The 143,561-nt window shown below is 51.5% G+C and overlaps 1 protein-coding gene across 1 annotated transcript; it reads right to left on the bottom strand.

Annotated features, from left to right (window-relative positions):
* Positions 1-23,067: 23,067 nt before the first annotated feature.
* Positions 23,068-90,966, bottom strand: UMODL1 (uromodulin like 1). The gene is made up of 23 exons (XM_050785683.1): positions 90,891-90,966; positions 86,098-86,340; positions 79,521-79,682; positions 78,228-78,349; positions 75,152-75,338; positions 73,210-73,350; positions 64,151-64,405; positions 60,811-60,923; positions 58,976-59,195; positions 56,382-56,519; positions 54,872-55,218; positions 54,334-54,826; positions 52,379-52,636; positions 49,963-50,075; positions 46,491-46,704; positions 44,625-44,762; positions 42,659-42,978; positions 39,206-39,351; positions 38,452-38,688; positions 37,983-38,142; positions 36,016-36,100; positions 28,579-28,781; positions 23,068-23,502 (listed from the first exon to the last, which is right to left on the bottom strand). The coding sequence occupies exons 1-22, from the start codon at positions 90,964-90,966 to the stop codon at positions 28,600-28,602; spliced, it is 4,350 nt and encodes a 1,449-aa protein (XP_050641640.1). The 3' UTR covers positions 23,068-23,502; positions 28,579-28,599.
* Between the last annotated feature and the right edge of the window lie 52,595 nt (positions 90,967-143,561).

Genomic DNA, 143,561 nt, shown 5'->3' on the forward strand with positions numbered 1-143,561 from the left:
GTTGAAGAACGTTTTTCGTACATAAATATTTGTAGTTGGGACATATCTGTTGTCAACTGCATTCTTTATTATTCTAAAGAACCCATTCTGGTCTTCCTTGGTGCGTTTCTCCCTGAACTCAGCCTTACCTGACTTTAAGGATACAAATCCAGCTTTGTTTCTGTTTGGGGCTGTCCATCCCTTCTTCGCCCATCCTTTCATTTTACAAGCTTTCTCAGTCACAGAGCTTTAGAACTGTCTCCTGGACCAGCACGGGATTGAGTTTTTGATTCTTCTGTTTATCTCATTTATATTAAATGACCTGACACGTTTGATCTTGATTCTCTCATACTTGTACATGGGACGCTTTCTCTTTTTATAATAAAAAGGTACAACATCAACACACAGCTTCCTCATTGTATGGTTTGCTGGGTAATTCTTCATTCAGCCCCACATCCTCCATTTCTCAGAACCAACACAGGTGCAGGTGCCCCTCTGCCTGCACACGGACCTCATCTCCCTGCTACATACCAGCTTTCGCCTTTGTGACGCAATCATTCATGCCTTTTCTGAAATGTGCAGCTGCAAGTTTCTGTCTCCATTTCTTCCTGCACCCTTGCTCTGCCCAGGCTGGGGTGCGGTGGCGTGATCTCAGCTCACTGCAACCTCTGACTCCCGGGTTTAAGAGAGTCTCATGCCTCACTCTCCCAAGTACCTGGGATTACAGGCGCCCGCCACCACGTCCAGCTAATTTTTGTATTTTTAGTAGAGACGGGGTTTTACCATGTTGGGCAGGCTGGTCTTGAACTCCTGACCTCAGGTGATCCACCCACCTCGGTCTCCCAAAGTGCTGGGATTACAGTCGTGAGCCACCGGGCCTGGCCAGCTACCGCTTTTGTTATCTCTTCCACCTCCTAGGCTTGAGGTCTCACGTACACCCTGATTTTATTACAGATAGAGTTCATGTTTCTTACTCCTCTTGTTGTGTGCGGGTCTTCCTAGATGTTAAGGGGGAAATTACGCCTTCAGACGACTGTGTTTGTTTTTTTTTTGAGATGGAATCTTGCTCTGTCTCCCAGGCTGGAGTGCAGTGGGCGGGATCTAGGCTCACTGCAACCTCCGCCTCCCAGGTTCAAGAGATTCTCCTACCTCAGCCTCCCAAGTAGGTGGGATTACAGGCATGTGCCACCACACTCAGCTAATTTTTGTATTTTTAGAAGAGACAGGGTTCGCCATGTTGGCCAGGCTGGTCTCGAACTCCTGACCTTAGGGATCTGCCCCTGTCGGCCTTCCACGGTGCTGGGATTACAGGTGTGAGCCACCACACCTGACCTAGAACACTGTTTTTAAACTGAAAGTCTTGCAGTGTATTTTAAATCAGCTTTAATCATCATTAATAGTCTTACTGGGTTTTTTTCTATTTAAGAAGAAAAACAGATGTTTTCCGTATTCAGAGAGAATCTAAAGCCATTCTTTTATATTGCTGCTTGTGTTACTAAAACAAGTTAGTCCATAGGTTAATGCAATATGGTTGGTAGGTAAGCACAATTTCATATAAAGGAACAAAGCATGAGTAAATATAATTTCTCCACACAAGTAAGTAAAACAAACATCATAGTCTCCAGGTTAACGTTACATAAAATAAACCATCTGAGTTTGAACAGACTCTCATAGGGAAGTTACTTGCAATAAGTGACTCTGTTTCAAGACGGCGAGATGCATAACTACTTTTAAGTACAATTTCCCAGATAACTAAAGTCTTTTTGTTCTCTGCAACTGATCTGCACGTGTTTCAGCACAGTCTGCCTGTCTACATGATGTCAGACACGTCCACACTGGGACTCGAACTCTCAGATGCACTCGTCTTGCACCTCCGCACCCAAACGTTCTCACTTGAGTGTCCTTGCAACTTCTGGGCTCTGGTGCCAGCCATAATTTTACCCAACATCGAACCAAGATCTGGGGGTCAGATTAGTCTGTTTCTTTCTCCTTCCTCTAGTCACAGTTGCTTGACTTTGGACGGCTGCCTTTGATGCTGTGTGCAGGCTTAGAGGTTGTCAATCAAGCAGCTCCACCTCCTGGCCAAGTGTGGGGTTGGGACACAAATCAGGCCAAGGAGACTCTAGTTTGGAACCCTTATCAGGGTGATGGAGGGATGGGAGTGAAACTGTCAAAAGCAATTCCTCCCAGGGCAGTGACCTGCAGACTCTACGACCTGGATCCCCAGCGCTGCCTGGAAACTGCTCTTTCTTGGTTGGTTCTTTAGCTATTCCCCCAGTTCTGAGTTCCCACATACCCTGGCCTCTTGGATTCTCAGCCAGATCCATATTCTGTGGCTTGCAACCAAAGACCTTGAGTAACTCCTCTGATCACTAGCCCCATTCTAAAACCCAGAGGCCCACGCCAGACACTGGGTCAGGGCTAAGGGTTCTCCCAGCTGGTCTGCAGGTTGGTAGACCAGGCTTTCTAATTAGGTCAAAGATGGCTTAGAAATCCAGGACAGGAAAGTCAGGGGCATGGCCACCATGAGGAGAGCCCGGGGACCAGAGCACAGGGCAGAGAGTCCTGTCAGGCAGGATGCTATCACGGGCAATGGGAGGCGGGCACATGAGATCTCTGTGTTATTTCTGATAATTACTATCTTATCTACTCTTCTCTTTTTGTTTGTTTTTTCGTTTTTTGAGACAGAGTCTTGCTCTGTCACCCAGGCGGGAGTGCAGTGTATCTTATTTACCCTTCTTATAACAATTGTCTCAAAATAAAAATATTTTAATGACAGAAGTCAACAGGCTGGCACCCATTAACTACTCACCACACTCCCCAGGCCATGCACTCTGACCTGGGGCTCAACTCTGGCTGCACTGAGGACTGGGCACCTGGCACATCCCCCATAACCAACTTCCACTCCACCAGCGGGCCTGACCCTGGACCCCGCACCCCACACTGAGCCCTAACATCTCCATGTCCACTCACGTTCCCTCATTCACCACTGCCTCTCCATCCGAAGCTGGCAGAGCCCTCTGCTCACAGCGACCCATTCCCCATGTCTCCAGCAGCTGCTCCCCAAGCCCCTCCCCATCCCCCTCATCCAGGCTCTGTTTTCGCCTCCTGCCCTCCAGCCCACAAACCTGCCCATCTTGCACAAGGCGAAAACAAACCCTTCCCTGCAACCAGGCGCCTCCTCAGCAGCTGGCTGCCTCTTACCATTAGCGGCCCAGGTCCCTAAGGAGCAATCTGCTCTTTGCCTCCATTCCTCATGCCTCATCCACCCCTGCCCAGTCATGCAGTCTCACCCTCACTAGCTCCTGCCAAGCCATGTGAGTCTCCCTCTCTCACACACCCCTGCACAGCCCTCTGAGTCTCCTCTCACTCACCCCTGCCAGCCATGTGAGTCTCCCCCAACTCACCCCTGTGCAGCTATGTAAGTCTCCCTCTCTCACTCACCCCTGCACAGCCATGTGAGTCTCCCCTCACTCATTCCTGCCCAGCCATGGGAGTCTCTCTCCATTCACCTCTGCCCAGTCATAGGAGTCACCCCCTACTAACCCCTGCACAGACATGTGAGTCTCCTCCTCACTCACCCCTGCCCACCCACGTGAGTCTCGCTCTCTCACACATCCCTGCCCAGCCATGTGAGTCACCCCTCACTCACTCCTGCCCAGACATGTGAGTCTCCTCCTCACTTGTCCCTGCACAGCCACGCGAGTCTCCCCCAACTCACCCCTGCACAGCCACGCAAGTCTCTCCCACTCACCCCTGCCCAGCCACGTGAGTCTCTCCCACTCACCCCTGCACAGCCACGTGAGTCTCCCCCAACTCACCCCTGCACAGCCATGCGAGTCTCCCCCTACTCACTGCTGCCCAGCCATGCGAGTCTCCCCCCATTCACCCCTGCACAGTCACAGGAGTCTCCCCCTACTTGCCCCTGAACAGCCATCTGAGTCTGCCCCTCACTCACCCTCACTCCACTCTGTCCTGACAAGTCCGCCTGCAGAATCCATGGCTGTGTTGGTCCTCCACCTCATGGGTGACTCTGTGCCTTCCACCGGGTCCCCCCTCCCCTGCTCCCCTTCTCTGGGCTTCTGGATGCTCCGCTCCCCGCCCCTGCTCTGCCACTTCCTCCACCTTCTCTCAGGCGTCTCCTGGACTCTTTGTTTCTTTGTCTAAAAAATAAATTGGGGAAAGGCAGCCTTCCTCCAGACATTGTTGGAGTGAGGATATCGTAACTATTTTGAAAATTCAAATGGGCTGATGAAGTGGATGTGTTTGGCGGTGTTTGTACAAACAGAGAGGCCTGTGGAAGGTGGGTGCCGCGTACGAAGTGTGGCCTGTGTGGCCTCAGGGTGGCGTGTGTGCCTGTGTGTGAGGCTTTGTGTGCCTGTATGTGGCTGTGTGTGTCTCTGTGTGTATGTCTGTATGTCTTCTGTGTGTGTTTCTCTGTGCATATGTCTATATGTGTGTGTTTGTATGTGTCTGTGTGTTTCTCTGTGTCTGTGTGTATCTGTGTGCATCTCTGTATGTGTCTGTGTGTCAGTGTGTGTGTGTGTTTGCGTGTATCTCTCTGTGTGTTTCTGTGTGTGTCTGTGTGTCTATGTGTGTGTGTCTGTGTCTGTGTGTCTATGTGTGTGTGTCTGTGTCTTTGTGTGTCTGTGTTGTGCATGTGTAACACGCTGAGGTCAAATACACACACACTTGGTAGCCCTTGCCAGTGAGTCATTGTCACCTGAAGCCCAGGACTCCTGAGCGGAGGTGTCTCAATCATGTTTGCAAACTCATTGACAAATCTGTGATGTTTCCAGCCAGGGCTGCCCAATAACAGTTCTTGCCCCAGCTTACCGTCCACCACCCTAAATTTCTCTGGACTATAAGGAACTGTCGGTCCTCATGCCACAGTGACCTTGTTGTCTCCAAAAAGAGACCTGAAAAAGGGGGTCGTCAGATGCTGGACCGAGCTGCTGGAGGCCGAGTGGGAAGGGCCCATCTCTCCCCTCCATCTCTCCTCCCGAGCGACCCTCAGGCCAGTAAAGCTTCCTGGAGAACATCTGGGGGCTAGAGCCACTCAGGCTCCAGGACTCAGAGAGGCATCCACCATGTCCCCAACACGGGCTGCCCCCTGGCCTGGCACCAGACAGGCACTCAACGCCTGTGCTGCCTCAGTACTGCCCCGGGGCTGCAGGGAGGGCATTTCCTTCCGAGGTGAAGAAGTGGGGAGGGCCCTCACGCTGGCTCAGCGGCCCCCCACCCAGCCCCTGCCTGCGGCGCCTGCAGAGTGAGCGAGCACGGGGGTCAGCGCCGCACTCTGTCCCAGCGCATGTCCACTGATTTCACACTCCGGGTAGAAGAAGAGGCAGAGGAGGCGGGGGCCTCCCAGGATGGGTGCACCACCTGGTGGGGGTGGCAAGGACAGGAGAGGAGCCCCCGCCTCACAGCCACCAGGGCTCCGGATGGAGCGGGAGGGCAGAAGGTGCCACAGGTGCCTAGGCTCTGCAGGAACCACAGCCTCCGTCAGAGGAGCTTGCGGGTGGCACTGAGTGTTTTACGATCATGATATGGAGTATTCTCTGGTGGTTTCAGGACCCCGATGGAATGGTTGTCCTGGTGCCAACATCCACCAGGCGTGCAGACTTCGTTCTCCCTGCTCATGTGTCAAATGGGCATAGCCCTGAGAATGTCCATGTGGACTTGGACGCAGGGAAAGGGGCTGCCCCTGCCTGGCTTTAGAGGCCACCAGCCAGCACCGCCATCATCACAATGACTTCACTTGGCATCTCTGGGACCCTTCGGGTCTCCCCTCCAACCCCCCACTGTCATCCCATGATAAGCTGCACCCACAACGTGAAGCGAAGGAACCCCACGTGGCCCCCAGTGCCCCACCATGACGGAAGCCCACACAGATGGCCTCCATGCCTGGCCAACTGCGCTGGGGCTCCCAGAGGACTGCCTCCCAATTAACTGCCTCACCTGTTTATCCTCTGAGCACCCCTGGCTGCAGGATCGTGGCTCCCAGCGTCCCTGGGGGGAACTCTACTCTGCCCGCTCTGAGTCCTGGGTTCCACACCCCTCGTGCATCTGCAGAAAGAAACGCCTCTGTCAAGAAACTCATCATGGAATTGAAGGACATGATGTCAAGTGAAATAAGCCAGGAGCAGAAAGGTAAACACTGCATGAACTCTGTCAAGGATGTCAGGTGCCTGCTCTGTTGAAGCCAAAAGGGTCCAAAGGGCCCTCCAGACATAGAAGCTGAGACGTGGCAATCCCCAGTGTTCCCCACCCTTGTGCCCAAGAGTCTTCATGTGCCAGGACCCAGGGCCCCTTCAGAACCACGTATCCATCAGCACTTTCCCTTCCCTTGTCTGTTTCCTTCTGTGTCCGGGAGGAGACCTAACTCTGCATCCAGTCAAGAACAATCCCAGTTCCTTAAGTGAATATTCTGTTTCTTCTATTGAGTGAGTGTTTATTGAGCATCTACTATGTAGGAAATGTGCTAGATTCTGGGGCACAAAAGGAGAGTTGTACGGCCCCACCAACAAGGCAGCCAGGGGCCAGTCCTAAAGACAGAGAAGCAAGCACGATTCCCGCAGGGTGCAATGGGGGAAAGCCTGGGACCCTCAGAACACAGAAGGGCACTGACCCAACCCCGGAGCCAGGACAGCCTCCTGGAGAGAACAGCTGCTGGGCCGTGCCTGAGGGACCAGTAGGATGGGCCAGGCAAGGGACAGGGTGGTTGGGGTGGGTCATCCCATGCTGGGAAGAGGGCATCAGTACAGCAGGAGGGCTCTGGAAAGTATTCGTGGCTCAGAGGATGACAGCACAGAGCGTAGGGCTGGGAAGGTGAGGCTGGCCGGTTGGGAGTTGGGAGGGAGGCGGTGGTGTGCTGGTAAATGTTTGACAACCAGCTCTCTGCAAAAAAGGTGTGCGTGTAAACATCTGTACATCAGTCCATTCTAAATTTTATTGATAAAAAGGAAGCACACAATTTACAAATAATAAATATGCAGGACTTTTTATAATAAATTCCATAGAGCCAATTGGTCCACGTGGATGCTTTTGTTGATTTTGGCCAAACTCTCATATTTGTAGCCAACCTATAGCTGCAATTCAACTACGATTTGACAACTTGTTGTGCTATTTACAATGTAACAGTTACAAACATAGCACACTTGTAAATTAATCTGCATTAATTGAATATTTTCATCCTCATTTTCTTAAGTCTAGATAATCAATAAGACGATAAAATCAAGCCCTGATTTGTAGCACATGCTGAGTTTTGCAACGTAAATGCTCTTGCGATGGTACGTTCCAAGCAGTGGACACGACAAAGCTCAATGCAGAGACCAGTGTGCCCTAGCAAACCTCCTGTTACCAGGATTTCTGCCATACAGATGCAATAGAGGTAATAACTGCTACAGCATGATTATCATAAAATTATATCATAATAATACCATAACATGTACAATTAATAAATTGTATTAAAACAAAGGTAACAAATGATCAAAACTCATGTTACCTTTGTTTTAATACAATTCATTAATTGTACATTTCAGCTATTCCCCACTGGGCTCTCACAAGCTGGTGTGAGCTGACTCCAGCACCTGTCCCTGCCAGCAGGGACAAGACCCCAGGAGGACTGCCAGGCCAAGGCACAGAAAGGCCATAGAGAGCACAGATCTGAATGCATCAACCCAACTGAAGCCCTTTCCGCCTCCTAATCCTGGAAACTGTGACTCGGTTGCCGTACCTGGCAGAGTGAATTAAGGCATCAGGGGGAATGAAAATTGCTAAACTACTGACCTTAACACCAGGAGTTTATTTTGGATTATCCTGTTGGGCCCAAAGTGATCACCAAGATCCTTAAATGTGAAAGAACAGGCGGAAGAGGAGCTCAGGGGGATGAGATGTGAGACGCCAGCGCTGCCTTTGAAGAGGGAGGAGGGGCCGAGGGCCAAGGCCTGAGGGCAGCTCTAGAAGCTGGGAAAGGCAGGAAGTGGATTCTCCCTAAGCCGAGCCTCTGGGAGGAACAAGCCCTGCAGTACCTTGATTTTAGCTCAGGGAGACCTGTGTTGGACTTCAATCTCTAGGCCTTTAAGAGAATAAATGTGCATTGTTTTAAATTACCAGTTACGTGGTCCTCTGTGACAGCACCCAGAAACCCCTAGCACAGGAGCCCTCTGCATTTGTATGTCCCGTTCTTTCACCGCTGTGACCCCAGGCTCTGGGGGCTAACAGCTGGGGGGCTCGGGCTGACCGTGCCCCACGCTGATCGATCCTGGGGTCCTGGGCAGTTCCTCAGCTTCCTGAAGGGGAGCAGTGACAGTGGTATTGACCTTGCCCGATTGCTGTGAGGATTAAATGAGATTATAAATGCGCAGGGCTCAGTACAGGATGGGGGGCTATGAAGCTCTCCGCGGCGTGAGCTGTGATTATCGTGAGTACAGAAGGGTTGTGTCCTTAGTAAGCCTGCTTCTCTGGGAAGACTGGGCTCTCTTTTTCCAGAAAGAGCAGTGATTGAAAGGCAGCCTGCGTCCTGGGGACAAGCGCCACTGTGCATTGTTTCCCAACAGATGCAGCAGAAGTCTGCTCAGCCCCACAGGCGTCAGGGCCCGCGGCCAGCCAGGCCGATGGGGTTTTTGTGTTTGCCTTTGTCTGTCCATGACTTAGGAGAAAGGCATCTTTGGGTGTTATTCCCTTCAAACAGAGCAGCAAAGTGGAAAATGCCCCTTTTCTCGGCCACAGCTGGACTGTGGGTATCAGGACTCCCACATCTGGAGTCCCCAGCAGCCGGCATTCTAGGAGGATCTGCAGGTGTCTGGCTCCAGCCTGACCTGCATTCTCACCTGGGAGAAGGTTGGGGAGGCAGGGCCGGTGCCCTCAGGACCCAGGGGCAGAGGCGAGCACCTGGAGAGCAGACCTCATCTTCACAAAAGCATCTGCGGAGACAATGAGGGATAAAGACCCAAAATCCAGTCTTCTGTGTCCAGGGCACCCCACACCCCGCCTCGACAGACTCCACCCTTTATCCTCTAGTCCCTGCCAATTTGGCAATCCCAGATCCTTCCAGATCAAAGGTTTGGGCCTCAAAGTCTGAAAAAACCATGGACTGGACTTGCTGCTAGCAGGGTAGACCGAGGGCAACAGGAGCTGGGGATCTCAGGTTCTCTTTTTGTTTGTTTATGTTTTGAGATGGAATCTTGCTCTGTCCCTTAGCCTGGAGTACAATGGTAAAATCTTGCCTCACTGCAACCTCCACCTCCTGGGTTCAAGTGATTCTCCTGCCTCAGCCTCCCAAGTATCTGGGATTACGGGAGACTGCCATCACACACAGCTAATTTTTATATTTTTAGTAGAGACGGGTTTTGCCATGCTGGCCTGACTGGTCTCGAACTCCTGATCTCAAGTGATCCGCCCACCTCGGCGTCCCAAAGTGCTGGGATTACAGGCATGAACCGCCGCGCCTGGCAGGCTCCCCTTTTTGCCTCTGCCTCCTGGCCCCTCCTTTGCCCACCCTGGTCTTATGTCTCTGATCTGTTCCTCTCTCCAGTCTAATCAGTGTCCAGGCAGATTGCATTTGGGAGGGAGGACAAGCTCCGTGACCCTGAGTGTGAGAATCGGGGCCACCTCTCCCTCGCCAGCAGGTCGGGGAATGACCTTTTCCCTAGGAGGAGGCTGGGCCTTAGGAAGAAGGTGAAAGCTTTGCCTGGGGAGGTCATGTGGACAGCTGCTATGTGAAATCAGTCCTGGACAGCTGCGGCCTGGGTAGTGAGTGCCTGTGTTGCTGGTTCGTCTGCAGTTTTGGGACGAGGTTTGAGTGTGTTCACAGATCCCACGCACATTGTCCACGACCCAGAATTGCAGGGAGACCCGCAGCCTCTCATTTCCGCGGTATTGCAGGGAGTACAGACGCTCACTGCAAACAAGGCAGAAATGCCTCCTTGCTCTGCTGCCCACGAAGAAGGCAGCCACAGGGCACTGCGGGATTCCAGTGACCAGGCAGCCAGGGGAGGAACCCTCCAACTGCCGTTTCTCAAAATGCCCCGAGTGTATGCGGGATGTCTCTAGGCGCAAGCAGAGGGGCCATTTGCAGGGCTGGGCCAGGCCCCCAGGACACGCCCCCCAGGACACGCCCCCCTAGGACAGGCCCCCCCCCAGGACAGCCCCGGCCCCTGCTTTTGGGATCAAGTGTGTGATGTGGCCCAGAGTCCCACTAAGAGTGTCCCTGTGGTATCACACATTTTAATTATTCTGACTCCACAGATGGGCAAGCCTGGGTCGGCCACCTGCCCTTGGAGAAAGGGCCGAGTCCAGCACGGCCTGCATGTCCCCACTACAGAACTGGGAAGGGCTTCCTCCAGCCACTGCCTCCAGTCAAGCTGAGCTTCTCGAGGTTAAGTTTATGGCCTCATTCTCCGTGATGATGTAAGCATGTCATGTGGACAGTGGAAGGGACACTGGCCCCCTTGGACTGTCACCAGGTTGTCTCCTCTGGGCCTTCCCCAGGCCCAGCCTCTTAGTCCCCAGCAACCCCCAGGGGTCTATGAAGGTGGTGCCTGGGCTGTGCACCCCTGGGAGCTCCGGCAGGCTGACCCCTCTCGGCTCAGCCCCATGGGCACAGGCCTCCCAACACCCAGCCTCGTGCCTCTTCCTTCATCTGTTCACTGGGGCCAGAGAACTTTCTGGACTCCATTTAATGGGAACTGCAAACCCTCAGGAAGGGAACCTCGAGTGCTTGCGGCTTGGCTTGTCTAAGAATTCTAAAATAGCTTCCACAAAACATTTATTCTCTTACTACCAGCCACAACCCCAGCTACGACCCCGGAGACTATGTGAACATGCACAGACCCCAGCTCACGCATTCCTGCCAGTGGCAGGCCATGCCTGGGGGCCCCTCTGCTGGAAGACTCAGGGTCTCTGGCCACCCGCCTGGCAGGAAGTCCCCTTCCCTGTCACCTCTGTGGAAGGCCCTGTCCTGTGGCTTATCTACCCCGCTGCTGCTTAACACACCACCCCAGTCATCTCCTGTTACAGGGTAGAGAAGGTTCAAGCCTCAACATCTTCGTCCTAACAGAGGGGGGACTCCCATGCCCTCACACCCCGCTCTTAACTCACACTCGCAAGGCCCTAACCCGGTGGCATCGATCCATTTTCCATAGAAAATTCTGCATGTTGATTTGTTTTCTCACACCGTTAGTTCCTTAGAATTTTGTTGCTGTTGTTTCTCTCTCGCTCTTGCTCTCCCAAAATCCACAGAGAGAAGGCTGGCGTGCACCGGTGAACTTTGGAATATGTGGGCTTCCCAGCATCATTGCTCTGCAACGAAAGCCCAGGCAGACCGTGGGTCCAGGCCCGAGGAAGGAAGCCTGGCTGAGCGGTGCCCAGGTCTCCGGCCCTGGGTCCTAGTTGGGTAAAGCCCCTCCCCAGGAAGCTAGTCATGGCCTCAGGAAACCAGCCCGGGCACCAGCAGCTACAGCCCCTGTCACTGTTGAGGCTTCCCAGGTCACAAAACAAGGGCAGACACCTGCAGGGAGCCTGGAATTCCAACCACCAGGGGCTGTGAAGGGTTTCAATCAGATCTAGTCCACCTTCAATTGAATCCAGCCTTTAGATCCGTGCCTGTGCCCCTCTGTGTCCGCCTGAGGTCATTTCTACCCAGTGCTGGAAGGCTGAAGTCACCATGGTTACTGATATGTTTATTTTTGCTGGGTTGATCGCGATTTCTGCTACTCGAAAAAAAAAATTATAAACACCTTCAGAGATGTGTAAAATACGATGCAGCCAAAAACGAGGGCGTCTCCTCTCAGCTGTGTTCCATCAGCCGCACGCACCAGTTGTCCCTCCAGCAGGTGCTCATCGTTTCTGCACAACTGAAGTCAAGGAGCTCTGAGCTTGAGCTAATGCCCCCCTTGACCTTTACTCCAGCTGCACCTGGGTGCCTGGGGTGGGGCAATTTCCCCACCCTGCAAGGAAATCAGAGCCAGACACAGGAGGGGCTGACCCCCAACAGCTGGGACATGCCTTTATGAGATGTCAGTGCTCAGAGGGCGGCTCCATGGACACAGGCATCCTCAGACACTAGTGCCCCTCCCATTCGGACCACCTGTTCTCTGTGCTGGGAAGGGCTTACTCAGTGGGGCTGGGCGTCCAGACCCTGCACATTCCACAGGACTGGCTCCTGCTGGGCCTGGGGATGACCTCTAAGCCCTTGGAATATCCTGCCCGACAAGCATGTCTTTGTAGACCTGGGACCTGGGGCCCTGCTGGACGGTTTACCCTAACCAGGGGATTTAGGGTGAAGGTTTGGCTTGGTCTTCCGGGGCCCTGGGCCACACTGTATCAGTTTTGACCTCTTGGGGACTGGGGGCTGAGAAGCCATGGGCAGTCATGTGGGTGCTCCATGCCTTCATGGCTGACCCCCAATAAAAACGTGGACACCAAGGCTCAGGGCTCCCAGGGTGGTGGCAAGGAATTGTGAGTGTTGTCACACTTGGACGCTGAGGGAACGGGTGCTGACTGGTGACCCCACTGGGGGAGGAGCTGAAAGCTTGCGCCCGGTCCCTCCTGGACCCCACCCTGTGTGCCTTTCTCATTTGCTGATTTTAATCTGCCTCCTTTTGCTATAAGAAACTGTAACTTCTGTGGTCTGTGAGTCTTTCCAGAGAAGCATCAAGCCTAAGTGTGGTCCTGGGGGGGCCCAGCACATCCTTCTTCCCCCATAAACTGCCCTTGACTAGAGCCTCTGTTGGAACAGGATGGAGATGATCCTGCCCCCTTATGAGAGAAGGATTTGCTGTCTGAGATTTGACACATCGTATCACAACGGGTGTTGGGAGGAGGTAGCTATGGGGTGGTGAGTAAAAGGGCACACTGGTCCCCAGTCCCCATGACCTCCTTCCCCTGCCACTGAGACCTGAGAGAGGGCCACGCACACTCGGCCCAGCTCGGGTCCCAGGGCTCAGGCTACAGAGAATCAGGGCATCAGCTCTCCTGTCCCGTGTTCCAGGGCTCGGTCTCACACAGCCTGGTGCTGCTCCTGCCGATGGGCCGGGACTCCCCAGCCTGGCTTCTGAAGCACAGAACCTTGGTGACCTGCCCAGGTGTGTTGTGCTAGATCAGGCCCGACACTGCTCACGGACGACCTTGGCCAAGCTCCCTTCTCTCTGCATTCAGTTTCTCTGGCTGAAGAATAAGGAAAACGCTTCCTGCTGCCAAGAGCACATTCAAGGGCATCATCTCTGTGAAGTGCATCACCGCCCAGCACATAAGAAAAGTTCAACAAACATTTGCATTAGAAACCTTGCCTCTGCCCAAGTCAGGGAATAGAGTCTCACTCCTGCGTCCCAGTCAGCCAGCCTGGCAGTGGACAGCACTGCCCCTGGACGGGTGTCCCCAGCTGCCTGCCTGCCCAGAAAGCTGTGCTGCTGCCCCCATCCAGGTGCAGCCTGGGTGCTGAGTGTTGGACACGCTCCTTCCTTGCAGTGCCCCCCTACGCCCTCTGACTTGGTGTGGCTTTCTGTACAGTGGCCACTATGCTAAGGACCGAGTCCTGCCTACAGCTGGGGCCACCCCCGGGATTTGTCCTGATATAGCTCACCCACCCTGCCTCCTCCAGATGCAGTTAAGCAGGGCACCTATAACTGTGTCCAAAGCCACTGCAGCCGGCGATGCCTGGGCTGACGTCAGGGGAAAACGCAGCGCTGCAGACGCTAAGCTCGAGCTCTGGGGTCAGGGTGCCTGGGCCGGAATCTCAGCCTCACCGAGTTGCTCATCCTCTGTGAGCTCCTGAGTGCCCACCTGTGAGATGGGGGTGGTAACAGTTCCCAAACCGTGGTATTCTTGGGAGGTGTCATTGAGATCATGTATGTAAACTTCTTAGCACAGCATCTAGCCCTAAGAACGTCACCAATCAATATCCGCTCTTGCTATCGAGGTTCTAAGAGCACTGGTTATGCAGCTTCATGAGGCCCCTTAACGTGCCTTGGCATCAATTCCTCACCTATGAACCTGGGAGGATATCCCCCAACTGCACGGCCTTTGTGAGGATCGATGATCAAATGTGCATGAAGGTCTCTAAAGCCCATAGTCCTATACAGTCAACCAATTGTACTACACTCTCTAAGCGCATGTGGACAGACTGGGTGGTAGGGTTTAGTTTTGAATAGGCCAAACGCTCCTTCCGGGAGCACAGGTAGGGCCAGGGCCACAGTGGAGGAGCTGGAGCCAGATGCTAAATCAGAAGCAGATCAAGGGGCAGCCCAGAGCCCCAGGCAGCTTCACAGCACAGGAACCACCTAGCTGGGCAGAGCACAAAAGACATGGAGACTCTGCCTGTGCGAGCCGTACCCCTGCAGTTCAGAAGAGCTTGAAAATAACTTGAAGGAGAAGTAGAGAAGTTGAATCTAATCAGTTGTACTCCTCCAGTTCAGAAGAGCTTGAAAATAACTCGAGAACAAGCAGAAACGTTGAATCTAATCAGCGGTGAAGTCACCAGGTGATGGGCACAGACTAATCTGATGGAAGGATCAGGGAATGATTTATCTGAACCAGGGCGCACCTGGGAGACTGGCCCTTCAGGAGGATGTGGAGGTCTGTGTCAGGGCAGCTTCCAGAGTTCTCATCAGTGGCATCACAGAATCATCTGGAAGGCCTGTGATCCCAGGTCTCAAGCCCAGACTGAAATCACGCACACTTTGAGAAAGTAACCGCATTCTTGCTACGGGAAATTGCTTCCATAGTGGAGAAAGCTCTTCGACTCCAGGAAGGTTTACCATTGTTTGCAGATGATGAAGCAAATCAAGCCTATCATATTAATACTTTTCTGCTGTGTTCTGGAACAGTCCATGTATGTGTTTGAAAGTGTTTACGGTGTGTAAGAGAATGACACATACTAGAGGCTCCCACAGCACACACTTTCCAGTTTATTCCCCAGAATAGCTGATTCTAGTTTAAAATGTGCGATTCTCTACAGACTAGTGATTCTAAGTTGAAAGGTGTGAGCAAAACAAACTAGATATATCCGTAGAATTGGAATGTTTCCTGGAGTCTGGGAGCCGCCTGTTTACAAAGGTGTCAGTGGTTTTCTCGGAGTCCTCCGAAGTACTTGGGTCAGGCAGCTGAAGTGTCTTAAAAAGAAAATCAAATAAATGTGTAAGTTCTGTGTAAATGTCTGAGGGAATTTAATTAACAGAATTGACTGTTTATGAGGATTTTTTTCAACCGAGTTGGTCAAACATTAATCAAAAGTCCCTCTAAAAGAGATTGCCAAAAGCTCCCAGATGAATATAAAACAAATAAGATTCATGAATTGAGTTTACTTAAGGAAAACTAATTTTTTTTTAAATTAACCTCAATAAGTTATATATTAAATGTTCAGGCAGCCATGAAGATGTTGTCTGTGTACAACAGTCTCCTAGAACAACCAAGCCCCGGGCAGCCCCAGGCAGGAGGCCGGAGCCAGGAAGACACGGAACCGAGGGCCGAGGAGAAGCCCAGGAGCCAGTGCAGGGCAGCGGGGAGGCTGGGACGGCGACGGGGATCCCGGTGCCACCTCCTCCCCTAGCAGATCTCTCCTGCCCGACTGCAGAGGGGCAGGTACAGGAGGCACCCGGCAGAGGGACCCAGCGGGCTTGGAGGGTGTAGCTGTCAGTTTCATGCCCCATGGACGGCCCAGCGCCTGCCTCTCCCCAGCAAGGAGGGGAGGGCAATGAGGGATCTGTGGCTGGGAAGCTGAGGCATCTGAGCCGTGGGGCTGCCCAGAGGGGGAACCAGAAGAATCCCTGCAGATGAACAGGCTGCTGAGGAGGGCTCGCCTGGGTGTGTGGGGTCCTGTCTGCCTGCACGGGGATGCAGCCAGCCCTTGTGAAACCTCAGAGTTTAACGAACCTTCCAGGAAGGAAGAGGATTGCCTAGGAGGGACTTGATGGGTCACACAGACTCAGTCCCAGGAAATGCTGTGTGTGGTCAATAGGAGGAAGTCAGATCATTGTGACTCCGATAAAGTGGGGCTGCCACTGGGGAAGAGCGGACCTGCTCCGAATGAGGCCAGTGCCTGCGTGGGCGTGGGGGAGCTGCAGGAGCCACAACCTTCCCAAGGCAGCTCCAGGGCACAGGGTGCAGACAGCGGAGGCCAGAAGCCACCCCAGCCACCTGGCTTCCTGGAGGGTTGAACAGAGTGCCTGCTCCATCCTCAGCCAGAGCTCCAGCGTTGGCTTCCCCCTAGGTCGCCAGCCTCCCTGAGCAGGGCTCCCACTGTGGCCGGGAACTGGAGGTCCTGGGAAGGGGAAGTCCCACCAAGGACAGCCCCTGGAACTGTTGCCGGGCTCCGTCCCTCTGCTCATCCCCTGGCTGATCATGGCTGTTGCCAGGAAGGCCTCCATCCCTCTGCCCCAGCCCCTGGCAGATCATGCCAGGTAGTGACCCCCTCCCCACCTATCCTGGCTCTACCCTGGGGAGGAGGGTCCCGGAGCCAGGGCAGGCATGGAGCCAACCTGTACCAAGCCCACTGGGGTCCCACATCGTGCACGCCTCTGTGTTATGTGTTTAATATTCTCAGCCGCTGCCCCAAGCACTCAAAACATCTCTTTACAGAGACTAAGAGTGAAGGTGGAGGTGCAGCGTAGCCAGGTGGGAGGGAGACCCTGGCCTACCATGCGGTACAGGGGCAGAAAATCCATCATCAAAACCAGTGTGGTCTTGTTTAGCCCAGACTCCCACTCAATGATGCCCATGGGAAATGGTGCCTAGGACATGACCATGGGCAGCCTGGGCTCTGGTCTGGCCTCAGCTGTGTGATCTGAGACAGGTTACTAATGTCTCAGGGCCTCTGTCTTTGTCCTACCATGTGGGGGTGCCAGCACTTGTCCCCCAAGATGGCCTCATGGAGAAACGCACATGTGTGCAGCTCAGCAGCTCCAGGCCCTGGAGAGTGTGGCCTAAGCCTCACTGATCCCTTTGAGGATGAACACAGGTGCTTGACGCGGAGGGGAAGTGACTTCCTTGGCATTGCTCTGCTGCCAAACGCAGGGTTCAAAGGGGACTCAAGTAGATGACCCCAGGTGCCCCCAGACCCTGGACACACCCCCCTCTGCCACCATCAGGGGCTCCCACCTTCATTCAGGCCTTCTAAGTGGGAATCAGAAGGCTTCTCACAGGAACCAGCCAGTAAGAAGGCGCTGCTTGCCCACTGAGAGCATTATCAAAGAACTACGTGACCAGGCGCTGCCATCCTGTTTTCCCTAGCTCCCAGAAAACGTCCTAGGAGATGAAGCCTTCGGAACCTGGAGCTGAGCCAGAGCTGGAGCAAGGTCAGAGAAGCAAATGTCAATGCAGACACGTTCAAAAGACACTCAAGTCCCCTTCTCCATGTTTGGGTGCAGGCTTGGGTGCTGTGAACCCAAAACACAGAAGCCGGTCTCTTTCCCTGGCGTGTCACCTTCCCGTGGCTTCTTACTAATGAACCAACAGCATGAGGTCTTTCGCCTTGACATTGCAAATGGCCCAGGCCTCACCTCAGCCCATCAGCAGCACCCAACATCCTCCTGGCCAGAGCGATAGGCCTGGAGTTGGGGACATCACGTAGGACATTTCAATCAAGACATAACCCCAGCTTTTTTTTTTTTTTTTTTTTTTTGGAGACTGAGTCTCGTCTCACTCTGTTGCCCAGGCTGGAGTACAATGGCACGATCTCGGCTCACTGCAATTGCCACCTCCCAGGTTCAGGTGATTCTCCTGCCTCAGCCTCCAGAGTAGCTGAGATTATAGGCACGTGCCACCACGCCCAGCTAATTTTTGTATTATTAGTAGAGACGGGGTTTCAGCAATTGGCCAGGCTGGTCTGGAACTCCTGACCTCGTGATCTGCCCGCCTTAGCCTCCCGAAGTGCTGGGATTACAGGCATGAGCCACCGCACCTGGCCTAACCCAGCCTTTTAATCAGAAGTTGGGGGAAGACCTGTTTTGTCTTCGGCTGGACACACACAAATGAGCAATTAGTCTTGATGACTGCTCGCAGTTATTCGGGAGCTAAGAGGGAGCTTTGGGTTAAACTAACACCATGGAATGTAGAGCAAAATGCAGACAAAATCTGAGCCATTGAGAGCTGCAGGAGCAAGCCACACCTGAGGTCCACCCCGGCCTGGACTTCTCACTTGCAAGGGGTCATAAATTGGCTTTATCCTTAAAGCCTGTTAGAGCTGACATTTCCATTACTTCTTGCCCAAAGTTCCCTAACCAATGCTAGCAACACCTTCGCTTCACAGGTGGGGTAAATGTGAGGAAACAGGGACTCAGAGAGACTGGGTAACATGCCCCACATAGAAGGGCTGAGATTCAACCTCCAAACTCTCACAACCGCAAAGCCCATGCTCTTAGCCTCCCACAATCTCACACTAGCTTGTGGGATGCAAACTCTAGCTATTCCCTGGGTTAGGAACCTCCAGGTCGTCTGTCACATTCTTTCCATCAGAACTGAGGCAGGAGAATAGGGATTAGGGTGACCAAGGGTTAAGGCAGAAGCAAAAGAACAGCAGGTGCAGCCGGTTCTAGGCAAGATTAGGCAGCACACAGGCCACATCCTCACTCCTGTAATAACAAGACAGAAGTTTCCACTTCAGCTTCTGATTGGTCACAGGCCAATCCTTCATAGGGTCTGACTAATTGGAGGCTTCCAAAGGGCACCTAGGGGTGTTACCAGAGTCTTTGAACTTTATAAAAACCTTAAAGAACATTGTAATGGGTGCTCCTGAGCTACCTGCTCCAGCCTGTTCCCACTCTGTGGAGTGTACTTTAGCTTCAATGTACCTGCACTTTCGTTACTGTTCTTTTGTTGCTTTGTCTTTCGTTGCTTCCTTCTTTTTTGCTTTGTGTGTTTTGTTCAATTTTTTGTTGAGCACAAAGAGCCTGGATGACACACAGTCAAGACCTTTAATCCGGTAACAGAACCACTTTGGCGTTCTGGGTGTCACAAGTGAGGATCTACAGTCTTCCTCCCCAGGAGTGACAGAGATGGGGCACGGGGGTGAACAGCAGACATTTAACACTCCCTCTCTGGGACAAAGCAGGTGCTCAAACTAAAGAGGGTTGCTAACCACCCCGTCACAGCCGAGGACAGGTTTGGGGAGCCCCTGTCCAGCCCCTCTTATCTGATGGCTTATGGCATGCACGGCTGTTCTGGATACTCACTTCTGGTTTAGGTGCATATGTGGCTAACTTAGTGGACTCTGTCACCCTCCACAATAGACAGAGGTGTCACTGGGCATTGCAGGCATCCCTTCCACATGCACAGGTCCTCTCCTGAGCCACAGGTATCTCACCTGGGCCTCCCCAGCACCAGCTCCTGGGGCTGCTGGCTCTCTGCCACCTGTCTTAGTCACCTGTCTGCCCCTTTCCTCCCAGAAACGGGAAAGGAGGAAAAAGACATCTCCCACTCTTGGGAAATCCAGATGCGAGACTGGACGTCCGTGCTGTGACCCCCACATAGACTCATTTATCCTGCACTTGGCCATCACTCAGTGCTCTGAAGAAGAACAGCTTCACTTTCTGAGCTATTTACAGGGCCTCCAGGACACCACCTTTGCACACATGTGCCGGGCCCGGACCCTGCAGGTCTGCAGAACAATTTCAGACACGCAAGAGGCTCAAATGCAGTGAAAGAGAACAAACAAGAGAACCCAGGACTGTGGTTGCAGTGGAAACACAGGGGACCCTCGGTTTCCAGCGTGGACTCCGGCTAATGTCGCCATCTAGTGGCCAGCATGGAGAGACGCAACCTGGGCCAGAGGGCCCATGGAAAGCCCCAGTAATTCTCCACCTCCATCAGACCCTCCCCCGACATCAGACACTCCTCCCTCAGAGCCTTCACCTCCATCAGCCTCTCCTCCATCAGATTCTCTTCCATCAGACCCTGCACTTCCATCAGATCTTCCACTTTCCAGTGATTCACAGCTTGGGATCCTGGGCCAGGAAGATTGAGGTCCCAATAGTGTCTGAACATGAGAACCTCCAGGGACCCAAACCCCAGGAACCAAAAGCCCACTGGCCTTGGGGAACCCCTAAGCCCTCTTTCCACAACTCAGAGGTACTCTGAGTTCTAAAATCTGCAAAGGCCCTCCTTCCCATCCCCCACAGAAAGCAGAGGGTGGCATGAACTTTACACCCAATGGGCTTGGTTTAAATTGCAGCTCCTTCACCGGCCAGCTGTTTGGCTTCAGAAACGTTGCAAACTGTCTCCATTTCCTCAACCGTGAAGTGAGAACAATCATTTGTGGAGGGCTTATAATGAAGCGTGTATAGAATATGTCTATGTTAGTCTCCCTGCTTCCACAGACAGGAGGACTTGAGTTGCCCACTCAGTCTGTTAGGAGATCTTCTGGGGAGTCTGCAAAGCCCTAATGTCTGGCCTCACAGATTGTGCACTGCACAACCCTGGGGTGACATCTGTACTGGAGAGCAGTGAACAACTTCTACAGACATCTAAGGGCCACCCTGGGGCTCTCCCTTCCTCCTTCTGTTTCCATACACTTTGGATTTAATCCCTTAAGCCATGCCAGTGGGAACAGTCTGGGATTGGAGGGTTTAAACTACAAGCAATATGCATGCTGAGAATATTCTCAAATAGCAGTCCTGACACGGCAGCACCCCAGAGCCCTTCCAATGAAGTAATGGGAACAGGTGCACAAGTCCATATGCATTGACTTGCATTTTTCCATTTCTCTCTCTTCCTTCCTTCAGTGGCCTCCTTGGATTTCCTGCATGTGTTATAGTATCCACAGGGGTTTTTCCTCAGATGGATTGTGAATACTTGAGGGCAAAAACTCTGTCTCATTCTTCTTGTCTTCCTCATGTCAGTATATAAACTGGGACTCAATACACATTCCTTGTTTGGATGGATGGATGGATGGATGGATGGATGGATGGATGGATGGATGTTTGAGTGGATGGTCGGTCAGATGGTTGGGTGGATGGATGAGTGGGTGGGTGGGTGGAGGTGGATGGATGGAGAGGTGAATGAGTGGGTAGATGCATGGGTGAGTGGTTGGATGAATGGATCAATGAATGGTTGAATGGATGGATGGTTGAATAGATGAATGGATGGTTGGATGGATGAACAGGTGGATGGATGGGTGAATGGGTGGATGGATGGGTGGATGGATGGATGGATGGATGGATGGATGGATGGATGGACAGATGAACAGATGTGTGGAGAGGTGGACAGATGGGTAGATGGGTGGGTTAATGGATGGGTAGATGGTTAGATGGCTAGCTGGGTGGATGAAGGGACCAGGTGAGAGGCATCTGACAGCACACATGCAGTCATCACTCTCAGTACTTACCATGTCTCTCATCACCTGATTTCAGCGTCTCCCTCCCCCACAAGGCCGTGTGCTCTGTGAGGGCAGGGCTTGGTCTGCCTCTCTCACCACTTTGCCCAGAGCACTAAGCTCAGGGCCTGGGGCACTGTGAGTGCTCAGGAAGTGTTTGTCGAAGAATAGACTTGGATGGGGGAGGTAGGATGAGAGTAAACCAAGTTTTCATTATTTCAGAAAACACAAACGAACAGACATGGCATATGTATTAAGATTACATGAGGCCAGGCGCAGCGGCTCATGCCTGTAACCCCAGCACTTTGGGAGGCTGAGGTGGGAGAATCACCTGAGGTCAGGAGTTCGAGACCAGCCTGGCCAACATGGTGAAACCCGGTCTCTACTAAAAATACAAAAATTAGCCGGACGTGGTGGCAGGAGCCTGTAATCCCAACTACTCGGGAGGCTGAGGCAGGAGAAGTGCTTGAACCTGGCAGGCAGAGGTTGTAGTGAACCGACATCATGCCATTGCACTCCAGCCTTGGCAACAAGAGCAAGACTTTGTCCCAAAAAAAAAAAAAAAAAAAAAAAAATTACATGAAAACAGTAGATGAAGTTTGAAAGACAGTGTTTTAAAATATGTGTCAATGACTTTATCTGAAATCCAAACAGCCACACAGTCGTGGGGCTCAGCAGCTGGTTTTACTGAGTATGTCATGCTCTTCCAAGAAAGGCAAGTGAAAGCTCCTCAGCTGACTTCAGAATAGCTTATAACAGGTTATATGAAAAACCCAGGAGGCTGGGTAGTGGAGGAACCACCAACCCGAGGTCGTGGTGTCTATGTTTACTGGAGAGGGACAGATCAAGCCCCACATGAAAAGGCAGCCACTCCCAGAGTGCCCAGTGGAACGGCGGCCGTGGGGCTGTGCCTACTCTCGGGCGAGCGACACTCCCACCACGCCTACTGGTGGACATGACTTGGGAAGAACCAGAGATGCGTTCCTGGCCTCCCCAGAGTGCCCAGCACAGCACTGGCCCTCGGTGGATGCTCAGTGAGCCCGTGATGGACCATCCCAAATGGAGCATCCAGCACAAGCAGCCACATTTCAGTGTCTTGTGTGATTGATTCTACTTGATCGGAATCTGTGATCCACACGTATTACCCACTGTCATTCTTTACTGACTCTGAGAATATCCAGTAAATCAAAATACTCCTTTCCCCAAATGTTCTATATGAATGACAATTACATTCAACAAAATTAGTATCGTGGATTGAAAACTAAGGCCATGTTATAATTCTAAGTTCATTGAGGAAAAATACTCTACTTTCAGACGTGAGCTACCTAATACAACTCCAATTTATTTCAAATATAGTACAGAGCATTCTCTCTTAGGATGATATAATGGAGAAAAGTCTAGATTAAATACTGAGATTTTAGAACCATTTCTTGCTAATTCATTCTGTGACCTCAATTAAGTAACTCATCAGCTCCTCTGGTTTCTCATTGTGTAACGAGTAAATCACACCTCCCACTGTGGTCGGACTATATGAAAAAACGGCTGTGAAAATGCTTAGAAAAATGTGAAGAGTGATGTGCGCATATGTTATTTCTACTTATTAAAAAGGTTGTCACATTAATAGAGTGCCTTTTGAGCCACTGTTGTGTAAATAAAAGCAATACCTTGGTACGCAGGAGAAAAGTCAAAGATCCTAAACATCCACTAAAAATAACATTGGCAGTTTATTTCTAAGACTGACCTATTTTTAAAGGAGCGTCAGGAGCACTGTCGGGTCTCTCTGAGAATGTGAAATATTCTATATTTGCCAAAGGGGTGATGGACGCCAAGCGAGAGCAAGCCCGGGAGGGTTCGGTGGGCTGGTGTGGAGGGTCACAGGTCCGGGGGTCCAGGCTGTGGGGGTTGCATGGGTGGTGGTGGAGCCAGAGCACCCCCAGCACTGCCCCTGTCTCCCATAGCCCCTTCATCTGCCTGTGGGCTGTGGCTCCTCTAAGACCTACAGGATGGCCTGCCTCTTGGGGGCAGGTGGTGGCTGCTGTCATCCCCTCTGGGTTCACCCAGGCGCTGGCAGAGCACATCCATCAGAGCAGATCCCCGTTAAGTCTTGAAGAGTTAAGAACCGAGGGATGGGTGGAGGCGCAGAGAGACACTGGGGATGCTGGGGGAGCCCGCCAGGGAAGCTCCAAGGTTCTAGAGGCAGGCTGACTCACCGCAACCTGTGTGGAGAAAGAGGTCCCCTGGGTCAGCCTGCATGCAGGAAAGGTAAAGTTAATACCGAAAACCCCAGGAGGATGGGTAGTGGAGGAACCACCAACCCGAGGACCCCCCCCCCCCCCCCCCCCCCCCCCCCCACCAACCCCGGAGGACGAGGGGGGGGGGGGGGTGGGGCTGGGAGTGGGGTGGGGGGGGTGGGGGGAGGGGGGATTGGGGGGGGGGGGGGGGGGGGGGGCGGTGGGGAGGGGGGAGGTGGGGGGGGGGGGGAGGGAGAGGGGGAGGGGGGGGGACTGAGGAGGGGGGGGGGGGGGGGGATGGGGTGGGGGGGGGGGGGGGGGGATGGAGGGGGGAGGAGGGATGTGGAGGGGGGGGGGAGTGGATGGTGGGGGGGGTGCGGTGGGGGGGGGTGGGGGGGGGGAAGGGGAGGAGGGGGGGGGGGAGGGGGGTGGGGGGGGTTTGGGGGGGGGGGGGGTGAGTAGAGGGGATGGGGGGTGGGGGGAGGGGGGGAGGGAGTGAGGGTGGTGGGGGAGGTAGTGGAAGGGGGGGTGGGGGGAGGAGGAGGGGGGGGTGGGGGGGGGTCAAAAGGAGCCTAGCACATATAGTAAATACGTGGCATCTATGTTTACTGGAGAGGGACAGATCAAGCCCCAAATGAAAAGGCAGCCACTCCCAGGGTGCCCAGTGGAACGGCGGCCGTGGGGCTGTGCCTGTTCTCGGGTGAGTGACGCTCCCACCATGCCGACTGGTGGGGGTGGCTGGTGCAGATACCCGAACCAGACGAGCACACCTGGGGCCCCTGCACCTTTGCACCATCCGTGGAGAACCCACCAGGACACTGGGAACATCTCTGAGTGGGGCTGCCCAAGGGTCAGCCTGGTGGGGGTGGGCGGTTTGGCTGATGGTTTTCAAAGGGCAGATGTCTGCAGGAACTTTAGAACTAGTGAGACAGTTCTCACTGCAAAAGACAGGAGCTCCAGGAGAACAAAGAAAGATGAGAGGCCAATTCTCCCTTGAATGTTTTAATTTCGAGGAGGGGGACATTCAGCGTGACCTTGGCACCAACCCACCAGATTTCCTTAGAAAGCTAGCAGGACAAGTGTTGGCCTCGTTGCTGGGATTCACATCTTAAATATTAAGTAAAAGGCACTGACATTTCCTCATAACTCTATCTAGGGAGGTGACTGGCCTCTAGCACTGGCCTCATCTATGCTATAAGGGTTCTGAGACCCCAGAATAATGCGCATGTTAGTTACCGGGAGTCCTGGCAGGAGAGAGGAGTAAGACAAAGCTAACACAAGCGTCCGCCTTGCATGGGCAGAATCACATCCACAAGCGGGTGGCGTTTTCTCTGAGGGAGTTGCCCAACAAGGGCAGCATGGAGGTTGCCTTTTGGAAATGTGTGCTGTAGTCTGGGTTTTGCTGTGTGACCTGGGAGGATTTGCTTGCGTTCTCTGGGCCCCATTTCCTCATTTTAAGATTGGAGCCAGTGTCTACTACACTTTGCTGTGTTGTTTCAAAAATCTGTTATCTCAAGAAAATAAGCACAGGGAAAACGGGCTTGCCTGGGGAAACTGTCAGCCCGACAGAAAGGGAGCAGGCTGGTACTGACAGTGTCCCCTGCCCAGATGGGAGGCAATGGCATTGGTGAGGAGGGGGTCTTCATGGCCCAAACCCCATGGGCCCCAAACCAAAGGCCAAAAGCTACCATGCTGAGGAAGCTTATGTATTTTTCACCATTAGAGTGTAAAGTTGAACTGAAACTTCACTGCTGTTCCCTGCCCCTTTGGGATCCTCAGAGGTGGCTGAGGACCCAGACCACAGCTGAGCAGCAGCGCCTGGCTCCCTGGGAGGCTCAGGGGTCCTGGGAAGGTTCCTTCCCTGATACCACAACAGTTTCTGCCTCTAACTGGGACACCTGGTGCCTCTACTGCAAGAATTAAGAATTATGGATTCTCTTGCACAGCTGCTAAAATACAAATTCTCCAGGTCACTGATAAAGCGGAAAGGCAAGGGGCATTGTTCTAAGGGTCCTTCAGTCATGTGAACACTAGCCTAAGAGAGGCTCTAAGCTTGGCAGCTCAGAGAGCTGACCCTGGAGCCAAACGGAAATCCCATGCAGCCCAGCTCCACCACCTCCTGGCTACATGACCTGGGACATCTATCCCTTCCTGCCCTGGATTTCTAACTATAACACAGGATGCTAATAACAGCACAACCTCACAGGGATGTTGGGAGACAACAGACATTGTCAGTACCAGACTGCACCTTCTTCATTGGGCAGGCAGCTTCTCCAGCCAAGCCCATCTTCCTGTGCTCAGGTCCTTATTTTCTTTCTTTCTTTCTTTCTTTCTTTCTTTCTTTCTTTCTTTCTTTCTTTCTTTCTTTCTTTCTTTCTTTCTTTCTTTCTTTCTTTCTTTCTTTCTCTCTCTCTCTCTCTCTCTTTCTTTCTTTCTTTCTTTCTTTCTTTTTTTGAGACGGAGTCTCACTGTGTCACCTGGGCTGGAGTGCAGTGGCACAATCTCGGCTCACTGCAAGCTCCACCTCCTGGGTTCACGTCATTCTCCTGCCTCAGCCTCCTGAGTGGCTGGGACTACAGGCACCTGCCACCATGCCTGGCTAATTTTTTGTATTTTTAGTAGAGATCGGGTTTCACCGTGTTAGCCAGGATGGTCTCCATCTCCTGACCTCATGATCCGTCTGCCTCAGCCTCCCAAAGTGCTGGGATTACAGGCGTGAGCCACCGTACCCAGCCCCTTAACAGATTTTTGAAACAACACAGCAAAGTGTAGTAGACACTGGCTCCAATCTTAAAATGAGGAAATGGGGCCCAGAGAACGCAAGCAAATCCTCCCAGGTCACACAGCAAAACCCAGACTACAGCACACATTTCCAAAAGGCAACCTCCATGCTGCCCTTGCTGGGCAACTCCCTCAGAGAAAACGCCACCCGCTTGTGGATGTGATTCTGCCCATGCGAGGCGGACGCTTGTGTTAGCTTTGTCTTACTCCTCTCTCCTGCCAGGACTCCCGGTAACTAACATGCTCATTATTCTGGGGTCTCAGAACCCTTATAGCATAGATGAGGCCAGTGCTAGAGGCCAGTCACCTCTCTAGATAGAGTTATGAGGAAATGTCAGTGCCTTTTACTTAATATTTAAGATGTGAATCCCAGTAACGAGGCCAACACTTATCCTGCTAGCTTTCTAAGGAAATCTGGTGGGTTGGTGCCAAGGTCATGCTGAATGTCTCCCTCCTCGAAATTAAAACATTCAAGGGAAAATTGGCCTCTCGTCTTTCCTTGTTCTCCTGTTGGCTTAGATGGTGGGCAGTTGATATGGCGTGGATCTGTGTCCCCACCCAAATAAGGAATCATGTTGAATGTGATCCCCTTGTTGAAGGTGGGGCCTGGTAGGAGGTAGTTGGATCATGGGATGGATCCTTCATAAATGGTTTAGCACCATCTCCTTGGTGCTGTCTCATGATAGAGTTTTCATAAGATCTGGTTGATTAAACGTCTGTAGCACCTGCCCTGACCCCTTCCTCCTGCTCTAGCTATGGGAGAGGTGCCTGCTTCCCCTTGGCCTTCCGCCATGATTGTAAGTTTCCTGAGGCCTCCCAGGAAGCCGATGCCGCCGTGCTTGCCGTACAGCATCTGTAGTCAGCAGTCTCACACGCTGCCAGATAAGCCTCGTGAGTGCTTCTCTTCTTCTTTTATTATTATTTATTTATTTTTGAGGCAGGGTGTCCCTCTGGAGTGCAGTGGGGCAGTCTCAGCTCACTGCAACCTCCACCTCTTGAGCTCAAGCAATCCTCCTAGCTCAGCCTCTGAGTAGCTGGGACCACAGGCATGTGCCACCACACCCAGCTTATTTTTGCATTTTTTGTAGAGATGGAGTCTTTCTGTCTTACCCAGGCTGGTCTCAGACTCCTAGGCTTAAGCGATCTTCCTGCCTTGGCCTTCCAAAGTGCTAGGATTATAGCCATGTTCTTTTTTTAGAAAAATCTCAAAATTTGGCCTTGCACGGTGGCTCACGCCTGTAATCCCAGCACTTTGGGAGGCTGAGGCGGGTGGATAGCCTGAGGTCGGGAATTCAAGACCAGCCTGACCAACATGCAGAAACTCTGTCTCTACTAAAAATACACAATTAGCAGGGCATGGTGGTGCATGCCTATAATTCCAGCTACTCGGGAGGCTGAGGCAGGAGAATCGCTTTAACCCGGGAGGCAGAGGTTGCGGTGAGCTGAGATCACGCCATTGCACTCCAATCTGGGCAACAAGAGCAAAACTCCATCTCAAAAAATAAAAAAATCTGAAAATCTTTACAGAAGTCACAGTCTTGGCATTTCCCACTGAAGGTTTATACCAATGATACTGCCCTCCATAATGCTCGTCATTCATTTGTGGTGAACTATGTGCAAGCCCAGGAGAAACAAAAGTCCACAGGGGCAGATCAGAGAAGCATCTTCAGCCTCAAAAGGACATACGTAAGTTGGGGATGTGGGCCTGAGTAGCAGTAGCAAGGTGTGGGGGATCCACTGTGGCATCCACACCACACGTGACTATCCCTGCGAGTGCCAGGTTTCAGGGACACTCGGCTGAGGACGATCATTGGGATCCATCAGTGATCGAGGGCGTCGGACCCCATAGCGGGGCCTCTTGGGCATCTTCCCATTTGAATGTCACACCCTCTATACGGCCAGGACTGTTACCATGATTTCTTTTACAAATGATGAAACCGAGGCACCGAGAGGCTCAGGACCTTGCTTAGGCGGCCCAGAGAGTGGGTGGCAGAGACGGGATTTGTGGTAGGCCCCTGGGTCCTGCGGTCACTCACATAGCACTGCCGCTGGTATCACGGAGCCAGTCCAGTGGGTGTGTGAAGCGACTGAACCTTCACCAGTCTGCCTGTAGTTTCCCCTCTGTGCCTGCTCATGGTTGCTTTCTCAGAAGGGAGGCTGCACGCCCCATAAAGGCCCACAAAACACAGACACATACACAAATCTATCCTTGGCCGAATCCCGCTCTGCCGTCCCCATCACCGTGGGTGGCCAAGGCAGATGCCCCCACTCTGCACCCACCTTCCTGTCAGCCTGCGCCTCCTATTCGTAGAACCCCTGGTAGTTGAAGTTGTCGGACTGGATTTTAAAGTTGTATCTCCCATTCATTCTCCGGTAGTGCACAATCAGAAGGGTGGCTGCCCCCGCCACCAGCGTAAAGATGGCCACCACAAGGAGGACCACATAACTGGCATCCAGGCCTGCTTCTGCACGTGGAGGCTCACCTGGGGGAGGAGGCAGGCACAGGTGAGAGATCTGCCCAAACAGGAGCAAGGCGATGGAGCAAGCCCTCTACCCGGATCTGGGGCTGATGGAGCTGAAGCATGGGGAGTGCAAGGCCCACGTGTGCACCCGTGTGCCTGTGGGTTACCAAAGGCGAGGCAGGTGTCCAAGCCCAGGACAGCATTGCAGTAAGGACAGCGCAGCCTGGGGAGGCCTGGGCCACGAGGGTGGGATGTAATCCCAGCTACTTGGGAAGCTGAGGCTGAAGAATAGCTTGAACCCGGGAGGTGGAGGTTGTAGTGAGCCGAGATCACGCCACTGCACTCCAGTCTGGCGACAGAGCAAAACTCCATCTAAAAAAAAAAGAAAGAAAAGAAAGAAAGAGAGAGAGAGAGGAAGGAAGGAAGGAAGGAAGGAAGGAAGGAAGGAAGGAAGGAAGGAAGGAAGGAAGGAAGGAAGGAAGGAAGGAAGGAAGGAAGGGAAAGAAAGAAAGAAAAAAAGAAAGAAAGAGAAAGAAAGAGAGAAAGAAAGAAAGAGAAAGAAAGAAAGAGAGAGAGGGGAAGGAAGGAAGGAAGGGAAAGAAAGAGAAAGAAAAAAAGAAAGAAAGAGAAAGAAAGAGAGAAAGAAAGAAAGAAAGAAAGAAAGAAAGAAAGAAAGAAAGAAAGAAAGAAAGAAAGAAAGAAAGAAAGAAAGAAAGTGGATCCTAAAAGACATGAAGACAGGGATTCAAATAGCTACTTGCACACCCATGCTCACAGCACCAGCCGCAGGGTGGCAACAACCCAGGTGTCCGCCAGCTGGTGCCTGAATCAACACACTGTGGCCCACCGTGCAATGGAACGTGACACAGCCGTGAAAGGAATAAAGCACTGACCTGCGGCAACACAAATTAACCTTGAAGACGTCACGCTGAGTGAAAGAAGTCAGGCCCCAGAGGCACCTATAACATGATCCTGTTCATAGGAACTACCCAGAACCAGACAGAAAGCAAATGAGGGACTTTCGGGGACGGGCAGAAGGCGGATGGGGAGGGACTCGTGAGTATGAAGTTGCGTTTAGGGCGAGGAAAATGTTTAGAAACTACAAGGAGTTGGTGGCGATACAACTCTGTCAATGCACTAAACATCACTGAGCGGTTTACTTCAACACAGTTAGCTTGAGGTTATATGAATGTCATCTCAGTTTCCTTTTTTAAAAACTGTGCTACCTGAGAAAGATGCCAGCTGCCTGCTGGCTCTCTGGCCGGCCCCCATCAGCCCAGGGGCAGACGTGACCCTCTGCCCACCGTGCGTGGGTGTAACTTGTTGTCAAGGGCATCTATAGCCAGGTCACAGCTACATCCTGCACCATGCAGTCCCCTCCGTCTCGGGGTGTTCATCCCCACGTATCAGGAAGGTCTGCTTTGGAAAGAGCCTTTCTATGCAACCAGGAGCATTTGAGATCCCATTTGCATTCCCTGTATTGATTTCCGGGCAGTCTGCCCAGACTGGACACTGCTGTATAGCATGGGGGTGTCACCATCAGCAAAGCTGTCCAACAGTGGCACTGGGGGATCCCTGGGGTGCTGAACATAAGCCAGCTAGAACCACACCACTCCTCTTCCGGAGAGAGGAACAGGGAACACCTCCCCCGCTCCAGCCAAAGTGACTCCAACCTCCCCAAGCAACTGAGGCCCCCAGATCCTGGCCCGCCACTTCTCCAGACAACTCCTAAATCATCATGGCCACTAAATCCAGCCCCCAGGGGCTCTATAGTGGACCTTCCTCCTGTGCCTCCAGAGACAGGCCACCTTGCCAGTACAAAGAGTGGGGGGTGCCGCCCTGAGGATGCTGTAGAGGAAGACCAAGGAGACCCGCTTCTCCTGGCCACTTGCAGCCCGGAATGGCCCCAGACTGTCAGCCCCGGGAAAGACCCAGCCGTGTTCATTCTCCGCCTCTCCAGCTAGGTTTCTGTGACCTGCAGCTGCGTGCTCCGAACTGAACCACTAGCTAAGGGCTGGCCACAGGAGGTCCGCAGGCCAGTGCTGCCCACTGACTGACACCAAAGTCCAGGAATGGTTACTCCCCATGGCTGGATTAGCTAGAAGTGGAGAGCAAGCCCTGAGAACTGTGGATGGTAATTTCCCACAGTCATTGGCAAGGCATCCGGCCAAACAGGGCATCTTGCTGTTCAGGGAGGCTCCAGGCATGTGGCGTGAGTTGCGTATGCATCATAACCGCTGGACCACACACCAGTCCATGATGCAGGGAGATGTAAATGATGGCAGAGACTCAGCAATGGCTGCTTTTGTAAAGGGGGATATAGCCCAGTGAGGGAAAGGGAAGATGGCATGTGGGGCTTAAAACCTAGATGATGGTTTGATGGGTGCAGCAAACCACCGTGGCACGTGTACACCTATGTAACGACCTGCACGTTCTGCACATGTATCCCAGAACTGAAAGGAAAATAAAAAATTGCCAGGCACGGTGGCTCACACCTATAATCCCAGAACTTTGGGAGGCTGAGGCGGGCGGATCACAAAGTCAGGAGATTGAGACCATCCGGGCCAACATGGTAAAACCCCCATCTCTACTAAAAAAATACAAACAAACAAAAGAATTAGTCAGGTGTGGTGGCGCATGCCTGTAGTCCCAGCTACTCAGGAGGCTGAGGCAGGAGAATTGCTTGAACCCGGGAGGCAGAGGCTGCAGTGAGCCGAGATCACACCACTGCACTCCAGCCTGGGCAACAGAGCGAGACTCTGTCTCAGAAATAAATAATTAATTTTAAAAATTAAAAAAGAACCTGGGTGCAGAGGAAACAGGGCCCTTCCAGGACCACCGCCTGGGGTCCTCAGTCTCCTCACTACTGAGTGGCCTCAGTAATTGCCCCAGGCCCTTTCTGCTGGGACACAGAGCACTCCCTGGACACTATCCTCGAGCTTTCTTGGCCATTTAGCACAGGGACATGCTCATGAATATGAAATAACTAGGCCAGCTAGGAAAGGCCATGGAAGGTTTCCAAACACTGAATATGCAAAAATTATGATGCTGATATACTATTTGTTGGTAGCAGACATTCCGGGAAGATGCCCAAAGGGATTCTTTCTTAAATTGTCAATACACAGGGTTGAATTGTGAACCCCTCACCCCCTGCAAAAACAGATATGTTGACACTTTGGGAGGCCAAGGCAGGTGGATCATGAGGTCAAGAGATTGAGACCATCCTGGCCAACGTGATGAAACCCCATCTCTACTGAAAATACAAAAATTAGCTTGGCGTGGTGGCACACACCTGTAGCCCCAGCTAGTCTGGAGGCTGAGGCAGGAGAATTGCTTGAACCCGGGAGGCAGAGGTTGCAGTGAGCCGAGATCACGCCACTGCACTCCAGCCTGATGACAGAGCGAGACTCTGTCTCAAGGGAAAAAAAAAAAGAGACAAAACAAAAAACATATATGTTGAAATCCTAACCCCTAGTACTGTGGGGCATGGCCTTATTTGGAAATGGAATTGTTGCAGATTCAAGTAGTTAAGATAAAGCCACACTCAGGTAGAAAGGCCCCTAGTCCAACATGACTGGCGTCTTTATAAAAAGAAGGCCACGTGCACACAGGGCACAGACTGGAGGGAGGTAGCTGCAAGCCAAGGTCCACCAAAGATTGGGCGCATCCAGCAGAAATGAGGTAGGGGCAAGGGAGGACTCAGCCTTACAATGTTCTGAGGGACTGGGGCTTTGCCAGCACCTTGATTTTGGATGTCTGGCCTCCAGAACTGGGAGAGAACAGATTTCTGTTGTTTAAGCCACACAGGCTGCGGGACTTTGTTACGGTGGTGCCAGGACATCGTGAGTGTGATGTGAGGGCTGGGGTGGAGGGAAACCTCAAAATGAAGCCAGCCCAGTCCCCAGGGGACAGGGAGAGGACAGCAGGTTATGAATAGCCTGGATCTGCACTCGCAGGCCCAGCTCATGCGGGCACCAGCTGTGGGAGCTTAGGCACATTCCCTAAAATCTCTGAGTTCTTCTCATTTCTTCCCTGAAGTGGAGCTGATGGTGATGGCAGGGACAAAGCATGGGAGCTCAGAGGCCGTGGATAGTGGTGAGGTCCTGAGGAACCTGTCTGCCAGCCTCCTCTCACCTCTGCAGTCTCCAACAGCGTTTCTGTTAATATACACTATTAAAATGCAGTGAAGTCCCCACCAACTGGGAGATTCCATGTGTCTAAATGATTCTGCTGTGTATTTGTATGATAATCATAGATCAAGCAAAAGCTACTAACACAATGAGAAAGAATGTTGAACAACATGAATATCTACAGTCCTTGTTCTTGAGTCTGAGTAATTACACCCCTATTACATTCGGTACTTCCTGCCTTGGTTATGCCAGTGTAGTGCTCTACTGGTTACAAGTGAAAAGTAGCACTTAATCAATAACTTCTATGGGCCAGGCTCTTTATGAAGTAGGAATTATTATTATTCCCTTTTCACAGATGAGGAAAATAAGGCACAATTCACATGCAGCATGCACAAAGCCACAAAATTGTTAAGTGTCAGAGCCAAGTTGTGAATCCAGGGAGTCTAGTTTCAACCTCACAAATCTTAGCCTCACAAAGGATTCTTAGTTACCGTCAGACACTCACAACAACCTTATGAGGTAGGCAGGGCATGTTGCAAAGAAAAATCAGAGTGTCTGAAACATAGTAGATGAATGAATTCATGAATAAGTAGGTGGATGGATGAGTGAGTGGATGGATTAATGGACAGATAGATGGATGATGGAGGATGCATGGATAAATGGATGGATGGATGAATGAAGGGATGATAGAAGGATAGATGATAGATGGATGGATGATGATAGATAGATGGATGACAGATGGATAGATGGATGATAGTTGAATGAATGGATGGATGGATGATAGATGGATGGACGGACGGATGATGGATGGATGATAGATGGGTGGATTAATGAATGAGTGGATGGATGGATGATCAATGGATAGATCCATTGATGGATGGATGATAGATGAGTGGATGGATGGATGATAGATGAATGAATGGGTGGATGAATGGATGACCAATGGATAGATGGATGGATGGATTATAGATGAGTGGATGGATGAATGGATGGATGGATGGATGATAGATGAATGCATGACAGATGAAGGATGGTAGATGGATAGATGAATGAATGGCTACATGCATGGATGGATGGATGGATGGATAAATGATAAATGGAAAGATGAGCAGATAGATGTATGGGTGGCTGATGGATGAACCACATAGCTCATAAGTGTCAGAGCCTATAATCAAACTCAGGTGTCCCAACTCTGAGTGTAGTGCTTTTCTTCCCTAGTTATGACATTCCCTATAATATCAATGAATGAAGGAGGAAGTTTAATTTCTATTCATGAAAGAACACATTATCTATTAATGAGAATGTATTTCACACATATGCTATTTCTTATAGTGTTAAAGAAATAGGTTGACCCGTTCTTCCCAGCAATTTAAGAAAATGAAGAGTGAGGAGAAGCAGGTTGTCCTAGCACCTTGACCAACAGTCACCTGATGACCAGCTCAGGGGCCTGGGACACAACTCTGAGATTCTGAGTGTGTAGTCCTGGGGTGTGGCCTGGGACCTGTGTCTACTTTTTCAGTTTCCCAAATGCTTTGGATGAGAACCAGCAGTTCCGTCACCGGCCAAGACTTCCCTCCTCCTATTCCTCAGCTTCATGGCCAAGACCTGAGCAGCATTCAGATTCCGGTTCACACCCTGCATCCAAACCTCGGAAGTTCTCATACAGGGAGAGAAGGGAGGGGGTCACCACGATTAGGGAAAAAAAACAACAAAAAAGGAAAACCAACTAGGATTAGGCTAAGCAGCAAGAAAGAGAAAAAAAAATCAAAATAGCAGTGGCTTAAAGCACATGGAAGTTTCCTTCTTTCTGTCATAAAAATGGGGGCCATGCTGGGCACAGTGGCTCACACCTGTAATCCCAGCACTTTGGGAGGCTGAGGCGGGCAGATCACGAGGTCAGGAGATCGAGACCATCCTGGCTAACACGGTGAAACCCCGTCTCTACTAAAGATACAAAAAATTAGCTGGGCATGGTGGCGGGTGCCCGTAGTCCCTGCTACTTGGGAGTCTGAGGCAGGAGAATGGCGTGAACCCGGGAGGCGGAGCTTGCAGTGAGCCGAGATCGCGCCACTGCACTCCAGCCTGGGTGACAGAGCGAGACTCCGTCTCAGAAAAAAAAAAAGTGGGGGGTCAGAACCCAGGCCTGCCTTGGCCACTTGCCCACAGTGTCCTGGGGAAGCCGGATCCCTCCACGGACTGGGCCCCATCGCCCTAAAGAAGAAAGAGGTAGAGGACAGGCACAGACGTCTTTTAAGGAGGGTGCACCGCTAAAAGTTGTCACATGACTTTCCCACTTAGATCTCATTGGCCAGAACTTACTTACATGGCCGCACTTAGCTGCCAGGTTGGAATTACAGTTTTTATTCCTGGCAGCCACGTACCAGCAAAAGCTGGGGTCGCTATTCCTGTGAAAGGGGAGGAGAACAGATACTATGGGACAACTAGTGGTGTCTCTCTTAATACCCAAAGCACACAATTTCCCCCAAACCAATGTATTTTTTTCAAAATAAGATGATGGACTATACAGAAAATAAAATGTTTTTCTGGAAAATTGATGTGGAGTTTTGAAAATACATGCAATGTAATTGGCTGATGGAAGTTTTAAACTGAGGATGAACAGACATGCCATTTTTTGCATCTTTTGAATAAAATAGCTTTTTCTTGTGCATGCATTTGTGCGTGCGTGCACACACACACACGTTGACATGGTCTGATTATAGCTTGCGTTCTTATCTCTTAACAACCCACTGGGTGTATCATTTACCCAGTGTCAGAAAACTTCACCAGCTTGATATTATGCAGCTCAAAACATTTCATTATGTAACTTTGTGCCTGGCCTTTTGAAGTCTCAGTGTTTCCATCTGTAGCATGGGTACAGTAATAGGTCGTGCTCCTAGGGTTGCTGAGAGGATCATACTACATTCTGCATGTGAAGAACGTAGCGCCAGGCTGACACATAGCAGCTCTCAGTGAAGAGTAACTATTAGTATTTCTATTATTATAAGCCTCTTAGAAGTCTCTCAAGAGTTCTGCATTTCAAAACAGTTGCTTTTTTGTTTATATGCTGGTGAAAAGGAATTGGTTGCATCTTTTCTTTTGTTGTCTAAACCAAGTCATCAACTCACCTTCAGACCTGACGAGGGGTCCCCAGGACATCTGGTGTGTGGCAGAGGTTTCACTAGTTTGCAGCAACCGAAAGTTATTGCAATTCTGGTTTTTTCCAAGGAGAGAAACATCAAATTAATTGAACACCACTTACGAAAAAGGAGCTACTATCAAGGATGCTAATGTGATTCATGCGATTTTATCCTGCTAGAAGTTGCAAGGCAAGGGGGCTAAGATTAGACAGAGGAGTGGGAGACCCGGTGAGACCAGGGTGGTGGGTCCTGGTGCAACAAGAGGCAGGCCCAGGCGGCAGCGGGGAAGGAGGCGAGGCCTGAAAGAGCAGCAGGCTGGAAGAGACCCCTTGAGCTGCTTTTGGTTCCTAGAGCTGCTTCCTTGGGTCCCTTGAGGACTGTGTCTTGGTCACAGCCCTAAGAGTCCCTCTGTGTTCTCCAAAGGCTGCTGCAGCCATTTGCTCCCCTCTACCCCTCCGCCTCACAAGAAAGCCTGCCCGGCTCAGTGACATGCTAGGATCTGCTCACTAGATGCCTGAGATGGGCTGCAACATGTCCTCCAAAAAGGTATGGAAGTCCTAAATCCCAACACCTGTGCATGTGACCTTATTTGGAAACAGACAATCAAGCTGAGGTCACTGGGATGGGCCCTAATCCACTATGGCTGGGGTCCCTATGTAAAGGGGAAATTGGGACACAGACATAGATGTGTACTGAGGGAAGGTGATGCAAAGAGACAGGGCAAATGCCGTCTACCAGCCAAGGAACGCCTGAGGCCACCAGAAGCTGGGAGAGAGGCCTGGGACAGATCCTTTCTTTAGAGCTCTCAGAGGGAACCAGCCGGCTGACACCTCCATCTTGGACATCCAGAACCAAGGCAACATGTCTCCACTGTTTAAACCGTTCAGTTTGTGGTACGTTCCTACAGCAGCCTGGAAAGCTCATACACTATCCACTCTAAAAGGGCTTGAAAAAAACAGTGTGCCGCTCCTCTTGTAAGGAATCCTCTTGTAAAGAACTTGAGAGCCAGCCACTCCCTGCAGAGACCAAGCCTGGCAGTGGCCGTCTGTGTGTCTGTCATCTCTGAGGCTCCGATGGAACCAGGGGCAGGCTCCTCGTGTGTGGCCCTCAGCCTGCCGTCATTAGGACCTGAGGTTCCTTCTGTCCCATTGCTCAGGAAGATCTACCATTTGAGCAAAACGGACATGAACAGAATCAGCCTTCCTTGTGTTGCTTCTCTGTCCACGTCCCGCAGACGCTCAGAGCTCGGTCACCCAGGAAAACAGCCGCATTCTGCGACGCGTGCTCAGATGAGTGCAGGAACAAGCACTCCCTCCGAGGAGAGAGAAGCATTCGGTCACTGAGCAAAAAGCAGTGCGCACCCTAAGCTGTCCCCTGCCTCGGACGACAGGAGACCAACACGTGGGAACCGCATGTACTTGTCTGTGATATAAAGCACAGCTTTCAGACCTCAGGATTACAAAACCTATTTCAAATTCGAAAGTCTAAGGAAACGGGAATGTAAAATTAGCCCTGCCTAAATGTTGAAGAAAGGAAAGGGGAAAAGAACTTTATTAAATAACAGAGTGGCTGATATTTAGTATGTTCCATCAATGTGGTTAAAAATAATATTTAAAAAACATTTTTACACCTAAAAATCACCTTAGAAGCACTAGGTATCATGGCAAGGCAGTGCCGATGTGACAGCCGGTTGAACATTATGGCCTCTAAAAGGAAATTAGCTCAGCCACTGAGAAATGGGAAATGCCCACCAGTTCACATGAGTCCTCCGTGCAAGGGCCGCCTGCTGTGGAAATACCATTTCAGACGCAGAGTCTGCAGGACAGGCACAGCGACTCCTCCCAGAGGTCGGCCCGAGCCACCCGAGCCCCAGGCTGCTATTAACAGAGTCTTGCATCATAACGATAAGCAATGTGAATCCAACCAAACATTTAGAAAACCAAAAACACACTTACGATTTTGCACGTGGCCCCGGGGGATTCCATGCAGATGCGGAGTTTGCAGTGCAGATAGACGATGGAGTTGTTGATAAAGGAAAAGATTCTCAGCTTGAACTGGGCCTTGCTGGAGTTGCCATTCTCAATCACGCTGGTGTATGTGTTGGGCACCGGGCAGCTGAGAAGAGAGGAAAAGGGACTCCTTGCTTGTCAGCGAGTCCTGCTGTCCTTGTTCTCAGATAAGGTTGCTCACAACTACATCTGACAATGCTCACAGATCCCACAGGCTCCATGGGAGTCGAGGACCGGCCACCTCATTTATTCCCCAAAACCCAGGTCCATGACAGCACTTGCCTGAAAATCCTGCAGAGTCCAGAGCCAGCCACGCAGCCAGGCCAGGCAACGGCAGTGCCCGCTTGAGCCCTACCCGTTCTTAATGAAGCCGCAAGCATTGCTGGATGGGGGTGCCTGCACTCCTGAGCCCTACCTGTTGTTAATGAAGCTGAAGGTGACCGGGTCCCGGGCGTTGCTGGACGGGGTTGCCCAGCACTCCGTCAGGACCACCTTGAGGTTGCTTTTCTGCCTGTAGAGCCCCACTTCGATCTTGACGTCGTCACTGGCAGACACGCTATAATTCTGAGGTATGGGAGAGTCCCCGATAAACAACTGCATTTCGGTAACAAAATTTCCAGCGCCGTGGAGGTCCTCAATGATGGTGTAAACCCTGCAAGAGGAAGCAGCTTGCAGGAGGTGGCTTTCAGGAGGTGCATTATCGTGGCCCCTCTCGTTCCCACTTCTCCCCCAAAACACAGCTCCAGAGGAGCATGCAAATGAATGAGAAGATCCCCCACTGCCAATGAGAGCACACGGAGGCCATGTGTTCAAGACTGGCTGGTCCAGGGGTTGCCTCCCTCACTTGTGTTGGTGGAGACTCAGTGGCAGGTGGGGGGCCATCTAGCATAGGAATAGTGGTGTCTGGTGGAGGCCGTGGGTGGGGGCCTGCCCGTGGCTCACTGGAAGTGGGGCCATCCCATGGGGTTGGCCAGGGACGTATTTGGCCTTGTCTGGCTGGCCCTGAGTGGGAAGTGGGAACAAAGGTTGGGGAGCAGCCCAGCCACACCCATTTGTATATTCCATCTCAAAGGAAGGGTCCTTAAGTGGTTGCAACCCTAAAGAACTCTGAAAGCGCAGGTGCTCTAGAGGCACGGGGCTGTGGAACAGCGGGGGCATTTCTCCCTCACCCCCACTCCGGGGTGAAGCCGGAGGACGTCAGCAGATCATTCTGGAAGGCACAGTAGATGGGGCTCAGGATCTTCAGGTGGTGGATGATGCCCTCCGGGGACAGGTCGTTCCTCAGCGTGGTCCTCACCACGGTGTTCGTCACATTCTGAGCACAAAGTGGGGTGTGAGGAGCTCCCAGGCCCCAGCCGGCCCCCCACGCCCTGCTGTCAGCCATGGCTCTAGGTGCTGGGGGGACCGAGGATGGGGATTCTTCTCTAGAGCTTCTCCCCAGGAGCATTGAGACCCTAGCGATTCTCCCAACCATAAATCGCCCAAGAGAGCCTAAGGGCTCGGCCTCTGCCCTTTCCCTGTGGACCAGAGGAGGCAGAACCTGAACCTGTGTGGATTCTGTGGCCGTTGCACAAATAAGTCTTTCTGGGAAACTTAGTTTTTGACAAGTGTCAAAAACCATCAAGAGCTCCTGTGGATTCCAGGGCCTGGGTGACTCATCAGAGACAAATTTCCCTTTTCTTTCAACATGCCCCAAACCCTGCTGCATTTAATAATCAAGCCAAGCATGGGTCTAGCTCAGAAAAACACAGAGGGAGCTGCCGGCTGCAGGCTCCGCCCGGGGCCCCAGCCCTGGGAGGCGCTGCCGCCCCCCTGGAGCTGCTGGTGTGTGGGTGGTGCTCTGAGCACCAGGCAGGGTGTCCTGCACCCTCAGCCCCTCCACTCAGCCCCACAGCCCTGCACAGGCTCGAGGATGCCACAGTGGCCCGCTCATGTGCACCTCTCACCCCAGACCTCCCTCACCACGGAAGCTGCCAGAAGCCACAGGAGCCACTGATCACTGCCCATCCCCCTTGCAGACATCCCCCCTGCTGCCATCGCCCGGCCTCCAGGTGGCTGTCTAAGAATCTCTGAGGGAGTAAACTAATTCTGGGCAGTTCTCCTTAAGTCGTGCAGTTTGAGGGGTTGAGGGATGAGGAAGGTTTTGTAGCTGTTGAAACAGTGCAGGTCACTCCTTCAGCCCAGGGAGGGTCCGAAGAGCCCCCGAGGGAGCGGAATGAGCTCAGCAGAGTGAGCTGCGCCTCTCAGGCAAGCTTGTGCTCTGCAATGTCCTCGAACACGTCCATGTGAATCCCTCAGCTTCCTGGCCACCCTCAATCCCTGCTCCAGGCTCCAAGCAGGCTCCACACCATGGAACCACCTTATGTCTCCACCTCCCCACCTCATCCCTTAGCCTCTGGGGCTTTCTGGCCTCTGCTCCCCAGGGCTAGCTCCTTACTCAGCCCCGAGGTCCACGTCCCAGCCTCCCGCTCAGGATGTTCACCTGGTTCCCACCTTGTTGACTCCCAGACATTGACACCCCATGCCGGACTCTGGGTTTCATCTGCCAGCTTTACCCCACCCAGGGCCAGAGGCCACCGTGTCCCCACTAGGGAGTGTGTCCAGAGCCCCAACCAGAAGCAGCGCCCCCTCAAGGTTTCTCAAGAGGCAGAGCCACAGAGATGGGGCTGCTTCTCGGTGCAGGGCGACTTCGAACCTGAACTCCCATGGACCCTGCTGAGCACCCAGGGCTCAGCCGCCGAGTGTGGATGATGATGCCTGACCCATGGGGTCGCTAAGGGACTAAACATCGTCATGCATGTAGAATGTAGAACTCCCAGTCAGGCAGGTCCACGGCAGTTTCAGGGCACCACACCTCCCAATCCCTTTTTTTTTTCAGAATGCAATGCCTTGGACTGTTCAAAGGCCCTGAGGGACAGAAGCCCAGGGCTCAGAGTTCCTGCCAACGACCAGGAACCACCATTCCTGCCTAGCTCCCAATGAGGACAATGTCCCCATTAGGAAAGCCTTCTGGCCCTAGCTCCTGGGCCAGCCAGACACTGCTCCCTGCTCAGCCCCATCCACAGCCTCACCTTTCACACCAGGCCTCATACTCCACCCTGCCCACGAGTCCACCCTTCCATCCCTGCCCATCTGGCCAGAACCACTTGGGCAGACTCTTAACTCTGCCACGGTTTCCAGCCTCCCTCATCTGGCCGTCCCTGGCATGGCCCTTGGATACACTCACGGCTCTCTCACTCACCCTTGGATACACTCACGGCTCTCTCACTCACCCTTGGATACACTCACGGCTCTCTCACTCACCCTTGGAACGACGCTGGCCTTCTTTCTAGGTCGAGCCCCTTCCCAGAAGGCCACTTCCCCAACCCAGAGCTGGCATGGGCTCCCTCTGAAGCCGCCGACCCCTCCATGCAGCTTCCCTGATCAACCCTGCACGCCCAGGCCCATGCAGCCCAGGCCCCTGTGCCCAGTACTGGGCTGAGCTGATGGAAGGTGCTGGCTCTCCCCTCCTCTTGTCCCCGCAGCAGGGTCCTGAACATGAAGCCTTTGTGTTCTGTGTGGGGCCAAGTGGGGTTGGGGACGAACGAGGGCACGCGTGGGAGCATTCACCGTGACACAGGGGCACCCTGGGAAGAAGTGGGACCTGGAGCCAGGTCGGCCACCTCGTGGGTGCCACACACTAGAGGCTCAGAGTAGACCCAGGACCCACTGGCCCAGAGTCACCTGCAAGGGGAGATGCCGGAGCTCATCTGTGCACACGGAGGTGCAAAGGCCTCAGGCCAAGAAAACCTGCTTTCCCTACCTGGGGCTCCCTCTGTCCTGGGAGCCCTGCAGCCCGTCCAGGACCCTGAAATAGAGTGTTTGCTAGGAACACAGTCCCTCCAACAGGGGAGTTCTGACTAATGCCACCCAATGCCCCCCAAACACACACCCATACATACACACTCACACACATGGACAAACACATCCACACATGCTCAACTCATGCACACATGCACATACACACATTCTCACATTCACACACTCACACATTCATACATGCATGCACACCCACACGCACATAAGCATGCGATACACATGCATGCACACACGCACGTACATACAAGCACAGCCATGCATACATACATACACATTTGCACACACAGATTCACACATGTACATTCACACACATACACACATTCACACACATGCACACCCCCACATACACAGACATATTCAGACACATGCACACATGCACAGATGTATACTCGCACACACACACTTTCGCACACACACACTTTCACACACACACTCTCATATCCACACACAACTCCTTGGCTTTCCTGCCTCTTCCTATCCCGCTGCCCCTCCATCCTGTCTGTGCAGGGAGGAGTTTTAAGCCCCGACTCTGGAGCCTGCCCCAGCACTCAGCACCAGAGTCCCTCCTGGGTGGACTCACAGCTCCCTTCCAATTCTGGGGTGCAGGCTGGTCCCTGGTTGAGAACTCAACCCTGTCCTGACCCCCCTTGCTGGGTTCCCCTCGGGGTGTAGAGTCTTGCCTGGCCCTCCCCTGTAGAGGCCCATGCGACCTAGAGCCCCCTGCGCCCTAGCGTGCATCCTGAACCTGGCTCTCCTGGCCTTACGCTCTGCATGATGGTCCCGCACTCGCTCCAGCTGGCCTCCAGGAGCACGTGTGTGCCATTGCTGTGGCTCACGTTGCAGGAGGGGTGGCTCAGGTACAGCGAGGACTCAGGGATGGATTCCTGCTGCAGGAAGCGCTTCTGGATGGCGACAACCACCTTCTCGATCTCACAGAGCACCCTGACTGCTCCCGTCAGGTTCAGCCGCCGGGGCAGGCCTTGTGGGGTGGGGCTGGTGTCTTGAACAAAGCCAGCCTTGGTCCCTGCTGTGGTGAGAGGCCTCTCTGGGCTGGTGGCCCAGGTTTCGTTGCCATGAGAGTCACCTGCAAGGCACAAGGAGGAAAAGGCAAAGAGTGGCTCTGTGTTTGGGGTTGGCATGGAGGGGCAGGGGTAAGGAGCAGACTGGAGCTGCCCTGCACTCTGCACCAGCCACACCTGGGAACCGCATGTTCCAGCCACAACTACATGTGTGCACGCACACACACATGCACACACATACATGCACACATGCATACACGCACATGCACACGCGCACGTAATGCACACACATACACACACATGCACGTACACACATATGTGCACACACGCACACGCACACACATGCACACACATATGTGCACACATGCACACACACACATGCACACACATGCAAGTGTTGCGTATCTCCACCAGCTCAGGGAGCCAGGCTCACCATGGGCCCCCAAGGGCCAAGGACCGAGGGACCTGATGCCGGGGATGTGCCAAGCCAGTGGACACAGGGTGAGTCTCCTGCTCTCAGAGCCCTGAGTCTGTTCTCTAAGATGGGGTAATGATGCCTCCTCTTGAGGTCCTTGTGCCCAAGTTTCCCACTCCAGCTCCCTTCTTGCCCCCAGAGCAGGTTCAGTTTCAATGCCTAGGAGAACAAGGGGGCCCGGAAAGGCTTCTGATCCACCCACCCGTTCTCGGGGTGCTCCCTCCCTGGTCTATACGGCAGCAGACCCCAGACACAGCTCCGCACGTGCCCTGCACCCTCCTTCAGCAGTGGCTCCGTCATCTGTGGGCCTGGTTTGTGCCTTCTTTGATCTCAGAGTGGGACTCGCCCAGCCCCAGCACCCTGCAGCTCCACCCAGCTCACTCCTGTCTCCAGGCTGTAGTCCAAACCATTGCTGAGGCCTTCAGTTGGCTGCTGCCTCACCCGCCTCCCTGGGCAGCCTGCTTCCCGCTCTCTGCCACCCATCTCCTGCAGGTACCTGCTTGTGAGATCATGCCCGTCAGCAGCTCTGTTCTCACCACGGCACCCACCCACCATGCCCTGCCCTCCCCGCTGGGTGCTGTCTTAGCTGTCCGTTAAGACCAGCTTCGAGACACCCCTTCCAGGAAGCCCTCCCCGGCCACACTCACTGGACTGAAGCAACTTAGCCTCCTCTGTGCTTCCTGATTCTACCTCAAGCAGGACACGTTCTACAGCCCCCTGGATACTGCCCTCACTGGTGTAAACGTCCACCTCCCTTTACTTGACGCAGATTCCTGGATAGCACTGGGCATCTTGGGGTCAGCGCTAAATCCACTAAGACCCCGTTTTTCAGGAAAAGAGCTGAGTGGAAAGAGTGGCCGAGAGGAAACCTTCCCCTTGTGTCACGTGTCCCACGGCTGCGTGTTTCACAAGACGGTCGCTCAGCATCTGCATGTTCACACCTCATGTACGTGTGTATTTTCTCTTCATGGATATCAGAGCTAGCTCTCGGAGAGATAAGGCACTGCCCAGAAGCCTGGACACGTATGAAAGAATGGGAAGGAACGTGCACACGCATGTACACACACATACACATATACCTCACACACACACGTGCACCCACATCACACGCAGGAAACTTCCCCAGGACACAGAAATATGACCTCATAGGGACAAGAAGCCCTTTGCACGTGAATGTCCTTAAATAAAACTGATTATGAGATAGTATTCCAGAAAAAGAAACGCTGACATCATTACCTTCACAGGGTCTGCCAGAATATTCCACAGGGAAATCGGGGGCTCCTCTCTCACAGCTACAAGTGAAAGACCCGAGGGTGTTTCGACAGGATGTCCCGGGCACACAGTCGTCCTCTTTCCTTTCACACTCATCGTAATCTGCCAATATTTAGAACACAAAACAGAAGAACGTCCCCGGGGGCTTGCGGGCTCACAGAAGCCTCAGGGGAGAGTGCATCTCCCAGACAAAGCTGGAAACTCCAGCCAGAGCAGACTGCGGTGAAGCTGGCCAGTTCTGGAGAGTACAGGAGGCTTCCTGCCAGTGGAGCTGGGAATGGCTAGGGAGGTCTGCAGGGGCTGTTCTGGAAAGAGGATTCTGGCCCAGAGCTGGGAGGGAGATCTGGGCAGAGGAGGGCCAACCCTTCAGTTCCCAGGAGTGACCAGGAGATGCACAGGCCCTCAGACCAGGCCGCAAGCCCAACCCTGGGCAGAAGGCCCTCAGGCCATTTGCCTTTCACCATGATGCTTGGTTGATTATTGACAGCAAAACAGGTTTACTGCAGAACATGGACAAGTACCAGAAAAGCATGACCGGGGCATGTTGGCATGTGGACATATTTCCTTCCGGCCTTTTAAAATGCAGGCATGCTCTGAGAGCATAGCTTGCCTCTGCCACCACCTAGCTCCATGCAAATCCGCAAACCTCGATTCTCATCATTGCACAACAGCCCAGGGCAGGGACACCTGGTAACTTAGCACCTTCTCTGTAACTGGATGATTGGGACTTCCAACTCTTTTGCTTTTAAAGTAACACTGAAGATGAACATCTTTGTATGTAAACTATGGTCCAAACTGAGATCAAATTGGGATATTTCAGAATCTGATATTTCAGAATCAAGGTGGATGGCCACTTTGAAAGCGCTTGATTTATATCACCAAACTGGTTTCCAGGAAGCGTGAGCAAATCCTTCTGCCACCAGCAATCTGTGCAAACACCTGCCTCACTACACTTTCACCAGTATTCATGTCAGCAGTAAAAAGACCTTTTTTTGCAATTTGATGGGCAAAAAGTGCAACGCGTTTTAATGGGGATGTCTTGGGTTACCACATCTTTGTTAGTCATTCATATTTCTTCTTTTATACCTTGTCTGTGTAGATCTTTCGTGCATTTATCCATCAGGTTCTTAATATTTATCATCTATTTGTATGATCTCTCTATATATTTGGGATACTAACACTTCATCAAATTATTGAATTTTTTTTGTTTACTTTGCTTTAAAATGGTGCCTTTATTTTGATTTATCTCTGCATGTAGTCAGTATCTCATCCTTTTCCTCTGAAAATCGTATTTTCTTTGAGAAGTCCTTCTTATTCTAAAAATCAAAAAATTAACATTAATCTTCAATTTTTAAAAGGTCTTTGGTTTCTGATACATGTAACTATAAGCCATTCATCATCTATTTTCAAGTATGATAGGAGAAAAGAATCTAAATTTTCTTTTTCTCCCTGCTTTTCTCATTAATTATTTTTACTGGGATCTCCTTGGGAACTGTGCTTGGGAGAGGGTCTGGTTGCAGAGAGGGATGCGTCTGCCCTCAGCCCATGGAAACAAGCAGCAGGGGAGCAGTAGACCCCAAAAGAAAGCAGCACCCCTGGGCATCTGCAGGTTTACCCAAAGATGTTTTCAACACTTCAACTTTTACAAAATTATAATCACAATAAGAGGGACAGAGAGGGTCCTGTCTATTTCACATCTTCATCTAATTCCGGGGGAAGAAGGACTACATGGGCACAACACAACATCTTTCAAAAGCGAAGGGTAGTGGCTGCGCTCTGGCTGCCTCTGGTTCCGGAACATGGGAGAAGCTCAGTCCCATCCTCTCATACCCTGTATGAAGGTGTCGCCTCTGATCACCTCCAGCAGAGGCGCGGTCTGGAAGGCGGTGAGGAATGCAGCTGACACCTCCTGGACATCCACATCTGCGATTATCAGCAAGTGAAACTCCACCACGACGCTGCCATTGGTGACACCGACGACTTCCATCCTGACCCCGCCGGCGTCCATGTGCTGACACAGCGTGGCTGGCAGGGAGCCCCGCACCTGTGAGGAAAGAGGCCATGTGAGGAGGTCCCCACGCTGAGAGGAAACAGATGCCTGTCTCAAGGCGGTTCCTCCTGCCAGTCTGCCCAGCAGCAGGGCTGGCCCATAGCACAAAGGTAAAAGCCACGGGTTGGTTCTGGGCCCCTTTCCTGTCTGCCATGTTTTCAAGCCCAGCACAAATGCCTGGGAGTGTCTGTGATATGAGAACAGCCCTTGTTTCCCCCCAAACCAGCAAACAGCTTCAGAAAAATGCCTGTGGGGTAAGTATAGGACTTGGGACACAGGCAGAGACCCTACCTCATGGGGCTTACAATTTGCTGGGGGCTCACAAGGGCTTCTAGAACCTAATACTCCTGGTTTGCAGCCACCAAGGGCAGGAGGCTGAGTGCGGGGTCGTGGGGAGGGACACCACTCCCACTGCCTTCTCTGGAACAGCCCTTTTGCTGCTGACACTGCAGAACATGTCCCCTTTCATTCTCCCTCCCTGCCTGTCCCCAGACTCTTCCTGTGAGCATTTCCAACATCCCTATTAGGACAGGGGGTTCCTGCCCCCAAATGCCCCACTTTCTACTCTGTCTCTTTGGACAGAGTCACACATCACACACTATATGATTCCACACTAACCCATCTTGGTCAAAACACCTGAGGCAGGAGAATGGCGGAAACCCGGGAGGCGGAGTTTGCAGTGAGCAGAGATCGCTCCACTGCACTCCAGCCTGGGCGACAGAGTGAGACTCCGTCTCAAAACAAAACAAAACAAAACAAAAAACACCCAGACAGGCAAACAATCTTATAATGAGCTTCGATCATCCTCAATGCAAACCTCTTATGGAAAGGGCACCTCCAGGGTTTGTCCTCACAGGGGCGGTGGCTCAGGGCCCAGGTCATGGACTCACTCCCCAGCTTCTGGGCTGCCAAGGTGAACAGATCCATTGTCCCTCTGAGTCTGTGGACCCCAGGGAGAGTGCAGCTGCCCTGGGTTGGCTCAGTAGATGACTGTTGTTGTGTCCATCTTCACAATCAGATATTCCCTCTCTCTTTCTCTCAGAGGAATCTGTCATAGTCTTGGATTAATGTGACCTTTAGCTGCATTTCAAACCAACCTCTAAGCAAAGTTCCAGGCCCCTTGCTAGGAAGTGGTGAAGAGCCAGGGACCGAGGCACGCAGCTGACACCTCCTGGACATCCACGTCTGCGGTTATCAGCAGGTGAAACCCCCGAAATTTCTCTTAACATCCTACTTCTGTGATTAAGTTGTGTAATTATTTGCTGTCCTGAAATTCTAGGCAAACAGAAAAACAACATCCCCAAAAATGGGCAAAGGAAGAAATGGTTCAAAGAGGAAAGATTAATCAAGAAACTTGGGAAGGAAATGGAGCTGCCTCGTTTGACAGCCAGGTGGAAGGATTCGGTGTTTGTTGTTTAATATTGTAACTACTATTTAACCTTATCAAAGAAATCACATTATTAATCAAACCATATTATTAATCAAACCATCAACAACTCGAATGCACAAACCAGGAGCTGGGAATGAGCTAAGCCACCGAGGCCGGTCCCAAAGGCAGCCAAATCTTCTCATCTGTGGGTGAAGCGCTGGGGTTTGCAGCCCTGGTACGATATTAGCATGACAGGCCACTAGGTGGCGATGTCATACCTCTCTGTGCTGAGCCTTAAACTCCCAGATTCAAGACATCTACAATGTGAGATTCCACGCAAACAAAATCACTAGATTATGACAAGGGCACTCCCTCTACCTCAAAAAATCCACAAGAAGGCACGTCACTAAACGGTAACAGACAGCGTCCCAGAGAATGCGGAGGGGATGGCAGGGAGGAATGCAGGAAAAAGCAGGAAAAGAAGTTTCTCTGAGGCAGGGGCATCGCAGCACTATTTATAACAGACAGAGGCAGGAGCCGCCCAGTGCCCTCAGTGAATGAATGGATGAGCCTGCATGGGTTATGTCCCGGCCATAACAAGGAATGCAGTGCTGACACATGCTGCCACGTGGATGAAATCCGAAAACCTCATTTTAACTGAAAGAAGCCAGACACAAAAAGTCACATATTGTACAATTCTTTTTCTGTAAAATGTCCACAATGGGCAAATCCATAGAGATAAAAAGCAGATTAGTGATTACCAGGAGCGGGAGGAAGTGCTGAGAGAGAAGAGAATGACTTCCTTTTTTTTTTTTTTTTTTTGAGATGGGGTCTTGCTCTGTTGCCTAGGCTGGAGTGCAGTGGCACGATCTTAGCTCACTGCAACCTCTGCCTCCTGGTTTCAAGCGATTCTCCTGCCTCAGCCTCCTGAGTACCTGGGATTACAGGCACCCACCACCACGCCTGGCTAATTTTTGTATTTTTAGTAGAGACAGGGTTTCGCCATGTTGGCCAGGCTGGTCTCAAACTCCTGACCTCAGGTGATCCACCCGCCTCAGCCTCCCAAAGTGCTGGGATTACAGGCATGAGCCACCGTGCCTAGCTGGGAGTGGCTTCTAATGAGGTTTCTTTTTGGGTGATGAAAATGTTCTGGAATTAGTGGTGATGGTTGCACAATTTTGCAAAATAGTCTAAACCATTGAATTGTACAGTTTAAAAGTGTAGATTTTATGGTCTATGAAATAAATCTCATTTTTTATAGGTTTTAAAAAAAAACATGGAGGGACTTTCTGCTTCAGAGGTTCCACAACTGAAAAACAGATTTCACTGGACGGAAAAGCCTGTGAAATAAGGATGCAGCAGAGGAAGTGCTGTGCCTCCTGTCTGCTGACCGTGTCTTTGCCAGGGCAGATCCAGAGACACTCAGGGAGCCAGGCCAGAGCTTATAGTCCTGGCTTTCTTCAGAAATGAAGAGCTCATAGGACCTACAAGTCAAATTCCTAGTTGGATGAGACTAGAATTTTTTTTTTTATATACAGGGTCTCACTCTCTTGTCCAGGCTGGAGTGCAGTGGGATGATCTCAGCTTGCTGCAACCTCTGCCTCCTGGGTTCAAGAGACTTTCCTGCCTTAGCCTCCTGAGTAGCTGAGATCACAAATATGAGCCACCACGACAGGCTAATTTTTTGTATTTTTTTGGTGGAGATGGGGTTTTGCCATGTTGCCCAGGCTGGTCTCGAACTCCTGAGCTTGGGCAATCTGCCCGCCTCTGCCTCCCAAAGTGCTAGGATTATAGGAGTGAGCCACCGCGCCTAACCTAGAATTCTATCAGCCTTCCACCCTTTCTCTCCTGAAAGGAATTAAGGGCTGATATCACCAACTCACCGTCCTGAAGAACAGTTCTAGGAAATCTCGATACTCCTGGCTGCTTGCATTGCGAAAGGATTCTGAGTATCTGACATTTGCGATTCTGACCTTTCCAATGAGCTTCCAGGCCGCTGCAGGATGGAGGATAAGCACATTTGGAATGTATTAGATAACAAAGTAACATTTCAATATTAATAAGCATATTTTCATGTCCGTGAAGAGCATCACACCAAGGCCGCCCTGTGTTCTAGAAAGAAGGAATAGTGCCAGGGCTCAGTGACACAGTCCATCAGATGCCAGAGGACACAGGACAAGCCTGAACACAGTGGGAGAACCTTCCAGAGGATGGAGCCAGCTCGGCCCCTGCAACTGTGTCCTCTACACACACACCCTTCCTTCCTTGCTGCTGTTACCCATGCTGGGGCATTCAAACAATTTACCAGCAAGCTGGCATGACTTGAAGCATGTGGAGGCACCATTAAATAACTTTGCCAGGGCCACAGGTACAAACTGGGCTGTCCCAGGTAGACCAGGACTTAGAGCCCTGGCCAGGCCTCTGCTCAGAGTGCACAGGGCCACAGGGTGCCCAGGGGTCTTGTTTAGAGCCAGCCCTTCTTCCTTCCCCAGCAGCCCCACCTCCCCTCGTCTATGGGCAGTCCCTGTTTTGGCATCATCTGTTCCATCTGAATCTTTTCCCTCCGTGGAGGGCTTCTAGGAGTATATGGCACATAAATGTGGTCCAGCAATGTCGCCACCCCCTCCTGGCCCTGGCATGGCAGCCACCCCAGTGTTCAGTCAGTCCCTCACCAAATATTTGTGAAGCACCTGCCATGTGCCAGAGGCATTCTAGACAGTGAAGGAGAAAGACACAGCTCTCCCCTCAGGGGGCTGAGAGTCCATCTCCCCAGAGCTTCTCACTCGGGCTTAAGACAAACCACAGAGCTATTCTGCTATGCATTCCTGGGGGAACCCCAAACTCTCCATCCTTGAGATCATTTTTGTGGCTTCCCCTGAGGGCCTCTGGTTCAGTCTCCATGGCTGGCACGGGCAACCCAGTCTGAAAGCCATCAGTAGCAGGACAGGTGCACAGGTGAGAGCAAGTATAAGCGTACCCACATGTTCGGGGTCCCCCATGCAGCCTGTCCCGTCCAGAGCAGCTGAGACCTTCAGTGGCCCAACTCTGGTTCTCAGACCCCAGGGCCACCCTGCCTGACCGTCCAGCCAGCACTGATCTCCCTCTTCTCCAGCTGCTTGTGAACTTGCACAGTTCACGTCATGCACTCCCTCTGTTCTCTAATTTCTCAGGCCATGGCTGATTAGTACTTTAAAGCACAGACATAGAAGTTCTCAACTTCTGTTACTGCATCCCAATAGGCCATCTTATGCCTCCCTCAAGGGATGTGCACCCCACCATGCAGACCACTGCTATCAATGCTGCCCACGGTGTGAAAACCATCTTACACCTCCCTCAAGGGGTGCGCACCCGACCGTGCAGACCACTGCTATTAACACTTGGGAAACTGCCACGGTGTGAAAACCAGCCTGCGACATCAGACATGCCCTTGACTATCCAGGTAAGGTACACATAAGAAAATACCCAGGTGGCGACGCAAATGAAAAGAAAAGAGGAATTTCATCCAAATAGATGTAATGTGGTCACCGCCCAGCTTGAACGCAGTGGAGTCTATGTTTGATTCATTATTGCTCAATTCTTTAGTTTGTGGCCCCAGGCTCTGGCGGGCTGCTCACAGATCATCCGTGTGACTGCCGGTTGTCGGTTGATGTCCTTCCTGAAAGCCAAGTCCTCTGAGACTGTTGAGATCAGAGGGAGTGGATGCAGCTCAACAGCTGAGTTGCTTCCCCAAGAGGACACAGGGGAGCCACACCCGCAGCCTACCAGGCACAGTCTGCAGCACTCTGCCGCCGCCTCAGAGCCGGCGGGTTGCCTAATGCCTTTTCCTGAATAAGCCGCCTCCTGCCTGGCCGTCGTTGCATGCCTGCTGAAGCCAGCCAGATGTCCCTAAGCTGAGAGGAACAATGACACCTAGCAGCCCACAAACTAATCCAGCTCTCTTAAGCCTTAACCCACGGAAAGCCTTTTTCATACTTTTTATTCCTCTCTTTAAAAACAAATGAGAGGCCGAGGCGGGCGGATCACGAGGTCAGGAGATCGAGACCATCCTGGCTAACACAGTGAAACCCCGTCTCTACTAAAAATACAAAAAAATTAGCTGGGCGTGGTGGCGGTGCCTGTAGTCCTAGCTACTCGGGAGGCTGAGGCAGGAGAATGGCATAAACCCGGGAGGCAGAGCCTGCAGTGAGCTGAGATCCGGCCACTGCACTCCAGCCTGGGTGACAGAGCGAGACTTCGTCTCAAAAAAACCCAAAAAACAAAAAACAAAACAAAACAAAAAACCAAATGGAAGCCCATTACCTGTCCTCACTTTCAGATGAGCTCTGGCACCTTCTTTCCCACATGCTTTGGCCACGATCTCAACCAGGTGCAAGACGCCAGGCTCCAGCCCCGACACCGTCACACTTGTGTTCCAGGTCTCCAGGACCACGGTGGGGCTCCATGCGGAAGTCAGAGTGAGCTGGAAGGCGGAGTCCAAAGCAAGACCTGCCTCCCACGCCAGGTGGAAGCTTGTGCTGGTCACATTGGAGACCACGATCCTCCCAATGGAGACAGGAACTGGGAAGTGGAATAGAAACACCAAAATTAAAAATCAAGCCATTTCTAAGAGAAAAGAAGCCTCGCCCAATGCCAAAAATCAAATTCATCACCGTGGGGACATGAGCGATTTGCAGGTGATGGCCGCCAAAGTGATGGTTGAGTAGGATCCTGTACAAACCTCCCAAGCGTGGGCTTCCTGGGCCTGCATCCTTGCCCCTCCTCAGGATGATAGCAAATGGCTTCTGGTTTGGTTTTGTTTCAGCAAATGGCTCATATACATCCCTGAGGCCCCTGGACCCCCCAAAATGAAGGCCTCTTGAGCAGGTTCTTGGTGGCGCCTCAGAGGGACCGTCTACTCTTGACCCCTGGGTGGATTTACCCAGGATCCAACTAGGGGTCGATACTGGTGACAATGCTGGCTAGAGAACCATTCTTACAGGAGGACCTCAGGGCCCTCGGTAATACTGACTTACATGGGCTTAAGAGTTTAGTCTTAGAGCCTGCTTAGCAGAGGAAATGCATTGAGGAAGATCACATGTAACAGTTCATTAGCATGAAATCCAGAGGCAGACTAGCTCTGCAAGCTCACAGGGCTGTCATGGCCGAGACCCAATTCCTGCACAGAGCTGCTGTGACTCTCCTGAGATGTCACCTGGGGGCTTGGTGATGGCTCAATCTTCCACAGGTAACATGGAACTGCTGGGGTTACGGTATGACTACAGGTGCAGAACAGCTGAGGGGTGCAGAAACCCTGGATGTGTAGAGCGGATGGGGGTACAGAACACTTAGGTGGTAAAAAAAAAACAACTGGGGGTGTAGAACAGCTGACAATGCAGAGCATCTGTGGAGGTTCAACATCTGGGGTGAAGAGCAGCTGGGGAAGTATAGAACTGTGGGTGTAGAACAGCTGAGGGAGCACAAAGCAGCTGGGAAAGTGCAGAACACCTATGGAGGTGCAGAACAGCTGGGGAGACACAGAACAGCTGGGGAGATGTAGAATCTCTGGGGCGTATACAACAACTGGGCAGATGTAGAACAGCAGGGAACATACAGAACAGCTGAGGAGATGCAGAATCTCTGAGACATATAGAACAGCTGGGCAGATACAGAGCAGCTGGGGAGATGCAGAATCTCTGAGGAAGTGCAGAACAGCTGGGAGAGCTGGGGGTGCACAAAAGCTGGGGTGCGGCCCACTTTGGTGTGCAGAGCAGCTGCAGGGCTGCAGAATGCTTGGCAGGATGACGTAACAACGGAGGGGTGCAGAACAGCTATGGGAGGGCAGCATTACTGGGGGGTGCAGAGTTGTTGTGGGGGTGTCATCACACTGATTGGGGCTGGGGCAGGCGGGGGCACAGCTCTGCTAGGAGGCAGGACAGCGGGGGTGGTCAATGCCTCAGGGGATGGCTCCAGTACCTAATGCGACAAGTAAGCCGCAGTGCCTGCTCCTGAAGGCAGACCTCTGCCCCAACGGCTGCAGACAGGGAGCCCTAAGACGTGGGGAAGAGAGGGCTGGGACAGGCAAGGGGACCAAGCTGTCTTCCTAACTCAACCAGAAACCAGCTGCTGGGCGCCTCCGTTTCCTCACGCACAAGATGAGGCTGCTGCCTGAGCATTGCTAGCAGCCTGCGACTCCATGGCCGCGGGAGCTTTCAGAGGCTCACACAGGCTATGGGTCCTATTAGTCCTAGTCCCCATGCACCATTCGAGGAACTCACCACAGGCAGGGGTCTTCAGAGGTGTGAGGGTGGGGGTCGATGGCAGGTCGACAGAACCGGAGGGTCCACTGTCCTCATTTTGCAGCCACGTGGGATTCAGAAGTGTTTCCCATGTGGAACGGGTGGCATGCCACATCACATGGCCGGTGGGGTCCTCAGTAGGGGAAAGCCAGGAGGGTGGCTCCATGGTGGAGTTTCCCAGTAGCTGTCCAGGGAGGGCCAGTGGGCCATCTGTGGCCCCAGGAGGGAAGCTGTGGGTTGACCCAGGAGCCTTCGGGGAGGAGGTGGTGCCTATCACCCCAATAGTGTTCCTATGACCGGGGCTCACCTGGCTGGGGCTCCCCTGGCTGGTGCTCGCCTGCCTGGTGCTCGCCTGGCTGGTGCTCCCCTGGCTGGGGTTCACCTCGCTGGGGCTCCCCTGGCTGGTGCTCCCCTGGCTGGGGTTCACCTCGCTGGGGCTCCCTTGGCTGGTGCTCGCCTGCCTGGTGCTCGCCTGGCTGGTGCTCCCCTGGCTGGGGCTCCCCTGGCTGGGGTTCACCTCGCTAGGGCTCCCCTGGCTGGTGCTCCCCTGGCTGGGGCTCCCCTGGCTGGGGTTCACCTCGCTGGGACTCCCCTGGTCCATCCCCAGACCCAGGGCAGTGCTGGGCGCCTCCTGCTCTTCGCCTTTTCCTGTGCTGTTCCTGTCATACCCGACCACACTGCTGCCTCCTCTCCTGGGCGGGGGCCCTGGGGCCCAGTCCTGGCCTGCTGCCAGGGTGCCCTGAGGGTGCCCAGGGCTGGGTGACAAGTTCTCTAGGCCGAGGGCTGCTGTTCCCGTGCCAAGAGCTGGGGCCGTTACCCCTGTCGCCGCAGACAGCCCATTGTCCGTGGGGCTCACCAGGTCACCTGCCAAGAAACATCCACTGTCAGAGCCTGCTGGATCCCACCCATGACTAAGAGCCTCCCAGGAGGGCAGCACAACTGTCTAGCAGGACTGCTGTGCATCCCCGCGTGGACCTGGCCAGCGCCGCAGGCGGCTTCAGCCAGCGTTCGGGAGAGTTTAATGGGCTCATGTTTGCAGGCTCCCCGGGGAATCTCCGAAGGCAAGTCACGCCTCTCTACTGGATAAATGAGGAGACTGAAGCTGAGGGTGAGGGATCCACCCGGGGGGCTACAAAACCCGGACTTGAAAATGCAGGGCTTGGTTCTCACAGGCCTCAGATTAATCCATCAGGACTCTGGGAAAATGGGACAGTTTCCCCCAGGTTTGTGCTCAGTGTGGGACTTGGTGCTGGATGCTGTCATCGACTTGCAGGACGTTAGGCAAATAAGAAAAACAGGAGAAGACAAGGTGTGGGTGTTAGGAAGCAGAGCAGCACTTGCAGTGTCTAAGAAACATTCTCCCCAGAGAACAGGTCTCGGCTGCTCCTCCCAGCTAGAAAGGCCTCAGTGGGGGCTGGCAGCCGGTGGCTGGGCGCCTCTGCCATGCCTGCATCCGGGCCGACATGGCTCACCAGTCACTGCCTTTTAGGCCCTCACATGGCCTCCTCCTGCTGCTCAGCTCAGCACCCCAGGTATCCCCAACCCTCTCATCAGAACGGGCCCACAGAAAAGACTGGGGGCTGATACGGCAGGACTAGAGGTCAGCGGCCCCCATCGAGCCCCTCTCCAGCTTCTCTGGGCTTCCACCCCTTCTTGGGCTCCAGGCCACCTAGGGAGGAATCCCTTGCCCCGGGCTGCATCCTGACTTCTGTGGGCCCAAGGAACTTGGCCTTCATGGACCCCTGCACCCCTCCACTTAAAAATTTATCAAAAATTACATTTTATAATGACATCTGGATAGCGATGAGTGTAATCCAGGCTAGATTCATTGTTTTATGTATATTTACTATCCTTCTATTAATTTCTTTCTTCTGATTTTAAAAGAAATGGAAATGAAAACATTTCTGTAGGTCCCTAACATTACCATAGGTCCTCAGCGCTGTGCCGATGGAGAATTGGACCTTGCCCCACCCCCAGATTCTCGGGCAGGAGGCCTTCTCAGAGTTGGCAGGGGGGTCGACACGTACCCTCACAGGCCCGGCCTGCGCGGGAAGGGGTGGCGTCCCTGGTGGTGTGGCACTGGCAGGTGTAGGAGCCCTCCAGGTTGATGCACCAGGCAGCCGGCGAGCAATCGTGCTCTGTGCTGTCCACACACTCGTCCCAGTCTGCCAGGGGTAGACACAAGACAAAACCCATGAGAAAATGGCCAGAGAGTGATCAGAAGACAGACCCATGCTGGAAGGAGTCCTTCCTAGCCATCTTTGCAGTGAACGGCCGGGAGCAGGGGCACTTTTGGGGCAGAAGTGGGGCATTCGTCCAACACTCTCATGACAAGCTTATGGCCTGCCCGTGCCCACCTTCACATCGGTTGGCTTACTTGGGGGCAAAGATTAGGAAATGTTGGTTTCTTTGGATGATATTAGCACCCACAGGTGCGCATCTAACCCTCTCTTCTTTATTCTCTGTTTCCACACCCCAAAAGTTGAAATGCTTTCTCCTCTCTCTTTGTTGTGCCAACATTCTCCAATACTTAGTGTCTCAACCAAGAAACGGAAAAGTAATTGAGCCGGGGGTGGGGGTCCAGCTGAGTATAACATGACCTTCCCACACCGGGGGTGGGGTCCGCCTGAGTATAACATGAACTTCCCACGCTGGGGGTGGGGGTCCAGCTGAGTACAACATGACCTTCCCACACCGGGGGTGGGGTCCGCCTGAGTATAACATGAACTTCCCACGCTGGGGGTGGGGGTCCGCCTGAGTACAACATGAACTTCCCACGCTGGGGGTGGGGGTCCAACTGAGTATAACATGAACTTCCCACGCCGGGGGTGGGGGTCCAGCTGAGTATAACATGAACTTCCCACGCCGGGGGTGGGGGTCCAACTGAGTATAACATGAACTTCCCACGCCGGGGGTGGGGGTCCAGCTGAGTATAACATGAACTTCCCACGCTGGGGTGGGGTCCAGCTGAGTATAATATGAACTTCCCACGCCGGGGGGGGGGGTCCGCCTGAGTATAATATGAACTTCCCACACCGGGGGTGGGGGCCCAGATGAGTAAACATGAACTTCCCACGCCGGGGTGGGGTCCAGCTGAGTATAACATGAATTTCCCACGCGGGGGGTGGGGTCCAGCTGAGTATAACATGAACTTCCCATGCCCGGGGTGGGGTCCAGCTGAGTATAACATGAACTTCCCACGCCATTCTAGAGCACCCACGTGTCTCCACAGGTGTGCTCCTCCTCCTGTGCCCCAAAGACATGTGATGTCATGTCACTGGGGGGCCCGCCTTGGGGAGAAATGGGGAGGACAAGGACAATGTAGTTCCCAGGGGGGTGGCTGAGCTCATCAGGGGCCAGGCCCCGCTGGGTGGTGACAGTGCCTTCTGTGCTTCTGCAGAGCTGCTGGTGGAGGTACTCAGGAACGAACTCACGCCCAGCATGCCACAGAAGTTCCAATTCAGTTGGAATTTAAGCCACGATGTGGGATCAGTTCAGTTCTGTGCAAAGAAAACCCTGCCGCTGAGTGCTCAGAGTCTCATTTCATGGCTTTTTTTCTGTTGTGCTTCCTGCGGTCTCCACAGAAGCAGCCTCCCTGGAGAACAGCAAGCTCGTCAGCTGCCACAACAGCTATGCCACCACCCTGGCATGGCCTGGGGGCTGCCTTGCCATCAGAACACTGCTGGTGCTAACCCACACCTCTTCCTGGGGTGCTACTCAACCTCCAGCTGACCAGTAACTCTCCTAGGGGTGCTCCGGGTTGGGTTTGGAGCCTAGGCTGGCTGGGTTGCAGTCCATGAAGGACAGCAGAGGCACCAAGCAAGCCGCTGGCTCAAACCACCAAGCACCTCGTGTCTATTTTGGTGTGTGGTGATTCACCTAGTCTTCACTCCTCCGTCCCCCCAGACAGCTCCCAAGCAAGCTCAGAGGAAGGCGCTGACAGCTGTATTTAGTCTTGCATTACGCCTTGAGGCTTGCCGGCCCTCCAGTTCAGAGGAAGAGGCAGGTGTGGGAGCAGAAAGAGCTGCCAGCAAGCCTTTGCACCCTCCCAGGCTGGCCAGGCAAGGGCGCAGAGCAGGCAGGAGCCCAGGGCAGGACGCTGCACACTGCTCCCATTGGCCCCGCAGCCAGGTGTGGTGGCGGCGCCTGTAATCCCAGCTACTGGAGAGGCTGAGGCAGGAGAATCACTTGAACCCAGGAGGCAGAGGTTGCAGTGAGCCGAGATCGTGCCGTTGCACTCCAGCCTGGGCAACAAGAGCAAAACTCTGTCCCAACAAAAAAAAAAAAAAAAAAAAAGAAAGAGACCCACATGTGGGCAGTTGTCTAGCTGCCTGGAAGTGCTGGGGGGCCCTGACCACAGACACAGTGAACTTCTGTCCCTTTTCCCCGAGAGGACCTTCCAGCCCCATTTCACTCAGGGTCAGGGTCTGGGCTGACCGAGGAGACACAGGTGGGCTGGTTGTTCAGGGCTACTGCCCTGGCCCCCGGTTCCGGTGGAGGAAGATAGAATAGGATTTGCATTTCTTTACCCTTTTAAATAAAGGAAAGACTGACTCAAAGTCACCAAGAGGATTTCTGAGCTGGAGGGCACCAGGCAGCAGGGCGGGTGGCTGGGCTGTACCTTGCACACGTGTCCCCTGCCGGTCAATCTGGAACACTGTGCTTGCCAACAGGGGCCGGAGCATGGGGGCCAGCGTGGAGACACCCACGGGAACCCCAGGGTCCTGCACGGTGAGCTTGAGCCTCACGACCACGCTTCCTGCCTGGAGAGACACGATCTGCATTCTCAGTTTCCCACTCCGGTACAAGTCAGACACCGCCGGCGGGAAGGAGCTCTCGACCTAGCCAAGAAGAGGCAACAGCTACTCAGACAGCAGACGTCCATCAACGTCTTCATGACCGTTAAGCAGGGTTCCAGGTGTGACCAGTGGAAGGTTCATGGAGCCATTTCTCTCCTCTACAATCAAGAGGAGGCACCCAGCGACCGACCTCTCAGAGCAAGTAGGGAGGTCCATTCACAGCACCTTAGCTGGGCTTTCCCTGGGACGGCCAGGCCTGGCCTGGTGTGTGCTGGGGACTCACAGTGACCACTGCAATCAAGCTCCCAGTCATGGAGCATCAGATGGACAATCCCCTCCGAGTGTCCTGAAAACTGGTATGAAGGTCATTTGCGTGAGTGTGTGAGAAAGACTATTGGATTGATTGATAAATGGATTGATAGATGGAGAGGCCCCATCAAGGGACAATGCCTACGGCTCTTTGGAGCTGTCCCCCCACTTACTAGGCTGTATCCCGCAGAAAACATGCACACAGAGCCAGGTGCTTAGGGTTACCCACGCCCAAGCAAGGGAGATACCAGCCTGATTCCCCGCCTTTCTGCCAACCCATACTTGCACACACAAGTGAGTTAACATTAAAAAAGGGAGGGAGTTCTCTGAAAACAATGAAAACTGGATTCCCCCTGCAGGCGAATGTTGGGAAGCAATGCTCTGTGGGTCTCTGGCATTTCTACACATCTTGCAAGTAGAAGCACTAACTGCCCTTTTGTTCCAGAATATCTTTCCAAGGATGTTTGCATAGTGAACAGCCTTGGGAGGGAGAGATAATGGCTCCCTCCAAAGCAAAGGGCAGGTTTGTTACTGTCTGATTTAACAGATAATGTGTCCTTCTGGAGCAAGTGCTTGCGCCCATTATAAAAGATTCAGGTTCCCTAGGGTTGGGGTTCCTCAGCTCAGGTGCAGACCCACTTTATGTGCTTCATGCCCCTGGGCCCCTCTGCATCACCTCTGTGGGACTCTGGTGCAGGAAGGGGAACTGGCACAACAGCACACGCATGCTGCCTGCTGTGCTGTGAGTAATACGGTCTTCTGTCTCTGGCCCAGAAGTCTCGTGTCTTCTGCCAGCATGCATGACACTGTGGTAGACTCACTTGTTAGTTTGCAGGGAGGGTAAAACCTCAGACCTTATGTGATTCTTGGCAGCTTAGGAAGTCACTTTTCCCTCCAATGCACCATCTGTGGATAGATGTGCTTCCCACTGGCTTGCTTCTCCCTGGCTGTCTGCTGATGTCCCCCTTTAGTCACGAGGGAGGAATGGATGCCGTGATTGCTGGTAAACACTTTGCTAATGAAGCTACCCCAGAGCTGGAAGACAGAGCCCTCAGACAGAAGGTTCCACAGAAAATCCGGCAGTGGGATTAAATGGTGTAGACCATTTGAATAAAGGCACATATTTTAAAGATGGATCGGCCCCGTATCTGGATTAAGCACCCCATAAAAGCAGGGGGGAAGCTTTTGAGGAATCACTGTGCAATTTGGGTTTGGCCTCCCCTGGAGCTGCAGTAACATGTATTTTTGCCACAATCCCAGAGGAAGAGCTGGGCAGGAATTGGCTTGTGTTTGATGTCCTCACTCAGAACGCCCAAGAAAAGATTTTTATGTCTCATTGTGGCTTTACCTCTTGAAGCAGTTGTCTAGAAAAGTCCTGGAACTCCATGCTGCTGTGGTTGAGTAACCTCTTTGTCAGGTTGTGGTTTACAATCTTTATTGTGACTTCAAATACCTGGGCATCTGAGACAGACAGTGAAACAAATTAGCCTGTGGTCAAAAGTCACACACTTGTCTGTTAATGTTTTCCATGAAGCCTACTCTTTAGCGGAGAATTTTTTTTAATAGGTTGGGGCATGAATCTTGGATTGAGGTATCCTAATTGGGGGAAATAAACATAAGAAACGAAAGAATAAACAATCACTTTTATGTCCAGGGCAGAGACATCCCAGGAAGGAGGTACAAACGTCACACACAGCCCGTACCCACAGGAACTGGGATTCAACCAGTGCATGGAGGGTCCTTTCCCATGGGGTGGCTGCTGCTTTCCTTTGCCCTATTCATAACCACAGGGCCCAGCGGGTACTCACACAGGGCCCTTACTCAGGCCCCCAACATCAGGGTGACCGAAGGGTTCCAACCTGCCTGGGACGTTCCAGAATTTAGCCCTGAAAGTCCCATCTCTCAAGAACGTACTCAGCCAGTCAAACTGGTAGGGTTGCTCACTTACAAGGGAGGTTGCATTATTTTTGGACATAAGCAAAGATGGAAAAAAAGGTTCAAGATGGGACACGGGAATATTCGTCTCTCATTATGAAAAGAAACTCAGCATGCACAACCCAAGCGTCGGCAGGCACAGGAGCAGGTCGGCTGCAATTCTGCACATTTCTCTGGTTATCTAACAGCCACCCGCAGCTGTGCCCCACCCTGGCTCTCTCCCAGCTGGCAAACTACGGGCCATCAGAGAGTGTGTCACCTATGCACGCCACACTTAAGGCTGCAGAAATGCCACTAATGTCATATATTGTATATTTCCAGTTGGGGCCCCTGTGAATCTCCCATCTTAGCAAGAGGGAGGAGCACTCCTTGTGGCCTCTGATTCTCAGGCCCCGACATATCGTAGAGCCTCGTGGACCAGCGGCCTCCTCCAGGACCCTGGGAATTGGACTCCCTGGAGGCTCTGGGCATCAGGTGCCACTGTAACACCTGCCCTGCTGCCTCCTGGTGTCACAGGCTCATGACAAGGTGGAATTAGACAAGGCCTTTAAAGCAAATTTGGCTCCTTCAAAAAGGGCTCTACAAAAGAAGGGCATTTTTATAATCTGGAAAAGGAAAGAAAATCAAGGCTGGGAAGTGGAATAGGTTGGTAATTCAGGAGTCTTCTAGAGTCTTCCAAATTATCTGTGCCTGACATTGGAATGTAGGTATTTTTTTCCTGAGGGCACGGGGTTGGTGGGGTGGGGAGGGTGAGGGCACGGGGTTGGCGGGTGGGGAGGGTGGGGCGGGCATGGGGTTAGTGGGTGGGGAGGGTGAGGGCATGGGGTTGGTGGGGTGGGGAGGGTGAGGGCACGGAGTTGGTGGGGTGGGGAGGGTGAGGGCACGGGGTTAGTGGGTAGGGAGGGTGAGGGCATGGGGTTGGTGGGGTGGGGAGGGTGGGGTGGGCATGGGGTTAGTGGGTAGGGAGGGTGAGGGCATGGGGTTGGTGGGGTGGGGGAGGGTGAGGGCATGGGGTTGGTAGGGTGGGGAGGGTGGGGTGGGCACGGGTTGGTGGGTGGGGAGGGTGGGGAGGGCACGGGTTGGTGGGTGGGGAGGGTGGGGTGGGCACGGGTTTGGTGGGATGGGGAGGGTGAGGGCACGGGATTGGTGGGGAGGGTGAGGGCACGGGATTGGTGGGGAGGGTGAGGGCACAGGCTTGGTAGGGTGGGGAGGGTGAGCGCATGGGGTTGGTGGGGTGGGCAGGGAGCTGCAAGTTCCTATTGCATTTCCCATAGAGATCAATTTTGCACCTGGAGGATGGCTCTATAATGGAACTGCCTCTCAGGCCTCAGTTTCCAAAGAGGGAAAAGAGTTCCTCCTCCCCTTAGTCCCGGCGTACTTTGGAAATGAAATGAGAAGATGAGGTGGAGTCAGCTTGGAATGGGAAGCTGCGTGCACAGTGGAGGGCTTGTGTCGAGCATGGCCGGGGTGCTTCGGGGCTCTCTGGATGCCCATGCTGGCTGCTATGAGGACTTAGCTTGAGGTTCACCCCAAATCAGTTTGAAAAGGATGCAGGGCTGAGCCACATTCCACCATTCATTCTCCGCCACCACTCACTGTCACCAGCATTAGCCTCTGTGAGCGAGAAAGGCCCCAGTATGGTCTTTAGGCAGCGATTTCTATGCTCTGCACTCTCTGCTGAGACGTGAAGCCCAAAGCCCACAGCCCGGGGCTCCCACCGGCTCTACATCAGGGACACACACGTCGAGAACCCAGGACCAGAATGGAGCCCCAGCAACCCCACATTCACATCCCACAGCCACGGAGGCCAGCCTTGGGGAGAAGTTCCACCATCCAGGCCTCACCTGACCAAGTCTAGGCACCACTGGGCACCAGGCAAGTGGGGAGCAAGTCACGGGCAGAGCCAAGTGGGCCACATGGGACAGACCCAGACGGGCCACACCGGCTCCTTCCCGACAACGTGCCGAGTTCATGTGTGCATCATGTGTTTTGGGGACAAAAGTTTCCTCTTGGGATCACTCGAGCCCAGGAATTTGACACCAGCCTGAGCAACATGGCAAGATTCCATCCTTACGAAAAATAAAAAAATTTAGCCGGGTGTGGTGCTATGTGCCCGTGGTCCCAGCTACGAGGGAGGCTGAGGTGGCAGGATCACTTGAGTCCAGGGAGTCAAGACTGCAGCGAGCTGTGGTCGCACCACTGCACTCCAGCCTGGGTGACATAGTGAGTCCCTGTCTCGAAAAGCAAAAACATTTCGTCCCAGCACAAATGTGGTGGGCAAGGCATTCACTTTACATGCATCAGTAGGGAAGCGAGGCATGAAAACGTCAGCGATTCTCCCCTGTCAGGGAGGGAACTTAGACGGCCTCAGTGCTGTGGGGTAAGCAGGCAGGGTCCTGATCTGCCTGCCAGGAGCTGCCGCCTTCTGCTTTATTATTATTTTATTCCTTTGCTTCACTCTAGCTGATGCCTTATTGGTTCTTCCGATTCCACATGTTGTCCCCTCACACAGCAGAGTGAACCCCGAACAGGGTGAGATGTGGGGAAGCGAGGGAGCCCGTGAAGGCGCCAGCGGGCCGGTGCAATGCCGGGCAGGCAGTGGGATAACTGGGAGGGGAGGGAGGAAGTGCGGGACGGTCAGTGACTTCTGGTGCCCTGGTTATAGGAAGAACAATGCAACGTGCTAAGGCCATGGAACTGGTATAGAAAGACAAGTGCACAAGCTAACGTGGGTCTCTGACTGGGGGCCTTACCAGTTTTGACAGTCAGCGTGGTGGAGACGTCGGCCCCACACCCCTGGTAGCTGGTCTTCACCCTGTACAGCACTCCAGCCTCCAGCCCAGCCACCGCCAGTGCCTGGCCCTGTGTCTTGACGCTCCTGAGCAACTCCGTACCCCGGTAAACCCAGACATGGAAAGTGTGGTTCTGCGTAGAATTTAAACGCCAGGATACTTGAAAACTGCTACTGGTGACGTTGAGGACCACGTAGTCACTGAGTGGAGGACAATCTACGAAAGCACAGGAAGAGAAGACGAGCAAAGGGTCGGCGAGGGCGGCTTTATCTTCTGAAGCAGGTAACACAGCCTCGTCTCAACTTGGTTTTCACTGATTTATTGATCAAGTTGACCCATGCAGGACAGCACTCGCTGTTTTCTGTTTTTTGTTTTGAGGCAGAGTCTTACTCTGTCGCCCAGGCTGGAGTGCAGTGGTGCGATCTCGGCTCACTGCAACCTCCACCTCCCCGGTTCAAACAATTCTGTCTCAGCCTCCCAAGTAGCTGAGATTACAGGTGCTCACCCCCATGCCCTACTAATTTTTTTGTATTTTTAGTAGAGATGGGGTTTCACCATGTTAGCCAGGATGATCCTGATCTCCTGACCTCGTGATCCATCCGCCTCAGCCTCCCAACGTGCTGGGATTACAGGTGTGAGCCACCACGCCTGGCCCACTTGCTGTTTTTTTGTTTGTTTTTATTTTTTTTCCAATTATAAATGAAACCCATTCATTCAAAACAGAATATCAATCTTCTCTCTCTCTAGGCTTCTGAGTAATTTTGGAAGGTAGCTCAGGATTGCATTCAGTGATGGGGATAGTTGAGATGAAATGGAGAAGCAAGAGGTCTGAGGTTGAAATCTCAGCCTCTCTATCACTGAGCCAAGTTAGTGTGTAGGAGTCATCCAAGTGTGCCTCTGTCTACACAATGAATAGCATTGAGTCGTGGGGCTCCTTGGGATCCAGAATCGGTGGTTACTAGAAAGTCAGGACACTCTCGCTGAGGACCCGTTGGCAGTCATTGTACAGAAAACATTTGTAGCAGTGGCCACGACAGTGTAAGGTTTCTGTGCCACGTCTACAAATGCTGCCTTGCTAGCTTCTCCCAGGGCCCTGGGCTGCTCTGATTCATGACAAGCACTTGGTCATTTGCACGAGAACGTCTGCACTGGGCTGACTCATCACGCCGTAAACGATGGCCTCGTCAGGAAGCAGGACTCAGAAACCAGGCTGAGCTTCCTTTATTGCCTTTTTTATGCTTTCCTATTGAAATCCATGCCTCAGGGAGCAAAGCTCTGATGTTCCAACCTACATATATGCCAGTGCTCAAATAGCATTGAAGCTCTTTTTTGTTTAAAAAAAATTCTGGCTGTACAGCAAGTATCTGGGCAGCAAGAATTATATAAAAAGTAGATGGCCCCCAGTCTAGTCACCAAAATTTTCACATGAGAGTTTAAATTCTATAAAAACAAGCAATGAAGAATTTTAAAAAATATATTTTGCAAAACCATGGTAAAGAAAATAATAATTTTATAATGTGTGGCTTCCCAAAGCCTTTTATGTAAGGATTGGTAGGATATACACTTTCTAGTATCATGAAAAAAATTCTGTTTTTAGACACATGTGCCCGCTTTCTCTCAATAACAAATTGAAAAAAAAACCAACACTATCCAGCTCATTTCCCTTTTCGCCTTGGCTGCCAAGAGGCTCAGAATCCAATTTAGTGCCCAGTCACCACCACGCGACATAGCCCTGCTGTCTCTTCCTTCCAATCCGAGACTGAGCTGCCTCTTTTGAGTCTTGGGCCCTGTGTAGGTGAGCTCCCCCACTGAAAACTCTGCCGCTCCACCTCCCAGTAGATGAGCATCTGTTATGGGAATCTGCACAGACTTCACTCGGACGGGATCAGTGACATCCATCCAAATTCTGATGTGTCCTAATAACACTCCTAGGATGTGGGGTAGAATGTATTTTTTAAAAGACACATCTATACTTTTTACAGGATTATCCAGTGATTTTTGGCATATTGATCAGAGACACAGACATGGATTCATTCTTTATGATATTTTCTTTAGTGGCAAGAAAAGCAGAAATGCTTCAACTGAGGGTCGCCCAAAGCTTGGGACCTGAGATTGTGGGTGGCACCCCCATCTCCAGGGTCACCAGAACCCGGGAATCAAAAAGACCCCCCACTGCCTGGCCTTCTAACAACCACCCAGCTTTTTAAAGTCTGTTCCTTGGGAACGTATGTCTCACTGAAAAAGGAAGGAAGGGCTACAATTTCTTTTCCAAAAAGTCTGCTAAAAGCACTGACTGTTCTATTTTTGTACAGTCAGGACACAGCCCCAAGCATTTTTTTATCCATGTCAGTGGAGGATGGTGTGACAGCAAAACGCCCTGCAAACAGGAAAGTGGGGCGGCCACGAGCAAGCCCAGCGGCTTGAACAGCAGCCCCCAGTCCACACCCAGGGCTCCAACCTTGCCTCCTTGTCGCCATTCAGATATCAAACTTGACGCAGAGTGAGAGAGCACATGGGTGGGACAACAGATGGCCCACCCAGATTACGGGCCATTTAAAAGCGCATTGTATAAGGCGAGCTTCTCAGCAGAGCGGAGTTAAAATTAAAAGGGCACCCGTACTTATTTGAAAAGAACGCAGACGAATGGTGTTTGGAAAGAAGTCTCAAAGGGTACAGGGCTGGCAATGCATGCTTTGTCTCTTTTAATAAATATGTTTACTCTTTAAATTAAGATGCCAGTGGGTTTTTGGATCACTGGATGGGGACCTGCAAATCTGGAATTTCAAATGCTGTGAAAGCCCTCGGAGGCATCTGCAGAAGCTGCCATCAGTGATTTCTAGGAGAGATCGTGAGCATTTGGGGAAAGAGAATCTCATCTAATCCAAAGAAATGCATTATCCCTGAGGACAACGCTCCCATCCAATATCTGTGTGGCCCTTTTCCAGTCTGTTATCTTGAAGCATTTGGAATTGTCCATATTGGACCATGTTTGTCCAACAAGGGCACCAATTTCTTACGGCTCAATTTTTTTTATTGAGCATCTACTATGCACCCAGCATCACCATAAACACTGAGGGAACAAGGATGAGTTAATGTCTGCAGTGTCCAAGCTGCGCAGTATACATTATAGCAGCAGTAGGAACTTGCAGGGAGCTATAAATTAACTCCCTGGTGTGAGACCCCTACAGTACTCCCTCCCACGACCTCCATGTCACAAACCAGCCATGCTATCGGTGACACAGTTACAGGTAATGTTTCCTGGGTGCTGTGTGCACCAGGCATGTTATCCTATTTAGTCCTTACAGCAATCCCAAGTAATAGGTTCTTCTAGGATCCCCATTTTACAGAGGACAAAACTGAGGCCTAGAAAGGTCAAGTAGGTAGTATATGGCAAAGCTGAACAATAAGAAATAGCAAAGTTCATTTGCCTTACTACTAAGCTTTCCTATCACCAGTAGTAGGCTGAATAACAACCTTCAAAGATATCAAGTCCTAATCCCTGCAACCTATGACTGTGACCTTATTTGGAAAAGGAATCTTTGCAGATGTGATTCAGTGAAGTATCTTCAGATGGAAAGATAATCCTGGATTTCCCAGGTCCACCCTAAATGCAATCACAAGTGTCCTTATAAGAGAGAATCAGGGGAGATTTGCACACAGACACAGACACACACACATGCACACACACACACAACGGAGAAGGCAGTATGAAGCTGGAATAGAGAAAGAACAAAGATGTTCACCTTGAAGATGGAGTAGGGCTAGGCGTGGTGGCTCACATCTGTAATCCCAGAACTTTGGGAGACCAAAGTGGGCATATGGCTTGAGCCCAGGAGTTTGAAACCAGCTTGGGCAATATAGCAAGACCCCCATCTTTACAAAAAAACACAAACATTAGCCATACGTGGTGATGTGTGCCTATAGTCCCAGCTACTTGGGGGGCTGAGCTAGGAGGATCAATTGAACCCTGGAGGTGGAGGCTGCAGTGAGCCGAGATTGTGCCATTGCACTTCAGCCTGAGTGACAGAGCAAGACCCTGTCAAAAAACAAAACAAAACAAAACAAAACAAAACAAAAACAGAAGTAGGAGGGATGCAGCCACAAGCCAAGAAATGCCGGTAGCCACCAGAGGGCAGAGAGGCAAGGAATGGATTCTCCCAGAGCCTCTGGGGAGCACAGCCCTCCTGGCATCCTGATTTGGGCCCAGTGCTAACTATTTCAAATTTCTGGTCTTCAGAACTGTGAGAGGATACATTTCTCTTGTTTGAAGCCACCCAGTTCATGGGTCTTTGTTAAGGAAACCCAGGAAACTTACATATCTCCCAATCCTTCTTTTTTTTTTTTGAGTCAGAGTCTCGCTCTGTCGCCCAGGCTGGAGTGCAGTGGCCGGATCTCAGCTCACTGCAAGCTCCGCCTCCTGGGTCTACGCCATTCTCCTGCCTCAGCCTCCCGAGTAGCTGGGACTACAGGCGCCCGCCACCTCTCCCGGCTAGTTTTTTGTATTTTTTTTTTGGTAGAGACAGGGTTTCACCGTGTTAGCCAGGCTGGTCTCGATCTCCTGACCTCGTGATCCGCCCATCTCGGCCTCCCAAAGTGCTGGGATTACAGGCTTGAGCCACCGCGCCCGGCCTCTCCCAATCCTTCTTTAGCGAAATTTCACTGCAGCTGTTCCCGTGGCTGGACAGCACAGCTTGGAGAGTTTTCTTTGTGTTGTAAAACCAACCAACCAACTTCTAACATGCTAAGGCCAATCTCTCTTTTGTTGGACAGACCTTGCGGTATTTTAAAACTAGAAATCTTCCTTCTACCCCTGACTCCTCTCTTCCAGGGTAGGCCCCTATCACTTGGTTTTTGGTTTTCATTAGCCAGAACACCTTCCTTTGGTCACCCTTAAATGGGGACCCTTTTCAGTGTCCCCCTTAAATGTGGCCTAGAAAATGATGCTCTTGACTCTGTGTTTGCATGACCCAAGGCCACGGCAATGTGGTTAATCTAAACTTCAGGCCCCAGAGCCCCTGCTCCACAGCCCTCCCCATCCACAGCTAGGAACACAAGTTCAGAACTTTGCCGCTATCTGGGTAAAGCACCCTGGGTTCTCCACGTCTGACAGTCTGGCCCTTGTTTCTTCTGGGCAGCCATGACTCATCTCTGGTTCAGCAGTGAAGGTGCCAGGGATGCTGTTTCCTTAGCAATGTGCAATTGGAATTCACTCTAAACTGCTGAACTGGAAACACTGGATTAGTGTGTCCTGCCCTATTAGAAGTGAAGCCAGGACCGCGCAGCCTCCCCTGTTTGTGTTTGGCGGTCGCTCGAGCGGCCGTGTATCCTGACGTAATCTGGCAGCTCACTGCGCCAAGCAACACGGCAGAGTGTGACTGCCAACAGACCTAACCGTAAATAGAATCTAATATTTTTCCAGATGACTGACGAGGGTAAAAATAACTATTCGGAAAATACCTGTTTTCTAACCTTCTGCGCTCACGAAAGGGACAGGATTCTCACCCTGGAAGCCACAGAGCAGGAATCTATAGACGGTTCTCTGCAGAACTTAGTGGGGTGCCATGGGGTGTGCATGGGGTGCGAAGTTCTAAGTGGATCTCAAGGCCACGTGCTGCGAGGTACAGGAGTGTTCTCAGTGTTTTGCTGCCAGAGCTGGGCTGGAAATTTTTAACACCTGGAGATCCTTGGGATGACCACTGTGAAAAACCTCTCTTTCCGTGATTGATCCAGGAAATGTTTGTGGAGTGCCTGCTCTTTGCGGGGCACCAGGGATTCATCTGCCAGCAGGCGGAAGGCAAGGCCACTCTCCCCACACAGCCTCATTCTGATAGGAGGGGAACATTCCTGGTGGTAGGGGGAACGTCTGACCCTGGAGCCCACCACATCCACAGCTGGCTCTGGGGACTGGTCCACTCCCTCCACCCCTCGCCCACAGGACAACGAGAAGAGCCAATCAGAACCTTAGGCTGAGCATGGGGGCTCCTGCCTGCAATTCCAACGCTTTATGAGGCCAAGGAGGGAGGATCTCTTGAGGCTGGGAGCTTAAGACCAGCCTGGGCTACTCAGTGAGACTTCGTCTCTACAAAAAATTTAAAAATGAGCCAGCTGTGGTGGTGCACGTCTGTGGTCCCAGCTACTCTGGAGGCTGAGGTTGGAGCCTGGGAGCTGGAGGCTGCAGTGACCGGTGATCACACCACTGCACTCCAGCCTGGGTGACAGAGTAAGACCCTGTCTCTACAAAAAATAAAATTAATTAAATAAATAAACCACAACCTTAGACTCCTTTTCCTAGTTGGGCTCTGGAACACCAAAGAAAATAATTCGAGTCTTCTGGAGCTCTACCGACTCTTGGTCCTAAGCACTCATGAAGGTGGGAAGGGCATGGCGGTTTCCCTGAGTGCACCAGGACAAAGGACAGCCCCAGAGGACGGGGGAGAGGCCATCACACTCTCAGGCAGGTCCCCTCCAGAGGGCTGCTAGGGAAGATGACGTCGGGATGACGAGGGTGGCAGGGAGTCACGAACAGCTGGTTCATGTGCGTCTGCAGAGAACCAGTCTTGGGATCTTATGCAAGAAAATCACCTTCGTCTCCCTCAATTTCCTCTTCTGAAAAAATAGCGTAAGAAGAGTAGTTGCCTCTTGAGGTTATTCTAAGAATCTAAACGAAGCAATACCCACAGAGTGCTGAGAGCAGAGCCCAGTGTATGTGAAGTGCCGGCAACTGCCAGCCGTGCTGTTATTGTGAACAAAGGGATGGTCCTCACTGTTGAGTCCTTTTAAGGAAAAAGAACATGCAAATTAAATGATTAACGAATTCAAATTGGGTATAAAGAGATTCTCTGTAACGCTTGTCACAATGCTACAGTTTCAGACTCCTGGAAGCAACAGAAGTACTCCCGTGAGGGGAAAGAATATTATATGATTGCTTTAGAAAGCTGTTAGTTTTCAACTACCAATAATTGTCATGGTGAAAACCAGGATTCTTCTTGGAAACTTTGTACACACTATAGGAACTGAAGAAAGCAGCTTATAAAATTACACATGCAGCAGGATTTAAATAAGGTTAAAAAAAACCAAACAAACTTGTATTCAATAAAGTCAAAACCTGGAAAGGAACAGGGAATAGAAAGAGCTGGGATCAGCGTTGCCTGAGAGACCCCCTGGGAGTCCACAGCCTCCTCCACACCAGGCTTTCCTCCCCTTAGCCTCTTCATAGTCAAGCTTCCCTGCAGGATTCTCAGTTGTTCTCTCTTCTTTCTCTCCTCCAGCTGTCTTCCTAACCTGGGCTGCTGGCTGCTTCCCTTCTGCTCTCCTGAAGCCGGCACCAGATCCCCGCAGTTCCCACGGGCGCTTTCCTGCCCCGCTGTTACCCACGCGTGTGCCCTCCCTGCTTGCCATCCAGCTTACTGCTTGCTTGCCTGGGGCTTACTGAGCCTTCCCTGCTGACCTGGCTGCACACGCCCGTCCAGCTGTTTTCCTGCCTTACCCCTGTCCTCTGCAGCCTCTCCTCCTGCACTGACCTGGCACTGTTGGGGTTCTCTGGCCGCAGGCCCCAGGCCTCTTCCCTTCTCTCAGCCACGCCATGGTTTAAGTGTCACCTGGAGGCGAGTGACCCTGGACTCACATATGCAGCCCAGCCCCACCTCTGCGCTCCAGCACCACGTGTCCAACTCAGTCAGCATCCTGGCACCTCCACTCACTCCATCTCAGCTGTAACTATTACTGACAATAATAACAACAGCTCGCATCTTCCCCATCCACTCCAGTGGAAACACCCTCTACTCCATTGTTCAGTCAAGATAGCTGGATTCCGTCTTCTTTCCTTTGTCCTCTTCTTCACTGAATTAATCAGTAAGTTCCAGAGGTTCCACCTCTAAAATGTTGCCTGAATCCCTTTCTCCACCACCTTCTACACCCTAGACTCCTGCACGCAGTGTATCATCTTTATAGCGCCTTCCTACATTTCAGATTACACAGTTACTTCTTATTCCAAGCTGCTTGATGGCAGAGCCAATCCCATGTGCCAGTCCTGGTTGGTACATCCCTCCCCACTCCCAACAGGGACAGACCTGGGCACATTTTTCTACGTGCTTCCCCCAACGCCCAGCCCGCTCTTCTGCTCCCCAGGCTGACCCCGCGATGCTAGGGACAGTCCCAGCTTATCCCCGTGGTTCCAATGCAGACATCAGTCATGCCCTTTCATGCGCTAAAATGTCTCCATTTCCACAATCCACTAGACGGACAGAGATTAGGACCTGCTTCTGCATGCTTCCATTACCAGCACCGAGCACAGTGAATAGCACCTACATCAACATTTCCTAAGCCAAAGAACGGAGGCAAGAGTGGCCCACTAGGAGACCAATGATGGTTGAGAGAACTAAGTGTATCCTGTGCCTGTGAGCCAGCCGTTCCCTCTCAGCAAGAAGAGTCTCTATGGTCTGAAGACTATCCAGCCTTTGAAAAATGCCTTCACCCTTTTCCCGTTTCGAAGACAAAAAGGGCAGCTCACTGCCAACACTCATTTAATTTTACATCAACACACTCTTTGGGGCTAAAGCAAATCTAACTGATTTTCAATATGAAAATAAAATATAAAAACTGTTCTTGGAGTTATTTCTAAACAGAACTAACCTCAGAATCGTCTGAATCATCAGAATCGTCTATTTCAGAAAAACAGGTTCAGCAGATGAATTGTCGGCCAACAACTTGTCTGAGAACAATGTTAACAACACACGTAGGAATGCTGTTTTCTAGGATTTGACATTTCCAGCAATCAAGAGTCACTATATTTTGTAAATGGAAACACCACTACTAAAAACAGAATGCTATAAGGAGAATTGTGTCTTTTGTTTCCAAAGTCGACATACCAGAGTGATGTGAAAATAATAATAAAAGCAAGACATTTCATGGCAAAGTTATCTCGGGGCAAATGCTGCAGCTGCAAGCACTGCTGGTGAGTATTCCGGGGGCAAATGGGAATTAAGCCATTCCCACACCATCTGAGAGAGCCTAGCCGTTACCTTCCCACTCCAGGTTGAGCTTCCGCGGAGATGTGGCTGGAGCTTCCTGGTGACAGACGCACCGGTACGAGCCCTCCAGGTTTGCGCACAGTTCCCTTCCAGAACAGGCGTTGAGCTCCTCGTAGAAACACTCATTGACATCTACAGGGACGGACAGCAGGACCCACACTCAGCAGTTGCTGCCACCTCGCCGTCCTCATCTACCTGCACACATGGCCTTTGTGGACTCCTGCCATGGATTTGTGCCACGTCGGTTGAGGGGTGCCTTGGGCAGTGGGCCCAAGAGGGACTATGGAAGCCTCATCTTAGAGGGCCGCGAGCGGCTGCTGGCCATCTTCATCCAAGCAGTGGCCCACGTGCAGGCAGGGCTCGCGGCTAGCTCACCGGGCAGCCTCACATGAGCAAATCACTCTGGGCTGGACTGAGACTGGGTGGTCATGAAAAGACGGGGCCAAAACATCCCATCCCAAGGGTAAAGCAAATTGATGGGTATTTTCTGTGCCAACAAGGAAACCCAGAGTCACCCATGACATTCTGAGGCTGGCCCAGGCCTCCCAGACAGAACCATCTCACAGCAACCAGCCTCTTCATAATGCTGTCGAAGCACAGACAGTGATAAGCTCATGTGTCATCCACAAAATACTAACGCCCCTCTCTTGGCCCAAATGAGTGATTATTAGTTCTTCACAAATTATAGCTTATGTTTATGCAATTGTGCCCGTCTCGTTTGCTTAGATGTACGGAGATTCCCAATCATGGAGTTGCCTTCATTTCCTGACAGCATTCAATTCAGAACAAAATCACACTTCCCTAGACCCTCCCCAAACTACCCGATCACAACCCACATCCTGTAACAGTTTCTTTCTAACAATCTCTTACTGAGAGACCTCATGGTTTTCCATGCTATGGGTTCTCCCTTGCTGCCTCAAATAATAAACTCAACTGGTCCACCCACAGGTGTGCTCCTGCAACCTCTGGCCGAACGTCATTGACAGAGCAGATGATAGAACGAACACTTTGCTTAATGGCACTAGAGCAATGCAGTTTGGTTTTGAAGAACGTGTGTGGATCTGAAGGGAGATCACTGCAATCGCTAGAGCTTTCACATGGCTTTGAGCCCTGGCATTGTCACGTGCCTCCTCAGTGTCATACAAGAGGCTTCACCAAGGCAGCTACCCTCCCGCAAAGCCGTGGGAGCAGCAGACTAGCCTGGCTGCCTCCTGCTTGGGTACAGGAAGCCGTACAGGAGCCCGGCGGTTTGCTTGCGGACTGTCTGTGGCTGCTACCGCAGCAGGGCTGAGTCGTTGAGACAGAGACGACGTGGGCCCACAAAGCCAAAAATATTTACTATCTGGTCCCTTTTAGATCAGGTTTGCCAATTCCTGACATAGGACAACAACAACAAAGAATAGGTAATTTCTTCCAGAAACAAGGCCACGTCTATGTGCTTTGCCAGATACAAACTCAACTTTAGACAAATTCTGCTGAAGGAGCCTTTGGAGTACAAGGATGTCCTTGGCAAGGGTGGGAAAGAGGCGAGAGGGAAATTCAGGAAACCAAAGAACTGAAGAAACAAGTTCTTTGTGTGTGGTTCTGGGATTTGCCCTCCAGTGTCCACTAGGATGGAAGGAGAAGCCTGCCGAGGCGGAAGGAGTCCAGAGGGATCTGAGGAGAAATGGAGGGAAGGGGAGAGGGGCCAGAAATGGGGGGCAAAATAAGTTCTCGAGGTCTGTACTTGGGGACTTGGAGTTTACAGGGTGAGCTGAAGGCAGATCCCACATCTGTGGGATGAACACATTTGAACCGGTTATTCTTTCACTCCTGAACTTAAACCTCCTTTAAAAGACAAAGGACTGGTCTGGCTTTAGCGTCCACCTTGCATTTTGACTGTTCAGGCCCCACCCTGCAGCCTCCCCAGAGGGAGGATCGAGGGAAGCCCAACCTTGCACCTGGACGCTGATCACTTCATAGACACGCTTCGCAATGTCACCCAGCAGGGCAGAGACGTCGGCCACAGGCAGTGGCTGCAGCAGGCCCAGCAGCAGCCATGACACCGTGGTGGAGGCATCCCCAGGGGCCGAGTGCAGGTGGTGGATGGTGGAGACCATTGGTTGCAGGGCACTGGTGACCTGTGAAGCCAGAATCAGAGCATCACACGGCAGAAGGACACCCTGTCAGACAGACAAGGAGATTGAGGCCTGAGAGTTGAAGTGAACTGTCCACACACACACACCATTCTGCTCCTCAGCAAAGAACCTCTACAGTACTTATGCATCCGTCACTAGCCTAATAAAAGTCCTACAAACCAGAACTATCAATACCTTTTAGCACCAGTTGTGATAAGCTGAATTCTGTCCCCTAAAATCCATATGTTGAAGTCCTAAGCTCCAGCACCTCAGAATGTGACTTTATTTGGAAATAGGGTCACTGCAGATCTAACTAGTGAAGGTGGGTTCTAATCCAATATGGCTGGTGCCCTCATAAAAAGGGGAAATGTGGACACAGAAACAGATATGAATGGGGGGAAGACAGTGTGAAGAGACGGAGAAGACAGCTGCCTGCAGGCCAGGGAGAGAGGCCCGGAGGCCTCAGGAGGAACCAGCCCTGCCGACACCTTGACTCTCCAGTCCCCAGAACTGTGAGAGAGGAAGTTTCTGTTGTTTGAAGCCCCCAGTCAGTGGTCCTTGGTAACGGTGGCCCCAGGACACTAATACAGCAGCCAGCCCCAGGACCCCCGGTCTCCCACCCTTGCCAAGACTGCAGGTCTCTTGCAGCTGACGACAGAGAATTAGAACTAGAATTAGACAATTTGAGATCACAAGCCATGGTCTCCTGTTGTGTATATCCAAACATCCAATTACTTTTTGAGGTTTAATGATCACTTTCCTCATTTCAGTGCATTATTTTTATTTCAGTTTAATATCTTGAATCTCAACCCTTGGGAAGCCGGGCAAACCGGCAGCTGCACAGCCAGACCAGCGGTCACCAAAACAAACTTTGTCAGCAAACCCCCGAGTCTCCACTGGGAACACCGAAGGAGGTTTGGGGAGAGCTGGGGTCCTCTGATACACACTTGAAGCCTCTTCCTGGGAGGAGATGCAACTCGCAATTTAGAATACAGAAATGGGAACCAGCCCCGGCCTCATTGGAACCCCTTATTCAGCAGCAGAAACAGGCCTCGGAGCCCAGCCCCTGCTGCCGCCTGACCCCTGGGCAAGGCAGGCGCTTCTACAGGGGGTAATGGGCTGGTTGGAGACACGAAACCTGCATACACAAGGAGACAGCAGGTGGCACACAGCAATAGTGAAAACACAACAACCACAACATCTCTGGCCCCACACATATCAGGAAGCTCAGGAACCATCTTGAGCTCTTTACATGTATGATTTAAACTCAATGGGCCCTGTCTCAGGCAGGGTTGTGATTATTTCTATTTATTTATTTATTTATTATTTATTTATTTATTTACTTACTTACGTACTTACTTAGAGACAGAGTCTTACTTGTAGCCCAGATTGGAGTGCACTGGCATGATCTCGGCTCACTGCAACCTCCACCTCCCGGGTTCAAGCAATTCTCCTGCCTCAGCCTCCCCAGTAGCTGGGATTACAGGCAGGTGCCACCACACCTGGCTAATTATTGGACTTCTAGTAGGGATAGGGTTTCGCCATGTTGGCCAGGCTGGTCTTGAACTCCTGACCTCAAGTGATCCGCCCTCCTCGGCCTCCCAAAGTGCTGGGATTACAGGCATGAGCCACCACTCCTGGCCGGTTATTTATATTTAATGGAGGCGGTATCTCAGGCACAGAGAGGTTAAGTGACTTGCCCAAGGTCACACAGCTGATGAGTGGCAACACTTGGGCCAGGCAGTGTGGCTTCAGAGCTAGCTTCTTACTGGCCAGTTGGACAGCCCCTCAACAAGCTAAGAGGAGACAGGAATCACTCCTAGCCCGGGCTGTTAAGACCGAGGCTGCAGACTACCTGTCTAGCAGCTCACTGGCCAGCAGCCCAGAACAACGGGAGGTGTGCACCATCTGATCTGGGCTTCCAGCCAGCTTAGTCTAAAGGCCAAGGAGTGCCCCAACCCTGGGTCTAACACCAAGACACCCAGGCACACGTGGGACACACAAAAGATCTGAAGCACAGAAGAGCTACACAGATGCCGAAGGAAAATGCGGGGCCCTTTGTCTGAAAAGTGTTGGCATTTCCAGAGGCGACGGCAGCACTTTAGACCAAGCTGAGCCCCTCTCAGCACAGGCCCCTGTCAGCAGCCGGCCCTAGAGTCAGACCATCCCCCAGGGAGCGCCGCCTTGGGGGCACGCAGTGCCCTGTCCACGCTGGGATTCCCGAGACTGATGGTGGCCTGAGCTGGAGAAGACATCCTGGTTGGCAATCACTGCTGATGGGCCAGAAAGTGTGAGCTGTGTCATCAGCAGGGGTCAGCAAGGGTGTTTGTTTTTATCCCCAGGGGACAGTGGGTGACATCTGGAGACAGTTTTGCATGTCACCCTGGGGTGTGCTTCTGACTTGTGTGGAGAGGCCAGGGGCGCTGCTAACCATGGGACCCCAGGGTGCTCGCCAGCCCTAGGCTACAGCTCCCATCTCCGCGCTCCCAGGATGGTGCCGGCTTCCATGAAGCAGGAGCCAGAACTTGAGAACTTTGGGAGTGAGGGTGGTGAGGGAAGAGCTTAGGGCTTAGGCTGTCTTTGCTGGGACTCCAGACTCCTGCAAGCTTAGGGATCCGCGTTCTCCACCACAACAGGTGGGCCTACGAGGGTACACACATCACAACTCAGCCAACTACACGCTTCAGTTGTGTGCATGTTGTTGCATGTAAATCATACCTCTTTGAAGCTGATTTGTTTAAGAATTAGAATTTGGTTCACAGTCAGTCATTTGGGGCCACTTGTGGAACATCACCCTCCCCATCCCCAGGTCCCTTCCACGGCCCCACACCTGGGTCTGCCTGAGCAGCTGCTGAAAAGAGCGTGCAGGGAGCCCCTGTCTTTCTCACCTACCAAGGAATGCAGAAGGCGCATGTGGTTCAGGAGCCTGGGGTCCACTTGCTGGAGTTCCTTGAAGTCCATTTTCACCAGTATGGTGACGTTGTACCAGGAGCCCACAGGGCCCCTCTCTGGAGCTGCACAAGGGCAAACACTGATGATTATGGACCCAGGACAGGTTGAAGTCACAAGAGCCGCTGGGGTGGGAGAGGGGGCAGGAGAGGGAACCAGAGGCCATGAGAGGCCCTGCTCTGCATTTACCTCCCTGCAAAAAGACATCTACCACAGGAGACGGGGGGATGTCCCCACTGCCTGCCCCTTGCTCCTCTCCATCCTAATGTCCCTGAAGACCACTGATCCCTGCTCAGAGGTGAGCTGGGCCTGGGACCCACAGCAGTGGGCCTTGCCTTGAAGAGATCTGCTTAGGAGGTAAATAGAGCCTATCAGCCTCATTATACTGTCATAGTATGTTGATATAGAAAATTACTTTATACTGTGTCATTATTTTATTGATACTACAAATATTGGATAGTATAATAATATGTAATATGATATGTACTAAAGAATAGCATGTAATGTAATGATATAGTATTATCACATAATACTTGATATTATGTATACTATTGCTTTATTACTGCATACCATACTAATGCTATAATATATTTTAAATATATAAATATTTAAATATATATTTAAATATTTTAAATATTAAATATTAAATAATATGTATACATAATATATATAATTAATATTAATTAATTATATAATATGTATATATACATATTAAATAATATGTATAAATAGTAAATTATGTGTGTGTGTGTATATATATATAATATATGTATATAGACCATCCCATTCTCCTGGATGCAGACCCTAATCGAAAGAGAACTTTCCAGACCGGCAGGCGCGCATCTGAGACGGCAGGACCTGCCTACGACGCTGTGGCGCTCCTCAGGCCCCTGTGGCACTTCAGGCCCAGCCAGCTCCGCACCTGTGACAAATCTACCTGGAGCTCCTGGCCTCTCCAGGCAAACTGGGAAATCCGGGTCTCTGCCCCACCAGACGTGTCTTCCCATTTCAGGGCCCCTGAGAGCGCCATGAGCTTTTCCTCCCGGAGAGTTCAGGGGCCAGATTTTGACTAAGAAATTGTCTAAGAGCAGGCGCTGCCTGTGCACACAGTGGGGGCTCCTGGTGAAATCGGTCGCTGCTCCTAGAAACACACTCCTCCCCGCACCTTCACACAGATCAGCCTCACCGAGACCCTCCCTTGCTGCCTATCTGTGAGCACGGCCTGCAGCAGCCTACCTTGGGGTGCAGGGGCCATGCAGCAGCGCCCCCCTGACCAGGGGCAGCACTTCTCAAGTCCAGGACAGTCGGTGTCCAAGCTGCAGGGGGAGGTGGATGGTTCAGGCCCCTCTGCGGGGCAGACCCCGGGTCTTGATGTGAACTCCCTGGACTGATTCAGAGCTGGGAGAAAATGGTCCAGTTAATGATGCTGGTGATAAAAGACGAACCTGATTTGCTTCACAGGGGCCTCATGTCGGTGCTTCCTGGTACTGAAGTCTGCCTGTGGGTCTGTGGCCTGTTCAGGGCCCATCCCTATGCCTGGGCAGACACCCACCCCATTGGAGGGCCGCTGGCTTTGGCTTTCATATCCTCTGCCCATCTGTCCTGCCAGGGCAGCTTCAGTTGAGGTCCTAGGTGTCTCTGTTTCCTCCAGGCCTCAGGAGTCCAGGTCCAAGAGGCTCCACCACCCCCTAGAGGGCTGCTTGCTGTTTCCAGTCCTGATAGCTCATTCATTCATTCATTCATTCATTCAATATTTGTTGAGCACCTACTATGTGCCAGGCACAATCCCAGGTGCCCAGGGCCCAGCCTTCAGGGAACTTATATTCCAGTGGGGGAACAACAGTGCAAGGCGATCTACAGACATTCAGACAGGGTGAGAGCCTTGGGGGATGAAGCAGTGTGGGGGATGGAGGTCTGGGAAGTCCGCTCTGGAGAGGGGCTCGTGCCTGGGCTGGGCAGAGGGGAGCTCGGAGCAGCCCTGCAGACATCAGCCCTGGCGCCCACGAGGTGAGATACAGGCCTGGTGTGGGGTGTGGTGGAGGCTGGCCCAGGTGACAGTGCAGACGACTGCAGCATGGGACCCTGGGGAGATCAGGTGGGGGCATCCACAGGATGTGCTGACAGATGGGATGGAGTATAAGAGAAGAATAAGCTTCAGGAAGGCTCCCAGGCTTCGGGGCTGGCATCCCTGGGGCTCCATTCCTGAGCTGGGGAAAGCTGTGGGAAGAACGGCCTGGGGTAGGCCAGGTGTGGCAGCACAAATGTGAAGCTGGACACATTCACTGTTTGCCCACGTGGAGACGCACGGCAGAGTGGCACTGGAGGTGGCCACTGAGGCCAGCCCGCCGGCTGTTGGCTGCACAGCTCCCCAGCCCCTCACAGTGTGAGTGCAGCTCAGATGCAGCTCCAGACACAGAAACACAGCAAGCCTCTGCAGGAGGCAAAGATGAGGGGGGCCAGAGGCCAGCCCGGTGGGGTCCCCATGGGAGGTACACTGGTCCTGGGGACCAGACCTCAGTCAGGGCTGCAGAGGGAGGCCACGGTGGGCTTTCCAGAAAAGGGGCTTGTAGAGCTCTCAGAAAGCACTGCAGGAGTCTGAGAATCCACCCAAAGCGAAGCTTTCACGAGTCCGGGGGCTGACGCTCAGGGCTCCGAGAAACACAAGAGGAGGGCAAGGAGAAGAAACTGAACCCCAGGGGACAGGAGACAGTGGAGCCTGTGCCCAATGCCACAGAGCCTGCAGTGTGCCTTTGCCAAGATAGCAGAGGTGGGCCCAGGGCAGGAGACAACCCCATCTCCCAGGACGGAAGGAAGCTGAGAACATGGGAGCTCCACAAGGCAGAGGGCAGCCATGAGGAGGACACACAGGGAGGAGGGACCCAGTTCAGGGCCCCAGAGAAGGCTTGCCCCGCTCTGTGGCCTCCAAACTCAGCCATCCTGATGGTGGGTGCCGTACTCCCCCTAGGGTTTTACTCAGAGCTGTCCAGTTCATGCCCAGATGCATGGCAAGCTTTGTGTGTCTATGGCCCGGGGATGTTTAGAAGCACAGCCTGAGACCTCTCAGAGCCCAGAAGACTAGAGGAGGCCAGCTGGTAACTGGGTCCGAGACTCACCTCCACAAGGGTGGGGAAAACTTGTGGGATTGGCCAAGTGGAAGGGCAGCCTCAACAGGCTGCAATCCCAGGGACCCGCCTCTTGGGTCCCCCAGGGTCTCTGCAGAGCACTCCGCAACCAAGAAAGAAGGTGGTGGCCCTGGTTTCTGTTGGGACCACATCACCAAGGACACTGCTCAGCTGGCCAGAGTAGGGGGAGCCAGAGTCGTGGAATATGCGGACAGACTGCATCCCCGCTCTTCTCACACAGCCCTGTCTGCCAGCGCCCGGCCTTGCTGTGGGCATTCCTCTCAGCCACACTCTCTTTCTTGCGTTGTCCCTGACTCAGTCTTCTTCTCCTCATCATCCAGGCAGCTCTACTAATGGCCGTGCATGAAAAATGAACGTTGGGTGCAGCTCGAGGAGGGCAATGTCAGGAGCCTGGTGGAGGCTTGCTGAGCGTCTGATGGTCTCTGCTTTGTCTCCCAGTGCAAAAAGCAAAGGCCTAAGGGTTAAGCAGATGTGTGGACTAAATGGAAGGTGGGCTCCTGGGACAGAAAAAGACATTCTGGGGAAAGCAGGGATATCCAAATAAAGTATGGAGTTTCTTGGCAATGCCCAGTGCTGGTTCCTTAGGACAAGTTGTCCCGAGAGCTGTAAGATGCTAACGTTAGGGGAAGCTGGGTTGGGGGGTACAGGACCTTTCTGCATTATCTTTGCAGAAAGATAAAGACTTCCCTGCAAATCTAAAACTATTCTAAACTAAAAGGCTATTTAAATAGAAGTAATCCCCCCAAAATTGGCTTCCAAAAATAGTTGCCTAATCACCAGAGGCGTGTTTTTGAGTGAAAGGTTTGCATCTTAACTGGGCACTGCCGGGAAGCCCCTCCATGCCTTGGAGCCGGCCAGCTGACTGAGTGCCCTGAGAAAGCTGAACAAGTCCAACTTGGTAGAAAGTCAAAAATCTCCTTCTTCCCTAACTCAGTGCAAACAATAAAAGAACTGCTCAGCTCCTGGCAACACTGTTAGTCATGGTCCAGTGAAGCAACAGGGGAGCTTTCTGTTGGAGCAGTAAAACCCAAGGCTCCCAGGGCTGAGGACTGGATGAGCTGGGGAGGAGTCGCTCCTGTCTCCCTCCTCCTTCCTCAGTGCCTCTTCGCCTGGTCAGGACAGGAGGTTCTCACCAAAGGGCCCCTGGTCATCAGCCTGCGAGGACAAGAAGTTTTGGGGAGTCTCCTGGTCCCGTGGGGTCCTGGATTTGCCTAACAAGGTTGAGTTTGCCAGGAGGTTGATCCTGTGCAGAATTGGGGTGTCACTGGAGTTAGGGAGCATGGCTAAGATGCTGGGTTCCACTTCTCAGAATTCATCCTGAGCACATAATCCAACTTGTACACAGCCACGTTTGTACCGTATACTGTTCATCACAGCATTACGTATGCTAATGAGTAATTAGAAACAACTGAATGTTAAGTGGCAAGAACTTGCTCAGTGAATGCTGATGTGCATATGAGGTAATGCCATGTGGTCGTAAAAGCATGCCGTGGAGCCATGTGTATGGACATGGAAGCTGCTGTGGATACATTGCTGAGTGGTAAAATCATGCTACAAACGTCTTGGACACAGTGGCCATCCCCTTGTGAAATGTCTGCCCTGGATAAAGAACATGTGAAAGGTGGTTATTCGTGAGCAGCAGGCTTGGGATCGTTTCCTCCTCCTGTTTCCTGTGTTTCCAAATTTTCTGCATGGCTCATGTATTCATTTCTGTAATTATACTTTTAAAAACTTAAAATAATGCACCAGGTGTCATTGCGTTCCAAATGCTGGAATGAAAAAGTTGAAAAAGTCACTGAAAATCATATCACGTGTGTGTTGATGCTTCCCTTCGCTTTTTTGTGTAAGTCATGATTGAGCGGGAGGAGAAAGGAGGAACCACGTCTGGCGTTTTGCCACTGTCTGGGGGATAGGACTCCGAGGCGCAGACCCCCGGGCAGCTGAGGTGTGAGTCACCCACACTCAAGCGACCTGGAGGCCCCGCTGCAGAGGAAGGAGCATCTCCTGCCCTTCACACCTCCCAGTATTTCCAGGTGCCTCCAACATCTGCCAGGTCCAGCTTCAGGTCTGCTTCATTCCGTACAAATCAGAGTTGCAGTGCTCAACAGGTCACTTACTGAGACCATCTCACGTCCAGCTCCAAGGGGTCAACCTGCCGTGCGGCATCCCAGAAAAAGCAGCTTGGATGAAAAGAACTGTGCAAGCATGGAGAAGGTTGTGCTGCCAAAATCCGGGGTGTAAATCTGCCCACCACAGGCACCTTCACACTACCAGCGTGATGCCTCTGACCTTGGGGCTGGGAAGAGATGGAGGCCCACGGGATACAGGCCCTCGAGCAGCAGGAGCTGCAGAAGCCTCGTGGGCTATGCCCTTCACCAGGCCCCGGCACAGTCAGGGACTTTTCTGAGAAAGAACTCCGTGTCCTCAGTGCCCTGAAACGTTCCTTCTCCCACAATCGCCACAGCCACAGCATTCAAATGCCACAAACTCCTCTACACTAAAGTGCAGCTTGATAAACCCCCAAAAATCTGCCTGGGGGTCAGAGAGCCCCGGTTCCATGTCCCGAGCCAGGCTTCCCAGAGCTGTGCCATGGTGGTGGGGGCGCGGGCCTCCCCTAGCCTGAATCTCCACCTGCAGAGCCAGGGATGCCTATTCCTTTGGCGCCTGAGGGATTGGAGGGTCTCCTGCCCTGGCCTCTTAGAAAGAATGCACTCAGGCAATGCCTGTTCCCCTCCCTCTTCTCCTCCTTCCTCCTTCTAGGTCTGCCCCCTCTTCGCTGTGCCAGAGTGAGCCTTCTAGAACCTGAGGGGCCATGTACTGAGGGGCTCAGGGCCCGCCGAGTGAGTCCACTTCCCCTCATGCCCCACGTCCCTCCCTGTGGCCTCGCCCTCCACTCCCTGCAGCTCCCCATGGCAGCCCACTCTCACCCACGGGACTCCCTGACTGCAAAAGCATCGCCCGGGTGAGCCCCTAATTAAAGGTGCTCACACTCTAACAGTGCGGCTGATTCCCACAAGAGGCAGTTCCTGGAGGCTGTTCTGTGGAGGAGGATGAAGGGCAGGTGGTGGGGAGGGGCCTCCCTGTCTTCTGGGAGGGAATTAACTTGTTTGTTGCAGCAGGCCAGGGTCTCTTACAGAAGGTGATGGTGGGCATGGGTGGGGCTGGTGTGGCCCTGCAGAGCAGGGGGCAGGAAGGGGCTGCTGATCGGCCTCCCCCAGAGCCTCCTCCCCTCACTAGTCCTGACAATGCCAACAGGTAGGAAGAGGTGTGGCCTCCACAGGTAAGACAGGACAGGACAGGACAGGGCATGTCCTGGCTGCAAAGTCCACATGCTCTAAACCAAGGTGCTGTGGCATCAGCACCTGTGTCCTAACGGCCCCTGCCATCCACTAGGAGTGGAGGCTGCTTGCAGGGCAGGGACAGCAGCAACTGTGGCTCAGCAGGCCCCTCTATGTGTGTGGCCCTCGGAGAAAGGGAAAGTGGAAATGGGGTCAGGCATCAGGACAGGAAGGGTCTCCTTAGACCAGCACCTGAGCAGCATGGCCAAGGCATAGCCTTATCCTGCCGGTGGCCCTCTAGGAAAGCAATGGGAGTACAGAAGGGCCATTGCTCTGGGGTCAGCTGGCCCCGCCTGGTTTCTATTGGTGATGGAGGTATTGGTCATGGTGGTATTGTTTTAACACTCCTGAAAGAGAAGTGTGCCTGTTAACAGCACACCCAAAACCATTGGGCCCTGTCTGTGCCTGGCCCTCTGAACGGGGCAGCAGAAATGCGTCAACTCTCCCTGTCATCTGTGAAATCGCACTGGGGGCTGAGGGAGGGCCCACTCAGGATGGCCCAGCATGCAGGTCTATGCGGACCCCAGACTCTGCAACCTCAGGCCCTTGGTTTCTGGAGGAGGCAGGCACCCTGGTTTGGGGAGTCTGCGCTCCGTTCTGCTGGTGTCTTGGTCTCAGGCCACAAGGATGGGTCCTGTAGGATCCCCCTTGGGGCACCCAGGAGCTGGTGGCTTCTGCACTCTGGAGGCCACAGCCCTTGTGTCTCAGTGACCCTGGCCAACACCAAGCTGGAGCCACACACCCCCATGTCCTTCCACAGTGGGGCTGTGAGGCAGGACCTTCTGACTATACAGAAACTCATTGCAGATCTGGTATTGACTCGATATTAGCAACCACTAAACACACACACACACACACACCTCCCCTGAAAGAGATCACCTGCGTGTCAGTAGGCTGAGCCCTGAGTCCCCGCCCCCTCCCAACGGCTCAGACCCTGGCCTGGCCTAACTGCACTGGTCACCCTGGTAACTGACCCCAAGCATCCTACAGGACAGCAGCTTTCAAACTGCACTGAGAAGCGGGAGGACTTGGGGCCCTCTGAGAACAATAGAGGTTCTCAAAGTGGGGTTCCTGGGCCAGCAGCATCAGTGTCACCCAGGAACTTGTCAGGAGGGCAAATTCTTGTACTTCACCCCCACCCACGGACTCAGAAACCTGAGAGTGGAGCCAGGGACAAGCCCTGCCGATGACCCTGCTGCCTGGTCAAGGCTGGGAACCGTGCTCCTGGAAGATCTAGCAAGTTCCGGGCCAATGGGTGCCAACGGTGACTGTCCCATCAGGAGTCTCGACGGCAAGGGTGGCCCCGCCCCAGCCCGGCAGCCCTGGACTCACGCAAGACACAGTAGAGGCCGAGCTGCTCATAGCCCTCACAGCAGTCGGTCACATTCCTGGACTCGGGAACCTCCACTACCAGGTACTGGGTCCGGTAAACAGTCTTGGGGCACCGCCTCCAGGGGATCCAGCCACCGCAGGACGCATAGGTCGTGTAGGACGTCTGCACAGCCTCCACCTTCTGCACAGTGTGGGTCACACGGTAGCTGCACAGCTGGTAGCCCAACAGGGAGAGGCCTTTTTCTAAAAGAGGCAAGCAAGGAGGCGACTGAGAACACCAGGATCAGATCCATGCGAGGGGTTATCCGCAAGGCGTCCTTCTGCAACAGCAAGCGAGACCACACCTCCCGCACTCAGGCAGGCCTCTCGGAAGCTGCCCACCAGCCCTCTCCACAGGCCTTTGCCTGCTAGTGCACCAGGAAGGCTGTTGCATGAGTGAGCACAGAAGAATAAAGCATCGACATAGCCTGGCCTGCTAAGAAAGCTGCTGTGACCGAGGAGGAGGTGCCACCTGGGCCCCACGCTTCCTGAAACACAGGGGTCTCACAGCCAATATACGAAGGAAAGAGCACAGCACTGGGATCAACGCTTAGAGATCATGTCCCTTTGTTCTGCTCCGTGTGGGCTCATTCTACAGGCCGTAGAATCTCATGCACGTCTATCTCTTCGTCCCCCTGAGCCTCAAGGTTGCCACATGGGAAGTGAACGAGCAGCAGTTCCCGCTACAGTGGAAACTGAAGGATACTGCGGCCAGGACATGACAAAGACAGCTTTCTTTTCAGTGAGCTGGAAGATAAGTAAGCAGGTACTTAAAGCACGTGTGAGAAGTTTGTTGATGATAAAAGACCAGCTCAGGCCGGGCGTGGTGGCTCAGGCCGGGCGTGGTGGCTCACGCCTACAATCCCAGCACTTTGGGAGGCTGAAGTGGGCGGGTCGCCTGAGGTCAGGAGTTCGAGACCAGCCTGGCCAACATGGTGAAATACCCATCTCTACCAAAAATATTTTTTAAAAATTAGCTGGGTGTGGGCTGGGAGCAGTGGCTCATGCCTGTAATCCCAGCACTTTGGGAGGCCAAGGTGGGCAGATCAAGAGGTCAGGAGATCGAGACCATCCTGACTAACACGGTGAAAACCCGTCTCTACTAAAAATACAAAAAATTAGCCAGGCATGGTGGCAGGCAGCTGTAGTCCCAGCTTCTCGGGAGGCTGAGGCAGAAGAATGGCGTGAACCCGGGAGGTTAAGGTTGCAGTGAGCCGAGATTGTGCCACTGCACTCCACCCTGGGTGACAGAGGGAGACTCCCTCTCAAAAAAAAAAAAAAGAAAAAATATAGCCAGGTGTGGTGGGGCGCACCTGTAATCCCAGCTAGTTGGGAGGTTGAGGCAGAAGAATTGCTTGAACCCAGGAGGCGGAGGTTGCAGTGAGCCTAGATCATGTCACTGCACTCCAGCCTGGGCGACAGAGCGAGACTCCGTCTCAAAAAAAAGACCAGTTCAACTGTTCAGCCGTTACCATTGTGATCAGGAGGAGGCACAGTCACCCCCGCTGCAGGACAAGCACCAGATTTACCATATCAGGCCCTATGCATCTCTCACCAGAGCCTGGTTCCTGTACACAAGGCCCATCACCCCTCCATCAACGTGATTACTCCGTTCTCGAGACTCCTGGCCCCATGGCATTCACCAGGAGACTCTTTGTCATGGACATCCCCTGACGTGTGCCTGGGCTTCCCATCTCCCCGGGAGAACGCTATTGCCTAATTTGAATCGATTGTGTTCCTCTAAAAATTCGTATGTTAAAGTCCTAAACCCCAGTAACTCAGAATGTGACCTTGTCTGTAGTTATGTCTTCTGGAGGTTATCAAGTTAAAGTGGAGACATTAGGCTGGACCCTAATGCAATATGACTGGCCCTTATACTAAAGGGAAACGTGGAGACAGACAGGCACACAGGGAGAAGAAGGTAGAGACTGGGATGGTGCTTCTACTGTCAAGGAACACCAAAGATTGCCCCAGAAGCTGGAGGCCCGGAGCAGAGACTCCTGCAGGGGCTCAGGAGGAGCCAGCCCTGCCCGCAATTTCATCTTAGGCTTCTGGCCTCCAGAACTGTGACTGAATCCATTTCCGCTGTTTAAGCCGCCCAGGCTGTTTCTTTGTTTCAGCAGTCCTAGCCAGTGAACACAGGGATGGTGAAGGGTCCCCTCCAGCTCCCCTGTGGCACCTAGCAGGGGACTCTGAGTATATGGACTCTCAGTGCCTAATGAACGGAGGATTTGACATACAGGGCTTGCATTTCAGACACTCAACTCCTGAGCTCTAAGCTTTACTAGACTGTACAGCCAAGAGGTGGGGGCTCAGTATTAGAGTTTATTTCCCTCAATGAGTAGCTGGATTGATTTCTGGGGAGGAACACAGAGATGGGAGCAGAAATGATCACAAAACCAATGCTGTCCTTATTCCCTCCACTGGGGCAGCATCTCTGAAGATTTCCTCCTTGAACCTCACAGCAACCTATAAGTGTGCAGAAAGCGGGATTCCAGGGGCTTGTTACTCACCCCAGGAAGAAACAGGGCAGAGCTGGCCCTCAAACCAGGTGAGGGATGAGGCTGCAGCTTTGCTCTAGGCGGAACACAGGTGCTGGACCACACGCTTGCGCAGAGTGACCCCACTCCACAAGCAACAGGGACTGGAGCCGCAACCTCCTCTGGGGTCTGAACCCCAAATCACCCTGTGGGCTCAGCAGGGCCTCTAGGGATGGGGACCACCTGCTGTTTGCCATCACCAGTGGGGTAGTTACCGTGAGCTCTGCAAAGGAATGGGAGGTCCTTGTCGTACGGGGTGGAACAGGACAAATCAGCTTCCCGGGCCAGGGCAGCTTGGCTGAGAGCCTAGGGGTGACTTGCATGAGGAACGGTGGAATGTGGCCAGAAGGAACGCGCTCACCTACTCAGTGACCACGCTGAGCAAGGCAAAGGCCAAGGACTTCCTGCACCAAGAATTTAGCAGGGTGGATCTAGCTTGTGTTTTTCATCGTAACCTGAGCAGAGATGCCAACCACATTAAGGACACTTGCAGCTCCTGGTCTCCAGAGAGCTGCTAGGGCCCCACCTGACCATTACATGACCCCAGCTGGTCCGCAGCAGAGCCCTCCTGCACACACACGCACACCCGCATGTGCACACACACACACACACACACACACACACTCGTCTCCTGTGGAACCCAGGAGATGTTTGTCCTGTTTTTTTTTTCACATTTTATCTGAGGCCATGTGCCATCCCAAGCCTGGCTTCTTGGCAGAGCCCAGAGAAGAAAGCGTTTAGCAGATTCTGCCATTCTGCAAAGCCCTGCAAGGGCCATCAGAGCAGGAGCGCGGGGTCTTGGATTCCGGTCTCAGACGTGGGAAAGCCTAATGCTCTGGGGCCAACAAGAGTCCTGGGGTCAGATGGACCTGCGCTCACACCCTGCTACGTGATTGTACTCGTGTCATGCCCTCCCAGTGCCCCCCTCTTGTCATCTGTGAAATAACAGCCATGCCCTGAGGCAGCAGAAGGCTGAAGTGGGGCCATGCCCGTGAAGGCAGTGCTGGCACCCGGGGAAGATTCGGGGCGGGCACATGTGGGGTTGCTGAGGTTCTGCCCTGTGTCCTCATCTACAATGAGGGGTTCTGGAAACACCTCCTAAGACCTTCTCCAGTTTCCCAGGATTCCCACCCATTATGTATCTGAACTGTGGGGTCTACGCACTACCTGTTCCAATGGGAATATCCATTTCACAAATCACAAAGCAAAATCCTGCTTCTGGGTGAAAAACTTTAAGGTAGTACAAAAACATAGTGGATTTTAGAAACAGAATGGATTCCTTTAAATTTGTAACTGAATAAGACAGATTTTAAGAGGGAAACGATTTTAAAATTCTGCAGTCCCATTTCCCTGGATTCCGGGGTTTCAGAACCCCCATGTGTTTTTTAGCAGCTGCTCCGCTCTCCACATGCCTGGAGACTCCAGACAGAGCCCTGGTGCAGCCGCTGGCTCCTGCGGTGACTCTGCCCTGTGAGCTGTGTGGCCTGGGCGAGTCCCTGATCCATTCTGGGTCTCCCTTTCTTTTTTGTTTTTGTATTGTGGCTTTTCTTTGTTTATCAGGGGGGTTTTGCTCTGCTGCCCAGGCTGGAGTGCAGTGGAGCAGTCTCAGCTTACTGCAGCCTCCACCTCCCAAGCTTAAGCGATCCTCCCATCCCGGCCTCCTGAGTAGCTGGGACCACAAGTGTGCACCACCATGCCTGGCTTTCTTTCTTTTTTTTTTGGTAGAGATGGGGTCTCATGATGTTGCCCAGACTAGGTCTCCTTTTTTTTTTTTTTTTATCTCTAAGTGAGGACTTGAATGCACCAAGGTTCAGGAGACCTTTCTTCTGCATTTGTAGGAGCTCACTGTTCTCAGTGGGATCTGAGGACCCACAGCATCTGCGTCACCCACAGACATGCAGAGTTCCAGGCCTTGCACCCCAGACCTGCTGGCTAAGAATCTGCATTTTACCCCCATGAACGCCCCGGTGATTCAGCAACAGGTTCCCACTAGGGAGTCCTCTTCCCAAAACCCTACCCGGCACGCCTGCCCCACCTCCACAGCTGCTACCATGTGCGCTGACGGAAAAGCTTGTCCACCAAGGAACAGATGTCGCCTCTTCAAGCAGAGGCATCCTTACCCACCTAGGTCTCAGCAGGAGGCTGTCCTCATGAGATCCATGCCAGGGAGCCTCCCTCCTCAAGAACTGCCCATGCCAAGCCCAGATCCCTCACCTGTGAAGCCGCTGGCCTGGCTTGAGCCCACAGCACAGACCAGAGCCAGCAGGGCCAGCCCCGAGGTCCTGAGCATCATCCAGCAGTGGTGGCAGCGCAGGGCTCTGGGCCTCTACCAAGAAGCCTGGGTCTCTCCTACACCAGGGCACATAGGGGCCTGAGCCGCCTGGACCCGGAGAAAGGGCCTTTCTGTCTCCTGTGCTGCTGCAGGTGGCAATGGCTTCAGAGGCAGCACCGCTGGGAGCAGTCCCTTATGCCTGCACGTTAACACCCACCACTGCCGTGGCCGTTTCCCTGGGGGCTCCTGCGTGTCACAGCCTATTCTGCTCCAAGCAGATGGCATCTTTTAGGAAAAGTGAGTACCCAACAGCCCAGACCGCATCACTGGATCCCATCTCGTTGTTACGCAGAAAACACATTTGAGACCCAAATCTGAGTCTCTCCATCAACACAGGGTATTCTCTTACCCTATCATTCTGAACTGGCAGGAGAAAACAGCGTCAAATCAAAGTGGTACATCACGTTGAGAAAAGTGTCCTTCACACAGTTCCACAATGCAGTTCAAAAGTCACAAAAATGTCCAGGTGCTTTGACCCAGTCCTCTCCTCCTGGAGCTTGGGCTGAGAGCACGAAGCTGTGGTCACGGGGATGTGCATTACTTATTATGACTTCAAGTGGAAAATTACGTAATTGAACAGCCACAGGAGAACGGGAGTGTAATTATTACAGAGCATCTGGATGCAGCATTACACGGGTGTTGAAATGCTCACCATGAAGTTTTAGTAGCATAAAAAAATACTCAACAATGTGAAGCCAAAACAGCAACGCACGCAATTTCATCTCCATGAAAGTGACAACTCTGTACAGTTATATAAGCATGGAGAAAACTCCAGAAAGGGCCATGGGATGGGAAGAAAACATTTTGAGGAGTGATAAGAATACGGGTGATTGATGTTTTATTTCAGTAACCATCATGGTATATGTGACATAGATTTCTAAATTTCATGTTAAGTTCTTTCAAGCTCATGATGTTTTCATATCACACTGCTGATTGCCTCTTATTGCTTGGTGTTGACTGCTGAAGCTCAATTTTTTTTTTTTTTTTTTTTTTTTTTTTTTTTTTTTGAGATGGAGTCTGGCTCTGTCACCCAGACTGGAGTGCAGTGGTGCGATCTCCGCTTACTGCAAGCTCCGCGGCCTCCTGGGTTAACGCCATTCTCCTGCCTCAGCTGCCCAGTTTTTAACACTGGATGAAGAAGATCTTGTGGATTTTACTGAGGAAACATTCTGATGAGTTAACAAAGATTCATCCTGGCTGTATGTTTCAGGAGCATAATTCCTTGGTGTTCTAGATACAAAACAATTCCTCCAGAAGGGAACTTCGGGAACTTCTCGCCTGACTCCCGCACTGATGACGCTACCTCTTTTATTCTCCGTAGATTAATCTCTGAGATGATGAACTGCTGCATTTGCTTGGCTAATGACTAAAAGTCAGATGCTATGACAAGAATACAAAAATGATCACACAGCAAAGGGGCTGCGTACCACGGGTGTCCTTGGAACACAGCAGCTTTTATAGAAAACCAAAAGCTTCACGCAGAATCGGCTCATTACAAAAAGTTTTCAGCTGGGCGCGGTGGCTCTCGCCTGTAATCCCAGCACTTTGGGAGGCCGAGGCGGGTGGATCACGAGGTGAGGAGATTGAGACCATCCTGGCTAATACGGTGAAACCCCGTCTCTACCTAAAATACAAAAAACTAGCTGGGCGTGGTGGCGGGCGCCTGTAGTCCCAGCTACTCAGGAAGCTGAGGCAGGAGAATGGCGTAAACCCGGGAGGCGGAGCTTGCAGTGAGCCCAGATGGCGCCACTGCACTCCAGCCTGGGCGACAGAGCGAGACTCCGTCTCAAAAAAAAAAAAAAAAAAAAAAGGTTTCATAGGAAAAGAATAACTGTTAAAGCTATTGTATAATACTCAAAAAAGTGAAATTTGATCAACACTAAAAGAATAAATTAAAAGTATTACGACAAGTAAATCTGAACACTTTAAAATGCAAGACGAATGTGTATTATATTGTATATACCATCTCAATGTTTGCTACTATAATGTATGAATGTCTCTATAAAATATTAAGGTTAATCAGGGATAATGTTACAGGTTAAAACCCAATTTGTCTGGTGCACCATTGTCTCTCATCTTCACGATTACTCTATGAAATAGGTCATTTGTCCCTATTAAATAGGTGAGAAAACAGGTTCAGAAAGGCCACACAGCCAGTAAACAAGAGATTAAACCCAGACTTGTCCAAGCCTCAAGCCGCAGTTCTTCACACTCCACTCCACTGCTGGTCTGTCATGATTTAACCACAGACCCCAAGACAGGGGAAAAAAGTCAAGACATTTTACCAATTGAGGACTTCATCATAATTTACAATCGTCCATAAAATGTCATTGTAACATGCTGTCTCTTTATATTAAATGATTAAAGAAAAAAGTCTCAAAATTAACAGTCTGTTTCTAGCTTGGTCTCTCCTTCAACCTCCCTTTCATTGAGGCACAAAGAAAGATACCTCTGCCGTGTGTGTGTGTGTGTGTGTGTGTGTGTGTGTGTGTGTTTCTGTCTGTGTTTTGTCCACAGAAGGAATTTTTCTGCAGTTATCCTTTATGCATGTTTTTCTGCATGATGGCCAGAGGGATTTTGCACGTTTGCACTGTCCATGTAAACACTCTGAGGAGAAAAACAACCCCATACTGTAACCCAACAGGGAGAGAATTCTCGAGCACTAGAGGTCTGACGCTGCCGGGGTGTGTCTTCCACAGTCCATCCAGCAGAGAGCCCCAAATTCGCTCAGGGCCTCTGTGCGGAAAGGCCAGCATCCCCCACACAGCATCCAAGGGCTGGAGAGCCAATGGAGGCCACTGGTGTGCCGTGCTGGCTTTCAGGGCACACATGCCCAGGCATTCACACCCTCTCACACTGACATACATGCACTCACACTGGGCATAAACACAGACACATCCACACTCACATGTGCACCGACACATACAGACACACTCACACAAGTCCACACACATACTGACACACGTTCACACTTACACTTACAAACACAAACTCATATGCCACATCACTCACTCATGCATGCTCATTCACACATGCCCACACTAACACATGTGCACATATTCACACCCATAAGCATATGGGCATTCACACACACACACATTCTCGCCCTCACACTCGCACACACTCACATTCACTCTTGAATCTGCACACCCACACACATGCTCATACTCGCAATCACATTCACACTCATGTACTCGCACACACACAGCTGCCCACTCTCACATGCACAACGCGGGAACCAAGGAAGTGCTTCCCATCCCGGGATGCAGCCTCTCCCTGGGCGTGTGCTACACCTCCTGTCTTCAGCAGTGGCGCCTGGGCCGGCAGTTGCCCTGTTTTCTCCATCTCTAGAGGGAGCGATTTGAGCTCAACGGCCTCCAAGGGGCCTTTCTCATCTCAGGTCAGACTTCTAGGACCCTATGTGTGCAAGCTCACAGAGGCTCAACAAGTCACACTGCAAAATCGCATGTCTGTCATTACCCTACGGCCAAAATGTTCACAGCCTCCTCTTCGTATCCCCACGACAGGCAGCCATGGCAACGGCTGCCAGGCAGGTGCATGGCAGAAAGAGGCAGAGTGGGAGAAGCCCTCATCTCCAAGTGGTGGCCAGGTGGGTTTATTTTCAGGGAAAGCTGGTTGTGTTGGAGAATGTGAGGAAGAGCTAGGGAGGAGAGTCATGCAATCGAAAAATGTTTTGGACTTGGAGGAGACCTTGAGTCATCCAGCCCAGCATCCAGCCCATCCAGGTGGCTCTCTGACAGTGGCCGTGACGTAACACCCTCTTTCTCGGGGTGTGGCTGGGGACCACATGCATGGGGAGGGGACCTATAGAAAATGCAGGCTCCCAGCCTTGCCCGTCGCTCACTCAGGCACTGGAGCATGGGCCCCCGGCATCCCGGTGACTCGGTGCTCACACAGCCTTGAGGATGGGACTCCGTCCTCCTGAACACCAGGCCATGAATCCATGGGATGGACCCTTCTGTGGACAGATGGCTCTGCCAGAAAATTCCTCCCGATGTGGAATCACGGTTGGCCTTCCCACTGGAACGACCACACCCGGGGAGCCTGGTCCACCCTCACACTGGACAGTGAGTGCCACTCCTCCATGTGGCAGCCTTCGGACCCTTCTGGAGAGTTCTCCGGGCCACCTCTGTTTTGCTCCCCTCCCCCATCTCTCTCTCCCTCACTCATACAGACACATGCCCTTGTCTTTGTTTCTGTTTGTTGCTGTTTCTGTTTGCCTTTGCAGAAGCTCAGCTTTCTTATCACAGCCCAAATGACTTTTCCTTTTTCACATTCCACTTCGGAGACTGTGGCCCTCCATGGGCAACAGTTGTGGGGTTGGATGGAAAGTGAGGGTGCGGCCTGGGGTCGGGACATTGTCTGCAGGCCCCTAGGAGCAGCGCGGGCATGCCGCTTTCTCGTGGTGAAGCCAGAGCAGAGCGGAAGGCGAAGAGACACAAGAAACTCCCAGAAGAGGTGCCCAGGCCCTCAGAGGTGCTTCTGTAACACAGCAAAGGCGTACCTAAGACCGGGGGGCAGTGGACACGCACATGCCACTGTGTTTTCAAACCCCGTGTGCCTCACAGCGGAACCTGGGGAAAGCCCTGGATTAGAAGCCAAATACCCTCGGTCCAGTCCTCATTCTGCCAACAGCTGGACAGGGTCCCCTGGGTGGCATTTATCCTCTCAGCGCCTCGGTTTCCTAAACGGGAAATTACCAAAGGGAATAGTGATGCCTTCTAATTTAGTGGTGTTTTACTGCCTCCTGATTTTATGAAAACCAAATTAATTAATGTATGGGGATGCCTTCCAGAACTGGAGAGTATTTTAAGTATCCATCATTTATTGTCATTAAATGTAGGTAAGGCCATTACTGGGGAAATATAATTACAAATAAAATGTGCTGGCCAGGCACAATGGCTCACACCTATAATCCCAGCACTTTGGGAGGCCAAGGCAGGTGGATCACATGGTCAGGGGTTCAAGACCAGCCTGGCCAAGATGGTGAAACCCCATCTCTATTAAAATACAAAAATTAGCCAGGCATGATGGCACATGCCTGTAATCTCAGCTACTTGGGAGGCTGAGGCAGGGAATTGCTTGAACCCAGGAGGCGGAGGTTGCAGTGAGCCAAGATCGTGCCACTGAACTCCACCCTGGAGGATACAGTGAGACTCCATCTAAAAAAAAAAAAAGAAAGAAAAGAAAAGAAAAAAAGAAAAAGAAACAAAAAAGTGTGCTCCCAATCCAGAAAACCTCTCCACAAAGGTAGAAGAGAAAAGTTTCGTTGTTGAATAGCCATTAAGCCAGAAGGTGGTATGCATCAGAAGCAACGGCGAAGAGATTGCAAAGAGAGTATCTCATCCTTTTAAAGACCCAAACAGATACAACGCACTGCATGAGTGTTTTCAACATAAACAATAACTAGTCCTTAAGGAAGAGGCCCTGACAGTGCCATTTGTCACACACCATTGACCCCAGAGCCACCTGGTCATTGGGGTTACCATGTGTTTGTTAATTGCCTGTATCCAGAGGAAGAATAAACTCCTATCTTCATGACAGGAGGTAGTTTTGCAGCTTGGAGCAAGACGGACTAAGTTAGGCTCTTGGCCTCCCTCGGAAACCAGAGAGGCCAGGAGACAGTTTAGGAGACCGAGCTGGGCAGCTCGCCTGAGGTCAGTTCAAGACCAGCCTGGCCAACATGGAGAAACCCTGCCTCTACTGAAAATACAAAAAAATTAGCCAGGCACAGTGGCACACATCTGTAATCCCAGCTACTCGGGAGGCTGAGGCAGGAGAATCGCTTGAATCCAGGAGGTGGAGGTTGTGGTGAACCGAGATTGCGCCACTGCACTCCAGCCTGGGTGACAGAGCGAGACTCCATCTCAAAAAGAAAAAAGAGTCATGCTCAGAGAAAAAGGAGAGAAAAATCTCTTCCCTTCTTTTCAATCAGGAGAATTAAGCCTCTGTTTTTAATTTGTCTCTGTCCTTGAAGGGCATGGGGTGGTCTCAAGGGCACAGGGCACTTACCAGACAAGGTTGGCCTCGGTACCTGCCAGGGCCTCTTCCAACTCTGAGATCATTAGCATCAAGGATAAGCTTTGGAGCTTATTGATAGCAGCTTAAGTACCACGATCAGGAACGCTGTCAGTGCTAACAAGTAACATCAGGACAAAGAATTCACATTTCACATAAAGGACAGAATGCAAGTCAGAAACAAAAATCCACCCATGTCTTGGTCCTGGGACCTGGCTGCGGAGGGCGGTGTGGTCTGGAGAACAGAGTGCCAGCCAGGCCTGGTGCCCCGACTTCTAGACAGGACTCTGGCCTGTCTGTAAGAGTTGGTGCAGGCTGAACACAGCGGCTCACACCTGTAATCCCAACACTTTGGGAGGGGAGGCTGAGGTGGCCAGATCATGAGGTCAGGAGATCGAGGCCCTCCTGGCCAACATGGTGAAACCCCATCTCTACCAAAAATACAAAAATTAGCTGGGCATGGTGGCGCATGCCTGTCATCCCAGCTACTCAGGAGGCTGAGGCAGGAGAATCACTTGAACCAGTGAGTTGGAGGTTGCAGTGAGCTGAGATTGTGCCTCTGTACTCCAGTCAGTGTGACAGAGCAAGATTCTGTCTCAAAAAAAAAAAAAAAAAAAAAGAGTTGATGCAGTCCTTGGCCACCTGGATTTCAGGGTCTTGATTCCAGAGGGTGAAGATAACTGGCTCGATCCATATCTGCACCAGCATTTCATGACTGGATCATTTCTCAGGATGGGTCAGACCATGGTGCCTCTAGATCCATCAGGGCCATTCTGCACCCAGTAATGGATATCATCATACAGCTTTGAAATAATGAAGCAAGAGCAATAGAATCTGAACTGAAATACAATAATCACATGAATGAGTTTATAGTGTGACATCTTAGAAAGCTTTCTGCTGGAGGATTCCAAATAAGTGACTCCAGACTCAGAGGGGACCATTCCCCGCCAGTCCTCATCGCAACAGGCAGCTGCTCCAGGATAGTCACTCCTGGAAAACACCAGTGTCCCAAGGTGCGGAGACTTTCCACCGGGGCTGAGGTTGGGATAAAAGGACACCACAACAGTGAGTTGCCTCTACCTTGAATCAGCCTTTAATTTTTAAGAGGAAAAGAGAGAAGGTGTACATTCCCCCAGCCCTAAAGATTTTCAAAAGTAAAAACAGAATACAATAGATTCAATAGCTCCAATAATTGATTTTTAAATTATCAGATAATTTGTCAGGATTCTTTGTCAGGATTCTCCAGAGAAACAGAAAACTGATTTAAAAAAAAAAGAAAAAAAGAAAAGAGAAGAAAAGAAAGAAATTTGTGGGCTAGGGGTGTTGGCGCACACCTGTAATCCCAGCACTTTGGGAGGCCGAGGCAGGCAGATCACCTGAGGTCAGGAGTTAGAGATCAGTCTAATCAACATGGCAAAAACCCATTTCCACTAAAAATACAAAAATTAGCCAGGTGTAGGGTGGCAGGCGCCTGTAGTCCCAGCTGCTCAGGAGGTTTAGGCAGGGGAATTGCTTGAACCTGGAGGCAGGGGTTGCAGTGAGCCGAGATTGTGCCTTTGCACTCCAGCCCAGGCAAAAAAGCGAAACTTTGTCTCAAAAGGGGGAAAAAAAAAAACCAGAAAAGAAAGAAAGAAATTTGTGATTATAAGAAATTGTCTCACACAGTTATGGAGTTGACAAGTCCAATACCACCTGCAGGGTGAGTCAGCAAGCTGGGGCCCAGGAGAGCCCACGTGTAGTTCCTGTGCCGACGTAGGCAGACTCGAGACCCAGGGAGAGGCAACGTTTCAGTTCCAGTCCAAAGGCAGCAAAAAGCTGATGCTCCAGTGTGAAGGCCATCCAGCAGGAGGGGTACTCTCCTCCTCGGGGGCAGGGGCAGCAGCCCTTTTGCTCTTTTCAGACCTTCGGCTGATTGCACGAGGCCCACATTCTGCTTGACTCAGTCTATTGATTCAAATATTAATCCAATCAGATCAGAGGAGGGACCTGCAGAGGCATGGCCGGCAGAGAAACTGTTGGGCTGGACTGTCAACTGAGAACACCAGGGATCTGATTCACCAGCAGCCTTGGGGACATTCACCTTGGGCTCCACAAACTGCCAGAAACCCCCCAAGCCCAAAGGCATCCATAAAATGGCTAGGTTATTTCAGATTGACGCAAGTCCTAATGTACAAGTCAGCCCACACATCCCACGGGCATTGGGCGTCTCTTGTTGTTCACCCCAGATAAACTCTGCTGAAACTGGGGGGCCGCAGGGTGTGGAGAAGAGGGAAGAAGGGCAGAGGGCAGAAGTGGGTGGTTTGCTGTGCTCCACCCATGGGAGGCTGGTGCACACGGCTGCTTCCGAAAGGGCTTCCTGCTTTAATTGCAGTGCTGAGACACAGGTGGCTCTCACACCCTCTAATTCAGGCAAAGCTACCACCAGGAACAAGGGGAGCCAGGGGACAAGCAAGTGGCCAGTTGGGAGCACTGTTCATGATGGCTCCCAGCATGCACCAGCCCCAGAGTCTTAGAGGGAGGGGATTCCTCCAGGGGGACTGAGGCCAGAGGTTTCCACTACTCCTGCCCTAACGATCAGGTGAGCAGCCTCCCTGGGTTCCTGGGTCTGAGGCATCGCTCAGGAGGAAGGACCTTTACCACCTTTGCCAGGAAAGTCTTCTGATACCGAGGATGGGCTGCTCACCTGCTGGGAAGCTCTCTAAAAAATCCCAATGCCTGGCCTCCAGCCCCAGGAAAGCAGCTTAGAATCTCTTTGGGGGACACCTGGGGCGACTCCAAGGAGCAGCAAGGTTGACAACCTCAACCCAGTCTAAACACAGGGCAGCTTACCAATGAGGAAGTGAAAGCAAAGGGCCCTTGGCCAAGGTCACCCTGTGCAGTGGGCTGAATGGCACAAGGTCACCCTGTGCAGTGGGCTGAATGGCACAAGGTCACCCTGTGCAGTGGGCTGAATGGCACAAGGTCACCCTGTGCAGTGGGCTGAATGGCACAAGGTCACCCTGTGCAGTGGGCTGAATGACACAAGGTCATCCTGTGCAGTGGGCTGAATGGCAACCCCCGGTCCCCCCTGCAAAAGATACGTCCAAGTCCTAACCCCAGGTACCTGTGAATGTCAACTTATTTGGAAATAGGGTATTTTTGCAGATGTAATTTAGATGAGATCATCCTGGATTTAAAGTGAACCTAAATCCAGTGACTGGCATCCTTACAAGAGGAAGGAGAGGGAGATTTGAGGTGCATGGAGGGAAGCCCTGAGAAGCCATGGAGATTGGAGTGATCCATCGACAACGAGCCCGGGATGCAAGGAAGAGATCACCCCAGAGCCTGGGAGAGGCAGGGGACGGTTTCTCCCTCGCAGCCTCCAGAGGAAACCAGCACTGCCAGCCCCTTGATTTCAGACCTGCCGCCTCCGAGCTGCGAGAGAGTGCAGGTCTGTTGTTCAGCCTCCCAGCCTGTGGTTCTTTTTTGTACAGTACCCCTAGGACGTTGGTTAGGGGTGCAGCCTCGTCACTGTCGTGGGACCCCTCCATCGCCTCTTACCACCCACTTTTGCCCTCTGCCTATCTCCCCTCTTCTCCACCCCTGCGAGTCCCGCCCCAGTTCCAGCAGAGTTTATTTGGGGTGAACAACAAGAGACGCTCAGTGCACGTGGGGTGTGTGGGCTGACTTTTACACTAGGATGTGTGTCAATCTGAAATAACCTGGCCATTCCCTCGACGCCTCTGGGCTTGGGGGCATTTCTGACAGGTTGTGGAGCCCAAGGTGAATGTCCCCAAGGCTGTTGGTGAACTAATTCAGATCCCTGGTAGCTGCGACTGACAGTTCAGCCCCTCCCTGGTTTCTCTGCCAGCTGAGCCTCTGTAGGCCCCTCCCTTAGATCTAACGCATCTGTAATGCTTTCATCTCATTGAGAACCCTCCGCCTCTGGCAGGTTAGAGTAGTGCTCAGGGTTGGATGTATTATCTCACCACATCTGCTTCAGTTTACTCTGCAGAGACGGCTTGGTGTTGGCGCTGGTGCTGGATGGGCACAGCCCTAACTAACTTGCTTCTTTGCAAACTTTCCCCCACTTTCATTTGGAAACGTTCTCATATTCTCTGCTTCTTGTGACCTCAACAGTGGGCGATGTTGAGAACGTGTCATTTTTGTCCCAATGACTTTCTCCCTGTTGGACGATCCCAGGGCTTGGCACAGCGGTCTTAGCAGGGCGGAGAGGGAAAAGGCCAGGAGCCCAGGACGGGGTGCAGTCCAGGGTCCCAACCCAGATTCTCTGCCTGCCACGAGTTCATGTGGGGAAGGCCGATTCATCCTGAGGAAACCACAGCTCAAGTGCTCACCATGATGCTAATGACAGAGGCCGTCAGTCCCCACTGTCCCGCTGCTGGTCTTGCTGATTTTCTGATACAGAAATGACCTCAGATCCTCTTGGGTGGAGAGGAAAGCTCCCAAGATCAAAGTCAGGGCTGGCCACTGGGTGCCACTGTGTAGTATTTTGCCCTGGAGACAAGTGGAAGGAAATGAGGGTGCGAGAAGACGCTGCCTTGCCTGCCGCTGAGAGAGCCCAGAGGCCACATCGCCCCCACAGGGCAGTGTTCAAGACCCCGCTTCCTGCAGGGCAGGTGCTGGGGCTTGCTGGGGACATGTGTGGGATCTGAGCACAGAGACAGCCTCCAGCCTGTAACCCGTCGCCGCTTCCTCCTTCCAAAAAAAAAAAAAAAAAAAAAAACGCCTCGCAGAGGCAGGCCAAGCCCTGTGGGGTTTCAACTTCTGAAGCAGTTCAGGCGAAAGGCAGAAAACAGGAAGTGAGACTTGGGTGATGGGAGGAAGGTGTGGGCAAGTGGGAGGGATGCTGATACAGAAAATTCACATTTAAGAAGAACCCAACGTACAAGAAAGGAGAGAGAAGATACCAGCAGGAGCTCGCCGTGGATGTGCTGGGCTTTTCTTCGGCTGCCTGTCTGAGAGCCAGCCCCTCCCCTGCCCCACTCCATCCACACATATTCACCACCCTGCCTGCTGCAGGCCACCCCAGGGCCTCAGTGGGACCCGCTCATGGCCTCCAAAAGCCTTCAAGTCTCTTGTGGGCTAAATTGTGTTCCCCAGAAAGATACGTTGAAGTCCTACCCCTCTGAACTGGTGAATGTGATTGTATTTGGGAACCGGGTTTTTGCAGGTGTAGTTAAGTTGAGGTCAAACTGGAGTAGGGTGGACACTAAATCTAACATGTTGTTATAAAAAGAGAGACATTTGGATGCAGATGAATGGAGGAGGGAGTACCATGAGACAACAGAGGTGGAGGGGCAGCAAGGCAGCTGCAGCCAGGGCACACCAGGGACCACCAGCCCCTGCCCGCACCAGCACAGGCCAGAAGGGCTCTGCCCAGACACCTGGATCTAGACCTTCCAGCCTCCAGAGCTGTGAGGGAATCAGCATCGGTTGTTTAAGCTCTGAGTTGGCACTGCTTTGTTCCCAGCCCAAGCCGACTCACACAGAGTCTAATGGGGAAGAGGTTAAACAGGTTAAACATAATCCTCTCACCTCAGTCTCCCAAAGTGCTGGGATTACAGGTACGAACCACCATGTCCAACCCTCACTCCTTTTTTGCTTGTTTGGTAATTGGCTGGTTTTGTTTGTTTGTTTTTGTTTTGTTTTGTTTTGTTTTGTGAGACAGGGTCTCTCTGTCACCAAGGCTGGAGTGCATGACGGTATCTAGACTCACTGCAGCCTCCACCTCCTGGGCACCGATCCTCCCACCTCAGCCTCCTGAGTAGCTGGGACTACAGGTGTGCACCTGTAGGTTAAACATAATCCCATGCCCAATTATGCCTAGACAACAGGGTCCGTGGTACCAGCACTGAAGCCTGAAGGGAGAAGGGTCAGTTGGACCCTCCAGAGAGGCTGGGGCCGGGAGCTGGCCTCACCCAGGAACCCATGCAGAGGGCAGGGACCCCGGAGCACAGGACACAAGACGCATTTCTACCACCCCATCACTCCACCCTTCCAGCCACACGCCAGGCCCCGGCCTGCCCGGCACCGAGGACAATGTAGGTGCTGAGAGGTCTGCCTCTCTAGAAGTGGGCATCAAGGCAGGGCATCAGTGAAAGTGGCCCCGGTCACCATCAGTTCCCCCTGAGCAGGGTGCGACCCCTCACAGGGGTCTGGTGACCAAGGCCTCCAGATCACTTGGGGCAGAATCAGAAGAGGCCGATTCAATTTCAGCAGGAATTTAGGTCAGATAATGAGGACTGTTAAGCCCCAGCCTGTCTTGTCTGAGGCACTGTGATGAGAAATGCTGGCATTGGATGAATCTGCCAGGCAGGCAGCCCTCCCCTACCCACCCTGTCTGTCCCCAACGGGGCCTTCCAGCCTCCGTACCTGAGTGAGCAAGAGAGGCTCCTTCCCGAGTGGGCGGCGTCAGTGGAGGGTAGATAAGAATCTCAGCTCTGAGGCACAAGGACGCAGCGATTGAGGAACAGAGACATCAGGAGCTGCTGACCGCTGAGGAAGAGGAGGAGGAAGAGGGCTGCCGTGGCCTTTGGGTCCTTGCAGAGCCAGGTCTAAACCCAGATCCATTGACGTTTGTTTTCTAGGTGGCCTTTGGAAGACACTTGGCCTGGTATGGAATCGGCGAATGGAAGAATAGTACATGCCTAAAGATGGCAACTGAGCCAGCTTGCACAGGGACCCCAGGATGCAATCAGCGTTTTAGAGAGGCTGGCTTCCTTGCTTCCTGTTTAGGAAGAGCAAGTGCAAGAGTGACCCTGAAATCAACCTTCCCTGCTAGAAAGGGCTGCGTCATGTCCACCGCAGTCACTGTCCAATCTGCTGTCACTGTCCACGGTCCACTGTCCATGGAACCACTAGCCAGATGGACTCCTTGCCATTGGTGGTCTCTAGGGACAGGCAGGCAGTGAGGGCCTAGCCTAGAAGTGGCCCCCAGTGGACCCCGATGAGAGCCGGCTGGCACTGGAGGAGGTGTCCCCACAAATGGTCAGGGGAGGGGACACTCAGCCTGGGCCAGGTCAGGGCTTCCAAGGGTGTTCAGCAGTAGCCGGCCAGAGTTGAGGCAAGCAGGTGACAGCGTGGTGGGCAGGACAGTGTGGATCACAATGACATAGGGCCACAGACAGGGGATTGGGGCTGGGGACTAGGCAGCTGGCCTCAAGAAGCTCTTCCAGGGAGTGGCAGGGCTGACTCCAGACCCAGAAACTCCTGACACTAGGACAAAACATGGCAAGAGCCATCCCCAGAGGGGGTGAACCACTGAGCAGATGACCAGAACCAGAACGCAACAGAGGCAGAGCCAAGTGGCAGCAACTAAATCCAGGGTCCACGTCAGCCTGGGGTCAGAGGCCACGTTCAATCTGCACAATCGGGGCCCTGCCCAGGGGGACACTAGGGCCACAGATCAGCATCAACCCAAAAGGGGAGAACCAATATTAACCCAGTCAGTGCCAATCCAAATACTCATTCCAATCAGTGCCGTTTCCAACACTCATCCCACTCAGCACCAATTCAGATTCTCATTCCTCCCTGCGGCCCTTTGGTTCTCGGCCCACCGCCATCCCACTTCCCGACACCCAAAACAGCACTTCGCTGTTGCCTCTCTGAGGTCACTGGTCCCTTTATTCTGTGACAGTGTGAGTGAAGGTCTCCCCTGCCCTGATAGGTGAGGGCACCACAAAGGGAGGAGTCAGGGCCTGGTGCGGTGACTCACACCTGTAATCCCAGCACTTTAGGAGGCTGAGGCAGGAGGATCACTTCACACCAAGAAAGCTTGAGATCAGCCTGGACAACATAGTGAGACACCTGTCTCTACAAAACAATACAAAAGAAAAAAGTTGCCAGGCATGGTTGTGTGTGCCTGTAGACCCAGCTATGCGGGAGGCTGAGGCAGGAGGATCGCTTGAGCCCAGGAGGTCGAGGCTACAATAAGCCATGTTGAGGCCACTGCACTCCAGCCTGGGCAGCAGAACAAGGCCCTAACTCGAAAACAGAAACAAAACAAAAACAAAAGGAGGAATCAGGACCTAAGACTACTTCCTCCTGGGGCCCAGCCCATGTCTGGCATACAGTAGGTACTTAATAAGTGCTTGTTGAATGGCCTGGGGTCAGCCCACATACACATTAGGGGAGGACCAGGAAGAAGCAGGCAGAAGAGGGCTCCCCATAGCCACTCATCGCTCCCACCTCCCGGGCATGCATCTTATTTTAAGGACCTCTTCCATGGTCTCACAGACCGACAGCCATGCTTCCCAGAATAGCCGTGACCAGCAGGAAAACACTTCATTCCGACATTCAAGACTCAGACAGGTCGCACGTTCTTTCCCATGGAGATCACACACCAGGAAACTCACTTTTTCAGCAGCTCTCTTCATCTACCTCCTGCCAAGAGAATCCAGGAGTGAGAGGAAGTCACTCCCAGCTGAGAAACTGATGCCCTTGGTCTTGGTAATATATTTAAATGCCGTGTGATTATATAGTTACAATTCTTAGAAGGGCGGTGGTTCCCTCTAAAGCTGGCCATTTTACAAACCACTGGCCTAGAAAAAGACTCTCGATATTGAGCCGTAAAGATGAGAAGGGACTCAGAAGCTGAAGGCCCTTCATCCTCCCAGCTGCTCCGCCTTTCCAGGCCTGCAGAATGCTCAGGCGTGGGTCGTGAGAACCACGATGCAGGGCTGGCACGGCACGGGGGGCTTTTCACGGCAGGTCGGGAGACCCACTGGAAAATCCTGGCCAGGAATTCAAACACATAACCCAGACATAACATGCGCAGAAATCGCTGCCAGAAACCCAGCCCCGCGGCAGGACAATGCCTTCTTAGCATGCTGGCAGGCGAGGTGACCGTTTGGTTATAGGTCCTAGAAACTTGCAGTTTCCTTCCAGATGAGTAACTTCTTTTCCATTTTCCAAAGGTTAAGAGGTTTTTGTTAAGAAATACATTTGAAGTGACGTTAGGAAAAACAAACCCTTTCCGAAAACCCCAAAGAATGTGAAGAAAGTCCATCTGCATTCAGCACTGGAGTGGCTTTCCCGGGGAAGGGCGGGCGTGGGCCCTCGTGCTAGCATTTGCATAGTAAACGAGGGAATGTTTACCAAGCAGTGTTCAGTGGTTCGAGGCTTATATAAATAAAAGATAGACAGATGAGGAAGCCCAAGTGGAAAGACCAGCTTGGAACGTCTCACCGACTGACTGGTGGAGCCATGGGGAGCGTTTTTCCATCCCAGAAGGAAAAAGAGAGAGCATTTCCAGTGAGACTTCCAGGGAGCCTGCGGAACTCGTTAGGAAGGAGTGATCTATGCGGTGTCTGGGGAAACTGCCTCATGTAAGGGTTAGAGTGTTTGAAGGGAAAAAGATTAAGCTGTGAGGGGTGGGACACACCCTGAGAAGGAAGAGGTAACAAAGATATGTTCGAATAATGTCTCCCCAAAATTCATGTCCACCCAGAATCTTAGGATGGGACCTTATTTGGAAAGGGCCGTTGCAGATGTGAGGACAAAGATGAGATCATCCTGGCCTAGCATTGCCCCGAATCCAGGGAGAGCGTCCTTCTAAGCGACAGAAAAGGACTCCGAGGAGGCAGAGGTTGGAGAGATGTGGCTGTGAGCCAAGGCGCACCACGGTTTGCCGGTAACACTGGCAGCTGGAAGATGCAAGGAGGGCGTCTCCCCAACAGCTTCCAGGGGAGAAGCACTCTAAGAATGAGATCTGTTTGCTCACGAACGCTGATGCCTCTGAGATCTGTTTGCTCACGAACGCTGACAACTGTGAGATCTGTTTGCTCACGAACACTGATGCCTCTGAGATCTGTTTGCTCACGAACGCTGACAACTCTGGATGCTAGACTGGGTACAGATATTTAATGGGATTTGCCCTCAAGATCGCCCAAACTATTTTGAGAAAATCAGATGAGGACACTGTCGGGCTAGCTGGTGGTGAGGACAGAGGTTGGAGCCCAGGTGTCCTGAAACCCTGGCTTAACTTGTAAGTTGAAGTAGGTTCTTCTTGTTTGGCCTATCGTTCCCATGGTCTGTTATACAAAATGGAGGGACAGCACTTAATCAATCAGTTCCAGGAAAGAGGTAGATGACCCGGGGAGTGGGGGAGGAATAGGACCAGAGATACCCGGCAAAATTCGGTTTGGCCATCATAGCTTCACAGGTGTCAACCAGCCATGTGTCCTGCGTGACCTCCATGTCTACCTGTCAAGGCTGGGCTACAGGTGCACCCTCCAGGGCCTTCCAGAACCCAAACCCAGTGATGTAAGAGGCAAAATAATTTCAAATCTCCTTTCATCTATTTTTATAAAGTAGAAATAAAGTGGCCTTTTGGTCATCCAATCCATCCTCTTGGAAATACCCTTTCTTGGAAGAAAGAAACACAGGGAGGGAAATACCGAGAGTGATGGTTTCTCCTGGAGGTCGGGCCGTCTTCCTCCACTTCCGTTCTGTTCCTCACATTCGGCACCCCACATCCCCCACCCTTTAATCCTGGTCCAAGTCTGGGTCTTGGCCCTGCAGACGGCTCCCAGCCCCTGCGTCTTGGATTTCCAGCAGAGAATTTCTGTGACTTTGCCCTCCTACTGTATCTCCATCTATTGCTGAGAACCCTCCAAAATGAGACCTTCTGACCGCCTGCAGACCAAAACCCCAGTGACTCAGGAGAGGGGAGCAGGAGGCATGCCTCCCACCGCCGCATCTGGCCTGCTCAGCCCTGCATTCCTCGTGTATAGAAAGTCGGGGGACGGAGGCCCTGCTCAGCTTCCTGCTCCAGCACATTTCGGGGTTGTGCTTGTGGTATAATGAACACCCTCTTCCCAGAAGCAAACAGGGAGACACTGCAGATGGGCAGTGAAGTAGGCGCTAAGGTTTCACGCCACTGTTTCTTGGAGGGGGTCCTCCTTCCTCCTCCTCCCTGCTATTCCATGGAGTCTGGTTGCCAGGCTCACAATGCCCACCCACTCCACCATTCTTTCCACCCAGGGAGCCAGAACCACCCACATGTGCATGTGGAGCTGGGTCTGGGGCACAGCAAGGCTTGGTCCACCATCTGCAGCCTGTCATGCCTCCTGTCCACCCGAAGGCCACTCCTAATCCTCCCTCCACTCTGGCTAACACCAGCTAAAACGCAGGTCCTCCTCCCCCTGGATTCAGCTACACCACTGATTAACATCACACAGGCAGAGGAAAGTGTTTGGAGGTCTGTCATAGGGAAGGAATTCATGTTTATTTGGAAGAGCCAAAAATTAAACAAGGGAGTAAAGTAGTTCCTCCAAGGTGGGTTTTGCTCAGGACAGGAAGGAGTTTCTCGTGGCTAGAAGTGAGTGGCAACAGGTCCTCCGGCAGTGATGAGCTACCTGGCCTCAGGAGGATTCGAGTAGACCGAAGGCCATGGGAGGCTCCAGGAGCTGGAGCAACAGGCCGGGCTTGGATCATTGTGAACGCCTTGCTGGGGCGCAGGGGTACACTCTGCTACATGAAAGAAGTCCCTGAGGGGAGAAGTGAGTTTGTCCAAGGAGTGGGAGGGAAGCTTCAGGGACAGAGGACAGCAACAGTATACTCCAAACTTGGATCGCTCGAGAACATTCAAAGGCCACAGGCATCCTCTTACCGCCACTTCTGCTGTCAGGAAGAAGGTGCTGCACGGACCCAGAACCGGGTCTGAGAGAGAGGCTGGGCCTGATTGACATCACACACACCCACTCCTGCTGAAGAAGGGAGCCAAGGTAGGCTGAGACATTCCCAGACTCAGTGCCCACAGCTCCATCCATCTAGAAGACTTTGGGCCAAAGCCATAAAGAATGTGAGAGGGGACCATCCTGGCTAACACGGTGAAACCCTGTCTCTACTAAAAATACAAAAAAAAATTAGCCGGGCATGGTGGTGGGCGCCTCGCTACTCTGGAGGCTGAGGCGGGAGGATGGCGTGAACCCAGGAGGCGGAGCTTGCAGTGAGCCGAGATCGGGCCACTGCACTCCAGCCTGGGGGTCAGAGCGAGACTCCCGTCTCAAAATAAATAAATAAATAAATAGATAGATAAATAAATAAATAAATAATGTGAGAGGGGCCGGGGAGCAAGCCCAGGATGACTAAAAGTGCAGTGAGTTCCCTGTCTGAGCCTCCAAGGGTCTTCCGCCTGGGCGTTCTCTGCACCACAGGCAGGAGTGGCCATCTCTTGGAGGTTTTCTAAGGGCTGAGTGAGAGACAGAGGCAAGGAGTTTCCATACAAGCCTCCAACAGCTAAGGAAGCTGGAATAACTGCCTGTGGGGCTACAGGGTCCCAGGGGAGAAGCCCGGGATCTGAGTTCAAGGGGACTGAGACCTTTGCTTATCAACTCTGCAACCTCAGGCAATGATGCTTCCTGGGCCTCAGTTTATCTGTCTGTGGGGAATTGACACACTAGGTAAAGTGGGGTTGTTAGGAGGCACTGAGCATGTTAGTTCTTGTTCCTACATCCCCAGGGCAAGACTTCCTCCCAAGAGAGGTGATCCAATGACAAACTCATTCGTACCAAGATGTGAACAGCTGACCCCAATCCTTCCCTGAAAATGAGGGAAGAGGGCTGGACGCAGTAGCTCACACCTGTAATCCCAGCACTTTGGGTGACCAAGGCAGGTGGATTGCTTTAACTCAGGAGTATGAGACCAGCCTGGGCAACATGACGAAACCTCGTCTGTAGAAAAAAATACACACACACACACACACACACACACAAATAGCTGAGTGTGGTGGCGTGCACCTGAAGTCCCAGCTACTTGAGAAGCTGAGGTGGGCGGATCACCTGAGCCCAGGAGGTTGAGGCTGGAGTGAGCTATGATGGCACCACGGCACTCCAGCCTAGGTGACAGAGTGAGACCCTGTCTCCAACAAAACAAAACAAGGGAAGAGATGAGAAACCAAGTTACCAAATTCCTAGTGCCTGAGAGCACAGAAGTGCCAACAAGGGGCAGCCAGCAGTAGTAAAGATAAATTTTAGATTTTCCACACAGTTTTTGGAGAACTGACTCTGGGTTTACGGATTTGGATTTGGGTAAATTTTAACAGGCTTCAGATGGATGGAAACACAGCAGAAGATGATGTTGAATTTTTGGGAAGGTTGTCCATGCTGCGCTTGGGAATGGCTAACATTTTAAAAAGGTTTTAGTAGTGCTGCTGTGGGGCCACTGGAACGCACAAGCATTGCTGGTGGATATAAAGTGGTGCAACCATCTGGAAAAGGGCCTGGAAGTCTCTTATAAAACCAAAAATACACCTACCCCAGACCCAACCATTTCAATCCGATATTTACTCAAGATAAAGGAAAATTTATGTCCACAAAAATATTTGTTCACACCAGTTTTATGAACAATAGCCAAAACCCAGAAACAGCCCATTAAGAGGAGAATGTAAAAACAAATTATGATATCTTTTTAAAATGGAATACTACTCACTAACAAAAAGAAATGAATCCTCAGCACATCACAAATGACATGAATATTGCACAAAACACACTGAATGGAAGGAGCCAGATAGAACTGACTACATACGATATGACTTCATTTCTATAAAGTTCTAGAACAGGCAAAACAAATCTATGGTGAAGAAAAAATAAGAACAGTGCTTGCTTCTGAAGCGTGAAGGGGGTATTGCTTGGAAAGGGCATTAGAGAACCTTCTAGAGTTCTGGGGATGTTCTAAGCCTTGAAAGAAGCTTATGCACATGCCGGAACTCAATGAATGTTCACTTAGCATTTGCACATTACACTGTATCTAAATTTTACCTCAAAAAAAGGACTATAAACAAATACAAAGCTCTAATTAATGATATGCCAGATGAAATATTTAGGGAAACAAATGGAGGTCTGCAAGTTACTTTGAAATGTGTTAAACACAAGATGCCAAGAGTTGATGGATGAGAGATAAATGGGTGGGTAGATGCGTGACAAAGTACCGCAAATATTCACTGTAGAACCTAGAGTGTCTACTTTACAATTGTTTCCACTTTTCTGTGTGTTTGAAAATTTTCATAATACAATGTTTCAAATACAATTTTGCTCCTGGGAAGCACCTGTGTTCCCTGGTCAAGGGCAAGGAGCCCTTAGCAGGGAGAGCACTCTACATCTCACAGGGCTTCCTGTGTCCTCCCCACATGCTGCTTCATCACTCCCTGGGCACCTGTTAAGATCCAAGCCATGTGCTCGGTGCTTTTATATGCATGGCCTCATGAATCCTTAAAACAGCCCCCTGAATTGAGAGGGCCAGCTGTTAATGCACTCGTTTCTTGGTAGAAAATGAGGCTGTGAACGAAGATCATCTGATTCCTGCTCCCCACCCTGCCTCTACAAGGACCTGGGTGCTTTGTATAGAACTATGGACTCAGGGGGTGCCTGGGAACAGATTCCCCACTCACTGGAGTACTCCAGCACGCCCCCCCCCCACCTCACCGTAGCATGGCGACCTCTGAGCTGGTAAACTCTGGGACGTGACCTCTGGGGGCAGCTTCTGGAACAGCCTAGCTCTGCCCTTTACTGGCTGGATCACCTTGAGCAAGCTTCCTACACATTCTGCACCTCATCCTCCTCTCCTGCAAATAAGAACAAGTGTTCTAGAAACGTTTGTTTCTATCATCACCATCCAGGCACATTTAGAAAGGCAAGACCAGTCCAAAGCCCCACGTGGAAAAATCTAATGTGTGACCAAAGCCAGGTTCGGTTCTTTTTTTTTTTTTTTTTTTTTTTTTTTTTGAGCCGGAGTCTTGCTCTGTTGCCCAGGCTGGAGTGCAGAGGCGCGATAGGTTTAGTTCATTTTTAAGTATCTCCTATTTATCCATAAAGCATTCTGGATATTTTGCTGTTAGGTAAAATGTGTAAAGAACATTTAAAAGTTGGGGTTTTTCAAATACTTACAGCCAACTGATCTTCGACAAAGCAAACAAAATATAAAGTGGCGAAAGGACACCCTTTTCGACAAATGGTGCTGGGATAATTGGCTAGCCACATGTAGGAGAATGAAACTGGATCCTCATCTCTCCCCTTATGCAAAAACCAACTCAAGATGGATTAAAGACTTAAATCTAAGACCTGAAACTATGAAAACTCTAGAAGATAACATTGGAAATATCCTTCTAGACAATGGCTTAGGCGAGAATTTCATGACCAAGAACCCCAAAGCAAATGCAATAGGAAACAAAGATAAATAGGTGGGACCTAATTAAACTAAAGGGTTTTCACACGGCAAAAGGAACAGTCAGCAGAGTAAACAGATAACCCACAGAGTGGGAGAAAATCTTCACAATTGATAGATCTGACAAAGGACTAATATCCAGAATCTACAATAAACTTGAACAAATCAGTAAGAAAAAACAAACAATCCCATCAAAAAGTGGGCTAAGGACATGAATACACAGTCTCAAAAGAAGACACACAAATGGCCAACAAGCATATGAAAAAGTGCTCAGCATCACTAATGATCAGGGAAATGCAAATCAAAACCACAATGCGATACCACCTCACTCCTGCGAGAATGGCCATAACCAAAAAATCAAAAAACAGTAGATGTTGGCGTGGATGTGGTCATCAGGGAACACTTCTACACTGCTGGTGGGAATGTAAACTAGTACAGCCATCATGGAAAACAGTGTGGAGATCCCTTAAAGAACTAAAAGTAGAACTATCATTTGATCCAGCAATCCCACTACTGAGTATCTACCCAGAGGAAAAGAAGTCATTATACAAAAAAGATACTTGCACATGCATGTTTATAGCAGCACAAGTCACAATTGCAAAATCGTGGAACCAACCCAAATGCCCATCAATCAATGAGTAGATAAAGAAACTGTGAGATAGATAGATATAGATAGATACAGATATAGATATAATGAAATACTACATGGCCAAAAAAGAAATGAATTAACAGCATTTGCAGTGACCTAGCCTGGATGAGATTGGAGACTATTATTCTATGTACTGTAACTCACGAATGGAAAACCCAACATCGTACATTCTCACTGATATGTGGGAGCTAACCTATGAGGATGCAGAGGCATAACAATGATACAATGGTCTTTGGGGACTTGGGGGGAAGAGTGGGAGGGGGCGAGGGATAAAAGATTACAAATATGGGGCAGTGTATACTGCACGGGTGATGGGTGCACCAAAATCTTACAAAGCACCGCTAAATAACTTACTCGTGTAACCAAATACCATCTGCCCCCTAATAACATATGGAAAAAAATTGTTTTAAGTTGAGGTTTTTAACATAAAAGTCAGCCTGGAAATGTATCTTAATTTTGCGTGTGTCCTCAGCCTGCTGGGAAGCTCACCCGCTGGAAGCAGAGCCTGGAAGTCAGGTCAGGATGCTACAGTCTAAGTCCCACAGCTGGCTCGGGATCTAAGAGTAGGGCCAAGAGCAATCACATCATTGCCTCTCACTCCCCTTATCTGCATCACACAAGCCGTCAGAGAGACAAAAGTGCCCCACAAAAGGGCTTTGAGGTTGAGGGTGACCAACATTGCATCAGGACAAAGCATGATTATTTGGTTATAGAAAGACAGGCTGATCAAGTCAAAATCTAGCAACTTGCAGCTTTCATTTAGCTGGTAAGTTTTCATTCCTTTGGGGTTAGAGCAAATTTTGTAACTAAATTTGTGATCAAACAGCATGGCCAGAAATCTGCTTTTTAACCCAAGAGCAGCATCTGAAACCAGAGTCAAGACTGGAGAACCAGGGGCTGCCTTCTGAGTCATACAGACTCGGAGGAGGGTATGGCTTCGCCTCATACCCTGCAAACCTGAAAAGAGGCCACTGCGCCCACCTGCTCCCCGGAGGTCAGGCACGTGTGGAGATCCACCCAGCGGATAGGTTTTTGGATTTTGCTGATTGATTGGGAAGGATTTGTGGATTCCAAGCCTTTCAATAAGAGCAACTTTGATGTTGCTGGTTCCAGTTTTGCACTTTCTTTACTGAAGAAAATGAAAATAATCCTTCCCTCAGTATCGTCATGATCATGAGGCCAAATGTAGCATGGATTTGAGAAAAGATACAAAACTGGAAAAAAAGTGGTTGCAAAGGGCATTATATTTGAATAAGGATGATGGGTTCATGGGTAGGATGTAGCAATGTCAGTGATGTAAGAGAATGAATATCCTTGGCAATACACACCAAAGCACTTGGGGGAAGAAACCTGATGTCCGCAATCTCTTTAAATAGTTCTTGCCCTAAAATCTATGTGTGTGTGTACATATATACAAACACACATATACATACATATATTTACATACACACATATGTATATGCACATATAAACACACACATATACACACATATGTACATGCACATACATATGCATATACACACATATATTTACATATATACACATACACACATATATTTGCATACACACCTATGTATATGCACATATATACACACACATATATATGAAAAGATACATACATGGACAGAGATGATACTATATATAAGAAAAGATACAGAGATTATACTAGAGGGAGAGGATATTAAGCAAATGAGACAAAATGCTCACAATTAATGAATTTGTTGAAGTGTAAAACATTTCTTTGTACTATTCTTACAACTTTTTTCTAAAGCTAAAATTATATATCACAATGGCTAATGTGTGAATCATTATGGAAACACACTGCCTAATCTCAGTAGAGGTGGCCAGACCAGCAACATCAGTGTCACCTAGGAGCTTGCAAGACTCCTGTGCCCTGCCCCAGACTTACTGAATCAGAATCTGCAGCTCTACAAGATCTACAGGTGATTCTTGGGCCTATTCATGTTTGAGGAAAAATTGGTGTAGGATACGCCTTTTATGAGGAAAAAAAAAGAAAGAAGCCTTTTTTTTTGTTTTTGTTTTTTTGAGACAGAGTCTTGCTCTGTCGCCTAGGCTGGAGTGCAGTTGTGTGATCATAGCTCATTGCAGCCTCAACCTCCTGGTTGGGCTTAAACAGGTGGGAGGATCAAGTGATCTTCCCGTCTCAGCCTCCCAAGGAACTGGGCTACAGACGTAAGCCACCACACCTGGCTAATTTATTTTTATTTTTGTAGAGATAGGGGTTCTGCCTCGTTGCCCAGGCTGATCTCGAACTCCTGGGCTCCAGCAATCCTCCTGCCTCAGTCTCCCAAAATACTAGGATTACAGGAAAGAGTCACTGCGCCCAGCCAGGAGACGAACTTTTTAATCAAGGTTGTTAAGCCCAGGAAGCAATAGGGGAAGTTCGGACACAGATTCCCAATACAGATTCCTACTACCGTCCACTCCATCTGTCCCTGACCCGTGACAAGCAGCTAATATCCCTGTCGTAGAAGAGGTCGGTTAGATGCCCCCGTCAAGTGGTCAGAGCAACCTGCTCATTGTTACTGGGAAAGAAACATTCAAATGTTTTCCTGAAGCCTCACAGGAAGCAGACCAGCCCCTATCTACCTGTGTGTTGGCATAGCTCCTGTTCTCCGAACATCTGCCCCTTATCAGCTCCCCAGCCCCATCTACCTGTGCATTGGCATAGCTCCTGTTCCCCGAATCTCCGCCCCTTAACAGCCCCCCAGCCCCTGTCTACCTGTGCGTTGGCATAGCTCCTGTTCCCCAAACCTCCACCCCTTAACAGCCCAGCACCTTGGAGGCTAAAAAGCATCGTGCGGGAGCTGGGCACGTGCATCAGCCAGCCTGGTGGCGGGGCTGCCGGGAAGGCATCCACTACATGGTCATAAACCTGCCCTTGGCAGCAGCTAGGCAGTGACCTCACACGTGGTCTCCACTTTGGCCTTGTGGTAATGACCTAAATAAAGCTGGAGTGAAGCATTTCCTCCCGAGAGTCTACAAGACAGGCACATTACTCAGAAAATAAAGTGCAGTGGTAATGACTTCAGAATCTTAAAATAAATCCCATTCAGCCAAAATAAATTTCCCCAAGGCCTAATATTCTAGCTTGGTGTTGGGCACCACTTACCCTCTAAATTCTCAGATGCGCAATGGGTATCTTTCCTATAGGTAAGAAATGGTGAGACTCTCTCCCTCAAAGCAGAAAGCCCCTGCGGCACAGTCCCCCCGGAGTCAGCCCAATGATGTCATTCAATTACCCGACAGACATGGAAACCGATGGCTCCCCAACTGTTTGGACTAGAGATGCTTAAGCCCAATTGTGGCTTCCCGGAATCCTTCCTCCCTCAGCGCAGTCTCTGGGAAACCAAATATTTTTTTCTCACTGAGACAGGTTTTGAATAAATACTGCCACTAAAGATTCCATGGTACTTCAAATAAACATGGGATAGTCAGTTGCCAATGTCTAAATCCTGCCTTATTGTTTTAAAAACATTTTTTTTTTTTTTGAGACAGAGTCTTACTCTGCAATGGCGCCGTCTCGGCTCACTGCAACCTCTGCCTCCCGGGTTCAAGCGATTCTCCTGCCTCAGCCTCCCGAGTAGCTGGGACTACAGGTGTGTGCCACCACACCTAGCTATTTTTTGTATTTTTAGTACAGACAGCGTTTCATTATGTTGGCCAGGCTGGTCTCGAACTCCTGACCTCGTGACCCACCCTCCTCAGCCTCCCAAAGTGCTGGGATTACAGGCCTGAGCCACCACGCCTGGCCAAAACAAATTTTAAAGACTATGATTCTCCCACCTTCTGCTTGGCTTGAGTCTGTTGAAATGTCCCATCTTTTGCCTTTGTATTTAGAGACACAGAGAAAAAGGACAAGAGTAGTGGATGCTGCTCCTCGCCCTGCAACAATGCTGCCGCTGGGGAAGCAGGTGTTTCTTCCTGAGCAAGTCATCTTGTCTTGGGCATAGGAAGCCAGGTGGGCACTGAGCAGAGGTTTTGAATCACTACCTTAGATCGCTGTACTTAGCTTTAGGGGAATGATCAGTGGAAAACTCATAAGGTGCTGCTCTCAAACTTGCTGGGCAGCCGGTCTCCATGTGGTTTAAGCATAGGTGGGCATGGAGATTGCAGTTGTATAAAAGTAAAAGGATTCCCATAGTGACCTAAAGTCATCTGCCAGGTCCAGATCCTTTAAGAAACAAGGGCTATGGTTTGTATATTTGTCCCCTCCAAACTCATGTTGAAATTAGGTCTCCTAGGCCGGGTATGGTGGCTCAAGCCTATAACCCCAGCACTTTGGGGGGCCAAGGTGAGTGAATTGCTTGAGCCCAGGAGTTCGACTGGGCTACATAGCAAGACCCCCCCCTCTACAAAAAAATACAGAAATTAGCCAGGCATGATGGAGCACACCTGTAGTTCCAGCTGTCAGGGAGGCTGAGGTGGGAGGATCACCTGAGCCTGGGAGGTTGAGGCTGCAGTGAAAAAAGAAATTTGAGGGAAAAAAAACGTGGTCTCAGTGTTGGAGGTGGAGCTTAATGGGAAGCGTTAGGATAAGGAGGGGAGATTCCTCGTAAATGGACTAATGCCACTCCCTGAGGGTGAGCAGTTCTCACTCTATTAGTTCCCAAGACCAGCCTGACAAACATGGTGAAATGCCATCTCTACTAAAAATACAAAAAATTAGCTGGGCGTGGTGGCAGGCACTTGTAATCCCAGCTACTCAGGAGGCTGAGGCATGAGAATCACTAGAACTCAGGAGGCTGAGGTTGCAGTGAGCCGAGATCACACTGCTGTACTCCAGCCTAGCTGACAGAGTGAGACTCTGCCTCAAAAATAAAGTAAAATAAAATAGTCCAGGGTTTGTGACCAAGAAGATCCTCTTAAACTTAGAAAGAGAAAAATAAGAAAATTATACAAATTTAATTATCAACTTTTGAAATCAATTTCTCTCTTCTCCCTTCAACCAAACGCATGCTGAGGCTGCCAGGCTAAAGATATAAACAGCTACGTCGAATCCATGTGATGATGGAAGTTGGGCGTCCAGCTTCTATAGGATTACCTCCAATGCTGGAGACCACCAGCTCCCAAAGAAACCCATTCCAGGCGCTCAAAGCCACAGCCAACAGGAGGCAGGCATGAGGCTGCAGGGAGGTGCCCTGAGGCTGGAATGAAGAGCCCAGAAGACACTAAGCTGGGGCAGGCTGGGTGATGAGGAGCGTGGAATGGGATACATGAGGTGGGCTGGCAGCCTCAGGCCAAGAAGAGTGAGACACGTGGGCTATCTTCAAGCCTCTAAAGAGATACCAGCAAAGGCCCAAGGTTTCATGTGGCTCTCGGTCGCTCGTCTGACAAGTGATGCCCTTGGCTCTTGGGGACTGGATGGGAACTCACAGATGGAGCTGCTGCAGCCAGGCGGCCCAAGGGGCCACCTTCCTGTGCACCCACAATTGTCCAGAGAAGAGCCATTGTCACCAAATCCAGCCAGAGCCCAGCCATGAGGCTCGGAAGGTCCCATGGGCCCCGGCACTATCCTTTACTAGCTGGTGGGCCACACTTAGCTTCTCTGAGCCCCAGCTTCCTCCTGGGTGAGATGAGGCTAAAGAAAACCTCGCTCACAAGCTATCGTCAGGATCAAACGAGACCATGGATGTGAGATACTTTGTAAAATGGAGCGTGCTTTTAGTTGCTGTTGTCACTGTAATGTCACTGGAGACACTATTCATGGTATTAAAGTAGATCCCGTGCTGATCGCCCATTGCTGGGAGGTTGGAATTCCCTGTACCTCGTCCCTCAGTGTTGGTGGGCGCTCTGTGGCTCGCACATTGCCCTCTCCACCCTTCGGGCAGAGACCACCGACCCTTGTGCATCACAATATTCAGTGTGTGATTATCACAGCCCTCCTGTTCTGACTTCTTAAACCAAGCAAGTTCCAAGCACTGAGGCGAGGGATCTCTGGGAGAATCAGGGGATGGGACAACCGTTCCATAACAAAAGGGTGAAAAGATGCTCCAAAATATGGGCTTCTGCCACATCCTCAGGCAGCACAGATGAGCATCAAGGGGCCAACAGAGACTAATCTGCCATCCACCAGAGCCAGCCCAACAAGTATGGACCAGTGAGTAACTTACAGGTGAAATACAATGAATTACGTCATATTGGACAACTTGGCTTGATTCTGCTTTTGGTGGTAATTACATCGCAGACCTGGAGCCTTAGAAGGAAGGGTGACCGTGAGCAGAACCTCCGCTTGGCCTTGGCTCTGGGTAGGGCCACAGCAAAGCATCTGCCTTCTTGATTCACCCCTGCTATCAATTTAAAAACCTGCAGCAACCACAGGCTCAAGAGCACAGGGTGCTTTAGACACCTGCTTTCTGACATCCACAGTATTTCTGTTTATTTCGGATCTCACCCTGCAGGGGAGACGAGCGGGATGGAATGGAGCGAAGAGGTGCGTGTAGGGGGGTGGACGTGGGGATTGGAACTGACCTCAGATGCAGGCACAGCTGAAGGTGCCTCCACGGTGTAATTTAAAACATGTTAGGAAGGTCACCCCGCCTCCAAATCCATGCCTGCGGGATTGCTCCCCTCCTCCTCCTCATACCTAACCTGGGTGAGACAGCAGTGTGCAGCCACGTGTTGTTTTTACAGGGCAAATTAATTGAGACACAAGTTTTTAAATGTCAGAAAAATCTAGCTCCAAATAAGTAAATTGGAATCTTTATGACTCAATAAAACGTTTCACTGAGCACTATTCCTAAGATATTTTCTCATTTTAAAAAATTATGCAGCCGATGGAGTGGCTCACGCCTGTAATCCCAACACTTTGGGAAGCCAGAGCAAGTGGATCACTTGAGCTCAGGAGTTCAAGACCAGCCTGGGCAACATGGCAAAATCTCGTCTATACAAAAAAATTAGCCGGGTATGGCGGCATGTGCCTGTAGCCCCAGCTACTTGGGAGGCTGAGAAGGGAGGATTGCTTGGGCCTGGGAGGTCGAGGTTGCAGTGAGCTAAGACTGCACCACTGCACTCCAGCTTGGGTGACAGAGCAAGACCCTGTCTCAAAATAATAATAATAATGACGCACCATTACCAACTTTTCCATTAAACTGACAGAGCTGATCATAGTATATATGAAGAACTTTCACGAGTGTCTTTGCTTCACTTCCCTCCCTTGAAAACTCTAAGACAAAGATTTGGGGGCAAGCAGTTGATTTTGGGGGTGATCCCAGGAAGCACAGTGAAGGCAGGAGGGCAAGTACCCTAGAGAGAGGGTCCCTGCTGGAGGGAACTTTGGTTCATCCCACTGGGACTGCATTGAGGTCTGAGCAGAACATGCCCCAGAACTGCCCCATGGAGGGAGAAGGGAGCTGGGACATTTATCCAACGACTCTCATCCTCCACAGCTGGGGGTCACTCCTGGGACCTTACCCTCCTGTCCTTTGTCCTTCAGCCTGCCCTGTGAACAGGGCCAGAGAGAGAACGTCTTTAGGAAAGACGTTCCAGAAGGATGAATGACAGTTGGTTTCATCTCCTGCACATGGCAAAGCTTCCATCTGAGTGTGGCTCTGAAGAATGCTGGTGCCACAGAACAGTCGCATCAGGGCCACAGAACAGTCACGTCAGGGCCACAGAACAGTCACATCAGGGCCACAGAAGAGTCACATCAGAGCCACAGAAGAGTCACATCAGAGCCACAGAACAGTCACATCAAAGCTGCAGAACAGTCACATCAGAGCCGCAGAACAGTCACATCAGAACCGCAGAACAGTCGCTTCAGCATCAGAGCACAGTCATCAGAGCCACAGTAGCATCAGGGTTACAGAACAGTCGCATCAGAGCCACAGAACAGTCACATCAGAGCTGCAGAACAGTCACATCAGAGCCACAGAACAGTAGCTTCAGGGTTACAGAACAGTCGCATCAGAGCCACAGAACAGTCACATCAGAGCTGCAGAACAGTCACATCAGAGCCACAGAACAGTCGCATCAGAGCCGCAGAACAGTCACATCAGAGCCGCAGAACAGTCGCATCAGAGCCACAGAACAGTAGCTTCAGGGTTACAGAACAGTCGCATCAGAGCCATAGAACAGTAGCTTCAGGGTTACAGAACAGTCGCATCAGAGCCACAGAACAGTCACATCAGAGCCGCAGAACAGTCACATCAGAGCCGCAGAACAGTCGCATCAGAGCCACAGAACAGTAGCTTCAGGGTTACAGAACAGTCGCATCAGAGCCACAGAACAGTCACATCAGAGCCACAGAACAGTCACATCAGAGCCACAGAACAGTCACATCAGAGCCGCAGAACAGTAGCTTCAGGGTTACAGAACAGTCGCATCAGAGCCACAGAACAGTCACATCAGAGCCGCAGAACAGTCGCATCAGAGCCACAGAACAGTCACATCAGAGCCGCAGAACAGTCGCATCAGAGCCATAGAACAGTAGCTTCAGGATTACAGAACAGTTGCATCAGGACTGCAGAACAGTCACATCAGGGCCACAGCACAGTCACATCAGGGCTGCAGAACAGTCACATCAGGGCCACAGAACAGTCACATCAGGGCCACAGAAGAGTCTCATCAGAGCAGCAGAGCAGTCACATCAGAGCCGCAGAAGAGTCACATCAGGGCTGCGGAACAGTCACATCAGGGCCACAGAACAGTTGCATGGGGTTCTCTGAGGCGCCCCCCTTCTCTCTGCTGCACTCCCTGCTTCCCCACCATCACTCACCCCAGGAGAAGTGGGAATAGGAGCTCACAGCCCCTTGCCCCCACAAATCACTTCTCTGCCTGCCCCTCTCCTTCAAGGGACCCCAAGGTCCCCCAGTTGTTCATGCTGGAGACCAGAGGTCCCTGGGGCCTGCCCTGCGCCTTGTCCTGCACTTTCAATCTGCCTCTGGCCCTGGGGCACCCAGGACCTTCTGACCATTCTCCATTCTTTCTCCGTGCAGCCTCCCTGCTCTCCTGGCCATCGCTCTTGCCCAACCTGCTACCTTCCTTCCCTCCAGAGAGAAGGGAGTGACCACTCACTGGCGTCCACTCCCCATTTGAGTCCACACTGCTTCATGCGCCAGCCCGGGGCCTGGCATCGTGGTGCTCCACGAGCAGTTCCCAGACAGATAAGTGAACGAGCAGTCGGACGTCCTTTTGAACATATCTGGAATGCCGCGTCCTGCCCTGTGGTAAGCAAATGTACATACACGTCTGCACACACACAGATGCAGTCCTTTCCCTGCTGCTCAAATGTCCACTCTCAGCCTAAACATCACACTCATGGATGGCCTCACTGGTCCTGAAATCATATGGGCCCCGCTGCACTGCCCTGAACTTTCTTATCACACCCCTCATCACAATGGAATTAGATGTTTGTATAGTTCTGTATTTGGTAGTCTCCATGACACTGTAAACTCCTAGAGGGCCGGAATAACCACAGAATCCCTAGCCCCTGCTACCAAGCAAGGACTCAACCACGCATCTAGTGATGACCAAGAATGAGTCAAAAGGAATTTGAAGAGATGACTGCAGCTGGTCCTCTGAGCATGGAGGGCTCCCTCCAGCATCATTAGGGTCGGAGTTTCAAAGGAGTAGAGAGCTCAAAGCTACCATCAAGTGGAAAACAGAAACTTGGAAGCAAAAGGGACAGAAGCCCACTGGGCATGGCAGAAGGGGCTCAAGGTCACCAGACACAGGGAGCTTGGCCCCTGCTCTGTCACTCGAGACCAAGGAGGGAGTCTTTGTTAAGACATCAGCTCAGAACATAGACGGCAAAATACGGGAGGCAGAGAGCCTCAGTGAGGAAGCACCGCCTCCTCTTCCAGCTGCTGAGCAGACTGCAGGCAAACTGAGCCCCAGGGAGGGAGGAGCCCAGAGCCCCAGGGAACAGTGGGGCAGGCTGAAATCCAGCAACGAGGCCCCAGGGCTGAAGCCCAGCAATGAGGCCCCAGGACTGAAACCCAGCAATGAGGCCCCAGGGCTGCTGGGGAAGTTTCAAGGGCCAGGCCAACCTCCAGGGCCTGGAGTCACAAAGACTCCTGTGAGGCATCCAGAGACAACTTGCAGAGATAAGCAGGGCCACCTAACGGTGAGGGGGGGGGCGGGCAAAGTGTTCACCCTCCTCCCCAGCAGACTCTGAAATGGCGGCAAAAAGAAAATGTGGGCATCCAGCGTCTCAGGATGGGGAGAGGCAGGTATGTTCATGACAGGTGAGGAGAGAGGCTGGAGCTCCATCAGAACTAGCGGCCAGGCCACCCCCAGCAGCTGCCCTGCAGCCTGCCCAGGGCACCCAGCCCAAGCTCCAGCCTGGTCAAGGTTGGGCAAAATGACCCCCCCAACACACAAGAATTGGGAAACTCCCTGGATAAGTTTCAACCAGAGAGTCAGAGAAGAACTGTGGAAAACAGACCTGGGCCTGTTGATACTGGGTGAAGGACAGTGTCCTCCAGAACTAGTGACTTTTGGGATCTTACAGCTTCCTTTCTTGTGAAACCTTGCCTGTTTCCCTGCCTTTGCCAAGCGGAAAACCCATGTGTCAGTTTCCCGTCAATGCTGTAACAAAGCACACAAGCTCAAGGGCTTGGAGGACACATGCTTATTACCTGCCACAGACTGAGAGCATGTCCCACCCAAATTCACATGTTGAAATCTTAACCCCCAAGGTGCTGGTATTAGGAGGTGGAGCCTTTGGGAAGTGATTAGTTCATAGGGATGAGGCTCTCGTGAATGGCATTAATGCCCTTATAAAAGGTACCCTAGAACGACACCTTTCACCCCTTCCACCATGTGGGGACACAGTGAGAAGATGCCAGCTATAAACCGGAAGCGGCCCTCGCCAGACATTAAATCTGCCAGTGCCTTGATCTCGGACTTCCCAGCCTCCAGAACTGTGACAAATACACATCTGTTGTTTATAAACTGCCCAGTTTATGGTGTTTTGTCACAGCAGCCCAGGCAGAATAGCACGTTACACTGCAGGTCCCGATGTCAAAAGTCTAAAATCAAGGTGTCAGCAGCTTCGTATTCCTTTTGGAGTTTCAGGGGAGAATCCATTTCCTGCCTTTTCAGCTCCTGGATGCTGCCTGCATCCCCTGGCTTGTGGCCCCTCCTCCATCTTCAAGGCCAGAGGGCAGCCTCTTCAAACTTCTCTCCAGCTCTGATCTCTACTTCCTTCATTGACCCTCCTGCCCTCCCTCTTTCCCTGCATGGACCCTTGCGATGACATTTGGGGCCTACCTGGATATCCAGGAAAATCTCTCCAGCTCAAGATCCTTCACTTAGTCACCTCTCCCAAGTGCCTTTGCCTTGTAGGGTCACATATCTGGGGATTAGCATGCAGATATCTTGGGGGGCCATTATTCAGTCTACCACAGAATGAACAGTGGTTCGTGTGCTTGTCTTCACGGAGTGTAGAAGGCCATAAGGGACTTGAATGCAGCTCCAGGATTGTGGGGCTGAGGGCAGGGGCCGGGGACCCAAGGAAGGGAGAGCTGCAGGCCAGTGGGAAGGAAAAGAACAGCAAGCTAGGAGCTGGGTGGAATTGAAAACGACCCCATCATTCAGCCGGCAGGCAGCCAGAGTTCACCAGCTTGGATATAGGCAGGATTCAGGCAATATGCTCTGGAAGGCCATCTCTACCTGCAGGGTCACCGTCATCTTCCTAACGCCATGACAAACGGAATGACTTCTCATTTATCCTAAGTGCATCTGATAGGCTTTCGGGCCTGTTTCCATTCTCTAAGACCCAGAGTACATGGCTCCAAATGGAAAGAACAAGATTCATGCAAAGAATGAAAGTGATGGATGGAGTTTAACATCAGCTTAGGAAGACAAAGCTGGCTGTCAAGCCACGTTCCTAACCAACCTCGATGCTGAAAGGTGGAGTCTGTTTATATTCCTGCCACGTGTTTGTTCAATTGCACAATGGTCACTGCCAGCACAGCTCAGACCTTTGATCAGTTCCCAGGGACTCGGGCCTCTTTTTTCTCCCCTTCTGTTGGGAAGAGCCATCGCAACAGGGCATTTGTGGTGACTCTTCCAGAGATTAAGTGACAACTGATGGGAGGGGCCGTGGCAGCATGTCTTCCGGGGAATGGGAGAGCTCCCAGGTGGGCCCTGGGGACTGTGACCCTCCCTGCTACCTCCAGAGCCGTCCTCCCAACCCTGCCACTTTTGTTTGTTTCTTGATTCTTTCTGTTGTAACAGCTTTATTGGGCTATACCGCACATGCTATTCAATTCACCCATTTAAAGTGTAAAATTCACTTTTCAGCATGGAGTTGTGTGACCATCCCTGCCGTCCATTTTAGAACATTTTCATCACCCCCAAAAAGAAGCCCCTTTAGCTGTTACTTCTTCAATCCTCCCAATCTCCTTGTCACCCTCAGCCCTAAGCAACCACTCGTCTGCTTTCTGTCTCTATGAATTTGCATATTCTGGACATGTCATATAAATTAAGCCATACAATTTTGGGTCTTTTGTATCTGTTTCTTTTACTTAACCCAATATTTTCTTTTCTTTTTGAATTTATTTTTTTAAATTTTACTTTAAGTTCCAGGATACATGTGCAGAGCATGCACGTTTGTTATATAGGTATACATGTGCCATGGTGGTTTGCTGCACCCATCAACCCATCATCTAGGTTTCAAGCCCCGCATGCATTAGGTATTAGTCCTAATGCTCTCCCTCCCCTTGCCCTCACCCTCCAACAGGCCCCAGTGTGTGATGTTCCCCTCCTTGTGTCCACATGTTCTCATTGTTCAACTCCCACTTATGAGTGAGAATATGTGGTGTTTGGTTTTCTGTTCCTGTGTTAATTTGCTGAGAAAGATGGCTTCCACCTTCATCCATGTCCCTGCAAAGGACATGAACTCATTCTTTTTTATGGCTACATAGTATTCCACAGTGTGTATGTGCCACATTTTCTTTGTTCAGTCTATCATTAATGAGCATGTGAGTTGGTTCCAAGTCTTTGCTATTGTAAATAGTGCTGCAATAAATATGCGTGCATGTGTCTTTATAGTAGAATGATTTACAATCCTTTGGGTATATAACCAGTAATGGGATTGCTGGGTCAAATGACATTTCTGGTTCTAGATCCTTGAGGAATTGTCACACTGTCTTCCATAACAGTTGAACTAATTTACACTCCCACCAACAGTTTAAAAGGGTTCCTATTTCTCCAGACCCTCTCCAGCATCTGTTGTTTCCTGACTTTTTAATGATCGCCATTCTAACTGGCACGAGATGGTATCTCATTGTGGCTTCAATTTGCATTTCTCTAATGACCAGTGATGATGAGCTGTTTTTCATATGTTTGTTTGCCACATAAATGTCTTCTTTTAAGAAGTGTCTGTTCATATCCTTTGCCCACTTTTTGATGGGAGTATTTGTTTTTTTCTTGTAAATTTGTTAAGTTCCTTGTAGATTCTGGATATTTGACTTTGTCAGATGGGTAGCTTGCAAAAATTTTCTTCCATTCTGTAGGTTGCCTGTTCACTCTGATGATAGTTTCTTTTGCTGTTAGCACACTTTTTCCAAGGTTCACCCTTGCTGTAGCATGTACCTGTACTCCATTCCTTTTCATGGCTGAATACTATTCCACTGTATGGATGTCCTGCATTTTGCCTACCCGTGCAGCTGTTGTTGGACTTTTGGGCTGTTTCTACCTCTTCACTACTGTGTTGCAGCCCTGGTTTCTTGACTTCTGGTTCATCAAAAAAGAATTGTGTTTGTTTGCAGTGGAGACAGTGCCTTTGTCTGACCTGGCACCAGCTGAAAGGTGCTGACATGGGTACCTTCTCTGCCTTCCTAGAGAGGAGCTGCAGGGGCACCACAGTTCCTGATGAGGCACCCCAGCGCTCTTATCTCTTGGAGCCTGGGGCTAGCGCCTTGCTTCAAGTACCTTCTAAGGACATGCACGAGAGTGGGGGAAGCTGCACCCAGGTCCTGCCCCTGACTGTGCTGTTCATCAGTTCAAATCCTGGAGAGGGTGTCTAGCAGCCCTGGTGGGGATAAAGGCAGCCACCCTGGGTCTCCACAGCCCCATGACTATGTGATATGGTTTGGCTCTGTGTCCCCACCCAAATCTCATCCTGTAGCTCCCATAACTCCCGTGTGTTGTGGGAGCAGCCTGTTGGGAGACGATTAAATCATGGGGGCGGGTCTTTCCTGTGCTGTTCTCCTGACAGTAAATGAGTCTCACAAGATGTGATGGTTTTATTTTATTTTATTTTATTTTATTTAGACAGAACCTCACTCTGTTGCCCAGGCTGGAATGAAGTGGCGCTATCTCGGCTCACTCCAACCTCTGCCTCCCAGGTCCAAGTGATTCTTGTGCCTCAGCCTCCCCAGTAGTTGGGATTATAAGCATGTGCCAACATGCCCAGATAATTTTTGGTATTTTTTAGTAGAGATGGGGTTTCACCATATTGCCCAGGCTGGTCTTGAACTCCTGAGTTCAGGCAATCCACCCACCTCAGCCTCCCAAAGTGCTAGGATTACAGGTGTGAGCCACTGCCCCTAGCCGTGATAGTTTTAAAAATGGGAGTTTCTCTGCACAAGCTCTCTCTTTGCTGCCACCAACCATGTAAGACGTGACTTGCTCCTCCTTGCCTTCTGCCATGATTGTGAGGCCTCCTCAGCCACGTGGAACTGTCAGTCTAACGAAACCCCTTTCTTTTGTAAATTGCTCAGCCTCGGGTATGTCTTTATCAGCAATGTGAAAATGAACTAATACACTGTGTTTCACTTAAACCAAGATGGTAAGGCCCTCCTGTCACCATACCATGGAATCTGGCAATTCGTGAATGCTAGTGTCTATACATCCAAGAGTCAGTTTTCATAACCCCTCATCAAAACATCATGTTTTCACGTTGCTGGGCACGATGTCCACACCCAAACACTGTCATTAGAAAATTATTGGACCAAAACCTTTCGCCACAGGGTGATGTAAAATTCTCACTCGTGCTTTCTTCACTTAGACCAAATCCCTCGGAGATTAATTGATTACTTCTTCTGCTCTCTCGCCGGGAAATGAGCGGGAATTCTGCCAAGTAACTGTGCAACATCAGGCCCAAGGGAAAGAAGGAAACAGCGACCAGCGGAAGGGGGAAGCAACTCGCTGTGCGTAAATGACAGACTATGATGTATGATGCCTGCACGTGCACACGCGTCACACATACATGCACACACCAGCACACGCAGCATTGGCTTGTCTGCCTGGGCCGTCAAAGACCCCCTGGGGTTAGGAGGACAAGAAGGAACCATGGGCAGGGTACTCAGTGAACTGACCCAGCCAAGCAAGCGGGGATTTCATGGCCACACAGACCAAATCGCTCAGAAAACCATGGTCGGATTAGCCCGAGGTTTAGAACCAGCAGAAGAAAAGTTCTGCTGATTAGAGAACACTCTGGGAGGAAATAGTGACAAAACAGAGGGTTATTATTATAATTAACCCACAACTTCACCTGGACAGAGCATAGAGTGGGGGAAGGCCCTAAAGAAAGCAGAAAGGCCAAGTTGAGGAAATGTGAAATGTCAGTGGAAGGGGAAATAAAGCAGAGAAGGAAAAACCCACAGGCACCTGCTGGTCTCCAATACGAGCAAACCAGTGCATGGGGAAAGGCAGTGACCTCCCCCAACAGGCGAACAGCTCCCAAAGGAACTGGACAGAGAAAATAGTGAAAATCTCTTTTTTTATTTTTATTTTATTTTATTTTATTTTATTTTAAGATGGAGTCTCGCTCTGTTGCCCAGGCTGGAGTGTGGTGGCGCAATCTCGGCTCACTGTAACCTCCACCTCCTGGGTTTAAGCAACTCTCCTGCCTCAGCCTCTTGAGTAACTGCCATTACAGGCACCTGCCACCATGCCCAGCTAATTTTTGTATTTTTGGTAAAGACAGGGTTTCGCCATGTTGGTCAGGTTGGTCTCAAACTCCTGACCTCAGGTGATCCGCCTGCCTCAGCCTCCCAAAGTACTGGGATTACAGGCGCAAGGCACCGCACCCGGCCGAAAATCTCTTGAAGGAGAAAACATGCTTCAGGAGCTAGGAAAGTCCATCAGAAGATCAGCAGATAAAGGAGGAGGCCAGCCCAGGGAGCACCCAGATCTGAGTGTTCTCAGAACACTGTTCAAGTGGAAGAGACTTGGAGCAGCATGGATCCAGTACTGTGCAAGGCCCCCACTGCTCTCGCCTCCACCTTCACAGTGAGCCTGCAAGGGGCTGCTTTCATCCCTGGGTACACAGGAGGGCCCTACAGCTCAGAGCTAGGATGTGCCCAAGGCTGCTAATCAGTGAAGACCCATCCTTGCCCAGGTCTCTAACTGTAGCCCAGGTCACAGCAATCTGAGTTGCGGAGGCTGAAGCTCACTTGCCATCGGCAAGGCTGGGCCCCTCGAAAGGTCAGGCTTCCTGAGCTGACAGCAGGGCCTTGCTCCAGCACCCACCTGGCCCTGGCTGTGCCCTGTGTCCACATCTGGCAATAACCCTCAGCCCCGGCACATGCTGGGATGGCAGGGAGCACCCACACCCTCCCCAGGAGACAGGACCCAAGTGGCCTGGGGTGCAGCCTGGCACCGGACTTTTGGAAAGCTCCCAGGGGAAGCCTGATCAAAAGCCAAGATGAGACAGAACTTGGGCCAGAGGGGGCCTTCTGCAGGGCAGAGGGGCTTCTGAGCTTCATCCTTGTTCAAGAGAATGCTCAGTGGATCAATAATAACCTGGGCATATAATTTAAAAAATTTTTTAAACTCTGCAACCTGGCCAGGCACGGCGGCTCACGTGTGTAATCCCAGCACTTTCGGAGGCCAAGATGGGCAGATCACCTGAAGTTAGGAGTTCGAGACTAGCCTGGCCAACATGGTGAAACCCCGTCTCTACTAAAAATACAAAAATTAGCCAGGCGTGGTGGCACATGCCTGTAATCCCAGCTAGTCGGGAGACTGAGGCAGGAGAATCGCTTGAACCTGGGAGGTGGAGGTTGCAATGAGCCGAGATTGCACCACTGCATTCTAGCCTGGGCAACAAGAGGGAAAACTCCATTTCAAAAAAACAAAAAAAAAACAAAAAACCTCTGCAAACAGTGACATCTCATGATTCATGGAACTCTAGCTTTCAACATGAGCTTTCAAAGGCCAAGTCTTGAGCAATATAGGTAAAAACACAGGAGCAGAGAAGAGGCTGCAATGAGGTGGACTTGCACCTGCTTCCCTCAAAGGCAGGCTCCTCTGTCTGAGCCCCTCTGAGGACGGGGCGGCACCTCCCACGTGGGTCAGCACTCGAGAGAGTTGTGGGGTCCAGCTTGCTATTGGCTGCCTATGAAGGGAAATTCCGGGATGGCTGGAGATGGAGTCAGCCTTCCCCTGCAGTGTTGAGCCTCAGCCAGTGCAGGGACCCCCACAGGCAAGACTGAGACCAAGGACTGCCTCCTGGGACCACCTCTTAAACTCCTGCCCTTGGGGCATGGACCAGAGCAGCCTCTGGAAGTGACTGGATTGGCCCTGCCTCTGGGTCCTCACAACATCTGCAAGGAGGGAAGGAGAGCCCAGTTGCGCCTGGTCAGGTTGCTATTTTGAAATAGGCCACCTGGTTCAACCACAAACGCCTTCAATCAGCCAACAACGCTATTTCCAGAGCGCTAGCTGGCTCCTCGCTGGGCTCTGCCCTTGTTTGTGCCCACGGATCCCATTTGTAACTGGGCCAGGTGCCCCATTGTTTCCTGCAGTGAGTCTCTGCACTGTGGCTGCCAGGAACCACACGGCTGCCTCTCCAGGGTGTCTTTGGGGTCTCTTCCACGAACCCGGTCCCCAACCCCGGGCTTGGACCTGCCTGGGGGAAGGGCAGTCCATGCTGAGGGCCTGGATCCTGGACCACCGGGTCTGGGCTCACCCAGGTCTCACCCTCCCTTCACCCCACGTATTTTTCCAATCTGCAAAGCTCCAAAGTCACTCCTTTTACAGAGAAAACACATGGAAATGCTAACATGGATTAAGATCAAGCTAAAGCCAAGAAAAGAAAACACAAGTGAAAAGAAAGGAAAAAGCTACGCATTGCCTTTGCCAGCTGCAGCCCTCTTAGCTGTTTCTAATGGTATGCGGCTGTCTGGGTTTTCAAAGCACTTTCTTCAAGTGGCAAGTGTGGGGCTGCAGCATTGCTGATAGAGGCATGCGTTTGGCTTCCTCCTCCATCATGGACCAAGAGAAAGCAGAGTCGTCAATCTGGGAACAAGAAGGACACCCCATGTATCTGAGTGCACCAGATTCATGTAACCCAGAGGTTCTCACACCCCTTCGGGCCAGAAAAGAGGGAGGCGCTTCTAGTCACCAAATGTATACTCGGGTACTTTTTAAAAACTCTCTGGACTAAGATGCCTTCATTCATCTTGAAACACGGACAATGTTAGGACTATGCTTAGCTGGACGTAGCAAAGCTCTTACTGTGGTGGCTTAAACACAGAAAGTTTTCATTGTCATACATAAAACAAGTGTGAAAGCAGGTGTTCCAAGGAAAATATGGAAGCCACCAGACTCCCAGGCTGCTTCTGGTTTTGTGTTCTACCACATGTGGCTTCTCTCCTCAGAGGCAACTCATGGAACAATATGGCTGCTAGAGCACCAGCTATGGCATACATATTCCAGGCAACAGAAAGAAAGAAGCAGAGGGATCCAAGAGAAGTGTCCCCTCCCCTTGACAAAGACTTCCCAGAATCCCCACAGCACGTTTCCATGGACATCTTTTTGGCAGAACATCTTATGAGGGCCAAAAGGAACAAGAGGCTGGGAAAGGTGGTCTTTTAGCTGGGCACATTAAACACATAAAACGGAGTTCTGTTGCTAAGAAGGAAGGGGAGGTGGAGGGTGGATGTGGGGGTGGGAACCAGCGATCTCTGCCACAGAGATTTATCCTGTTCAAAAGAAAGTCCTTATAGGCAATCATTATCAAAGTTATCTTCCTTTATTAACAAAGTTAACATGTGAAGAGAGGCAGAGTTGTAGTTGGTGATGACAGCATTGTTTCCTAGGTCTATGAGAGTGTTGCTAAAAACAACGGCAGTTTCTGCACCCATGGCCCCATGTGTGGACCAATCAGTAGTGACCAGCCATTTGTTTAGCACTTCCCGAGTGCATGCAGTCTCCTACGTTGACCCTGGGCTTGGAGCCTACAGCATTTGTAAGACTTCTAATTGGAAGTCAAATGCCACTTCTGACTGCCTTGTCCCTTGTATCAATTTACAAAGGCTTCCATAACAAGATACCACAGACTGGGTGGCTTAAAATGACGGACATTTCTTTTCTTTTTTTTTTTTTTTTTTTGAGACGGAGTCTTGCTCTGTAGCCCGGGCTGGAGTGCAGTGGCCGGATCTCAGCTCACTGCAAGCTCCGCCTCCCGGGTTTACGCCATTCTCCTGCCTCAGCCTCCGGAGTAGCTGGGACTACAGGCGCCCGCCACCTCGCCCGGCTAGTTTTTTTTTTTTTTTGTATTTTTAGTAGAGACGGGGTTTCACGGTGTTAGCCAGGATGGTCTCGATCTCCTGACCTCGTGATCCGCCCGTCTCGGCCTCCCAAAGTGCTGGGATTACAGGCTTGAGCCACCGCGCCCGGCCCGGACATTTATTTTCTAGCAGTTCTGGGGGCTGGAAGTCCGAGATCAATGCATCGGCAGGGCTGGTTCCCCGGGAGGCCTCTCTCCTTGGCTTGCAGATGGTGTCTTCTCCATGTCCTTACGTGGCCGTCCCTCTGCGAGTATCTGTGTCCTCATCTCCTCTTTCGATAAGGACACAGTCAGATTGAATTAGTGCCCACACTAGTGACTGATTTATTCACTTATTTAAAGATTCTACCTCCAAATAGAGTCACATTGGGAGGTATTGGGAGTTAGGGCTTTAACATATGAGTTTGGGGTGGATGCAATTCAGCCCTTAATGCCCCTCAAGGCCTGACTGCTGCCACAAGCTCTATTTAAGACAGAGCTGAACAGAGCTATGCTTCAATATTTCTGCAAACTGTTTCTTCAACTAGTCTTCATTTCACCGGAGCAGGAAACATTACCTTCTGCTTCAAATGATTGGTTCCCAGAAGTTGTCATAAACTGAGCTTATAATAATCTTAGGACTACCTGTCTGGGATCAAAGGGTCTGAGTTCTGATCCTGATGCTGCCCCAGCCTTGGTGAGCTGAGCTCTGCATCTGAAAAGTGAGCAAATTGAACTAGAAGACCTCCGGGTTCCTTTCCATCTCCAAAGTCCTCTGACTTTTTTGGAGCCACAAGGAGAGTTTGCCTTAGAGGAACTGACTTGCTTATCAGCCTTCTAGGGCGTGGTGGTGTCCTTCTTATTCAAAAGTCCCTCACTCACTGTGCTCGATCGAAGGCCACAGTCACAGTCAAGCTGTGCCTCAAAGGTGACCACGTTCCACTCCCAGGTTTTTGGTGATTTTGGAAAAACAAATGGACTTATTTTAGGGACTGTCATTTTCTGAGATCCATGCAAGAGGTCCCATTTAGGACCACCTGTCTGGAAATAAGTTCAGGCAGCACCTTGAATTCCAGCTTCTTCTCAAGGCAAGGCAAGTTGGTTCCACGGCAGTTTGGACAGCTGTTGTTTGTTCTCGTTATGCAAAGCCAGCCCAGATGAGGCCCCTCCAAATCTACAGAAACAGGCGTGCAGCTGACCCAGGCAGCCTGGATTGGAAGGGCAGCAACACAGAATCAGGCAATCTCTGTCTGCATTGTAAATACTGAGGAGGAAACAGATGGAAGTCATATTCGAGGGCAGAGGAGAACACGGTACCAGCTCACAACCTCTGGGACAGGTGGCACGAGGAACAGCATAGTGAAGAGCTCCTGAGCTGAAGAAGGGCCACAGAGGAAAAACCAAGGGCACGGCGGGGTCCCGCTAACTCCCGGAAACTTGCAACCCAGGCTCCTTACCCCAGCTCACCTTCCCAGAGAGGCCCCGCCTTCACCTCTCTTTGAGTGTTTCAACTCTGCACAGAGGACTTTCCCAAGACTGGGGACAGGCAGAGGGCCCTCTCCAGCCTCCCTATGCTGGGGGCAAAGAGCCCTGGGGTCAAAGGGTCTGAGTTCTGATCCTGATACTGCCCCGGCCTCGGTGAACTGAACTCTGCATCTGAAAAGTGAGCAAATTGGACTAGAAGACCTGGTTCCTTTCCATCTCCCAAGTCCTCTAACTTTTCTGGGGAGCTACAAGGAACGCAGAGTTTGTGTTAGAAGAACTGACTTGCTCATCAGCCTCATAGGGCGTGGCAGTGCCCTTCTTATTCAGAAGGCCCTCACCCACTGTGCTCGATCCAAGGCCACAGTCACAGCCAAGATGCAAGGGCTCTAGGCCCCCTGTCACCCAGAGGCAACCCAACGCTTCTGCATGCCCCAGCCACCTGCAGGGTGTATGGGCTGTAATGGGGCACTGGCGGAGTGGGCCTTTCCTTCCCTCTTCATAAAATGAATACGAATTTATACATACTTAAAAAAATCCTCCTTTCTCTATCTCAGTTTGGAAGAAACTAAGAAATATGTGTGTCCTACGCTTTCTGGTTGATTAAAGAACAGCTTGACCTGGAAAATGGAAATTTTAAGCTGCTTACAGGGCCTGGAAAGAAACGAGGGAGCCAATTTGAGCGCAGAATAAAAATACCATCTGGACTTTGGTGACAGTGAGTAACGCTGCTGGCTTTTCTGAGCTCAGACAATTATTATATGAAAAAAGAGTTTCTAAATGCCTGCATGTTAAAATGGTAAAAGATGTTTAATGCGGAATAGAGATGAAAGTGACCCCAGCACCCCTGCGTGACACACACTTGGGTACAGGGCACCCACCATGTCTGAAAGCACGGGAGGAACAGATGGTGTCATCAAGGGCATCTCCAGTCTGTGTAGGCGCAGAGCAAAACCAGCCATGCACCAGGTCTGGGGTCTCCCCACACGGCCAGCTCACCAAGGAGGCGGAGGACAGGAGGAGCGCAGGGGAGAAAGTCCCATGTCCCATACGCTTTGTCTTGGACTTTGTGAACTCTTAGCTCAAGACTCTGCAGCACTGGGAAGGGCCCCTTCGTCCATGTGGGCTGCTTCAGTGAAGTACCAGAGGCCGGGTGATTACAAACAGCACCTGGTTCAGATTCCAATATATGTGTGACACACCCCACACACACCACACACAACACACGCAACACCACACCACACACACACGCACACACCACACATCACACACACAAAACCACACACAAGCCACACATATACACACCCCACACAACACACTCCACACAACACACACACCCTACATACACCACACACACACAAAACCACGCACATGCCACACACACACCCCACACAACACACACACCCTACACACATCACACACACACCCCCCACACCCCACACCCACACACACACCACACCACACACACATGCACCACACATACACATGAAAGCACCACACACCACACACACACGCCCCACATACCACACACACCCCCCCACACACCCCCCCACACATACCCCATACACACCCCACATCACACATACACACCCTACACACCCATCGTACAACACACACACACCCTGCACACACACCACACATGCACCACACCACACATACACATGCACACACACCACACACACCCTACACACACACCACACACACCCCCCACACCACACACCCACCATACACACACCACATACACACACCACACATACATACCTATACACATATACACACACCACCCCCCACACACACCATATACACACACCCCACACACACACCCTACACCACCCACACTCACATCCCACACACATAGCCACACACATACACACACCCCACACACCCTATACTACTCACACCCTACACCCCACACACATATACACATTACACCCCACACACATACACATGTATACACATACACACCACACAGCCCTCCACACAGCCCTCCACACACACCCACACCCACACATACACACACACTGTTTTGTAAATATTAATTTTTTTCTAATTTGGCCTGAGGTCTCTCTTGAGAGTGGCTGTAAATTCTAGCCCTGACCAGGAGCGAGTGGGGCTGAGACACACAAGGCGGTGCTGCAAAGTTCATGAGCTCAGAAGCAGCTGGTCTCCCAGGGCCGCAAGAGGAGAGGGCAGCCCACCTCGCAGGGCTGACAGGAGTGGGGAGCCACTGGGGACATGCACACTCAACCACCGGGCAGGGGGAAAGACAGGGAGACCCAGGGGCCAACGCCTTTATGGGGACCAAGGAGTTAGTCAGGAAGGTTTCCCACGGGAGTTCTAATCCATGGGTCTGGAGCAAGCAGGCCAGAGCTCCGTGGGGTCCCACTGTGACTGAACGGTCACTGGGGCATAGGTCTGCAGAGTCCATGTGAAGTGTGGGGTCTGAAGGCGAGTCGCGCAGGTTGTGTCCAACTGTCCCATGGGGAGGGGTCACCAGGAGGCAGTAGTGCAAGGATGTCTGGACCGGCCACCTTGAGAACCTGGGAGGAAGAGGACTGGAAACTCTGTCGGGGTGAAAGTCCAGCTTACATTCAAAACGGATCTGGCACAACATAAAATTATTCACTACACACCCACATACACACACACACAGAAAGACACACACATTCTTGATGTCCTAACTGCTTCCTCAAATTCTTGAAACAACCCTAATCAGGCTGTCACCTCCACCACTCCGCCAAAACAAATCTCAAAGTCACCCAGGACAGCCTGTGATAAGTGCAGCACTCACTTCTCAGTCTGCCTCTTTCTGAACTCTGCCGCATGGAACACCATGATCGCTCCCACCTCCTAAGACACCTTTGTTTACCGGCCACGCCAGGCTTCCAGGATGTCTTTGTGGGGATTAGGAAAAGCCTCTGCTCTGGGCAAATGCAGCTCCATGAGCACCTAAGCCATGAGGAGAGCAAGAGCGGCCCCTTCACCTGGAGCCTTTATGCAGTGCACAGACTGCTCAACAGTACAGGGCAGTTCTGCAGGGTTACAGGCCAAGGAGGGTCATCCAATGATGAGAGGCTAGAGACACAGAACAAGGAACCAGAGCCAACCTCAGAAGAGGCAGGCAGCAACATGACATGGCTCCTGGAGGAAATAATTGGAAGGAGAAGGAGAGGAGCACCTCTTCCAACAAGTGAGAAGCTTTCTACCAGTGTCTCATTGCCAAGAATCGGCCCCGGTGCTTATGTGAGAGCATATTCTGATGCTGAAGACATACACACTGAAGTAGGCAGGGGTCAGGGTCCTGATGTACGCAACTGACTCTGAAATGATCCTGCTCTGTGTATATGGGGTGCCAAGAGAGACAGGGATAGCAAGGGCTAAGGCAGCGGGCACAGTCGGACGGCAGGTGGGCTGGGGTGAAGAGGGTGGGTTCTCTGTACTCGTCCTGTGCTTGCAACTTTTGCTGGCAGTTTGAGATAATTTCCACCTAAGATGCTCTCTCTAAAAACAAAAAAGCTCAGCCTGGATGGCACCAGGGTAACACCCTGCAGAGCCACCCTCATGGACCTCCAGAGGGACTGTGGCCCAGGCACCCTCCAGAGGGACAATGGCCTGGGCACCCTCCAGAGGACAGTGACCTGGGCACCCTCCAGAGGGACAGTGGCCCGGCCATCCTGTTCTCCCAATGCCCAGGGCTTTTCCTGCTGCAACAGCAGAACAGTTTCACTGGAGGCCCAGGCACTCTCTGAGGAGCTCCCATCTCAGACTCCACCACAGCTTGTGCCCCATGGGGTGGGACACATGGAGTGGGGGTGCTATGAGGGACAGGACCCAGAATGCCCCCTCAGGAGGAAGCCATGTGCAAGCAACAAGACGCAAATTGGAGAGGGGAAGCCAGTATGCTGCAGTATTCATGCCTGGGAAAGGGGCTCTCGGCATCTGTCCCCAACACAGGATACTCTGGCAAAAGCTGGTTTGGAGGCCATGATTGAGGCCTGGTGGCTGACCTGAGCCCCCCACTTCCTTCCAGACCCCAACTCAGCTTGTTCAAGAGCATCTGCAGGGAAGGGGAGATGAGTAAGGCCCAGTACAGCATCTTCTGACCTGACTAAGGTGACAGCCTGGCTCTGCCTCCCAAGGAAATATCTAGAAGGTAGCAAGAGATGGTTCTGGGCCCAGGCAATGTGAGTTCCCTGCCAGAATCAGGCTCAAGGCTCCTGCGCTGACCATCAGGGCCGGGTAGCCTGCCCTCTGGCAAACTATGCCTGGGACCCACCAAAGTGACCATTCTTCCCATGGTGACCAGGCCTGGGGCAGAAACAGGGAGACCGTGGCACAAGACAAAGACCAAGGGGAAGACTCAGGAGGCCGAGGGCCTGCCGCCCACCCAGCCCTGCACAACCACAATCACCTCGCCTTTTCCCTGTTCTGAGGTCTCCGTGTTCAACATGAGTTCTCTAATGGATATAGTGTTCAAACCAACATTTTATTGCAGGGCATATAAATATCATGATCAAAGTTTTGACTTTTCACTTCAAAAATACCGAACTAGGGACTGATTTCACATTTCTGTTTGTAGAAATATTCCAAAGAAAACAAGTCTCTGAAAGCAATGCTTGCCAAAAATATTGTTTCTTAATACCCTTGTTTATAGAAAAATGAAGCATCTGGACCAAAGGCTCAGCAAAGAGCAGAGGGCTGATGCTTGCATGAAGGAAGCTGCCACAGAGTCCCGGCAAGCTTTGCAGAGGGGCTGATGCTTGCATGAAGGAAGCTGCCACAGAGTCATGGCAAGTTTTATTCCTTCTTATTTCTAAAGAGATGTTGTGGGTTATGCCCAAAACTGAAAACCCAGAAACAAAGATTCGGGGGGGATGGCTCTGAGCTTGTTATCTCTGAACTTCTCTGGGGAGCACGGTAAGATTGCAGAGGGCTGCAGGGCCATGTGAGTTGAGCTTTCAAACTTTTTGGAGGTTTTGCATTCTATTTTTGTCTCTAAGACAGATTTATTGAGGTACATTATGCATGTACGGTTTAATCCATCCTTTTCAGGTGTACACACCATAGGTGTTGACAAATGTAGCCAGTCATGTGACCACCACCACAATCAAGATATAGATCATTCCCATCACCCCCTAAGCTCCCCTTCCCCTGGCCATCAATCACCTCCCCCCATCCTCAGCAACCTTAATTTATGTCCCTATAGTTTTGCCTTTTCCAGAAAGGTGTACAAATACAGTTGTACCAAATGTAGATTTCAGCATCTGGCTTCTTTCACTTCGCATAATGCGTTTGAGATCATCCATGTTCTTGTATCAGCAATTGTTTGTGGCTGAGCAGTACTCAGTTGTTTATGGCTGAGTAGCATTCTATTGGCTGGATATCACACTGTTATCCAAGCACCAGTGGAGGGCCCTTTGGGTTGCTTCCAATGTGGGTGATAAAGCTGCTGTTTTCTTTTCTCTTGGGTAATCACCTGGGAGTGAAAGTGTTGGGTCATGGCAAGTTTCCTGTGCAGTAGGTTTAACTGTGGCCCAAAGTGGCTGTATCATTTCACATTCTCACCAACAATGTATGTGAGTTCCGGTTGCTCTCCATTTTTGCTGACATTTGATCTTGTATTTCTAATGTAGCCATTCTAATCGTGGTATCTCATTATCATTTGAATTTGTGTTTCCCTAATGACCATCGGTGCTGAGTGCCTTTTCATATTCTTCTGTGCTGTTTGATCTCTTCTTTGGTGACGTATCTGTCGAGCCCAACCCTTAAACGCATTCTCATACCCGGTGCTGATGAGTGGTGGGGGCGGGGCCTATGTGGGAGGCATCCCAACGTGTCTGTTACTGCGGCTTTCCTTCCTGTGCCCTCTAATGATGCCCTGGAGGACACCGTTTGACCACAGCCATCCTACAAAGGCCTCTCGGGGTGAAAGCTCCTAGCACTCTGTGCTAATCAGCTGTGAGGTTCATAAATGCCCCTCTCATTGAGGTTATGGGGAGGACGTAGTCCAGTGACTGTCATGATGTATCCATGCATGCTTTTCTGAGCGTGGTGACCGCACAGCCAGCACATTTAGAATCATGCAGAACCTATGGCCTACCTGATGCTGGGCCCAGAGAGGTGACCAGATTTGACGGATCTTAACACAGTTCTTATGGCTGTGAAGGCAACAGGGACCTTGTCAGCAAGTCCACTCATGGCAGTGGATGGGAAGAGCAGGGCTGGACCCCACGTGGAGGGCAGCAGCCTTGGAGCCTCCCACCAGGGCCCTTCCGTGACAGCTGCACGCGGTACTGCTCCGGGGCTCCTGTCCACAGGCGCCCTATGCTGCCCTCTGCCAGGTTCTTGGTCTTTTCCTGCACACTTTGTGCAGCCTCCTAACGTGAGCTCAGCACGACCCCAGCTCCTCCCCACCTCCTTGCACCCTGGCTGCTGCTGCCCACAGTCAGATGGGCCAGACCAGTGCTTCCCAGCTGGGGCCGGCTTCCCCTCCTCCCCGATGCCTGGAGATATCTCGGGTTGTTGTGACTAGAAGCAGATGATACTAGCTAGCATCTTGTAGGTCAAGGCCAAGGATGCTGCTCAACACCCTACAGTGCACGGGACTGCCCCTCCCACCCACAACCAGGGCATATCCATCCCTGGTGTTGATAGGGTGTGAAGAGTGCTGAGGTTGGAACCCTTGCCCTAGGCACTTCCTGACTGACGTCCTCCATGGGGGGGCCCAGCTTTCCTCAGGGCACACATGGCACTAAGCCCGTGGGGGTGGGGGTGGACAGGGAGCCGCAGAACCAAGTGTCACCCACAGCAGGGACTTAGGGGCGAGCAGGAGGAGCGGGGACATTGGCTGTGTGACGAACATATCCAGGGCACCAATTTGTCATTAATCCTTGTGGCACTTTAGGTTATGAACTGTGGTTTTATTATTACTTCCATTTTATTTTTATCTTCAGCAAGGAAAAAAATAATAAGGAAACAGGCAAAGATCAAAGAAGAAGGCATGAGTAATAGCTACACCCCACAGTGATCTGGACGTCGGCAGGGCTGAGGACATGAGACTGTCTGCTGCAGATGCCACCCTTCTGCAGCTGCCACGTCATAGCAGGCCAGCCCTGTGTGGTCCCCACCTCCTGAAAAAATCTATCTGCTATTTTTTCAACAGGAAAGTTTATGGATTCTCTTTCTCACATCATTAATCTTAACTTAGAGGCTTACAAAAACTTAACTTGTTTAAAAAGTAAAAGCAAATTAAAAAGTAGATTAAGCATAAGGTAATGGTTAATTTTATGTATCAACCCGGCTAAGCCACAGTACCCAGATATTTGGTCAAACATTGTTCTAGATGTTTTTGTGAAGGTACTTTTTGTAAATGAGATTAACGTTTAAATCAGTAGACTTTGAGTAAAGCTGATTTGCATCCATAGTGTGGGTGAGCCTCATCCAGTCAGCCAAAGGTCTTCTAGAGAAAGACTGAGGTCCCCTGAACAGGAAGGAACTCTCCCGCCCACGGCCTTCCTACTCAAACTGCAGCTCTTTCCTGGGTGTCCAGCATGCCCGCCCATCCTACAGACTGTGGACATGCCAGGCTGCACAACTGCATGAGCTGATTCCTTAGCATAAGTCTTCCTCCCTCCTTCTTTCTCTGTGTGCATGCACACACACACACACACACACACACACACACACGTTGCTTCTGTTTCTCTAGAGAACCCCGACAAACATGCCATGTTTATTATTTTTAGATTTTTCAGTGGCTGACACTCCATTATCCACATGACATTGGCTCTTTTTCCTTTCACAGTATGTTTTAATTTCACGGAGATCTGGGTCAGCCTGTGGGCGTGGGTAGCTTGTGAACCACCATCAGTGGGTATGTTCCAAAGAGACTCAGTGTTGAGAACGGCTGTCCTGTCCACCTAGAGTGCAATCTAAGGCCATGGAGAGAGGGTCGGTCAGGCCCAGTCACAAACAAAACACCCATAAGATCTCAAGTCAGTATCACCTCCCTCCTGGGAAGAAGGCTCCGCACAGGCAGGACCCAGGGAGGAGGCCTGGGGAAGCCACCCTGGCCTGGAGAGGAGAATGGGAGACAGAGGAAAAGGGAGCTCGGTGAGGCTTCGAGTCACAGCCACAACCCGACAAAGTGAGGCGCAAAGTCGTTCGGGACACAGAGGAGAGCAGCACCCCCAGCATGGTGCCACCTAGGGAGTCCAGGAAGACGATGGTGGCATTGGGCCATGTCCTCACACTACATTTTATCTTTCATAGATCGTGGAAGACAAAAGGCGGCAATACGTGTTTACTAAATGAACAAATGAATGGAAGAAGCCCATAGAGTCAAAACAGAAGAAGTTTTTGTGCATACACGTTCAGCCCTAACTCCTTCACTCTTCCAGCCGTTAAGAAAATGTCACCCAGTAGTAGCCGACACTCAGCACCTGTTCCAACACATTCTTCAGAGGCCGCCCAAGGTTTACAGTGAAGTCCATTCTCTAAAATGTGGTAGTGAAAGTTCTTGAAAATGCCTCCCCGACCATTTTTAGTTATTTTTGTGAGAAGTAGTGTTGTGAGTTGAATTGCATTCTGCCAAAAAGATATGATACTCAACCCCAGTGCCTAAGAATGTCACCATTTTTGGAAATAGGGATCTTGCAGATGTAATTAGGTGACGATGAGGTCATGCTGGAGTAAGGTGGGTCCTGAATCCAATGACTGAGGACCTTATACGAGGAGAGATACAGAGAAACACAAGAAGAAGACCACGCAAAGTCAGGCAGTGATTGGAGCACGGCTGGTGCCAGCCAAGGAGCGCTGAGCCTTGCCAGCATGCCAGCAAACTGGGAGAGGCAAGGAGGGACCCTACCCTGGTGCCTTCAGAGGCCGCGTGGCCCTGTAAAATCCTGCACCTGGATTTCTGGTCTCCAGATTGTGAAAGAATGCATTCTGATGTTTAAGCTTGTGGTAATTAATTATATCGTGGTAATTAATTACATCGGCCACAGGAAACTAACAGAGACCCCAAACAAAAGGAGTGGAACAAGGGGTTGAATCATCACTCCAGTTGAGAACAAGTCTGTGCCTTAAAGAACAGGTACTAATACTGAACCCATTGGGAAGCTCCAATTCTTAAACACGGCACCTTTCACAACACCCAGTGCTCTTGCGGTGCTTACATCATGCTGGGCAGCCGGCTCTTGTCTGCTTTACACTCTTGTCTTGTACTTTACACTCATTAACTCAACTCTTCCACAACCCATGGGGAGACCGAGGCACAGAGAGTTTAAGTAGCTCACTCAAGGTCACACAGTTGATCGCTGGCAGGGTCAGGATGTGAGATCTGGGTCCACAAGCTTTTTTTTTTTTTTTTTTTTTTTTTTTTTCAGGGTCTCACTCTGTCACCCAGGCTGGAGTGCAGTGGTGCCAACATGGCTCAGTGCAGCCTTGACTTCCTGGGCTCAAGCAATCCTCCCACCTCCATCTCTCATCTAGCTGGAAACACAGGTGTGCTAATGTTTTTATTTTTTGTAGAGACAGGAACTTACTTTGTTGCTCAGGCTGGTCTCAAATTCCTGGGCTCAAGCGATCCTCCTGTCTCAGCCTCGCAAAGTGCTGGATTCTAGGCGTGAGCATCAGCACCTGGGCACAAGCTTTTTCTTAAGCACTAAACGATGCTGCCTGTATTCATTTTCTGGGGCTGCCACAACAAATGCCAACAAACCAGGTGTCTGAAACCACAGAAATATGGTCTTT

The sequence above is a fragment of the Macaca thibetana genome, chromosome 3, assembly GCF_024542745.1.
Source record: "Macaca thibetana thibetana isolate TM-01 chromosome 3, ASM2454274v1, whole genome shotgun sequence".
In the NCBI taxonomy this organism is placed as follows: domain Eukaryota; kingdom Metazoa; phylum Chordata; class Mammalia; order Primates; family Cercopithecidae; genus Macaca; species Macaca thibetana.

What these genes read in the sequence shown, in the direction of transcription:
- UMODL1 (XM_050785683.1), bottom strand. Translation starts at nt 90,966, where the DNA reads ATGCTCAGGACCTCGGGGCTGGCCCTGCTGGCTCTGGTCTGTGCTGTG. An exon ending in GATCAGCGTCCAGGTGCAAG is followed by an intron (nt 73,351 to 75,151) that starts GTTGGGCTTCCC and finishes CCGTCCCTGTAG; the next exon opens with ATGTCAATGAGTGTTTCTAC. An exon ending in TTCAGCTTCATTAACAACAG is followed by an intron (nt 38,143 to 38,451) that starts GTAGGGCTCAGG and finishes CTCTCTTCTCAG; the next exon opens with CTGCCCGGTGCCCAACACAT.